This window comes from Calliphora vicina, chromosome 3, assembly GCF_958450345.1.
Source record: "Calliphora vicina chromosome 3, idCalVici1.1, whole genome shotgun sequence".
NCBI classification, from domain to species: Eukaryota; Metazoa; Arthropoda; class Insecta; order Diptera; family Calliphoridae; genus Calliphora; species Calliphora vicina.
Genome location: NC_088782.1, coordinates 103,961,899 through 104,106,077, shown reverse-complemented (window position 1 = coordinate 104,106,077; position 144,179 = coordinate 103,961,899). Strand labels below are relative to the sequence as shown.

Here is a 144,179-nt window from a genome sequence, read left to right as displayed (position 1 = left end):
GTGGACGATTTTGATAAAATTTCATTTTTTTCTTAACTTAGTCCATATAATTCTCTGTGCCAAATTTCAGCGCTCTACGACCACAGCTTATAATTTTTGCAAAAAAAATGTATGAAGCCATCCCTCTGTGGGGCGAGTTAGTATATTAAAGATTACACGCCCATCCGCAAATTTCCGCAACTAACTTCAGCACTTTTATTATCTTAAGAATCTGATAAATACAATGAAAAAAACCCTATGGGGGAATATTGGGGGAACACATCTAAAACTTTAAGTAAACATAATGAAGTTATACAAAAAAGTAACAAATATATAGGTTAACTAAAACATTAATTTCACAAGAATTACAACACAAGTTAGTTTTATTATTTTCTAAAGATAAAATAAATACCTTTAACTTCAAAATTCATTGAAAATAATTTAATTTTGTAGACTACAGCAATTGCAAGACCGTTTTGAAGTGCACGTTTGCAAATCCAGCGTTCAGCTGCGCTTTGCAAATGAATATTTGCTCATGCTTTTAATTTTATTTTTAAAAAGTCCCGTTAGATTTCCAGCAAAAACCGGTTTTACATTTAAAAGATTGGATATCTAAGAGACAATTTTTATGCATTTTGTCTAAATATTTTGTCATCGTTTTATTTATTTTTGGCCTATGGGCGGATCCACTGTGCATAGGAACCTAATTGAAGGTCTGCTGAAGCAAGCCTTAAAGGCGGGTTAAAAAAATTAGGAACAAAATTTATTGATGAATTCTGCATAAAACCTAAAAAAGGGACTTTAAACTACTACTTAAAAGGCTTACAAAGTAAAGCCTTAGAAATTTTAACCGCTCCATTTTGTCGTTTAACAAAGCTATCAAGGTGATAATGTGGATCATCGCTTAGAATGATTTCGATCGAACTTTTACCGCCATTCTTTCATTATTTCTGGAATATTAGTTCGTATTTGGACCTTGGAATGTACTTGCATACTTGTAAGCAATCCCTCCAACAAAAACCTTTATTACATATCGTCCCTTCAATAAAACAATAGTGTATAAGCATATACACCATTATTATATACCATATTGCATAATAAGAATCTACATAACCGATGCTATATGTGGTCAAAATTTGGTGAAATTCAACATCCACAAAGTGGGTCAAAAGATCAATTGAAACATTACTTTTGTTCCAGATATCTACTAACACAAAAATTTTAAACTCAATTATTTCGAAATATCAAAAAAATTATACACTATTGTTTTATTAAGGGGACGATATATTCATAAAACATTAGTAATTCAGCAAGTTCCTTAAAAAAACCGCCTTCCGCACATTGAATTGTTGTTGTGTATTAAAGACCTGCACAAGCTGCATTGTTTAACACGAAGACAATTGCCACATGATGCTTTTGTCATGTCATGTTATGTTCTTTTACCTACTTAACAGCAACACGCAAAGGCAATGTATATCAAAACAAAAAACAAACGCAGCATCATTTTAACAACATCATAACACACACAACATTAAAAAAATTAACAGATGCATGGATGACATGGAAAATAATTTCAAGTCATTTAAATCATGCATGAGGCCTTTTTTGTATGAGATGATTTCAATTCACTTGTAGTATTTATTGTGTGCAATAAGAAAAAATCTATATTAATATATAAATGTCTTTGTAAGTTTGTTGGTTTGTTTATTTGTTTGAGCATCACGCCTAAACGGCTGAACCGATTTTATTGAAATTTGGAACGTATATAGATCCTTACTGGGAAGCGTCAATAGGCTATATATTTTTTTACTACGACAGGGCTAGCGAAGCGCACCGAGTCAAGCTAGTTGACTATAAAAATACAACTGAAATTTATATTTATATTATATAGTAGGTCAAAATAAAAATACGAAAGTACACCAATGGGTTTTTCAATGTTGTTTTGGAAAATTTTACAATATTTAGTAATATTACCTGTTATATTATTACTTAAAAAGGAATACGTGGAATATAAGCCATAAAATGCCAATAATTTTCATGGAATTAAAAATGTAATGTGTTTCACATACATATTTTAAATACTACCTGACTTAGGTACAACGGCTCGAATATTATTAACGGGACATTTAATAATTACATTGCTAAATAAAATAAAACTTCATGAACAAAGCCAATTGGCCTATTAGACGGTGTTTAATTAAAGAAAATTAAATTAATGTATAAATCCTTAACGGTGAAGTTTATAATATATTTAATGATATTAAAGACAAACGTGTTTATTATACTCGTTGTAAAAACGTGTTTAAATTTAATGAAGTGTCTCTGAATCGTTCGCGGCATAATTGCTACAAAAATATAAATCTACGAAAATGATCCAATGGAACAAAAGCAACTGCCCAACGATTTGAAGAAAAAGTGTAGGGCATTTATTGCGTAACTTCACAGAATTTTTTTTCCTATTTTTTGTTTTCAAATAAAATCTAGAAGGCTTGAACAAAATTATTTAAATTTTCTAGTATATTTTTATGTTATTCAAAAATGTTTGAAATTTTTCTTGGAAAATATTTAATTTTTTTATGATTTTCAGCTATACAATGAGAAAATATGTATACGTTTCAGACTTTTCTATACATTTAGAAATATTGGCCAATATTGGGATATTATACAAAAATATTTGAACTACATAATGCAATTTATTATAAAATAGCAACAAATTTGTGTAAAAAAATTTCCTTCATGTACAAATTAATAATATTTATGAACATGTTCTTATTCTGAATGAAAAAAGTTTGGAAAAAATTCATGTTCGATTAATAATATTTATTAAAAAATTCATTCCAATTATGAATTTCTTTTTCCTGTGTTACACTTTATTATTTATATTTTTTAAAAATCCTTATATTATTTGTTCTAAATTTTAAAAAAAAAAATATATATAATGCTAAATAATAACAGTTCTCAGATTTTCACAGTTCAGCAGTTATGTACAATTTCATTCTGCTATGCAATTTTATTCTGCCTAACAATGCGACACTTGTTAACATCAATTCAATTCAAGCTACCACACATAACAACAGCATCATCAATAGTTATAGACATGACATGGCACAACACGGTTTTCGCGGCGCGATGACATGGTACAACATGGTTTTTGCGGCGCGATGACATTGAACAACATGATGTGCGCGTCGACACAACAAAACAAAGCATCAAATTTTGAAGTAAGACATTTTTCTACAAAATGTTGTCTTGTGCAGGCCTTTATTGTGTATCATTCTAACAGCCTTCATTAGTTTTATTGTTTTATAAGTATTTTCCCTATTCTCTAGCTCGTATAAAAATAAAAATGTTTCATTGTAATTTTAAAATTTATTTTATTATTTGTGAAAATGCAAACATACACAAACACAAACACACACATAAATCACAAGTAATATTTTCCAAAAAAATATACCAGTATTAGAAATACAAACACACACATACTTTTGGCATTTAATTGACGTTAAGCTTTAGTGGTTGGCCCTAATGGCTTCAAATACATTCATTATATTTTACAGTTGGAGAGAAAAATAAAATTAAAGGTTTCAAATACTTTTACACACGTACTGTAACCAATACACAAGCACATACACATACAAATATATTATGGAAAATTAAGCAGTGGTTTTGCCAAAGCACAGTGGTACTACATAGAAAAGGGTTATAAATATAGTTATGAATGGGTAGTATGATCGTAAGGGATGTATAGTGTGTGATCACAAGCTTAATTGTTGAAAATTACGACAATTGGGATAGTAGACTATTCTCATCATACCTAACTCAACTAACAAAAGTATAATTTTAACGAAAACATTGAAAAACCAACAAATGACAATAATAAGTGGACACATTAAGAAGTCTTATGAATGGAAGCATCCAATTTTGTAAACATTCCTTGATTTAAATTTCGGTATTTATAGAGCCCTTTGTAAAAAATGTTTGGATTCATTTGCCGCAACTGAATATTTTTGGGAAAATTTTCTGCTTTTGAGACCTAAACTTTTCTACAACATTCCCTCAGCAACATAAAAACATTAACCCGGAAGATGAGAAAAATTTTCCAAAAAATACGATTCGTCATGCAGCAGGTATATTTTTATATACTTCACCTTCGCACAGAGGTTAAGAAACATTTTTTTTTGGAAATAATTCGGTATCTTGGGAACTATTGGATATATTCTTACGAAATTTCGCATGCTTTGAGCTGAGGTGTTTTCGAGCTGATTTACGTTTGTTCAGCTTCCTAGCGATAATGGGGGCCAGTGCGTAGCCCCCCAAAGTTGGTCACTTCGGGTCTCAAATTTTTTAAAAAAATCCCCAAAAATCCATTTATGATCCGAATGAGCTGAAATTTTAAATATAAATAGTCCCTGACGCTTACAAGTGTAAGTTATCTCTAATAGTTGAAGAAATATTCAGGTTTATTGATTTATTTTTTTTAATTTTGCTCGATCATTTTATGGTTTTTTAGATATGGCGGGCCTACGGAGGGCCGAATTTTATTTTTAAAATATCAGCTATATTGGCGATACAATTCTTAACAAAATAAAAAAACTTGCTAACAGTTATCTGTTCCCTATAAAAAGTTATACGCATCCAAATTTGGAAGTTGTAAAAAGGGCCGTATTTTTTAAGTTTTTTCCCAAAAAAGCCCATATATTTTTTCTTTTGTAGAAACAAATTTTCTTATGGACTATATAGAATTTTTATATGATCCGGAAAGACAACTTAATGCAAAAGCGTGTAAAGAAAAATTTGGCTCACTTAATCGGACATATCACCCCGCAGACCTATCCAAACTTGGCCAATTTTAAAAAAAAAAATTCGGTTTGAGTAAAACATTCTAAAAAGCCAAAGCACCAATCCACCAAAAAGCTCCATATTTGCATAACCCCATATGTTTTTTAAATACTTACGAAGTGTTTTTACTATCACACAGTAAATAACGTCACAGTAGGCACTTTTCTAAAAAAACTCAGTTTTTGGAAAACATTTTCCCCGTTTTAGAAATTTTGGTATTTGAAAATAAAAACTGTCAAAAATTCTAATGCCATTGATTTAAGGACGTTTGAGTCTATATTGGTTTCAAATTTTGTTATGATATCTTTAACCCTTAAAATTTTACATTAATTCAAATTTTGTATTTTTATTCGTGGAAAATCACCATATTGTAAATTTTTTAGTTTTTAAATGACGTCCCAGAATTTTATAAAATTATTTAATTTTACTAAAATATCAATCCTCAAGTCCTAAGGTTTTCAACAATATCAAATACCTATATAAAAAGCCTTTATTTACTCCTCAGCAGTTCCACAAACCTTGTCTCCTTTGACAAATTTGTACTTTTTTTCTTCATATTTAATATTTATTTAAATAAATACATATAAATATTTATAGTTGGGATTTTGTGTAAACGAACATGTTATTGGATTTGTAAGAAGATTTCCTTATTTATTATACCCTTCACCTTCGTGAGAAGGGTGTATATAAGTTTGTCATTCCATTTGTAATTTCCACAATATAATTTTCCGACCCTATGAAGTATATATATTCTGGATCCTTATAGATAGCGGAGTCGATTAAGCCATGTCCGTCTGTCTGTCCGTCTGTTTGTTGAAATCCATTTTCTGAAGACCCCAGATATCTTCGAGATCCAAATTCTGTCAGACATACTTTCGAGAAGTTTCCTATTTAAAATCAGCAAAATCGGTCCACAAATGGCTGAGATATGAGGAAAAAACCAGGACAACATCTATTTATGACCTATTTTTAACCTATATCTGGATTACTAAGACATTTATATAGACAATATGGATATCTAATGATAGACCTTTGCAACGACGTATATAAGACCATAGTAAGTTGGACCTACAATGGGTCAAAATCGGAAAAAATATTTTTTAACCCGAATTTTTTTTCTCCAAAAAAAATTTTCAAATTTAAAAAAAAAAATTAAAATTTAAAAAATTAAAATAACAATTCGAAAAAAAATTGTTTCCAAAAAATGAAAAAAACAACTTTGGAAAAAAAAAATTTGTTTACCTAAAAATATTTAAAATTTTTATTTTGAACTATAATTTTTCGATAGGCATTTCCATATTAAGATCCCGAATAGGGATTCAAGGCAGCGCGGACTCTTACCCCCTGATGATGTCATAAGGGTATTTACTGATGGCTCAAAGTGGTGGTGGTTTCTTTATTGAGAACTATGGGATTAAATCCTATTTCAGGCTACCTAACTTTTGTACGGCTCTTTAGGCGGAAGTTGCGGCCATTAAACGTGCATCCAACTGGCTGAGGTTTTATCAAATATCTGGTGATATATGTATATTTACCGATAGCAAGGCTGCCGTTAACTGAATAGCGGGTGTCTTTACGACATCTAGGTTAACCGAGGAATGCCGGGTATCTCTTAATGAGATAGCGAGACATTCTAGGATAACGCTTATATGGGTCCCTGGACACGATGGTAATCAGGGTAATTGTATAGCTGACGAACTGGCAAAAATGGGTGTGATGATGGATGATGATGAGATCGACCCCTTTTCTGGTATCTCCCTTGCTATATGCAAGATGGCTGTTCAGCGGACACTATATGAATCTGCACAAAGCAGGTGGACCAATGAGTCTTCCTGTGTTACAACAAGGTCAACTTGGCCCGTATATGATGCCAGCAGGACGAATCTACTTATGGAATTTCGTCGTGAGCAAATAAGGCTAATTGTCTCCTTCATTACAGGACACTGTATAATTGGGACACATGCTAGGAGATTGGGCCTACGGTATAATGACTACTGTAGGAGCTGCCATAATGAAGAAGAGGATGAGACGGTGTCAGACCGGCTCTGATAAACCTGAGGGAACGCATCGGAATACCATTCCTATCATGCTTAGATGAGCTATCAAGGATAAGTCTTAGACGAATCTACTCTTTCATCAGAGAATCTGGTTGGTTTAGCCTGGAAACAAGTGAGCTGCTTGAAGAGTGGCTACCCATGGAACCTAACCTAACCTTGATGAAGGGTCAGCCGAATATAGCTCTCTTACTTGTTTTTTTATAAAATTTAACTTCAATTTCTGTACACTGTATATGGCCTTTAAATTTTAAGCAGAGTTCCTGTCAGAAACTTTTAACTTTTCGTACCAAATAGTCCTAGTACTGAGCTAACCGGGCTGCTTTCCTACTGTATGTGTTGAGAGCTCTATATTATATTTGGCTTTAGAAACATCATATGGACCATTCTTTCTACCTGAACCAGGCCTTCTATCAAGGGACAAATTCTCCCGATACTATTTAATATCATTGGAATCAGTTTAACGACAAACTTTGATTGTTTGGCCAACTTTTAATAGGACCGTTGGGTTTTGTTGAAAATATTAAATGATTTTAGTACGCACTTTTTTCTCGTCACTCTTTTTAATCAGATTAGCAACAAATGAACATAATTGACATTAAACATAATAACTGGCATGCTTTACAAAGGTAACTTGATCAAAAAAATCAAATAATACTTGGGTTAAAAGTTTTAATGAAAAGCGTGTGTTAAGGTTTTTTCGATCTCACTCGTTAATCAGTGTTTTTATTACAAATTATAGCAATGTATCTAAATGAAATTTAAATATGCTTAGGAGCATGGCCATTAACTCTAATATGGGTATTGGTAGGACAAGGAAAGTTTTGACAAAAGGCACACCTCAAAGTGGTGTCATCTCTCCACTTCTGTGGAATCTTGTCGTAAATAAAATCCTTTTCAGGCTCAATAGGATAGGTATCAAAGTAGTCGCTTATGCTGACGACGTTGTGCTTCTTATTCAAGGGAAGTTTCTTCCCACAATAAGTGAACTCATGGAATCAGCTGTAGAAACGGACTACACCGAATTTTGATAGAACATTTAAGATCAGAATACCGACAATGGAATGACGTGATCTCAATCTACACCGATGGTTCAAAGACAGAAAGAGGCACGGGCTCGGGAATATTCTCAGATGAGCTGGAACTTTTGATGTCTCTTCGATTACCCGATACCTGCACGGTTTTCCAGGCAGAGATTTATGTCATTGATACATCCGCGAGAATAATCCGGGAACTGAATCTCTAAAATTCGACTATACATATATACTTGGACAGCCTTGCATCAATCAAGGCTCTTAACTCCAACGTGATTAGGTCGAAATGTCTTCTCAATTGTATCAAATCACTGGCACTGTTACAACATCACGTCGAGTTGATATGGGTTCCAGAACATGAGGGAATCCGGGGAAATGAAGTATCTGATGAGTGCGCAACCAACGGGTCGTCCCTGTACGTATCTCTTGCGCAAAGGGATATTCACACTCCCTTGGCGACAGTATCGAAATTGATAGATGAATGGTCAAATATCATCACTTGTATCCAATCTGACAGAGGATAGAACTAAGACTCTTTTGTGTCATAGTAGGAATTCGATTAGGCTTCTTATGGGTATAATTACTGGGCACTGTATGATTGGACATATGTCGGAACGTATGGGTTATCCACGTTATAGCTATTGTAGAAGTTGTTTAGATGAAGAGGAGGAGGAATCGGTACAGCACCTTCTATGTAAATGCACAACCTTACAAGAGCATAGACTACTACATCTTGGTAGAGCTCTTTTCCATTATCTGGACTGTCTCAGAGATGCGTTACTAGTAAATATGATCAGATTTATTAGAAGTACCGGCTGGTTCCCACGGGGAACACAGGAATCACATAGTCAACGAAATTAGGGAGGGAAACTATTCTCACTTTATGTATGAATTTTCACCATAAGGGAATAGTGTTTCTAAGGGTACTCGCTAATTGGCGAGCAACCCACGTAACCTAACCTAACCATCTAAATGAATTTAGTCATATAGACATTACTACTATCTTCACGCCACGCTGTAGTCTTAAATGTGCCATTGTAGTCAACTCCAAGTTAGTGAAGGCCTGTAAAAGAGCCTTCATGGCCTTCAGGTTTTAATTAATCATCCAATATGACTGAGCTACATATTGGATTGCAAAGGTATTTGAAACTCTTTGTGCGTATACCAACGAGCCACTCATCAATAAGGGCTATGGTTTTTAAATGCGACAATGATAATCCTGAATTTTTGAAGATATTTCGGTATGTCGATGACAGTGAGATTTTGGAACATATCATCTGTCATTGGCCAGAAGCATTGGGATCCGATTGGCAGGACAGTCGATTCAACGATAGGCTAGAAAACATTACTGGCTGTATACTAGGCTATATCTTCTGTTCCAATAGGGGCAACCCCTTTAAATATCTAAAACCATTTATTTTTGTCCTACTGTAAAACATAACATTCATATTCATGTATACTTATTAGGGTATTCAATTAATCGGGTTTCTGGTTTAATCGGTTAATCGAGCAAATAATTAATCGAGGTTTAGATTTATTCGGTTAATAATCGGTTAATTTAAAATTATTCGATTAACCGAATAATTTCTATTTTAATTTTAAAATTGAAAATACAACAACGAATTTTGCGTACAAAAACAAAAAACGGCAAATAAGGTATTTGAGATCATTTTTGTAAACATATCGCCTGCAACAACGTCATAACTCAAAATACGTGTTTTTTGAACTGAGTAATACAAAATTATCAGTTTTCAAAAAAGTCAATTATTTTTTCTATGAGTGTATTTTTTGTTGTAAACATCAAAATTAAAATTCATGTTTTCTCGTATATTTGATAAGTAAAAATTTGTTAAAAATTTATTTAAGAAATAGTAAAATGCCATAAAACATCGTTTTTATCGAAACAACTTTTATGAATTATGACGTTGTTGCAGCAAATGAGCGATGTGTGAGTTTTTAGGGTTTCAGTGAGATCTTCTAAAATAATCTGCTATAAGAATATAAAGAATATAATTTAAACGATTTTTTTCTTTAGATTTAATAAAACTTTTCTTGGAAAAACACTCCCTCGATGATAGTATATGTTGGAGAAATCAAAAGCATGATAAAGAATACATATTCATTTTTGGATTGTTATGATAAAAGACTCATTTCAAAAAAAAATTTCGTCTATACATGTAAATACAAACAAAGTTTTAAAGGCATGTAAATTAAATATGTCAGTTGTTATACATACTCACTAATCATGTTTATTGGATGTTCCAAAAATATCTAATTTTAATTTGAAATTTGTATTTGAATTGAAAGGGAAAAATAAATACAAAAAAATTGTTTAAAGTGCAAAAAAAGGAATTTCGGTTAATCGGTTAATCGACACAAATTAATCGGTTTATTTGTTATTTGAAAATCGGCAATTTTAAATTATTCGAACAGTTAACCGTGCAAAATTAATCGGTTAACCGATTAACGGTTAATCGATTGAATACCCTAATACTTATATATGCAATAAGTAAGTACCCAACAGTTAAGCAAGTAGTCAATATTTCCCTTATATATTTTGGGTCATTTGGCACGTATGTGCTCTTTGTAGTGCAGCAAGAAGTCAATTGGTTACTCTATACAGCCCAGGTAACCTAGCGTGAAGTCAATATTCACTTTAGTGTCTCTAAGTAACATAGACTGTAGTCACTTTAAACGTTTATTTTGTAAAGTAGTTAATTTATCTATCAGAAGTAATCTAGTGGAGAGTTCTGGGAGGAAGGTTTACATGTAATCGGTTATTGGTTATGAGGTCAATAAGTCAAATAACTACTTATGTAACTAATTGTCACCCTATGTTAAAGATAAAATCACTAATTCAATACAGTCACCAATAACTGCTGGGTACCTACAGTATGTATGTATGAAGATAGCTGTAGTTGTGCAAAATACTTTAGTTAAAATGTTTGATTTTAAGCCCACATCTAAATATACACATTCGCACACGTTTACCTTTAAACACATGTGTAAATTCCCTGAGGAAAAGCTAAAAACTATTATATTTACCTAAACTTATATACACACACACACAAATAAATAAATACTATAATAACGCATTGAAAAGGTGAAAACGTGACCTACTAGTTCATATAATACGTAGAAATAGTGAATGAAAAAATAATATTAAACCTTTGAAATTAATATCATAAATGCATGATTTTCAAATAGTTTTTGAAGTTTTAAGCGCACATTTGATAGAGTCACAGATTGATATATTATTCGTTTTCAAGTTTTTGTGATATTGTGTGAGAAAGTCAGTTTACAAGATCATGAAAAGATGTAGAACAGCAATTCGATTAGAATCAATTAGAGCCAGTCAATATCTGTCAGATCCTCTCTAAGCTGAATTTTGACCGATCGACTAATATTGGAGTAGATAATTTGCTCTCAAATAGGATATATGTCGATTATGAAATAAGGATATTTCCAAATTGGATATTGCCACTCCTAATGTTGCTGTGGAATATGGACATTAATGGGAATTTGTAGCAGTATCTAGTGTCGATCTTGAGTTTCTCTCTCATACAAATATTGTAATCTGCATAAAGTCCTTCAATATCCTTTACCACGCCTAAATGAAGATCAGTTTACAATTCCGGGTAGTGCTAAATACATAGATATATAAGGGTGTTTTTTACTTTATTGAACTAACTGCGGTTGACTTACTGGCCGAACAAATGACAATATGCTCTGAAGTCGGAATCAGTAGATTCATTGACAAATGAATACTTATATACTGAAGGATTTACCTAACACCTCCGATAATGTTCAAATCCCTTAGAGATATATGAAGAACTCCCTCCTCGTCTGGAGAAATTAAATGTTTTTCTAAACGAGAAATTCGATAGGGGTGACACTAGTGTATTGTGAGCAACTATTTTTAGGGAGGAGAGCTATACTATTGGAAAATGAAAGTTTTCACTCCTGTGGCATCTCACATAACTTGCGATTACATCGCACAATGCTCAGTGACCAAGTATTAACTATAACTGGACATTGCTCGGAGTACATGTAAAACGCCATGAACAACAATAACAAGGACCAGGAATCCCAGCTGCAATAGGCATGGTTGACTACGGGAATCTGAAATTGATCATTTCAAACTATCACAAGGAAATTGTTAGAGATACATATTAGACGCCTTGACATCAATAAGGAGGAGAATTCATAATTTGTGTTCGTGTCCTGCACTGGAGACTAATTAATGTTGGACTTTGGGTCGCTCTATAATGATATTGCGGATTTAGCTGATATTGGCCTTGATCGAAACTTACCCCGGATAGGTGAAGTGAAGGATTCTTAAATATCAAATTTAACATGTTTTTTGATGTTATATCTTTCAGAAATACTTCTTACATCCAGATATTAAGAGAAAGGAGAGACCCTAACTACTTTAGTGAAATTATTTTTGACTATACCAAGTTTTTTCAATAATAATTCGGACACTATATGTATGTTGGTGCCCGATTTATTATTTACCTGTGGGAAGCTGAATGCTACCGGACGCGTCACAGGTTGCTGATAGTGGTACGTCCCTCAGATACAAATGTGGGGTAGCTGCTTTATGCAGTCACGAACAATCAGCGATTTCGAGAGTAGAATCTCAGAGGGATATTGGGTTGCAGCGATCTCCACCTAAATTCTGAGTGTCAATGATACTCGAAATGACATGGCAAGTCATTGGCGCCATTCAAAACCAATAGATACTATCGGGTGTCTGTTCTTGCATCAAACGGCTCATGGTCAGTGATGGCATAATCATGCTATACTCTGGAAGAAGAGCTGGCGAAGTTAGCGCAAGTGGTGGTCGAGCACTTGTAAGTTGGAAACTATGCTCGGATCGGATAATAACCGCCACATTTAGCACCAGAGCTAGAAGACTAATATGCGCCCAGTGCTACTCTCCTACTAAAACATCGGAAATATCAATAAAGGATGCATTTTATAGACAACATGAAATGGTTTTAGCTACTGTTAATCGCGGGGATATACTAATGCTTATAGGCGATTTCAATGCGCGAGTTCGTGCAAAATACTCCAGTATGGAGAGTACAATGGGCAGACATGGCTTAAGGAGAATGAAGGAAAATGGCGAACTATTTACTAAAATATGAACCACAAATTCTCTCGTCATTGGTGGCACATTATTTACTCACAAGAGAATTCAGAACGTTACTTGGATTTCATCTGACCATGTGACTAAAAACCAAATTAATCACATCACCATCAGCCGGAAATGGCGAGGGTCTCTTTTAGATGTACGTAATAAGAGAGGGGCCGACATTGCCAGTAATCACCACTTAGCAATTGCCACACTCCGAATGAAAGTCGCTGCCATATAAGGAAGAACAAAACATCATCAAGGGTCAAATTCGATATAAATAAACTGAAGAATCTCGGCGTTGCTAAGAAGTATATCGAAACATTGGAAGCTATAACACTTTCCCTGAATATAGCTGGGCGAAACTTCAACACCCGTTGATCGACACTGCCGTTCAAAATATAGGCTTCAAAGAGAAGGAATGGAAGGAATGGATGTCTGTGGAAACATAGCTAACAAAGACTCCTGTACTCGGTGGAAAGCCCATAAAGGATGATAATGGGGAGCAAACAATATCAAAGGATAAACAAAAGTAGCTTTGGACCTATTTGATTAGATGATGAAGCACTATGCGACTGCGAGTTACATGAGGTAAACCAAAATATCACCACGGAATGTCCCTCTATTCCACAAATATGTGAAGCTATTAAAGTATTGAAAAATAACAAATCTCCAAAGCTGGACAATATTCCTCCTGAATTGCTGCTGGTCGATCCAATGACAAGCTCAAACCAGCTGCTACCGCTCATGGATGGATTTTGGTCTTCCAATTATTTACCAGATTCACTCTTGGAAGGTGTAATCATAAAAATACCTTTGTGATGCAATCTCACCCGGTATGAGGAGAGACCATGTCAACAGTCTCAGGATAATAGTCGAGCAGTGAATGCAGATCCTCATTTTATAGATCATTTTTATAGATTTTGAAACGGCGTTTGACACGCTCAACCATTCAGCAATTTTGAACGCGTTAGCCTGTAAGGGAGTTCCACAACAGCTACAACCTACAGCGCAGATAATTCGGCAAGAGTAAAGAAAGAAAGCATTTGGAAAGCTGACCAACGTGTGCAGATCGTCCAATATTTTACATAGAACGAAGCTAAAAATCTTTAACTATATCGTAAAGTCAGGGTGAAATTTGGAATTCCGACAGCTCTGCTGTTCAATCTATGCAAGTTTTTACCAACAACTGTCTTCGCAGACTTCTTAAAATATATTGGCTATCAGATATCTGGGGCCTTCTTGATTTCAGCTGACACACGGGCAGACGGACATTGTCATATCAATACTTTATAGATTCGCAAATGGATACCATAACAATTTCAAACAAAATTACAAAGTTAAGCACTCATATCAACCATTTACGAATATTATTACTTGCATTATAGTGCAACTACAACTTAACATTTCCATTTAACAAATATTTTCATTAAAAAAAGATGTTCTTGAGTTTATAGGACTCATTTATGGCTTGCCATACTAATAGGCCATATCATTTAAACTCCTTCAGAAGTTTATTTAATTTCAGAGTTTTTTTGGTTTTCACTTGTAAGTGCTTCTTGAAAAAATTGTACTACTTATAATAACAAACTAAATTTATACACAAACACATACATATTTACCTACATTGGCAAAAAGAAAACTTCAAAAAACCTACAACATTCATATATACATCCATATATATGCACATCCTCATCGGCATACAAGTAGGTGTAATGCAAGTACTTCCGCTTTTGTTTTAAATTAAACCACCTTTCAACATACAATTGCACTTAATTTAGCAACAGCTATTATTGTAATGCAAACAAAAACATCTAACAACAACTTTACACAAAACAATATTTGTAAAATATTCACTATTACCAACAACTACAACAACAATAACATCTAGAGCAAAAACAACACTGTCAGCAAAGATGCCAATTAAATGTAAAACGAGTACGAGTACTGACTACTTAGTACCAACTAACAATGCCGTTACTTTAAAGACAACAAAACAACTCTACTATATCTCGAGAGAGAGAGAGAGAGAGAAAAAACTTAAAAATAAAACAACAACGACAACAAAAATAACAGTAAAAAGTGGTAAGAACAAAGCTAAATGTTAAAGTGTTAAAGAGAGTTAGTTTTGAGTGGTGTTTTCGGGTGGTTGCAACGGATTTTATATAACCTACATCAAGGAAATCGTTTGAATTTAAATTCGTATTACAATTCACATATAAAAATAGACAAGTAAGCCGATTATTTTTCTATAAAGACATGAACATATTAAAATTAAAATATTTCAAAATCCAAAGCTACATTTTAAGAAGTTTTAAGTAATATCAACCTTTTATTTCAAATTATTTCTCAAAACTGCGATTCCTCTGTCACCGAACAAAGCAGTATATTCCTAAAAGTAATATCAACTCCTAAAAATAAATTAAAAGAATTGTAAAGAGATATGGAAAATGGAAAGCGTTAGATAAGTCTACATGAGGTCGGAAATTTGGCAAAACCTAATGCATTTGTTTTGCAGAGAATCTTTCAATTTATGTTAAAAAATATATTGACATGGTCGAAGTTTGCGAAGAAGACAACTTATTGCCTTAAATTTTCCTTGGTATTTAAAATCTCTATTTATCTAGTCATGATGTTTCAGTCAAAAGATCTATAATTTGTTTAAAGAAAACCAAGTATGCAGGGACCAATTTAGGTAAGAGTGATTGTCAGTATCAAATCCAACATTGTTATATCCGGAGACACTGTTAAATTAGACTCCCACCCCACATAAAGAGATTTATAAAACTCATAGTAGGCTACAAGATAGTGCCAGATAGGTCACTCAGCTCATCGAAGGCAACCGATCTCATGATTATAATTCACTGCTTGCCTACGCGGGACAGAGTCATAAGAAGTATTCATCGAGTGCTTGAACCGTACACTTATGTATAGTTACTAGGATAAGAATCTAGTCTCCTTATGAAGATTATGTTAGTGACACGACCCTTTGTCATGTTCCCTTAAATCTGGACCTTTATATGACCGCGTCTGATTCGGTGTCGCACCAACCTGAACCAATGAACGAATCCATCTTCCTATTATCCAATCTTAATACAACCGTATTAGTCCCCTTTAAACAAAGGAGGGTTCCACAGTTTCCTCCTTGCCTTCATCATATCAAATTCTACAGAAGTCATTGGAAGTAATATTAATTCTTCATAGTGTCCAACACAACTATCAATATTCGTACACAGAGAAAACAGATTCGTAATAGCAACCGAATTTGGTGCCAATCGAATGATTATATCTTAGTGATCGAATTTTACAGTTGTGATTACAATACTTTGTAAGGGGTAACTAAGGTTTGGTTACCTCAACTGAAATTCTTCTTTATCAACCGACTTTCTGTTGTTAGAAGTGAAAAATTCTATGTGTGCAACCGAATCATTCGTTGCTATCACGAATCTCTTTTCTCTGTGTAGAGAGCTTTATCAAAAACGACAACTTGTGATAGGCCAAGTAAGCTTCCTTTACGAGCATGTAATCAAGATCTTCTGACCTGAGCAGATCTATAAAGTTGACGCTTAATTACAGCAGAAAGCGGTACAAACACTAAATAATCGATTAGTCATCTTGCAAACTAGACACAGCTTTGGCCAGTTCGCCCACGATGACATTACCAGATACATTAAGATGACACTCAAATTAGAATGTTTCGCCATCTCTCATCGAACAAGTGTATGGCCCTCTTTTTGACCAAAATTTCAGCCTTATGAAATGTCGGAATTTGCAATTCTAACTGTTAAGGACACTTATACGATCAAACGCAAGACATCGAGTGTCTCGACCTCCTCGCATTACCTAAATAGTTCAGTATTGTCAGGATCCATAAAAGCTAAATGTAATCTTAAGAGCTGGTGCATTCAATTTCAGGATTTCTTTGAGATCTTTCTAGAACTCCTTCAATAGTTTAGAGTTTTGAAGATTGCCATTGTACAAACAGGAACCCATCCTGGAGAGGTCGCCGCCTTCTTACATTCCCGGACATTTCGAAATTGATGATGGTGAAAATATGATCTGGTATACTAATGTCATTATTCTTCAACCATTGAAGCACCATATTGTAATATTTACTTCAGAGATACTTGGTATATATTTACTTCATCATATAGAAATATTTTAATGGATTCTTTTCGCTGTGATGTTGGCTCTTGGAAATTATTCAATATACGAGGTCAATAAGCCTCTTAACTGTAAGTTGATTTGAAGAAGCTGCGCATTTAGTTTGTGTTTGACAGTCATTGCTAACAGACTTCCTCGTGAGTTGAGGAGAAATTGGAAAAAATTTAATTTGATCTGCTCATTAAGCATTATTTTTTGCCGAAAAAAACCATCACTCAAATAAACGCTAAGCTTGATAAATACTATGGGAACTCTGCACCATCAATTTCAATTGTAAAAAGGTGTTTTACTGAATTTCCTTGTGGCCGCACAAGCACGAAAGATGCCGAACATTCTGCAAGTCTCTACACCCGAAACAATTGAAAAAAATCACGATATGGTATTGGTCTATCGGAGATTGAAAGTGCGTGAGATTGTAGAAGCCATAGACATCTGGCATGGTTTAGTGGTTTCAATTTTGAATGATCACTTGAGTATGAGAAAGCTTTCTGCAAGATGGCTGCCGCGTTTCCATGGCAAAAATCCATGAATTTGGCTACGAAATGTTCTCTCTTCTGCTTTATTCTCCGGAGCTAGTCCCGAGTGACTATTTCTTGTTTCCAAACCTGAAGATAGATTTAACTCCAATGATGAAATCATCTTCTGGAAGCCCAGTTGATGTCTCTACACCCGAAATCACGATATAGTGTTGTCTGATCGGAGATTGAAAGTGCGTGAGATTGTAGAAGCCATAGGCATCTCGCATGGCTGAGTGGTTTCAATTTTGAATGATGGCAAAAATGGGCTACGAAATGTTCTCTCTTCCGCCCTACTTTCCTACTTCTCCTGAGTCCTGAGTGAATATTTCTTGTTTCCAAACCTAAAGAAATGTCTCGACGGAAAGAGGTTTAACTCCAACGATAAAATCATCTATTTTGATGACCTCGACAAATCATATTTTTTGGAAGGAATAAACAAATTGGAGAAACATTTGACAAAGTGTATAGAACTGAACACAGACTATGTTGAAAAATTAAATGATTTTTTATCCAAAAACCTAGCAGTTCCATTCAAAAACTCACGGAGTTTTTGACCTGCCCTCGTGTTATTCTCTCAAAATATTAAATTATCTTAATTTTATGGTATGTCTCAGTTAATTTTTAGCACCCCCGTTTCATTGTGAACTCCATTCGCCTTGTATATCTATATTGAACAGAAAGTAGTTTTTTGAGGCAACCGTTTTTCGGGATGATTTCTATAACTAAAGAGTGAGTCACTATTCCAGCCAAAACTTGTTCTTGGTCCAACAAATTATTGTTTTATTATATTTTCTAAATCAAAAAAAAAGTACGTGAAAAAATTATTAGAAGTTTTCCAAAAAATCCAATATGGACTTTCAAAAGTCCATCGTCACAATGTTTCAAAAGCCATTAAATACTATAAGGAACACTTAAACATTGAAAGAAAATCTAGATCAGGAAGAAAAAAGGTCTAACAGATATTGGTAAGGCGACTTCTTTTGCCTTACAAAAATTATTGAATAGATAATTTTCGCAATTAAAAAAACAAAAAATAACAAAAATGTGTTTTCAATTACGAAAATTATCTATTCAATAATTTTTGTATTTAAAGTTAAATCAATAACGAAAATTGTATATTCAAATATCAAAATTATCAAATTCAAAACTCAAAATTCAATATAAAATATCAGAAAATTTTGTTTTTGAACACAGTTTGAAACCAGTTCAATATGTGACAAATATTCTCAGGCGTTTGATAAAGTATGGCATGATGGTTTAATATACAAACTGAGTCAAAATTTACCCGCAAAGACACATAAGCTATTGGAAAGCTATTTAACTGGTCGAACATTTAAGGTAGTCCCCAACCCATTGAAGCTGGAGTCACCCAACGCAGTATCCTGGGACCCTTTTCATATTTGATATATTCGTCTGATATGCCAACTAACAATCATGAGTGCGATTGTTAGTTGGCATTTGCTGATGATACTGTACTATTCTAAGCATTCATGAAAACCCTCAAGAAGCGTCTTATTACTTATAAAATCATACATTTGAATTAGAAAAATGGTTAAAACAATGGAAAATTAAAGTCAACAAGCTAAAATGTACACATATTCATATTCATATTAATAACCAAATAATAATTCAATAAGTGTTAAAACATTTATTTTGATAGATATCCCACTCGACCATATATGTAGGTCTTAAAGGAAACGACCTAAGCTTTCTTTTGGGCAAACAAAAATTTTAAAAAAAGGATCCATATTGTGAAAAATTTCGATTTTGCAAAAACAAAATCAAAAATTGTATGTCTTGAGTTACAAAATATTTATTTTGATAGATATCCCACAAAAAAGGGTCCATTTTGAAAAAAAAAAAAATCAACAAAGTTTTTGATTTTGCAAAAAAAGTAAAAATGTTTATGTTTTGAGTTACAAAACATTTATTTTGATAGATACCGAACTCGCATCCCACTAAGCGACCAAATAGGTCTTCAAGGAAAATATCTAAGTAAAAAAAGGACCCATTTTTAAAAAAAAATCGAAAAAGTTTTTTTCGAAAGATTGAAGAAAGAGCTATCTAAACTATTTGGGACATATTTTGCTAAGAACAATAGGTAATAAGTTACATGGATAAGAAAAAACGCCTGCTTGGCCAAAATGTAAAATTTTGACCCCCTCTAACTTCCCGATCGGAAGACATCGATTTCAAAAGTTGGTTCACTTGACATGAAACGCCCCATATATAATAAACGGCTGAAGCTAGAATCATGAAATTTTAACTGTCGGTTCCTCCCACACCAAAACGATCCGATAAGAATTTTTGGAAATTCGAACGTTTAGAGCATAAAAACGGGTAAATTCGGTAACCTTATATCTTCAAAACTAATAAAGATACAAAACAAACTTAAAATTGCATGTTACTCCATTTAAAAAATAAGCTAACAGGTGTTTCGTACTTTTTCGAAATTCGAACCTTTTAGGGAAGAAAACGAGTAAAAACTGTATTTTGGTACTTTTTTGGCACCCTATGTATCTTTTAAACCAATAAACATAGAAACAAATTTTAAATCGTATTCTTTACTTATCAAAAAATAAAAAATATTAGTTTGGTACTTTTTGAAAATTCGAACAGTTAAGGGATAAAAATTGTGTTTATTTTTGGTACTTTTTCCTAAAATATGTTTTTCTATAATTTGACATAGACATACGAATATTTTATTATGAACTCCCACCTCGATGCAGATTTTTATTTGAATAAAATTTTACCACTGCAATGGGGATAAAAAAGGTACCAACAAGGGGATAAAATCGGGAAAATACATTTTATTTGAAATTATAAAGCCAATTTTGATAATTTTTTTTAACATTAAACCGTGGCAACACTCGATTAAGAAGGAGGGACACAGCAGACCTAATCCAAATACTAGAAGGAAGAATGCCAATTTAATAAAAGCTAAATGAATAAACAATTTTTCGTCCGGCACTGGCTGGACTAATTAAATTATAGTTATTGGATATAAGATTTGAAATACTTGTTGTTAAGTATTAAGTAATGCAGATTCAATAAATAAAAAGTGAAATGAAAAAAAAAATTGATGTACATTATTAAAATTTATGCGAATGGAGAAAGACTAGCAAAATGGTTCAAGCTGATGACCTTCCTTGAGAATCGTCCAAAAACTTCTAAATATCTAATAATTATTTCAAAATACAATTATTAATATAAAAAATGTAACTACATGTCGTTGAAGCTCCATTATTTTATTTTATAGTTCCGTGCTTGAAGTCTTTTACAAAAAATATAACAAACCACAAAAAAGGAATAAAATTTGTTGGCTTGTTTTCCACTTGTACATAACAATTTAAGTCAATGGTAACCCATTGACCCAATGAACACCAGAACCTATACAAAAACAGAGAAAGACTATAAAAAAAAAATGAAAAACACAAACAATGAAAACAACAATTTTAAGTTGTTGAAGTGGAGTTGTTTTTGTGTTTGTGCATTTTTTTTCTAACTACCACTCTAATGCATGCACAAACACGTTTACCAGCTTGTATACGCTATGTATACTAAACTAATGCTATTTCTAATTCGAGTGAAAAATGCGTTTTATTCTTATTTTATATGGTTTCCACACATGATGAGACTGGTGTCGAGATGCCAGATGGTATTTGGGTTAAAATATAAAAAGTTAAACTTGTTCAAATATGCTTTAAATTATATTTAAGTCGAATTTTTGTAGTGAAATAAAAGAGCTGATTTTGTGGCCTAGGAAAAATTAATGTTAGGTGCTTCAATTGGCTGTTAAAATGAAACCATGCTACCAATATGATGTGATCTATGGATAAATATTACATTTCCAAAACTCTCTTACATATTGAAAACAATTTTGAGAATATTTTGATTTTAAAACAATCTAAATATTATTGAAAAGTGAATAAATTACCAACATGAATATAAAACTGGCAACCTTTTACCCAACAACACTTACATTCCTACATACATATGTAGCAGTAAAGTCATGCATGTTTTAGTTCATGTTTTTTGTTTGTATGCTTTTGTTTTTTCCAGCTTTCTATACATGGCACAGTGGGCTGGTCCGATCGGGATAAAATTTGCGTGAGTGTAGCCAAGTAGTATTCGAGTTTAATTTATTAAAATGAGACCTACAAATGCTCCAGGGCGGCACTATGGGGGCTCGATTAAGGAAAAAGCATTCTTTCGTATGTACAGTGGGGCAGAAACAAAATGTGTTCGAAATAAATTTTGCATTTCTAAACGGCTCATCCGATCAGGATAAAATTTGACACCAGCGTACCCAAGGAGTATTCGAGTTAAAGTTATTAAAATGGACCCTAAAATTTCTTCAGGGGCGGCGCTATAGGGGCTCAAAGTAGGGTACCTTCGACATCTACAATTTTTAAACACGTGCCATTTTTTGTTTCACATTAGCTTGATGAGCTAATTGTCTCTTATAATTTTCGAGTTAAAAGCATTTCCAAATTTAAATTTTAAAATTTGGCCATACCTCTTGGTCCACTTTTTTAAAAATATGGGGCATACTTTTGGACCGAATGAACTCGAATTTTTTTGTTAGTTGGACAACTAAATTAGCAATAATATACAAAAGATTTCAGAGCAATATCAATTATGAATTCAAAAATAAACGATTTTCAATTTCAAAATTTAAAAAATAGTAGATTTTGGACATAAGGTTACTTAATTTTTTTTATTAAAACAAAAAGAAACTTTCTTTAATAACATATAACAGTTTTATGATTTTCTGTAAGGTATCTTTACGGAGAACATTTTAGTATAAAGAACATGTCCTATTTTTCAAATATGTCGCCCTTCGGAATTTGACCTATTTTTTGTATCAAAATTTCAACTTTGGACCACATGTTCTAAAATCCCAAAGCTGGGATATGAAAACAGAAAACAGCTTTGGAAACCTTGATATGTTCCCAACACAGTATTTTTCAAGCCCCGAAGGAAATGTGGACCCTATGGGCAAACTTATAAAAAAATATTTTTTGGGGATTTTCGCTCCAATTGTTAGGAATTCCGCTATTACCTTTGATCTTTTGACAAGTTTTTTTACAATTTGTTATTTAGAATGATAAATTTTAAAATTTTAAAGATTTTATTATATATTATATGTTCATTGAGTTTCTAAAACTAAAATTTGTATCAATATTTTAATTGGACTGCAAATATTAAAAACAATTTGATCCACATTTATTCCAAACTATTTTTTCTTGTTTAGATAAGGTTATAGGCATTTCAAAATTGAAATTTTAAAATTTTGCCATACCGCTTGGTCCGCTCGAATTTTTTTTTGTTAGTTAGGCAACTAAATTATCAATAATATACACAAGATCGGACCCATATCAATTATGGATCCAAAAATAAACGATTTTCAATTTAAAAATTCAAAAAATAGTAGATTTTTGCTGTTTTTTGGACGAAAAGGTGACTTAACTCTTTTTTTATTAAAAAAAAACTTTTTTAAAGAACATATAACAATTTTATGTTTTTCTGTAAGTTATCTTTATGGAGAACATTTAGTAGAAAAAACATGTCCTATTTTTCAAATATGTTGCCCCTACGCCTTTCGGAATTTGACCTATTTTTTATAAAAATTTCAACTTTGGGCCACATGTTCTAAAATCCCAAAACTGGGATCAGAAAATGGAAAACAGCTTTGGAAACCTTGATGTGCTCCCCATTTATCCCCAAAGTATTTCCCAAGCCCCGAAGGAAATGTGGATCCTGGGGTATTTATTTGAGCTTTTGACAAGTTTCTTTACACTTTGTTATTTAGAATGACAAATTTAATAAACGTTGAAAATTTCATTGAGTTTTGTTAATAAATAAAGATTTTATTACATACTAGATGACCGCCCCGGCTTCGCCCGGTAGATATTTACTAATGTTAGTTCTTCAAATTTCTCCAATATCTCTTGTTAAGAAAAGTGAGAAGTGAAACGAAGGCAATATATTAAAAATTAAAATTTCCTAATTTTTTAATTTTTTTTTACAAACCATCTTCTAAAAATTTGGAATCGAATAAAAAAATCAGCCAAATCGCTCCTGTCGTTCTCACGTGATACCATTACATACATGTACCATTTCATTTTTATACCCTACACCACCATAGTGGGGAGGGTATTATGCGTTTGTGCAGATGTTTGTAACGCCCAAAAATATTAGTCTAACACCCACCTTAAAGTATACCGATCGACTTAGAATCACTTTCTGAGTCGATTAAACGATGTCCGTCCGTCCATCCGTCCGTCCGTCTGGTTGGCTGGCTGGCTGTCCATGTAAACCTTGTGCGCAGAGTACAGGTCGCAATTTTGAAGATATTTCGATCAAATTTGGTACATATTACCAAGGACCAAGCCTATTGAAACTGGCTGAAATCGGTCCATTATTTCACCTAGCCACCATACAAATGTCCCCTCGAAATTGGACTTTATCGGTCATAAATGTTTAATTTATCTATGTATCTACACAAATTTCGCTCCAAATAAGTTTTATATATACAAAATTTATTTCACCAAATTTTGTTACGATCGGTCCATAATTAGTCATAGCTCCCATATAGACCCGCTTCCGAAAATAACTTTAACGCGCATAAATCGCTTAAAAATGTTGGTATACACACAAAATTCAACATAGTTAACTTTAATATAGACATAAATCACACGACCTAATTTTATGGTGATCGGTCCATAATTGGTCATAGCTCCCATATAAGTCCCACTTCCGAAAATCACTCAAAAATATAAATTATTGATATTTTAAAAGAAAAATATTTTTACTCATTTACTTGGTGTAGGGTATTATATGGTCGGGCTTGACCGACCATACTTTCTTACTTGTTATATATACAGTAGGGTATTCATTCGACTAATGATCGTTCGATTAATCTAATAATTTCTTACGAATAATTATTCGAACAATTTAAAAATGGCCATTTTCGAATAACGAATAATCCGAACAATTTTATGTAGAATAATCGAATAAAACGAATAAATGTTCTTATATATTTAAATTTATTAAATTGCTTAAAATTTTTCATAATTCCAAATTTAAACAAGTAAGAGTACTATATTCGGCGGTGCCGAATCTTAAATACCCTCCACCTAAATATGATGGTATAAAAGCTGAAATAATATAACAATTGTTAGAAAGACTAGTTTACGCAGAAGATATTTAATTTCAAATGTACAAAAAATTTTATCTAATTCAGCAATTTATAACTGAAATTCCTATTAGAACGTTTGACACAGTTAATTATTGTCTTTTAATTGAGAAATTGTCGTCTAAATTTAATTTTTCTAAATCTTCGTGTAAATTATTATTTTCTGACATGGGTAACCGTAAACACTTTGTTGGAACTGGGTTAAACGATCTACAATATCTCAGTGTCAAAGTGGCGCACAGTGGTATGAGAAAAAAAAGAGGGAAACAAATCTGTAACTTCTAAACCCTTAGTCCGATTTTAATGAAATTTCACATGCGCAAAGGGGAAGTGGTGTCGAGTTTAAGTCTGGACCTCAACATTTTGCCCTTTTAACCTCAAGTGAAGAAACAGAGTATAAAAAAGGGTATACAAATATATTTAGACAAATTTCAAAATATTTGGTTGTGGAACTTATGTGTTAGCTATGACCTATTATCGTTCGATTGTTATAAAATATTTTAACGTGATTTTTATGTATTTATATGAGAGCTGGTGCCAATTATGGGCCAATATTCACAAAATTCAGTATTATGATTTTTGAATACAAATTACTGATCTGTATACTATTTTTATTTAATATATGGATGCTATGACCTATTATGGTCCTAAGTATTTGAGGGCTATTTTTGTAGAATTTCATATAAACAACGCTATTAACAAGAATGGATCTTATGTGGGAGCTATGCCGAATTATGCACCAATATTTAAAAAATCTTGTAGTTCGATTCTTGGATACAAATTACTCATCGGTGTAAAATTTTGGTTGAGTGTAGATTTTTATGGATATTTGTGCAGGGTAATGTGTTTTCCTGAAGTAGTTCTTATATGGAGGTTATGACCAATTATGGGCCTATCATCATAAAATTTGGTACATCGATTTTTGTATATATTGAATAAATTTGTTTTGAATTTCAACCTGATAACTATATTTGTAAGAAATTTATGAGGATATTAGTGATTTTCGGGAGTGGACCTTATATGGGAGCTATGGTTAAATATGGACCGATATTCACAAAATCCAGAAGTATGATTACTGGATTCAAATTACTGGATCTGTGAGTAATTTCATTTTGATATCGATATGTTTTTAATACTTTTTAAGGTTAATATCTTTTTTCGGAAATGGGCCTTATAGGGGAGCTATGACCAATTATCGGCCAATCTGCATAAAATTTGGTACAGTGATATCTATATATATGAGTATAATTTTTGTCGAATTTTAGCATGATAAATGTATTTATAAGAGATTTATGAGTACTTAACTGATTTTTGGAAGTGGACCTTATATGGGAGCTATGGTCAAATATGGACCAATATTCACAAAATCCAGTAGTATGATTTCTAAATATAAACTATGGATGTGTGTGAAATTTTGTTTTGATATTGATATTTTTTAGATATTTATGTAGGTTATTGTGTTTTTCGGAAGTGGTCCTTATATGGGAGCTATAACCAATTATCGGCCGATTTTCATAGAATTAGGTACAGCAATTTTGGTATATATGGGGATTATTCATGTCGAATTTCAACTTGATAGCGATATTTATAAGACATTTATGCTTATTTAAGAGATTTGTGTACTTTATATGGGGGCTATGGTCAAATATGGGCCGATCCACGAAAAATTTTGTAATATAATTTCTTTTACCACGAAACTTATTTTCGCTGAATTTCATATGGATATTCATATTCTGTAGGCATTTATAGACCATATAACAATATTTCGGGAAGAAATTTGTATGGGGGCTAGGAGAAATCTTGGACCGATTCTTATAATTTTAACCAGAGTTACTCCTTTTATCATAAAAGTAACGAGTGCAAAATTTTATGATATTAGCTGCAATATATTTACAAAAAATGTCCAAAAATATATGAAAATTATCAATTTTTTTTGAGGTTGTCCCACATTTTCATTCATAACTTTGGTTCCACTGTACCGATTTCGCTGATTTTCAATACCAAACTGCTTAGGAGAACAATAAACATTTTTCTTGCAAGTTTAACCATTTTGTTTGTCTATTTTGGACGTGAGCGTGTTTTACACAGACAGACAGACAGACAGACAGACGGACAGACAGACGGACATGACTCAATCGACTTAAAATTTCATAAGGATCAATAATATATATACTTTGTTGGGTCGCAGATGAATATTTCTCAATGTTACACACGGAATGACAAACTTATATATACCCTCATTCACCACTTATGGTGGTGGAGGGTATAATAAGTAATAATGACTCACAAAAATTGTATTGTTTCTGAAATTCGATAAATCACTAAAGACAAAGGGACTTTTGATCACTGTAGATGAATGTTCCGATAGCTCCTTCTATAAATATATTTATATATATATAAATATATTTATATATAAGTATATAAATATTACTGCAAGAAGTTATAATTCTAAAAACAAATCTTTCAAATTTTTTAACTTAGGACTTGAACCAATGAAAAAAAATGGTACGGAATAAAATATTTGTTATTTAGCTGGCGAAATATTAGAAGAATCGCAATTAATAATCAAAATATTAACTTAGATTAAAGTGGAGTTGAATGTGATGGAGAATGTGATTTTGAAACGGTCGTCGAAAGTGATATTAAGAATGACATTTATAATGATTACATTGAAATAGATGAAGGCCATGATCTTAAAATATATGTATATAAGTGATGTTATTAACCGCATACGTGAGTGTTGCAAAATATTAAATAAATCGAATGATAAACACAAATATTGCAAACTAACGTTTTGTTGCAAGAGTTCGTTATATATATGATTTTGAACATCTTTGACTGACTTCAAATTAGCCACTTTCACTGACAATGATATCAAACTTTGGATTCCCTTTATTGTGTAATTCCCCAAGACCACTTTATTAAGCAAAGATTCGGCAACATTGATAGAGCTTGATGTATAATACAATTTGTTATAAATAATTTAGAAATAGTGAATAATTAATTTACTCAATTTAAAACCCGAATAAATGAACGACATATAAAAGTTCTTAATACGTTTATATTGTATTTGAATTCAGGATCATGTCCAACTAGCTCAATTTTTTTAAAGCATAGCTCCAAAACGGAAACTAAAGGGTTTGCTAGTCAATTGTTTTGTAGACTGTTCGGGAGGGAATCTGATCAGAATATTTCTATTGAAAATTTAATGATGGACTTTGTTTTCGAATGTTTTTTAACATTATCAATACTTGAATTTTTAACTTTAAAATATTTAAAAAAAAAAACATCAAAACTTCATTCTTTACTTTTGTAAAAAAATTTAAATTATTCGAATAATTCGATTAATTTTAAACGTGTGATCGAATTATTCGAACAAGTTAAAATCTCTTATTCGAATTATTCGTTTTATTCGAACACGAGAAAAATCGAATAATTCGAATACCCTAATATATAGATTACTAATTTATTCAGTTCCTAAAACTAAAATTTGTATCAATATTTTGATTGGATTGCAAATATTAAAAACAATTTGATCCACATTTATTCCAAACTAATTTTGTTTGTTTAGATAAGTTAATTTTTGGTCTTAAAAAATAAATTTCAAGTCAATAGGTCTGTTGATTTACTTTCCCAGTAAATACTTGCAACGAGAGAATAAAATCAAAATTTACAAAATTACTCTCTTAAATTCTCAATAATAGTGAAAAGGAAATGAACGTTTTTCCAGTAACAATTGTTTTATACACACAATTTTCTTATTTTATTCCTTTTAAAATGTATAAATACTCACATTTTCTTCAATTTTATTGATAATTCTTTTTTTTGACACCACAAAAATAAAATTGTAAATAAATAAACAATAATACAAAACATTTGAAATATAAGCTGCTAACTATTACTAGTTCCAAATAGAACTTGTAATAGTTTGCAACGAGAGAACACTCTCTAAAATTTATACGCTCTTGATTTTTTCTCTACTTGCAAGTTTTTTGAGTTAATGAACGCTTTTCCAGTAACAATTGGATTCAAAGATATGCCACTTTTTTACTTGTCGAAGGTACCCCTGGAGCATTTGTAGGACCCATTTTAAACTCGAATACTCCTTGGTTATGCCCACGTCAAATTTTATCCCGATCGGACCAGCCGTTTAGAAATGCCAGATTTATTTCCAAAAAATTTTTATTCTGCCCCCACTGTGCATGGATTCAAATAACATGTGTACATGAGTATATTTGGTTGGATGTTGTAGGAAGTCCTCGTACGTGTTCGCAACTTAAACCATTAATTATTGCACTCAACTGCAATACAATAAGTTGTACATCTAAGCAGCATATTAAGTTTATATCTTAAATTCTTCTTAGTCGTTGTTCCTAGCCATTATTGTTATTATTATATTGTTTCTTTTAAATCTAAAAAAAAATAAATAAAATTCTACAACAATTTCTTTTTTTTACAATTGTTTTAGTACTACAGTTTTATGTAATGAAATAAAAAAAATAAAAATACAACGCGAAAAAATGTTAGCAGCTAAAGCATGTTTTAACCTGCTTGTTGTGTTGCGCTAGAAAGGAAACTCTGTACGTTTATATTTCCTTTTCCCGTTATTCGTATTTTGTTGTGTTCGTTACAGTTACAGTTTGAGTGTGTCACCTTGTTGCTTTAGAACATCCGTTTTCTTTCACCTACTGCTATATATTTATTTTTTATAGTTGTATAAATATTTGTGTAGGTGGGCGACTCTGCTTGACTTGCATGCAAGTAAAAATAATATATATTTATACATACATATGTGTATTTTATTTAGTTACTTTTTTGCTGATGATTCTCGCTTTATGCTTTCCTGGAAATGCCCTTTGGGCTACAAACAGTTTAAGTTCTTATACGCGCATTTTGCTGTTATTTATTTTCTAAAATTTTTATTTGTTTAAAACAGTTGGGAATTTAAGTTTAGTTTTGAAACAGGAACCGGAATTCATTGCTCATAATAATTACCCAGCACACATGTGGCAAATGTTCATATTTATGTTGAGGAACGGAAGTTGTAGTGATTTAAATGTATTTCTAAATACGGCTAATGGGTTGTGGGAGGTCACTGGGTAAATTAATTAATATATGTATCTATTGTAGAGGTATTAGGTAATTTGTTGATTTTGATTATAGTTATTTAGCGCTCAATAAAGAAAGTTTAACTAATTTAGTATCATCTTAGTTCTAAATCATAGAGGAAAAGACTTTAAAATATAAACTAACAAATATAGAAATAAGAAATTCTAAAATATCCTCTTTTATGTTTCAGTTAATTTTCATATACAAAATTGATTTTTGGTTGAAATTAAAAGTGATCACAGATTAACGATGTTTTTTCCATTTAGAAAAATATTTGCCTGCTTATACCCACGTTCATATTTCAGTAAACTTTAATACAATATACTCACCACCAATTTAGTTATTACGTTTGTAACGTATCGAAATATTATGGATCCTAATAAAATTCTAAGAGTTTTAAGAATTTTTTATTCAAACCTAATTCTTTTTTTCAAAATTGGCAAAATTTGTATATGCCAGTCCACATAAGAGACCATATCATATAAAAATTGTATACAGTCCCGAAAATTTTTTCTACAAAATAAAAAATATATGGACTTTATTCTGAAACAACTTAAAAAATACGGCCCTTTCTACATGTTCCAACTTTCGATGCGTGCAACTTTTTATACGGTTTTTTTATTTTATTCACAATTTTGTCGCAAATATTAAAAAAAAACAAGTAAGAGAGCTATATTCGGCTGTGCCGAATCTTATATACCCTTCACCAAATTATACGTCAAAATACAAATTTTAAATATTTTTAGGTAAACAAAATTTATTTTTTTTTTCCAAAGTTGTTTTTTTTTAAATTTTTTTGAAAATTTTTTTTCGAATTGTTATTTTAAATAAAATTTTTTTTTTTAAATTTTCACAAATATATTTTGTTTTTTTTTTTTTTTTTGTTAAAAAAATTCGGGTTAAAAAATATTTTTTCCGATTTTGACCCATTGTAGGTCCAATATACGTCATTGCAAAGGCCTTTGAAATATCTATCATTATATATCCATATTGTCTATATTAATGACTTAATAATCCATATATAGGTCAAAAATCAAGGTTCTCCTTGTTTTTTCCTCATATCTCAGCCATTTATGGACCGATTTAGCTGATTTTTAAATAAAAAACTTTTCGAAAGCATGTCTGACAGAATTATTGAAGATTTGGATCCCGAAGATATCTGGGGTCTTCAGAAAATTGATTTCAACAGACATACACACAGACAGACATGGCTTAATCGACTCCGCTATCTATAAGGATCCTATATATTCTGGGTCGGAAATGAAAAATGTAGAAATTACAAACGGAATGACAAACTTATATATACCCTTCTCAGGAAGGTGAAGGTGTGACAACCGAGGTTACCAACTTTGAAAGGCCACCCACTGGCCTCCATTAGGAATCTGAAAACACCTCATCTCTAGCCATGTAAAATTTCGTAACAATAAATCCAGTAGTACCCGAGGTGCCGAATTATTTGCAAACAAATTTGCAGTTATTTAAGCACTCATATGCCTTACAGTGCGTATGAGTTCTTAAATATTTAAATATCAGTCATACGTACGGGGAAAATACAAACGCAACCAAATGGTGTCGTCGGTGCACTAATGAGAATTTTATCCAAAAAGACATTAAATTAAAGAAATTTAAACAAGTAAGAGTACTATATTCGGCCGTGGCGAATCTTAATATGATGGTATAACAACTGAAATAATATAACAATTGTTAGAAAGACTAGTTTACGCAGAAGATATTTTATTTCAAATGTACAAAAAATTGTATCTAATTCAGCAATTTATAACTGAAATTCCTATTAAAACGTATGAAATTTAACAATTTATATACTTAATAATTAGTTAATACGTTTGGATCAACATTTTTCCCTTTTAACCTCAAGTGAAGAAACATAGTATAAACAAGTAAGAGTACTATATTCGGCCGTGCCGAATCTTAAATACCCTCCACCTAAATATGATGGTATAACAACTGAAATAATATAACAATTGTCAGAAAGACTAGTTTACGCAGAATATATTTTATTTCAAATGTACAAAAAATTGTTTCTAATTCAGCAGTTTATAACTAAAATTCCTGTTTGAACGTATGAATTTTAACAATTTATATACTTAATAATTAGTTAATACGTTTGGATCAACATTTTTCCCTTTTAACATCAAGAGAAGAAACAGAGTATAAAAAAGGGTATACAAATATATTTAGACAAATTTCAAAATATTTGGTTGTGGGACTTATGTGGGAGCTATGACCTATTATCGTTCGATTGTCATAAAATATTTTAACGTGATTTTTATGTATTTATATGAGAGCTGTGGCCAATTATGGACCAATATTCACAAAATTCAGTATTATGATTTATGAATACAAATTAATGATATGTGTACTATTTTGGTTTAATATATGGATGCTATGACCTATTATGGTCCTAAGTATTTAATAGCTATTTTTGTAGAATTTCATATAAACAACGCTGTTAACAAGTGTGGACTTTATATGGGAGCTATGCCGAATTATGGACCAATATTTAAAAAATCTTGTAGTAGGATTCTTGGGTACAAATTACTGATCGGTGTAAAATTTTGGTTCAGTATAGATTTTTATGGATATTTGTGCAGGTTAATGTGTTTTCCTGAAGTGGATCTTATATGGAGGTTATGACCAATTATGGGCCTATCATCATAAAATTTGGTACATTGATTTTTGTATATATTGAATAAATTTGTTTTGAATTTCAACCTGATAACTATATTTGTAAGAAATTTATGAGGATATTAGTGATTTTCGGGAGTGGACCTTATATGGGAGCTATGGTTAAATATGGACCGATATTCACAAAATCCAGAAGTATGAATACTGGATACAAATTACTGATCTGTGTGTAATTTCATTTTGATATCGATAGTTTTTAATATTTTTTAAGGTTAATATCTTTTTCGGAAATGGGCCTTATAGGGGAGCAATGACCAATTATCGGCCAATCTGCATAAAATTTGGTACAGTGATATCTATATATATGAGTATTATTTTTGTCGAATTTTAGCATGGTAAAGGTATTTATAAGAGATTTGAGTACTTAATTGATTTTTTGAAGTGGACCTTATATGGGGGCTATGGTCAAATATGGACCGATATTCACAAAATCTTGTAGTATGATTTCTAAATATAAATTATGGATCTGTGTGAAATTTTGTTTTGATATTGATATTTTTTAGATATTTGTGTAGGTTATTGCGTTTTTCGGAAGTGGTCCTTATATGGGAGCTATAATCAATTATCGGCCGATCTTCATAGAATTAGGTACAGCGATTTTGGTATATATGAAGATTATTTGTGTCGAATTTCAACTTTATAGCGATATTTATAAGACATTTATGCTTATTTAAGTGATTTTCGGAAGTGTACTTTATATGGGGGCTATGGTCAAATATGGGCCGATCCACGACAAATTTTGTAATATAATTTTTTTTACCACGAAACTTATTTTTGCAGAATTTTATATGGATATTCTTATTCTGTAGGCATTTATAGACCATAGAACCATATTTCGGGAAGAAATTTGTATGGGAGCTTGGAGAAATCTTGGACCGATTCTTATAATTTTCACCAGAGTTACTCCTTTTATCATAAAAGTAACGAGTGCAAAATTTTATGATATTAGCTGCAATATATTTACAAAAAATTTCCAAAAATATGTGAAAATTATCAATTTTTTTTTTTGAGGTTGTCCCACATTTTAATTCATAACTTTGGTTCCACTGTACCGATTTCGCTGATTTTAAATACCAAACTGCTTAGGACAACAATAAATATTTTTCCTGCAACTCTACTAAGTTTGTTGGCGTATTTTGGACGTGAGTGTGTTTTGCATAGACGGAGAGACTGACGGACATTGCTCAATCGACTTAGAATTTCATAAGGATCAATAATATATATACTTTGTTGGGTCTCAGATGATTATTTCTCAATGTTACACACGGAATGACAAGCCTATATATACCCTCATTCACCACTTGTGGTGGTGGAGGGTATAAAAATGCAGTTATTTAAGCACTCATACGCCTTACAGTGCTTATAAGTTCTTAAATATTTAAATATCACTCATACGTACAGGGAAACTACAAACGCAACCAAATGGTGTCTACGGTACACTAAATGAGAATTTGACCCAAAAAGACATTAATTTAAAGAAATTTAAAAAAACTGAGTACACAGCTCGATAGTCAGCATAATTCTGCACCATATTGTGAAGCCTAAATGTTGTGATTTGTAGTTTTGAGACACTGTCAAAGTCAGGAAAGTCAAGAAAATTAAATTAGTTTTTATTGATTTTTAGAGTTTTATATGTTATTTTTGTGTGGATCAGCGAATAGAAGATTTATTAAGGTGTTTAAAGTTTAATTGAGTAGATCTACAAATAATGTTATTATACAAAAGTTTAAAATGTTTAATTTTAAAAACAAGATAAACAAATATTTTTGGTGATTTTTTATTTTTCGCAACAGGCACTTTTATACATTTGAATTAATCACATTACTCTTAACACTTACTGCCTCTTTCCGACCCTATAAATATATATATATTCTGGATCCTTATAGATAGCGGAGTCGATTGAGCCATGTCCGTCTGTCCGTCTGTCTGTCTGTCCGTCTGTCTGTTGAAATCAATTTTCAGAAGACCCCAGATATCTTCGGGATCCAAATCTTCAATAATTCTGTCAGACATGCTTTCGAGAAGTTTGCTATTTAAAATCATCAAAATCGGTCCACAAATAGCTGAGATATGAGGAAAAAACCAGGACAACCACGATTTTTGACCTATATCTGGATTACTAAGACATTAATATAGACAATATGGCTATCTAATAATAAATATTTCAAAGACATTTGCAACGACGTATATAAGACCATAGTAAGTTGGACCTACAATGGGTCAAAATCGGAAAAAATATTTTTTTAACCCGAATTTTTCTTTTCACAAAAAAAAATTAAAAAAAAAAAATTTTAAAATTTAAAAAAAAAATTAAAATAAAAAAAAAACAACTGGAAAAAAAAAAAATTTTGTTTACCTAAAAATATTTAAACTTTTGAAGTATAATTTGGTGAAGGGTATATAAGATTCGGCACAGCCGAATATAGCACTCTTACTTGTTAATTATAAGGTTATCTGATGCCAATTAAATCAGCTCAGGATTGAAAAGGCTATTATAGCTCATTACTTTTACAATTAACACTGATTTATAATGCAGACAATAATGTGAACGCTTTATTTGGCAATTCTTTAAAATAAAATTTTGAGCATTTTAAATTTTGTTCGACTTAAAAAAATCATAATATTACAGTAGGCTGAATACCAATGAGGTCAACAGTTGATTTCATTCATATGCTATAATTAATGTTGATCATAATTTTCATCACTGTTATCATTTAAACATATTTCTTTCACATGCCAGTTGCAACCTATTTAAATAGTTTCCTTTTCAATTTAAACATGAACTCCTTTTTTTGCTCGCCAAATTAAAAAAAAAATGCAAACCACAGATATTCAACATTTCATTCTCAGCTGAACGACTACAATTTCCGTTCGTTATGTAGGACATCACACACCAAAAGAAGGAAACGAACAAATGTTAAAATGAAAAAAAACACTCAACATTTATTACAAGCCAAAGATTATGGTCATTAAAAGTGTATTTCATTCAGAATGTATTGTAATACTGTGTTCATAGTAAATCCTTTACATGAGCAAGCACATTTTTAATTAAAATGGCTGGCATATAAAAATAAGGAAAATTCAGCCAAAAAAAAAAAACAAAATAGAACAACTGCCCGACAAGCAGATACTCGTACTTGATAACATTTAATGATAATGCGTATTTATTTACACAAATACGTGTAAGTATACGAGTATTTTGTGTTGGCAGCAAATAAAAGTTGAATTAAAATTCATTTTCATTCAAAAGAATAAACTGTCATCTACATTCAACTCAATTTTCCGTTACTCAAGTGTGTTGGTGTATGCATTTTTTTTTGTTGTTGTAAGTATTTAAATGTGGCAACACTTAAGCTTTTTTCATTATTTGAACGGAACCGGAAATTTACCTGGCTTGATTCGGTGGCAGTTGTGTACATGTGTATGCATATGAACTGTTATTTGGCATGTGCAAAAAAGCGAGATATTCATGTGTGTACGAGTAAGTAAATATGTGTTTGTGCGACAGAGTGGATTGTTTTTTGATAATGAACATCGTTATTCATTCTGTAGTATTCTGTGACGTACTTTCTCTAACTTATTTTTGCACATTTAATTTCACACATTTAAAAGGGTGCCCGATAGAACTTTCAAAAGGGTTAACTGTCATACTGAGCGCACTTTTTGACATTTATGATCAATATTCTCTGGCAAATCATCATGAATAGATTGAGGCTTGAACAATGCTACCAAATTATCAAAATTTACTTTGAAAAATAGTCATAGAAGAAGACTGTTTTACAGCAAAATTGTGTTCAGCGATGAGGTTCATTTTTGTCGTGTAAACCGCACAAAACGGTGCATTTTTCTGGATGTAATGGAGTTGTAGGATCTGTTGTGGATTGATCTCATTTTTAACAAATCCGTTATGCCAAAAATGAGCCTCTTCACTGAACTCAATTTTGGGATAAAACAGTCGTCTATAAGTTGCAGAATTGAGGCATTATTCAAGCCTCAATCTATTCATTAAAATTGGATAATTTGCTAATGTGGTTCAAGCGTCAATCTAATCATGTAGATTTGCCAGAATATTTGCAAAAAATATGAAAATCTTTGAAATCGGATGGGAAACAAAAAAATGTCACGAGTTTAAAAATTTTACATATCGAAAGTACCCTACTTTGAGCCCCCATAGCGCCGCCCTGGAGCATTTTGTAGGTCCCATTTTAATAACTTAAACTCGAATACTCCTTGTCTACGCCCACGTCAAATTTTATTCTGATCGGTCCAGTCATTTAGAAATGCCAGATTTATTTCCAAAAATGGTTGATTCTGCCCCACTGTGCAGTATAAGGAAGACTTGTACACTGAAAGAAAACCTGGATTAGGAAGAAAAAATGCTCTAATAGATATTTGTAAGCCAAAAGAAGTCAAAGAGCACCGAACACTTCTATCAGAAAATCAGCTCGTAAAAAAAAAGATAATTTTCGTCAGGCTCTTGATAAGTCGTTGACAAATGCAATGAACTCACAGTAGTAGTTTAGTTTGGAAGGGGTATGCACTATGTACACTTCCACTCGGAGACCGTAAGGTCTATTGCGAATTCATTCAAGAGTCATATATAGTAAGGAATGAATGTGAAGAGGAATCCAAATCTGCATAGGAAAAGAGAAAGAAAACTTTTGTTACGGATTTGAAATCGCTGTAGTACATCCTTTAAATAGCCAACCTATTCTCCTGATAAAACCTAGTATATTACTCAGTTTATAGGCAGTTTCCTAGCAATTTAAATCTATGACCCGGTAGTCTAGGGCAGTTGAACATAATATGCTCTACTGTCTCTTGCTCCTCTACATCCCCACACACCCTACAGAAATCCTGTGTTCCATTATCCCATTTACTTATGAAGGGCCCAATTGACCTTACGAAGACCGTAAGGTCCATTGTGATTCCCTTCAAGAGTCATATATAGTAAGGAAAGAATGTGAAGAAGAATCCAAATCTTAATAAGAAAACAAATTTTTGTTACGGATTTGAAATTGCTATAGAACGTCCTTTAAATAGCCAAACTATTCCCCTGACAAAACCTAGTATGTTACTCAGTTTACAGACAGCAACACTACCGAGTTTGTTCAGATATCTCTTTTCTAGCCCTTTAAATCTATGACCCTGTAGTCTAGAGCAGTTGAACATAATATGCTCAACTGTCTCTTGTCCCTCTACATACCCATACACCCTACAGAAATCCTACGTAACATTATCCCACTTACCTATGAAGGCCCCAATTGAGCAATGACCGGTTATCACTCCTCCTAGAATCCTAAGGCTACACCTATCCAACTCAATCAGTGTTTTGGTTGCATTTGCATTCTGTTTTGACCAAAAGGGTCAGGACGATTTGCAATCCGTCATACAGCTCCAGGATTGGTTGGTTGAGTCATGGAATCTTTCACGGTTTTACACTCCGTTCCCTAGTACCATGATCTAAATCAGAACCATGTCTGGTCAGTTCATCTGCTACTTCATTTCCCTGTATATCACAGTGCCCCGATACCCAATCTTATTGAGTGGAATGTATTAATTTCAAAGCCTTAAGTGCCGCCCGACTGTCCACGTACATATATAGTCACTACAGACCTCTCATTGACGTGTGCCTTTATCAACTCTGTGGCTTTCCAGATCGCGAATATCTCTGCCTGGTATACGCTGCACTCGTTAGGGAGTTTATATGAACGTTTAATATCCTTGTCGACCAGATAAACCCCGGCCCCTGTTCCAGAGTCCATCTCGGATCCGTCAGTGAAAACTGGACCCCCATCAAACAGTTGATCGGATCCAAGCCAATTATCCCTACTGGGAGTGAGGCACCGAAATTGAAGGTCGCGACCCTATGATCAGTAATTCCACATGGAATGATGTCCTACCCGATAAGATCTGCCTCATACACTATCCTAATGTGTCCTTACCTCAAAGGTTTCACTAACGAAGACTGAAATATCCTGAGTAAGTTACTCGCTGCTACACTATCAACATAATTCTCAATGGGTAATAGGTTTAGTATTATATCCAAGGCCGCCTGCGGGGTGCTGCCAATGGCACCTGTTATACCCAGATATTCACACCTTTTAGCTTTGTTGAGTATAATTCCTCCCAACACACCGTACAACAATAAGTAATAATAGGCAACAGATGTGTAGATCCAGTTAACCATTCGGAAAATTGAAGCTCTCCACCTTGTACTTCCTGGTAAATAGCACAAATTCTGATTTCGATGGTTTTACACCCAACCCGTTAGTTTTTTCCCAGATCGCTAAGCGCTTCCTGCTTGATGTTACTGATAGTGGAGAGAAACTTTCCCTTCATCAGAATCACCACGTAATCTTCCTACCATTAGACTTAAAGATTTTGAGAATAGAGTTTACCGCCAGTAACCACAAAAGAGGAGAAAGAACTCAACCTTGTGGTGTGGCCCTGGTAACCCGTCTTCTGATCCTATCGTCCTCTACAGTCCTTTGAAAACATTCAACGCTTTACAAAATCATCCTTACTATTGGTTAAAGTGATATCTATAACTGCCTTCATATCCCTAGTCCTAAACGTTGGCGTATCTCCCCTTACGTGTTGTAACTTTGTAAGGGGGCAACTTTCCGGGTAGTGTCCACCTTCACCAGCTGTACCTCGGGATAGGATATTCCGAGAATGGTACTGAGAACTGTCTGTCTTAAATTTTGCGATACTCTGGCATTGCCACCAGACAATATTCCTCTCTTTTGTTGTGACTGATGAAGGATTCCTGTGAGACGTCTTATTCAGAAAGTCCAGAGTCAACCTCGTGTCGTTCTTCGCCTTATCCTCCTTGATTCGGTATTCATGAACTGAATGCTTTGGAATGATACCTTTTAATAAAAGATAGACCGGCTTGAGTGGTCGTCATATCAACCTCTTGTTCTACTTTGGCCTCAGCTGTTGGATGAGATTATTATTCCAACCTGTCCTTCCTTAGATCCCCTTCTATCCAGGTCCTCCTGATCTCGTCCCATGTCCCGTAGATTACTCAGATTGTCTCGAATCTTGCGTTACTCTGCCATTACCTCCCAACAAGATTCCTGTCACTTGCTATGAACGATGTATGATCCCTCTGGAATGTCGTATTCAGATAGGCCAGAGTCAACCTCGTGTCGTTCTTCGCCTTATCTTCCTTGATTCTGCTTCCACGAACTGAATTCTGTGGAATGATACATTTTAATACCAGATAGACGGGCTGGAGTGGTTGACATATCAACCTCTTGGTCCACTTTGGCCTCAGCTGTTGGATGAGATTATTATACAAACTTGTCCTCCCTTAGATTCCCTTCTATCCAGGTCATCCTGATCTCGTCCCATGTCCCGTAGGTTACTCAGATTTTCTCGAATCTTGTCTCTCAACAAGATTCCTGTCACTTGCTATGAACGATGTATGATCCCTCTGGAATGTCGTATTCAGATAGGCCAAAGTCAACATCGTGTCGTTCTTCGCCTTATCTTCATTGATTCGGCTTCCATGAACTGAATTCTGTGGAATGATACCTTTTAATACCAGATAGACTGGCTGGAGTCATTGACATGTCAACCTCTTGGTCCACTTTGGCCTCAGCTGTTGGATGAGATTATTATACCAACTTGTCCTCCCTTAGATCCCCTTCTATCCAGGTCCTCCTGATCATGTCCCGTTGATTACTCAGATTTTCTCGAATCTTGCTATACTCTGCCATTGTCTCCCAACAAGATTCCTCTCTCTTGCTGTGAACGGTATAGGATACCTCTGGAACGTCGTATTCAGATAGGCCAGAGGCAACCTCGTATCATTCTTCGCCTTATCCTCTTTGTTTCGATATTCATGAATTGAATTCTGTGGAATGATACATTTTAATACCAGATAGACGGGCTGGAGTGGTTGACATGTCAACCTCTTGGTCCTCTTTGCCTCAGCTGCGGATTGAGATTGTTATACCAACTTGTCCTGCCTTAGATCGCCTTCCATGTATGTCATAATTTCCTGATCTCGTTCCGATTTTTTTTTTGTGCAGTAACCGATTTCGTTTGATTTTTTTTTTCATTGACATTTCTGTCTCCTTCCGCTCTATGTATTTATTCAATGGTTTAAGTCTTAGGTACGGCAAAAGAGAAGAATTAACCTAAAAATCCACAGTAAGTGTAGTGCACATTCAGATACGACGTGAAAGTCATGTTATCTGTTCAGCGTAATCATGGTGTGAATATTCTACAAAATCTAAGGAGAAATGGTTACTTTGTTTAGTCATATGGATGTGGTGACTGTTTTCGGTGAAGATGCTTGTTGTGCGGTAGTTGCTGATGATGGTGCTGCTTGTTAGTAGTAAAACATGATTTTGCATAAATTGTATTTATTTGCTAAACAGTGGAATCCATAATAATAGGACGAAAACATAAAATAATTTGTAATTTCTATGACAGCCAAAGAATTATTCGAACCAAGTCAAAATGCTTAACTAACGATGTCAAAATCTAAATAAAATTTTCTTTATACCATTTCATATTGTTGGTATGAACTCTTTTATTTCACACTTTTTTGGGGTTTTTATTTGCTTTAATTTTTTGTTTTATTTACAGGGATACGAAAATAAATAAAGTCAATTTGTGTATAAAACTAATGGTAGCAGGGAGACAAAAATGACAGGTGTTTTTCGAGTATATGTGTGTGTTAAAATGGTTCGTTAGTTTGCTAATTAAGGTCAAAGGTTTATTATGACTTTTTATTTATTTTCTCTCTGATAAAAAAAATATGTAAGGTTGCATAATTTGTTTGGATTAGATTTGTTTAAATAAAATTTAATAGTTGTTTATAAATACTCAAGTATATAAAAACTGCTGAAATAGACAATTTTTAAATTTAACGAGGGAAAATCTGTTTTTTTTAATAGAATAATTGTTAATATTTAGAAATATTTGCTTAGAAAATCAAGTATTAGATGTTGTCATGTGTTATGTCATTTATATTAATAAAATATTAACTGGTTAACAAGTAGTCGGCTTTTGAATCTTATATACCATTCACCAAAGTAAAATTAAAAATTTTTTTGTAAAAAACAAGTAAGAGAGCTATATTCGGCTGTGCCGAATCTTAGATACTCTTCACCAAATTATACTTAAAAATAAATTTTTTTAAATTTTTTTAAATTTTTTTTTTCGAAATTGTTTTTAATTTTTTTTAAAAAAAGTTTTATCCAATTATTTTTTTTAAATTTGTAAAATTTTTTTTTTTTTTTTGGAAAAATAATTTATGACAAAAAAAATTGTTAATGTAAAAAAATTCGGGTTAAAAAATATTTTTCCCAATTTTGACTAATTGTAGGTCCAACTATACTATAGCTTTATATACAAACATCGCTGCAATGGACATTAAAATATCTATCATTAGATATCCATATTGTCTATATTAATGACTTAGTAATCTAGATATAGATCAAAAATATGCCAAAAATCGAGGTTTTCCCGCTTTTTTCCTTATATCTCAGCCATTTGTGGGCCGATTTTGTCGATTTTGCCACTCATGGCAAGGGTATACATTAGGCTGGGTCGTATAGCAGAAACGCATTCTACGGAAAATTCTAAGAAATTTTCGCCAAAGAAACCATAGGTCTAAAATCAAATCCAATCATTGTCGGAATCGGTTTGAAAAACTACAAAAAAGATACATTTGACTTTTGAAATCTAATCTAATTTTTTGTTTAATCGATAAAGAATTTAATTATAGATCGAATATAAAATCGATAACTTTCGATTTCACGAGACCAATGTACTTTTTCTGTCGTTTTCAAAACCGATTCCGACAACGATTGGATTCTATGACAACCCCGATATACTGAAATATCATTGGATAAAAGTCGAAATTCTCAAGATATGATTCCATTTTAGACCTATGGTTTCTTGAGGAAACTTTCTTAGAATTTTCCGTAGATTGCGTTTCTCCTATACGATTTTTTACTTTTTTTTATCGTCCATACAATTCGACCGGCCTAGTATACATAATATATAAAGCAGTTGTTGGTGAAAAAAAAGATAATGAAAAATAAGTTTGGTGGAAAATAGGTGAATAAATCGAGGTAGTCGCTATTTTCTTGATTTCAAATAGCAACCTAACTTGGGCTATAGCGGATATATTGATGTCTAATTACACTATGCAACAAATGAAGACTTTTGGAAAAACACAAGATCATGACAGTATAGGTTCGACTCTACTACCAAAGGGTAGTAAAACCCTATACTCAGTTTGTCCATTTTGGTGACCGATTTTTTTTATGAGCCCCCAACGTTTCTGAAAATCAGTGGGGCCTCTAAAAATGGTGTCATCAGTTTTTGGTTAACAGCTAATTCAGACTTTGTGATACGGATTAACTTTATATGGCAAAAATATAGCTAAGAGTACGCCAAATAAATTTTGTTAAAATTTGTTTCCAAAAAATAGCTTGATAAAAATATAGGAAGAAACATTTTTTTTTTACTTTTTTTAGAATAACTTCCAGGGACTCCTAATTTTTCAATAACAATATTTTGCAAAGTTGTAGCTACGGTAAATCTGAATAACTCTTGTGAACATATCAATGCAATCCGAACATATCTAGGCATTTTAAATAGCTGTCAAAAATCACTGTGTAGCTTAAAAATTTTAGTTTTTTACTATTTTTTGACTCTAAAACTAAAATTTTTTTGTTAAAAATGTATGTTCGAGTGTATACTTCTCTATTGTGCTGGAATAACGAAGAATGGGCAAATCATAATCGGTATGATCCGGGCGCATCACTTTATCCAATCTTGATCACGCAAGACCGGCTTGATGTAAGATATGAAAAAACATTAAAATTTTTGAAAGTGGGCAAGGTTTGTGGAGCTTCTGAAGAGTAAATATAAGCTTTTTATATAAGTTTTTGATATCGGTGGAAACCTTATGACTTCGAGATTGACATTTTAGTGAAATCAATTAATTTTGTGTTTTTTCGGACGTATTTTACCTTAAAAACTAACAATATTATAAAATGGTGATTTTCCATCAAGAAAAATAAAAACTTTGAATTAATGAAAAATTTTAACAGTTACAGATATCACAATAAAATTTGGAAGTAATATAGATTTAAATGTTCTTAAGTCAATGGCATCACTAATGTTGCCATTCTTTGTTTTCAAACATCGAAATTCCTAAAACGGGGAAAATGTGTTTTTAGGAATGTTTGAAAAGTTTTTTAAGAAAATAGCCCACTTTGACGTTATTTACAGTATTATAGTAAAAACGTTTTGTATGTATATAAACAATATATAAGGCTATACAAATATGACAAGCTTTTGAGGATCGGTGCTTTGCGTTTTTAGAATTTTTTACTCAAACCTAATATTTTGTTTCAAAATTGGCCAAGTTTGGATAGGGCTGCTTAAGTTAGTCAAATTTTACTTTATACGTTTTTACATTTAGTTCTCTTTCCAGTTCATAAAAAATTTATATAGCCACGAAGAAAATTAGTTTTTTATAAAAGAAAAAATATGGGGACTTTTTTGGGAAAAAACTTAAAAAACACATGCATACAAAGTTGAAATATATAAAAAGAAGCTTCAACTTTGGATGCGTGTAACTTGTTATAGGGACGAAATGTTATCAGGTTTATTTTATTTTCTTTAGCATTTTATCGCAAATATATGCCGTATATAAAAAACAAATTTCTACCTTTCGTAGGCCCATCATATATAAAATACAAAAAAAGATCGAGCAAAATTTAAAAAAAAATTAAACTTAAATATCTCTTGAACTAAAAGAGATACGTACAGATAAAAGCATATTTTTGTAGACCTTCTCAAGGACTATCTACATTTTAAATTTCAGCTCATTCGGATCATAAATGGCTTTTTGGAGATTTTTTTTTAAATGTGTGACAATGTGGACCCTCAACTCACTGATCCCCATTCCGAACACCTCAGCCTAGTAAATAATACAGCACAACATAGAAGTGTGGACTTGATCATACTATTTTAACAAAAAATCTTTGTTTTAGCGTCAAAAAATAGTAAAAACGAAAATTGTTAAGGTACAAAGTGATCTCTATGTGCTATTTTGAGTGACTAGACACGTTCAGAATGCATTGATATGTTCTCAAGAGTTGTTCAACTTTACCGTAGCTACAACTCTGCTAAATATTGTTAGTGCAAAATTAGGAGACCCTGCAAGTTATTCTAAAAAAAGTAAAAAAAATGTTTCTTCCTATATTTTTTCAACAAAAGTGCACGAAAAAGCTATTGTTTGGAAAAAAAAATGTTAACAAAACTTATTTGACGCACTCTTAGCTATATTATTTCCATATAAAGTTAAGCCGTATCACAAAGTCTGAATTAGCTGTTAACCAAAAACTGATGACACCTTTTTTAGAGGCCCCAATGATTTTCAGAAACTTTGGGGGCCCATAAAAAAAAGGTCACCAAAATGGACAAACTGAGTATAGGGTTTTACTACACTTTGGTAGTGGAGTCGAACCTATCATGTTCGCGTTTTTTTCACTGTTGCACTGTGTTATGTATGAAAATTATTTGGGGCTTCTGAAAGTTGATTTTAACAGACGGACATGGCTATATTTATTCCGATATATGTATATAATGGTAGCAGGGAGACCAAAATCACAGGTGTTGTTGAAGTATAAAGAGTGAGTCAAAAAAACTTATACACACTAATCCATCCAAAACCTATTTTTGGTCCAAAGAATTATTTTTTTTTTAATCACGTTAGCTTTAAAAAATGTGAGTGTTATTTCGACCAGATTAACCACCGAAAAAAAGTACTTGAAAAAAAGGGGTCCCACGTAGCGGTTGGAAAATATCTGAGTAGTCAGGATGCTCCCTAAATAAAGCAGAATACTGTCAGCTATGTTTTTTTTTTAAATAACACACAAGCTTTTGGAAGTGGGTTATATCGTAGCTATGCTTTGATTTCAGTCAGTTTTTTACATTTATCTTTTAAAATAAAACCATTTTCGTACAGACTTTAATTGTGTATTTTATTTTGAACAAAATTTGAACGTTTATTTTACATGCATTTAAAAAATATTGCATTTCTTCATAGTATAGTTTTAGGCGCCGAAATTATTAAGATATTGATAGATAAACTGAGTTGGTATAGAGTTCTATGTTCTACAATTTTAAAGAAATAAATCTTGTTCTGTTCAGAACTATTATTTAAATATTAAGGAATTTCTTAAAAAATCTATATACAGGCATGTCACAGAATTCCATTCCGATCGAAAGTGTAATTAACTGATATTGATATTTCATTGTAGCTATTTGTTTTTCTAAAATTCTTAATCAATTTCTGTACCAAAAACTTCAATTTTGTTTTGATGTAAAAAACGCTGTCAGAAATACACTATTATTATTTTTTTTAGAATTAATTACACGGAATCTGAAGAATCTAAAATGAATTCGATCGGAATAAAAACTACGGAATTGTAACCAATCCGAACAATATATTTGATAGATCTATATATTAGGATATCAATTCGTATAATGATTATTGGTCATAAAATCTTATTAAAAAATATATTTGGTTTAAAAATATATATGTATCAATCATGTATGAAAGTTATTAGGGGGATTTTTCCAAACTTTGCAACAGAATTTCATTATGATTAAAATTGAATAAATTGACTAATAAATTCACGGATCAATAAGCAAATATTTGTTCTGTAAAGTCTTTCAAACATTACTGCTTATAACCAAATCAAATAAAGTACCTAAACTGAAATTTAGTTCATATTTGATTCTATCAGGCCTGTCACACATATTATTCGGAATGGTTTCAATTCCGTAGTTTCAATTCCGATCGATATCGTTTAAGGATCTTCAGATTCCGTGTAATTTTTTAATTCCAAAAATATTTAATAATTCTGTATTTCTGAATTTAATTTGACTGCGTTTCTTATATTAAAGCAAAAGTGAAGTTTTTGCTACATAAACTGATTAAAAATTTTAGAAAAACAAAAAATTACAAACAAATATCAATTCAACTTTGAAAACTGAAAGCGGTTTCATACCGAAAGAAATTTTCGTTTTACTTTTTCTGAAGAAACAAAAAACGGAATTAATTCTACTTTCGATCGGAATGGAATTCTGTGACAGGCCTGTATATATCGTTAGCTTTGTATGAAAACGTGATAAGTCCTTTTTTACACATTCTGCTTGAGACATTGAAAACGTATATCCTTTGTTTTAAATATTTTTGGAAATTTGTTAATTCAAATTTATTATTTAAATAATCTTTTTAGAAGAAGTTCGCTGCCGACTTATAAATCATACTTTCTATTAATTATTTGTGTACTTTAGAGACTTAACTAATTTTCTTACAAATTTGTTGATATCAGTATTGATATAATAAATTAAAAAATTGTTATATATTTCCTTACAAAAATTTATGAACTTAGCACGTTTGCTCACTAAGCTAACAATAAGTATTGATTTTTTGAGTAATATAATCATTTATTAGCTTAATATTAATATAAAATAGAGTAGTATTATATAAAAACAAAATTATGCCCCACGATTTAAAACCTTGAGACCAGGTGGTGCATGCAATCTTCTTAAAACAATCGGGAAATTTTCACTAATTATGTAGTCGTCCTTGAAAACAATTACCAAATTTAATTCAAATTCTGAAAAATAAAATAAATAGCATAAAATACAACTTTACAAAATGCAAAACAAGTTACCAATTTTAAAGTTCTTTGTTATCAAAGTTGGGCACGTAAATAGTCGCGGTAAAATCATATAAATGGGTATTTCCAATTTAGGACATATATTACCATCAGCTATTTGTATAGTCTGGATTTCTGTGGCATCCTTGGAATAACCTTCATTACAGCCACATGTCTCTACACGCACTAATTGCAGTTCTATCGACTTAATGGCCGCCTCAGTGTGTTGTATAGTCAGCTGGCCCCTCAATGGTTGTGTTATACAAAATTCTGTGCGCTCCAATTTGCCGGTTATTAAAAATCTGGGCATAGTTATGCGGTCCTTAGAGTTTTTCTGCAAACTCTCGGGACTAATGCTGAAATTTATTTCCTTGTTGGGCAATTTAATGCTGTCCTCTGCCGGAGGTTTATATTGTATGCAAAACTGTTGTGTCTTTTGCAAAGATTTGGCCAGAAAACTACGTTTCACATCACATTTTAGCTGATAATTAATGCTAATGAAAACTCCATGGTAAGTTTCATAGAGTATGCGGGGTTCCTTCTTACATAGCAAAGGAAATTCAAAATGAAATTCTGAAACGCCAGCGGAGATTTTGCCAGGTGCAGACAATTCATAGACAGAGTTGAAAAGTGTAATGGGTTTAACGGAGTTGTAGAAAGCATCCAGTAAGCCAACGGATTTGCTGTTGCTTAACTGCAGATTCACTACACCTTCAAGGGTCAATGTAATGCCATCATGTTTGGTCTCCGATGGACAAGTAAATTGAACGCAACCATTTAGAAGTTCCTGAAATATGGGATATTGTATTTAGTTTTCCTTGTTATAGCTAAATAAATACTTACACCTTCATAATATATTTTATTTTCTCGTTTTAATTTAATTTCAAAATTTATTGAACCCATTATACATTTATTCCGTGGATAAATGATTTATTGCAAAAATACAAAATTATCTGATAGAACAACAATCAGCAATTGTGTTGTTGTTATAATAAGAAAAATCAAAATAAACAACAGCTGTTAGTAATGCCAAGTTTTATATAAATTATTACAAAGTGTGATACCAAGTATAATGAACTATTCGGTCTAGTAAACTAAACCGAATTCATCATATAAAATATAATAATGCGTTTATTAGTATATTAAATTTTTTAATACAAAAACTAGTTTTTAGTGTATCCATTCGAATAGCCAAACAAGTTGAAAAGTTGACTTAACTCTTTTTTTATTATAAAAAAAACTTTCTTTAAGAACATATAACAATTTTATGTTTATCTGAAAGATATCTTTACGGAGAACATTTTTGTATAAAAAACATGTCCTATTTTTTTGAATATTTTTTTTATCAAAAGTTTAACTTTGGGCCACATGTTCTAAAATATTAAAGCTGGGATCAGAAAACCGAAAGCAGATTTGGAAACCTTTATATCCCCAAAGTATTTTCCCATCGCCGAAATGTGAGCAAAATTGTAAAAGTGAGCAAAATGTGTGCAAATTTGTTTAAGATTTTTGTTCCAATTTTTAGGAATTTCGAGATTCCTTTTGACCTATGATAATTTTAGAATTTAGAATGACAAATTTAAAAATCGTTGAAAATTTCATTGAGTTTTGTTAATAAATAAAGATTTTATTACATATTTATTGAGTTTCTAAAACTGAAATTTGTATCAAAATTTTAAAAGAATTGGAAATATTAGGAACAATTAGATCCACATTTATTCCGAACTAATTTTTTTTGTTTAGATAAGTTAATTTTCGGTCTCACAAAATAAATTTCAAGTTAATATCTCAATTAGATTCAAAAATATCCCACTTTAAAACTCCGTCCTTCAAAAATATTGCACTTTTTCATATTTTAATGTGACTAGTCAGAACCATTGACTTGTTGTTGAATAAAATATTAAGATTATGAATGATCGAGTCAGAATCACTTTCTGAGTCAATTAAACTATGTCCGTCTGGCTCTTCATGTAAAACTTGTGCTCAATTTTGAAGATATTTCGATAAAATTTGGTACTTATAATTTTTTCGTCCCAAGGACGAAGCTTATTGAAACTGGATGAAATTGTTCCATTATTTCACCTAGCCCCCATACAAATTTCCTCCCGAAATTGGACTTTAGGTTACAATCCTAGATGGGTGTTTGGTGAATTGTCGTGCTTGAATCTCCAAACAAGGGGCATATATTCCTCAATGCATGGATACATAACATCGTATCCAGGAAATTCTATTTTTAACAGGTTCAGATGTTACGGTTACATCTATATATAATATATTAATTAGCAATGCTCACAGTACTCATCTGATTTTGTCAAGTATTGATTTATTTATTTGAAAGGTATTTATTCACAGATGGGCACTATAATTATTATTTTAAAGTCGGTTTATATTTTAATTATAAGCCACCTAATCAGGACAAATTTCTTTAGACACAGTCAAATTATATCAATCGGACTTGTCATTTTAAGACTTTTTAAATGATGTCAAAATATTTAAGATTGAATAATTATTTTAGGAGATATTTAAGCATTTAGATAGGGATGTTAATATATTCCAACAATTTGTTCATGATTTTCTCTGTTTTAAATTTTTTTCAACATGGCAACTTTATTTACTACTCTTTTAATACAACAGTGTGTAGTTTTTGTTTTTTTTTTTGTTGACACAATAAGCTGATTTTTTTATTTGTGCAGTTGCTTTTTGATATTTCTTTCTTCATTCCAACAAAAATTTTGATCGGGAAAATCATTTGAATTTGATTTTAATTTAAATTAATTCAACTAATAATATATTTTTATTACAAACATGAAACGATTGTAAAGTAAATAATTAAATTGAAAATTAAGTAAAATAATGAAAAAATTGTGAAATATAAAAGAAAAACGAAAATTGTACAAAGAAGTTTCAAGACAAATAATTTGTGTTTTTTTGGGTGTCTTACAAAATTGGTGGAGTCACGTCAGTAGCCGTACATAGTATATGAATGTGTGTGTACGAGTTTGTGTATTTCAACAACAACAAACAAATAAAGGAATAACAAGTAAAACATAACAAAAGAATCATTTACAATAAAAAAGAGTTAAGTGAAATTTTTTTGAAAAAATAATAGTAAAAAAGAAAAAAAAACTTAAAAGAAAAGTGGCTGAATTAACTAACGTTTTTTGGATTTGGATTAAAATTTCTAGTGTTACAGTTTGGAAACAACTCAAGTGTTAAGTAAGTTAATATGATTTATAATAATTACTATCTAAGTGAATACTGCATATTAAACATTATAATTTATAATTATTTTTATAACTATTTAATGATTTTTATCAAAACATTGACGCAATCTTCTTTGCTTTTATAAAGAAGCCCAGTTCATTGTCATAATAGAGTGTTAGTGTGTGTGTGTTTGGGGCATTACGACGTCATTAGACTTCATTGACGTTTTCCATGTTCTTTAATTTTCCTTATTTCTTTATTATTGCCATTATTGTCTGCCTATTTCGTTTTGTTGTTGTTATTATTAAATACAGTTAACAATTTAGTTTGACAAACCAACAAACTGTTTTGACTCTCTGACGCCCCACCCTCCCCCTTTTTCCATTCACTTATCCAAGTGTCACTCATTGAACTTTATGCTTTAGCCGGCCTTTGTTTCGTCGGCATTTACAGTGGGTTTTTCTTTATTATTTGTATTTAATACTGCTTTCTTTTGTTTCTTTTCCACAGTCTGTGTTTATCATTTTTTTTTTACATTATTTTTATCATAAGTTTTCGTTTGTTGCCTTTTGTCACTGTGTTGTAGTTATAGTTGTTGCTGTTGTTATTCTTGTTGATTACAATAATCTAACGAGTTTGAGTGAGTACTTTGTGTCATGTGTAGTGTACACTTGTTTATTTTATCTCTGCTTAATGAGGCACTACTGCTAGTGGGTTGCTGCTACTGATAAAAGCAGAGAAAAAAATCATTGTTTTTCCGTTTTCTTTTAAAAAGAAATATGCCATGGAAAGAAGAATCAAGATATTTGTTTTGAATTGTCTAATGTTTTCTATTAACTGTGTGCATCAATTAAATAAAATTATTAGAAATTTAAATGGCTAAGTATTTGCATAGAGCAGAAAGTAATAGAGAAGTATGTAGTTAAATAAAGAGAAGGAATGGAACCTGAGCAATGGGATCAATTCGGAAACAATCAGTAAGGAGTCAGCTGCAAGATAAGAGGAAGAACTCTTCCAAAACAGATGAAATAATTCAATTGGATAATTGAGGCAATACCTATAAAGAGGTACTATAATCAAACCCCTCTACCATAGAATGCATAAGCTTTGAACAGAGCAAAAAATAAAACTTTATTTCGTTCGATAATTAATAAGAAAATTATTTTAGGACTTCATTCGATTTCATTAGGTTTGTCCATATTATTGATTGGATTTAACAAATCTATATGTAAAAATGTGTTATAAACAACTATCAACTATTAATTATAGAAAGAATTAGTTTAGTAAAATAATAGATTTAAGAATATTTGTTTTCAGCATGTCAAAAATAATGTAATTAAAAGGTTATTATTCAAAAGGTTAGAGGGTTCTGCATTCAGACAAAATATCAATAAATCAACTGCAATAAATTAGTTTATTTCTATGAAAATTACACCACAAAAGAAGGCTTGTTTGCTGAATAATTTTCATTCAAAAACTCATTTGATGGACATCTAAGAAAGAAGAAATTGAATATAAGTCATTCGTTAAGCAGTTTGATAAATTTGGAGATAATAATATGACTAAACTTTTTGATGGACAGCATTTTGAAGATTTTATGTATAGTAATCAACTTTTGTGCATAGAATATATTACCATTCGAGATTAATATCATTATTTAGTTATGTAATTCTAAATTAATTTAGAGAGTCAGCATAAACAACTCCTTATCATCTGCACTAAGTATTGCTGCCAGTGTACCCAAACGTGATGTTCTTTCTCCAACTATATACTACATTTGTGTTCGATAATGTGCCCAGAGGTATAGAAGTGGAGCTATATGCCGAGCATATGACTATATTTATTAAAGTCTAACTTTCAAATTTGTAAGGTCTGATGTTCCGCAGATTTCAGTGTTTGACCCTATTTTTGCTTTTGCTTGTGATATACAAATTATATGTACATGAGAAAGCCAATTGGCGGACGCTTTACAGAATACTATATAACTAGAATGTCTGGATGGCAAACTGTTTTCAAATCGGATAAAATCAAAGCACTTGTTTTAAAATTGAATGATTTATTTGACTTCGTTTTAAAGATATGTGGCTCTTCCTTTTAGTTTGTTAGTATGTATTTTGCAAGTGTCTATAGGATCTTTTGGACCACATCTTGATAACGTTTCTAAATCGGATAAAATCAAAGCACTTGTTTTAAAATTGAATGATTTATTTGACTTCGTTTTAAAGATATGTGGCTCTTCTATTTAGTTTGTTAGTATGTATTTTGCAAGTGTCTATAGGATCTTTTGGACCACATCTTGATAATATTTCTTCTAGGGTCTGTATGATATTACGTAGGTTATATCACCTATACAAATTAAGGGATTTGTTGCATATCCCTTGTTTAAGTCAAGTTAAATATTGTGTTTGGATTATAATATGAAGAATAATAAAAAAAAGATTAAATTTTTTCACAAAACTGTGAATTTTGATGATTACCTTAAATTTGGTTTATTAATTTAACTTTATAAAAATCCAGAAACCGCTCCAGAATTGTACAAAAGATATCATTTGTAAGATTAGTAATCCCTAATTTATGAACAATCATTTGTTGTAGAAGCTGTTCTTTTTTGGAACATATTGCGAAGAAATGTTGGTAAATTTCAAGCGTAATTTTCTTATTTTTTTTTAATTTGTTTGAAATTAATTGCAAATCGTATTCCATCTATTTCACTACATAGATGTTGTTGTGGCAGATCTGTTTACTGATTTGACAGAACTTGATCGAGGGAACTCGATTCATTCCGCGTACATTTTCATTTCATTCAGCGATACTGCCAAATATCGTAGACAAAAAATGACAAGTATGAATTGATAATAAATCTTATAGAATTCACTTGGTAGTTTGCCTCTTATAACTAACAAAGTGTTAATAATAAAAACTACACGTCTTCTGCTAATACAACAACTCTATTACAGATATTATACAAAAGTTTCTGCAATATTTCTTTAATAACGATTTTTATGAAAAAATATCTTATGTTAACAAGTAGTAACTCATTAAATTGATTTTAAAACTAACAAATTCTTTAAAATCATAAATTTTTCGGTTTTGTTCAAGTTATTTAGGTTACATAGTATATGAAATCTTAAAGCAACTAGTTTTAACAACAGCCTGCTTCATCAATTTTGTGTCATTGTACTCTTTATGGTACAACTCTGATGGAAGTTTAAGCAAAAACAAAAAATAAAATGAAAGGTAACCATAAAACATTGCATGTGGGTGCGTTTTTGAGCTCTAAATAACATCTCGTGTTTGTTACCATATTTGTCAAAACATTAACATTTATACACACAAACGTTAACATTAAGAATTAACCATAAGCTGTGGCTTTTCTTAAGAGTTTCATAAAGAATAAAGAGGCTACCAAACTGGATATGAGTAAAAAAAAAATTCTTTAAGTGATTTTTGTTTTTTGAAAATTTAAAAATAGGCACTTTTTTTTTGCAAATTTAAATCCACGCAAGTATTCTTTAAAATTTTTTAATATTTTTGTGCTCAATAGTTGGGATAACAACAGAAAAAAAAATGAAATAATTCTAAACGTTTTTTAAGAAAACAGTGTGTTTTAACTTAAATTAGAATAATGATTGAATTTTCATAAAAAATGGACTTATCACGTTTACAGGTAAAGCTACGTTTCCGCAGACGGTGATGAACACCAACGTTTTTCAGTTTTCGTTATCGGCGCCGATTACGGTGTATGCGGAAACCCAGTTAAGCTAACGACATATTAATGAAACACTATAAAAACCCAAATTTCTTATGAACTGTTTTTGGATTTTGACACATTAATTGAACATTTGAAAAGTTTCCATTGTATTGTCAACCACTATTGTACTAAATTATGATTTCATTAAAATATTTATAGAATATTAGAACTTAGAAAAGAGGTATTTCTTTGTATATAAAAATTTAATATAAACTTGTGTTTTATAAAATATTGAAGATTAGAATCAAACAATTGCTCTAAGTTCATAAAAATAAATATAATATGTGAGAAAGTTTTTATTCTTTGTGCAAAATAAAAAAAAATAAGTTATTTCAATTAATCATTAGTTGTGGTTGACCACGTAAATTACATTTCACTTTCCATATGTACATCTTTGAATTAAAGTATTTAAATTTATTTATATGTAAATACATTATTTAATTATTTTTAAGACCCGCTAAAAGATATAGGATTTTAGGCAAACAATTAGATTTTTATGCTAGGAATAGCATAATTTATTGAAGATAGCATGAACTATGTGGAACGTAGCGCCGTGCTGTTAAAACTACTACATATCCAATTCAGCCCAAAATAAGTTTGTAATCATGGACTTAACGCTCGCCATTGACGGTGTTGGCCTAGCCAACGTCCTTCTTAAAGAAATATGGACCGCTGACGCTGCCAGCCCAAAATCCACAACAAAGAGTGAATTTTTCGGGATGTATTGGATGCTCTTGGATCTGAAATGGATTGGCATCACCCAAATTCGACAATTAATCGCTTAATCGCTGATGATGATTTTTTGATGAACATTAGCGCCAGAACAGAACACATATTTTGATAAAACTATTTTATCATTTCCACAATTTGTTGAAATCTATAATGCAAAACAAACTGAATAAATGACAGCCAATTCAAAAGATGTATATGGCTGCAATTAACTGGCAAAGTTGGGAAGTCCCTACTTTTTTAAATTTGTAAAATAAGTTAACTTATTTTAAAATTGAGTTTAACTCTGATCAGCTCAACACAAATTGAATTTAATTAAAACACTGCTCTAATTAGTTAATTAACAAAGTAAAAATAATAAAACTTTATTTATGCTTTACTTATACGCAGAACAAATTTAGTTGTTTATTCACTCTAAGAACACAAACAACAAAGTTTTTATCAATATAAACAATTGCTATTTTTACCAATTTTAGTATTTTTTTGTTTATATTTTCTCATATTGTTTTAGTTTATGTTTATTTTAACAACCTTGTTCAAAAAATTTACCCTTAATCTGTTTTTTTTGTTGTTTGTTGTTGTATGTTTTCAATTAGTTTTCTAAATATATTTGCATTTTGTGTTTAGTCATGTTTATTTTTCTTAAATTTCTTTTATTTATGTACCACACATTTCCTCTGTACAAAATAATTCGATATTGATTCCTAAAAATAAAAAATCGAAATGATTTTATGACCTTTTGTATTTAATGTAAACGCAATTATTTTCTGTTATATTGTAACGGAATGTAGCGGAAATAATTTGTAATTATTTCATGATTTATGATGAGAAATTCTTAAAAAAATGTATACAAAATTAAGAAATTTGCTCTAATTATTAAATCGATCATATCAATTTTATATAGAGCTTAAAAATAACTGCTAAGGAAATCTATCCTAATTTTTCGCCAATCTAGAAAAAGTTTACTCATGTTGTAGTTTTGTAAATACAATTTAAAAAAAAAGTAATAGTATTTTTTGGACCACTATAACATATTGTACAAACCAACTGTGCAGAATATTGAACAAAATGCTGACATAATTTCCGCTGATGTACACGTTTAAATTCATTTTTATATATATCTTATTTCAAATATATATACATATATAAACATGAAATGGTCCATGTATGTAATGGCATCACGTGAGAACGGCTGGAGCGATTTGGCTGATTAGGGCCCAACATATTTTTAAAAATATCCGTTATATTTCTGATAAAATATTTAATAATATAGAGAAATTTCTCATAAAATTATCTGATTCCTATAAAAATCTACACGCATCCGATTTTAAAAATATGTAAAATATTGGATGTAGGACTCAAAAATGCGGGATTTACAAAAGATGGAGTATCTTTTGAACGCGGTTTTTGTTTTTAATTAGCTATATCTCTTAGTTTCCAAAATGTCGAATTTTGTACCAACGATTCGCCATATGCGGGAAGTTTTTCAGTGAGCACACCGATTGCTCACCGAAGATTATGGTGAATGTGTTTCATCTTTTTCAACGTGCGAGAGAGGTTTGTACGGTTCAGAAGCGGTGATTTTGACAAGAAAAACAAAGATTGGTCTCCATTCCCATGCAAAATTTTAAGTTCTACAGAATTTCTAAATTCGCTTTTGTTTGGTTTTAGCAGATGTTCAAAGATCAGATTTTTTTGGTGGTGCAAAATACAAAAAGTAAAATTGCTAATAACTTTTGAACAGTTAGTCTCCTTTAAAAGTTTGTCTTATTCTTAATCACATATTAAAGGTAAAGAATCATAGATTTAAGTGTTTTTTTTATTTTTTTTTTGCAAATCATCCTTAAATAAATTATATATATGTATGTATTTCAAAAACTATATCTTTAATTTTTTAAAGATTTCCCTCAAATATATATGTATAAACCATTGCATGATCAAATAAAAGTTTTTCATTTTTTTTATTCGACTACATTTTTCGACTCCATACAAATGGAGCCACTCTAATGTTCATGCATCATTTATGTTATTCATTTTAACACAAAAGATAATAAAATGTTATTTACAGTATACTTTGTATGTAGCATAACATTATTGTTCAACACACAAAACCAGTTTGCGAATGTTAAGCATAAAGTTAAAATGTTATTTGTAACCTGTGTTGCCATAAATTTTTTCCAAAAAACTTTTTAAAGTACACTTATCCATTTGTTCTGAACTATAAAACAATAAGATTATACATTAAAAATAAATGGAAAATTACACTCTGATTTTTTTACATTTTTACACAACAAAAACTTGAACAAAATTCTACAAAAAAATACAACTTTTTTTTGATTTTTTTTTCTTGTTTTTTAAAAGTGTAAAAAAATCAGAGTGTAATTTTCCAATTTTTTTAAAATGAATACCCTCAATGACAAAGTTATTAGAAAACTGGAAATTTTACAACTTTTGTATGGAAATTGTTAAATTAAACATTTTTGTTTAATGAATGCCATCAAAATTAGTGTCAACTGAAATGAAAGCTTTCTTCATGTTGCTTGAACAAATTACTTTAATTTTTAATAATTTAAGGACCTACAATTTTATAAACCAAAAATAAAGAGTGAGTGAGAAAAGCTTATACTCACTATTCCAGCCAAAACTTATCCTTGGTCCAACAAATTATTTTTTTTTTAATCACGTTAGCTTTTAAAAATAAAGGTGAAGGGTATAAAAATACACTTCTTGTGTGATGATACTTACAGTTATGAACAAGAAAATAACAGTACCACTAGGATTTTTTTTGAAACTGCGTACAACGTCTAAAATTTTTGAACTTAAAATTCGTTCAAGCCTGTAAATTTTTTGTGAGGTAATCTTTTTGTAAAAATAATGATAACATCGGAAATAAAGGTTTTAATATATGACATTTTTTTTATCAACATTGAAATAGCAGTGCTGAATTATTGAATTCATTTGTATTTATTTTTTGTTAAAGAAATCAAATATTGAATACATCGTATATTTAATGTTAAATAGAGCTATTTTTTCTATAATTCCTGTTTTAGTGGATCGCGCAATACATTGCACCATTGCTTAGTGGAAATTAATTTTAAAGTTAAAAAAATTAAGGAAAATCTTTTCCATATATTCAACTATATATCAAACGCTATTGAATAGAAAGAAAAAAATATGAGGTGCAGTTCCGTTTGCAATCCCTAGGAACTGCACCTCAGGACGATCGAAATATCGTCAGAATTATCAAATGCAATCCATTTAATCTGATAAGCAAATAAAAACCGAATTAAATATAGAAGTTATTGATATGACTGTAAGGAGATGATTTCTAGATGCAATATTTTGTGAACTGACAATGTATTCGATGTCCACTTTCTTCTTCATGTCAAACACAGTACACTGTGAAAAAATATAAAATATTTCAAATGCTATTATCTTGTTTGCAACTGTATGTACTGGCAGACTTTTCATAACTTCCTGGTCTTCCTGTGACTAATGGACGATGTAATTTTCGAGAACAATACCGGACAAAAAAAAACAAAATTCCCCCAGAAGTTTCTTGTGTGGCAATCCATTTACAGAATTATACATAAGGGAGTCTACAAAAACGGCTTTTTCCTTTCTTAATCAGCACAGAGAGCCTTCATATTTCTGGCCCGATTTTTCATCATGTCACTATGAAAAAAGCCGCTTAAGTAGTATTCAAACAATAATGTAAATTTAATTTGAAAGTAAATTTTTAATTAGGCTTAAGTTCATTTTTATTACAATTTATTTGTAATAATTCAAAGAATATCACTGAATACTAAAATTTTAGACAATTGGCAAATTGGAATGCATTTTCTACCCTGCCAAGGGCGTCATCAACAATCTTCATTGTCAAGGTCTATTTGTAAATATCATCTATTTAACTTACTATTATCAGGAATTAGAATATGGGAAGCCTAATTCATATTTATATTATTTGTAAATTAGACGAAATTTCAAATATTTTTATTATATATGTGTATTCTTATTATTACAAATTTATCATTTTATTAGTGTTGCTGTAGTCAACCTTTGGTTAACAATTCAGCTATGAATGTTTTTGTGTTTTTTCTTTCTTTCTCCTTGGTGTTGATTCGTTGAATCAAACTGGAGATTGAAAACTGATTTTAGTCTTTTACTGTGCCATGTGTATATTTTATTTATAGATTTTTTGGTAATTATTCGAACTTTTTATATATATAATTTGAAAGTAAATTTTTAATTAGGCTTAAGTTCATTTTTATTACAATTTATTTGTAATAATTCAAAGAATATCACTGAATACCAATTGTCTAAAATTTTAGTATTCAGTGATATTCTTTGAATTATTACAAATAAATTGTAATAAAAATGAACTTAAGCCTAATTAAAAATTTACTTTCAAATTATATATATAAAAAGTTCGAATAATTACCAAAAAATCTATAAATAAAATAATGTAAATTTTTTACCACGGGAGGCAAATCTACACAACTGTCCAGAACTTCGGCCTGTGGAAAGGTCTTGTAACAGTAGGTATTCACCACCTCCAAAAAAGTAACGAAAGCAACTATAAAGTCTTTAATGGGAGGCTTTCCGGAATAAGTGGATAAATTTATAAATACCGAGCAACAGGCCAATATTTCAATGTTTAATGAATTTGTACATTATTTGAATAAATTTACGTATTTTTGAGAATTTTTATATTGAACGGTTTAAGTGTTATTTAACTTAATGCAAGCAACTTTTTTGCATTTCAAAATGCTTGCAAAAAATAAGGAAAAACTTGCCATATGGTAACACCGATTATAACATAACACAATAACACTGCGCATCTCAGTTCGTTAAACCTGTTAAGTGTTATTTTTCAAAAGATATCAGTCTACAGTGATTTACATACATTAACAAAAATAACAAGTGGAAAAACAAATGGAACATTTCTAAAGCATTTTGTACAAAAATAATAATTAAACAGATTTTCAAATGCAAAATAAAATGAATATAAACCATAACAATCAGGTATAATTCTTTTGAGTTGAATGAATGTTAACTTTTAATGCAATTTTTTTACGTTTTAGTTAAAACAAACTCGCGTTAGACTCAAACCTATTAAAAAATGGACAGTGGCAGAAGAAAAGGCACTCATAGAGTTTTTATTAAACAATCGTGATGTGGAGGTTTGTGTTTTCTATTATGTACACATAAAAATGTATATTCTATTCAATAGTTTTCAGAAGCCAACTTCTCAGTTATTTTATCGGCGTTTTTGCAAGGAAAGCAATTTGAACATTCAATGGAAGACGGTGCGTTCTAAAGTAAAAAACATGAGGTATAGCTTCTATAGAGCTAGGGATTTTGAAAGTGAGACAAATGGGGTACTGGATAATGAAGATACTAAAAGTAGATATTTTGTAATATTAAACATTAAAGACTACCTAACTTTGTTGCAATTTTAGGTATGGTGTTAAAAAAGTGCGGCTATTACCATGAACTAGAGCAAATTTTTGGCCACCATGTAATACAACTTCCCGTCAAAGACGAATGCTTTCAGTCTGAGCCCAACAATACGTTTGACTCAATAACAATTGAGAGCGATAATACAACAGATAAATCTGATGATGATAATTTTCCCACTACTAGCAAAATACCTGAGCCTGAAATGCTTGTAATTAAGCCGAATTTGATTAATTTAAATCACTGTCCTATGAATGACTCTGAATTCAGCATAAAATGTGAAGAAATGGGTGTTGATGTGAAAGAGTTACGCATAAAAGACAAACTAAAAGTGATGGAATTGTTAATAAAAGAAAAGAGAATCCAATTGAAAGAAAAAGAATTGAGCAGCAAAGAAAATATAAAAATACATCAATTAAATAGCAGAGAAAAATTAAAAATACTAGAAATGGAAATGAAGGAGAGGCTGACTATGGAGGAACTTAAGCTTAAATATAAATGAATTCATAATGTTTATATAACTACTAACTTTAGAATATTATGATATTATTTCCAATCACTCATTTTTTAGAATATAAAGGACTGAAGCTATTAAATTAAAAGCTATTACATAAACAGAAAAAATAAATTTAATGAAAATAAAATAAATTTATAAATAAGTATCAAAATTAGGTTTTTATTAGAAAATATATCAAACTATTCTGTAGAGTCAAACCGAATCCGAATGTAATATTCGACCGAAAAGTCATTATTCAAACTAGTGAATGGTAAATCGATTACGATTATGGTCGAAAATCGATTTAAATCGGGTCTAAAAACGATTATTTCGTGATCGTTTATATACTCCGATTTTTATGCTGAAATCGATTTTTGATAATGATTAATCGAAATAGAATTAAAATTCCTGAATTTTTAGTATTGTCTACGTTTTTAGCTTTCATTAAAATTTTCAATATATTAATCTTCAGCTGACATTGGAAAATATTTTTTAATGCGAAATTTTTTCAACCTTAAGAAGTTTTTATAAAAAGTACTACGAAATTTTTTCAATAAAATTTTCAAATGTTTGCCGTTAAGGTTTATAAAATGAGCACTTCAACATAAAGGAGTTATAATCATAGAGAATAAACATAGAGCGGAAACTCTCCTGTCAAATACCTAACTCAGTTGTCAGGAACCTTTGACAGCAGAGTTTCCGCTCTATGTGTTTTCTCTATGGTTATAATACTCTTCCAAAAATGATTTTAATCCGTAGTTATAGCGTATATGGGTCATTTGCTATAGTTCCAAAATTGTTCATTAAAAAATCGATTATTGGGTTCGTTAATCGACTGTAAAAATCGAAATGAAAATGGTTGATCGAAAAGTCGAAAATCGATTATTAGCTTTTCATACCATTCACTAATTCAAATTAATCCGAAAAAAACTGAAACTTTTAAAAGGTACTATTAATTTCTGAAAAATGCAATTTGATTATTCTAATTTTAAATCATATTTCAGATCATTTTTAGGTGCTCTGCAGCACCCATCTTGTAATTGTTCAAATACAACAAAAATTAGGTACAATATGTACCTTGTTGTGTATAAAAGGAATGTTTATTTTGTTAATTTTTATAATTCGATACTATATTTTAGCTGCCTTTTTGTCAGGAGCATGTGTGGTGTTGAACGTTAATGACTTTGTTTATTCTCGTTTACTTCAAAATTGTTAAAAATAAACCGAATAAAGAATTTTTTATTTCTGTCTACGATTTCATTTGTTTAATCAAAAAAAAAATAAATGCATTTATAAACAAACAAAAAAAAAACAATAATAACAATTTCATTATCACCATCAACAAAGCAAAGATAAAAATTTTACTTTATTATCGATATCACATCATACAACAAAAACAGCCACACACAATAACCAACACAAAAGTTGATTATGTAGTCCCTACAAACCAGGTCGTAGATAATGTTAAAAAATACCAAAAAAAGAAAAGAAAAATTTAATTGAAAATACATTACAATGGCCATTTGCAAAAAGACTAACAAAGCACAAGTTGCGTCCAGAAATAAAACATTATCTACCTACCTCTTTCATAACAATTAAAAATTAATTAAAATTTTTTGTTTTGTTTGCTTTTTTCTTACCATTAGAATCCTACCTTTACCACCACCATTGAGCCAATATTGTGTAAAACCCACAAACCATGTCTAATCAAGCCGAAATTGATTATGAAAAACAATTTCAAGAAGATTTGGCCAAGGCAACCGCCTTAAGTTTAGAACAACAAGCCTTGGAGGAATTTAAACGTTGCCAAAAATATGGCATAGCCTATACCCAGTCTGTGCAGCAGGAGGCCAAAAATCGCAACTATGCTCAAATTCGGCGTCAGCACTTTGCTCGCAGAGATTCAGCGGAAACATCAACGTCCTCACAATATGGCGTGTCATTGCCACCGCCCCAGCCAAGCCAGCCACAACGACGTCATTCGGAAATAACGCATAATGTGCCGCCGTCGACTTTGCTAACGGATGTAGAGCGTTCAAAGACACCACCCGCCTCTACGACAATTGCGGAAAATGATTTGATCAATTTTGCTAGTCCAACCTCAAAGAAGCCAGAGAGTTCGTCCTTCGAACAGCTGATAGAGGATTTACAAAAGCTACAAGCCACTAATCCACAAACAGCCTTAGTGCCTTTGGGTCCTACAGCAGCAGCACCCATGTATCCGGGTTATCATGCGCCAGCAACAGCTACACCAGCAGCTGCCATGTATGCGGGCAGCGCTGCTGCAGTACAGCCACCAGCTCAGTATGGTGTGACCACAGCAGCAGGTGCTGCTGGCATGCAATTGGTACCCTTCACACCGCCACCCCAGCAACAAAAAGTACCACTTACTCATGATGAATTGCAAAAATTGTACAGTATGTCACAACCCCCATATACGGCGCCCGTATATGGACCACGGCCTATGGGCTTTATGGCACCCATACAGGGAGGAGCCTCCTACTATCCTCAAACACCGCCCGTAATGGTTCAAGCAGCTGGTGTGCCTTATACTGCCCCAGTACAATATCCAAATCCCTATGGTTTCCAATACAATATGGTAGCCCAGTCCACTCAACACCACTATTATCCCACTAACCTGGCTTCTGCCAGCTCATCCGCATCGTCTGTTTCTGCCTCCTCCTTGGCATCTGGTGTTCACAACATGAATAATCAACTTTCCAATCATGCAGTTAATTCCTCTGATTTACCTTCAAGCAGCATTAGTTTTAATCATTTACATTCCAAACCCTTAAATACTTCCGCTACATCTACACAAAGTAATGGCCAAAACAATTTTAGACGTCAGACGCCTCCCGCACGCAAACCCAAAGCTGCAGGCTTGGATTTAATTGATTTATCGCATGAAGATGAGTAAGTGGTTTTTTATTTAACCAAAAAATAATTTATAAATCTATATTTTCCCTTACACTCTGTAAATTTCTTTTTAGTTCCCGTGTAAGCGTTTTAGAAGCCTTCGATCCTTTACTAAACGAAGATGATGATGGTAAGCTTGATTTTTTTTTAATATTATTTTTTGCAGTTTCTTTTTTGTTTCTATTTTCTTTTGATTTTTTTTTATTATTTTTTTTTTGTTTGTTCTAGTTTGAATACCCTTTAGAATTGTACTTTTATTATCATTTTGTGTATGCATTTATCATGTTTGTTTCATTTTTTTTAAAGTTTTATTATTTATTTAAACAAATGCTTTTTAAAATTCCATTGCTTTTCATTTTGCGTGTCATTTTTCACATTTAATAGTTAATATTCTAATTTTTTTTGATACTCGTATGGTTATATTTTCCAGTGTAATAGATTTAAAACAATGTAATTTTGTAATTCATTGATTTTAGATATATTAAATATAGCCAAAATTTAATTTTCATCTGCATAATTTGATTTTAGTAAAAAATATAATTTTTTTCAAGATAAACTCAAAAAGATAAGTAAAAATATTTCCTTTTACTTATGGCCCAATTTAGAAATAGGGACGAACATTTTATATTTAAAACTAGCGCTTCCGGTGCGCTTCGCTACCCCTGTCGAAGTAAAATAAAAAAATGTGAAAAGATTTTATAAGCAAATAAATGAATATAATTAATACCGGAATTCTATAAATATTCGAATATCAAGTGAATCTAATTGTAAGAGTCTTTAAACTTTGTGTAAATTACGTTGATGCCAGTGTCCTGCTATGACAGAAATTGTTCCCATCCGTCCCATTTTTGGATAAACTTCATGTACTGATAAGAAATTGATTCGTATAAAGTTTGAAGGCTGTCGCAATAATAGTTCTGCAGATATTCGAAAATACTTATCCCACTTATCCACTTCCGCCCATTTTCAGCTATTCTATGTAAAATGATAAGAGAGCTATTCGGACAAAGTTGGAAGAATCTAGTAATTATAGATCTCAAGATATTTAGAAATAACTAATTACTTTGTAGTAAGAGGTGACTCACCCCGATTTCCGATCCTTCCCATTTTTTTATTAACTTCTTGCACTGATAAGAAATTAACTCATATAAAGTTTGAAGCCTTTCACATTTACAGTTCTCCAGATATTCAAAAATAACTATTTACTTTGTATGGTAGGTGCCACGCCCACTAATTTAATACCGCCCATTTTCAGCCAACCATGTAAAATGATAAGGGTGCTATTCGGACTAAATTTCAAGACTTCCACAATTATAGTTCACCATATATTTACATTGTATGTGAGGTGTCACACCCCCTGTTCCGATCCGTCCCATTTTTAGTTAAACTTCAAACAGTGATACGAAATTGATTCGTATAAAGTTTGAAGATAGTCACAATTTTAGTTTTGCAGATATTCGAAAATTACTATTTACTTTGTATGGGTGGTACAAATTTTGCCCTCTTTTGACCCTTTGTGGTCCAAGTTAAGTAAAACAATATAGTCTATTATTGCTTCCAAGTAACGAAATATCTATATTCCAAATTTCAATCAAATCGGTGCAGCCGTTTATTCTTGATTGTTTAAGAACTAAAGGTACCAATTTTACCGGTTTTCCACCTTTAAATCTCTTTCTGGTCCAAGTATTAAAAAAAGAAAAGATAGATATACAAAGATATTTATATATTTATATGGATTTGTATGAAAATCACTCAGTTTTTAAGGTATGGTTTCTATATCTCAAGCGAGTCCTTTGAATGGAAATTTTACATGTACATATTTCGTTTCTGTAAAATTAAATTTTTGTTGGTGAAATGTACAAGATTGGCAGGCTAGGCAATGAAACCTGTTAATAAAGAATGACACAAACTCATTTAAAAATTTGATCATACGAGTATTTCCTCACTAATAAACTTCAAATGACTGTTTATTTATTTAATTAAAACAAAATAATGCAAAATTTTTGTAACAAAGACTTAGTTGTTTTCAAATATCTGATAAAAGTATGGAGTACTAGCTGAATCGGTGCGCTTCGCCACCCCCATAAATAGTACTATTAAGTCTTCCTTAGTGAATTAATACTAATTCAGTATAACATGTCTCTAGTTGCATGTTTATTGATTCATTGTAATGTGGATTCTAGCTCATTCGGAACGTATTATTAGAATAAAAAAAGTACCATAAAGACCCACATTTTTTGTATTTCTAATCAGCATCATGATTCGATGTGCATTATTATAGAAAATGCTAAAGAGAGGTACCAATAAAGTCTGCTTTTGTGAATTCTAACTCATTCAGATTCATGTGTACCATTTTGAAGAACGAAAAAGTAATCCTTAGTTCGGTTTAGTTCTCTTTTTTGGTATCATAATATGTACCATTGAGTCCCCTATTCTTGATTATTTCTTTACTGGGCAGCCACTCATTAAGCAGATCACTTGGGTCCATTCAAATCTGATCCCATTGCGATACCCAAGAAGTAAACATCAGGATACTTATCTGGATACTCATCCGTTGTTTACAATTTGAAACAACCAGATTTTCTTATGAGGTAATGGGTGTCTCAGATTCATTCATGGAAACTCATCATTCGACAGATCTATTTATTTAAAAGTGGCTCTTTAGACAAACATTTTTTTTATAGAGACACTCAGAATACAGAAATAATTGATATGATTTTGTGTAAATAAATACAAGAGAGAAAGAGTCGAACCTTATCGACTAAAATCGATGTTTTCTGATTTAAACAATCGATTTTTGTTTAAAGCGTATTTTTTTAAAAAAGATACAAGTATGAGTATTATATTCGGCTGTGCCGATTCTTGTATACCCAACATCTCTATGTGGGTATTCATTTATATTTTTCTGAAATAGGGGTTATATGGGCGGTAAAGTATAAACTTTAGGTTCTGTCTGTTAAAAACACGATAGGGCCCCAACGAATGGAGCTAGCTAGGTATAATTGGTGTTTTATGATCGCTAAAGTCCATCCCTTCGATGTCGTTTTATTTGTACATAACCTAGATTTTAATTTGAAAAAATTGGCGCTGAAGTGGACCGATTGCTCACCAAAGCTTAAGGTGAATGTGTTGCTCCATAAACGTGCGAGAGACGGCTTGTGCGGTTCAGTGATTATAACACGGAAGACAAAGCTCTTCCAGGCCAGCGAAACAAATTTGAAGACCAAGAATTGGTGGCATGAATATTGTTATCAAACTCTACAAAAGCTTGCATAATCATTGGGATCTAATCATGCAGCAATTTCAAAAGATTTGCGAGCATCAGGATTCATCCAAAAACAAGAGAATTGTTTACCATACGAATTGAAGCCGAGATACTTTGATAGACGACTTTGCATGTCCGAAATGCTGCTTGAACGCTATAAAACTCATTTTTGCGCCGAATCATTAATTGAGAAGAAAAAGTGATCAGTTACGATAACTCGAAGCTTAAGAGATCGTATATAAAACCCGGCCAACCAGTCGAATCAACACCAAAGTAAAATATCCATGAAGCTATATTTGGTTGGACCAAAAGAAATCTGGACATACCATCACAGGGAACATATACCGAATGTAATTGGTTCGTTTGAAGCGAGCATTGTTAGAAAAACGCCATTATGACAACGCTCGGCCACATGTTGCAATACCTGTTAAAATCTATTTAGAAAGAAGTGGTTAGGAAGTTTTGCCCCACCCGCCTTATTGCCCCGTCCGACTACTATTTGTTTTGATTGATGCAGATCTCGGGGACACGCTTCACTGCAGAACAGAGTATCCGAAATTGGCCTCAAAAGATGAGCAGTTATTTTGGCGTGGAATTCATATCTTGCCAGAAAGATGGGAATAGGTTATATATAGCTAAAAATGGCCAATGCTTTGAATAAGTTTATATTGTACAAATGTCTCAAAATAAAAGCGAACAAATTCGAAAAAGTCCAGCATTTTTAAGTTATACAACCAATACTTCGTGTTATTTTATGATCTTTCGGCATTTGCTATAAAATGTTCGATTTGAAATGATGTATGTTTATTAATCGAAGAACAACTTTCGAGAGTAACTAACCTATAGCAACATTATTTCTACTCACTAACTTTGTTATTTACTGTGCTTTTGACCTTTTCACATTATTAGAGAAGCCATTTAATTGAATCGGGGTTGTCATAGAATCCAATCATTGTCGGAATCGGTTTTGAAAACGACAGAAAAAGTACATTGGTTTCGTGAAATCGAAAATTATCGGTTTTATATTCGATCTAGAATTAAATTCCTTACCGATTAAACAAAAAATTACATTGGATTTCATAAGTCAAATTTATCTTTTTTGTCGTTTTCAAAACCGATTCCGACAATGATTGGATTCTACGACATCGTTAAAATTTGTATAATTTATATATTCAAATTCAAAAGTGTTTTGTTTGGAATCGATTTAAATTTATGGAATTTTATCCCAGTAAAGTGCATGTCAGTTTCGTTTATTTTGAACTTTCAGAAATAGTTAAACTTTTAGTTCTAGTTGATTGAAATCATTTCCATTTTGTATTACTTTAATTCTATGTGTAACCAATATCTTTCCTTTCAATTAGTGTTCAGTATTTAGTAGCATGCTACATGTTTAATGTTTGCTATTAACTATACTATATTATAATTGTTTTGTTGTGGTTTTGTTTCTAACATATTTTGTATTTCGAATACTATATAATTATGTTTTTTAAATACTCTTATGTTTTTTTTTTACTTTCTCTTATATTTCAGTTACCAAAAGACTTAACAAATAAAATTATACGAACAAAAAACGAAACCAAAAGAGATTTATAGAGAAAATAAAAACATTACTAACTCGATAAAATTCGAACTTGAAACGAACAAAAACATCAAAAAAAATTAAAACAATATCACATTACCTCTAATTAATTAAACTAAGTATTTGAGCTCTCTTTTATTTTCTTTTTATTTCTTACACTTTGTGTTTCGAGTCGGAAATGAAAATTGTTATAATTTTAAATTTTAAATAGAAACGAAAACAAAGTTTTGAGTTCTGATGCAGCTGTTGAGCTAAGGTCTGATAAAAATACAATATTAAAACTAAAGTATTTCTTTTTTTTTGTGTAGTTAAAAACCAAACTAATTATACATACAATACAATACAAAACATAAAATCTAAATTCATTTTATTTGAAACAAAAAAAAAATTGATATACATAATTTATTAATTGTGTGTCTTGTTGTTTGTTTGATTTTTTATAAATTCGATTCAAAAACAAAACAAATTAAATTTGCATTGTTATTGAGACAAATTCATACTTATTTAAATTAATTTATTTTTTAAAATATTCATTTGTAATTTAATAAAAATTTCGTAAAGAAGGCAGCCAAACTGATATGTATTAAATACACTACTTTTATTACTACTTATTATTCTAATTCAAGCATACAGTATACAAAATTGTAATAAAACATTTTCTCTTTTGATTTTGTATTTAATATCATGATAATAATGTTAACGAGACAAAAAAAAAATAAAAAAATAAATTATAAAAAAGAAAGAAATTTAATAAAATTATTTTATATTCGTACATTTTTATCTCATTAAACTTTCTGCTTAGCTTTTTATTAAGTCTAAAATGGACTGTTTGATTTCAGATAAAAATGTTCTCGAATAAAACAAAAGTTAATAAAAACTCAAATCTGTTGTTTTATTCCTTATAAATTCTTAAAAAAGAATTGCATTGTTAATCGGGGAGGTTTTGTTTTCAAAAAAAAGCTATTGCTGTTTGTTGTTATTTTTATCAGTCATTAGACCCATTAAGTTTATGATTGTCACACATTTTTACACACATATTCCTTAGCCTTCTGCTGCATTTATGCTCATATTGTTTCGTTTTTTCCTAATCAGATGTGTTTAACCCAATAATTGCATTTTTATTAACACTTTGGTATTGTTTATGCAAAAGTTCTTTATCGATTTTTAACCATATATATATTTTTTCATTAACCTTTTAACAAGCATTTAAAGTAAAACCTATTTGATTATTTTTCATTTTAATTACATCATTATATTCTCCTTAACATATACAAATTTGCGATATCCTTTATTACAGCGGCATTATTGTATAATTTAAATATCTTGGTTATTTGTTATCTCATTAGCTGGTTCATTTTTTGTATTGCGATCGAACAGATCAGCTTACCAAAGAGGGATTTGCCATGATTTTTGTTTTGGGAGAAATAAAAATAAGTTCGTCGAGAGCTGATTCTAATATTCTATTTGCATATTGTGCGATTGGCTTATTATTTTTTTTTGTTTGGACTTCGGAAAATGATCTTCAAGTTTAAATATACTCAGTAGCTGATAAGGAATTAAGTGATACATATGTGATCTATTCACAACGTTAGCTATATCTGTAATCTGGGACGCCCACTAAAATGTAAATGTAAGAAAGCTTGAATCTCTACAGAACAATTCGTCATATTTTACTTAAAAAATATACTATGCAATCCAGAAACAAACATTCCAATATTAACAAGTAAGGGAGCTATATTCGGCTGTGTCAAATCATATATACCCTTCAACAAATTAAACTTCAAAATACAAATTTTAAATATTTTTTGGTAAACAAAATTTTTTTTCCAAAGTTGTTTTTTTTTTTAATTTTTTTAAAAAATTTGTTTTCGAATTATTTTAAAATTTTTTAAATTTAAAATTTTTTTTTTTTAAATTTAAAATTTTTGTTTTAAATTTTAAAAAAAAATTTTTGTTTTTTTTTGGTAAAAAAAATTCGGGTTAAATTTTTTTTTGATTTTGACCCATTATAGGTCCAACGTGCTATGGTCTTAAATACGTCGTTGCAAAGGTCTTTGAAATATCTATCATTAGATATCCATATTGTCTATATTAATGACTTAGTAATCCAGATATAGGTCAAAAATCTAGGTTGTCCTGGTTTTTTCCTCATATCTCAGCCATTTGTGGACCGATTTTACTGATTTTAAATAGAAAACTTCACGAAAGCATGTCTGATAGCATTATTGAAGATTGGGATCCCGAAGATATCTGGGGTCTTCAGAAAATTGATTTCAACAGACAGACGGACATGGCTTAATCGACTCCGCTATCTATAATGATTCAGAATATGTATACTTTATAGGGTCGGAAAATTATATTGTAGAAATTACTAACGGAATGACAAACTTATATACACTGGTGCATATTCCTATAAACGCACACTACTTTTTTTAAAAAAGATTGTATAAATTAAACATGAACATATTTAGGGGGCTACAAATTTGTTTATTTCGAGATTAACAGCCATTTTAAGGGTATTTCCCTATAAACGCACTTTAATTTATGGGCCACTGTAGCATTATTAATAATGTGTGGATGATCCTTTGTTATGGATTGTTTCAAAAATACGGTCTGGCATTGATTCCACTAATTTTTTAAGCAGTTTGGAATCAATTTCCTCCCAGACTTGTTTAATTCTTAGTTTCTGCTCTGTCACAGTCATTATGCTTTCATTCTGGGCATTATTTGCATAAACTTTAGGGGCCATGTATCCCTACAAGTTCTCCATCGGGTTTAAGTCCGAACTACAAGCCGGCCAGTCTAACAGAGAAATGCTGTTCATTAAACCAAGATTTCGATTGCTTAGAAACATGGATTGCAGCATTATCTTGTTGGAATATGCAATCTTCATCCATTTTTTCATCCATAAATAAGAGAAGAGCATCTTCCAACAGTTCGTTATAAATCGCACTATTCATTTTTGTCGGAACAAAACATATTTTCGAGTTGCCAACTGCAGAAAACGCTGCCCAAACCATAACACTGCCACCACCGAAATTACGTTTTGACATCCGAACATCGTTTGATCTCAAATCGTGCCAATGGCATGAGTATGAGTCGGGACCGTCTAAATAAAATTTTTTTTCGTCAGAGAAAATTACATTTTTCCACTCATCTGTCCATCTGTATATATAAAAGAGTAACGTTACTGACTGACTGACTGACTGACTGATTCATCATCGCACAGCCCAAACGGCTGAAGCTAGAATCACGAAATTTTAACTGTGGGTTCCTCCCTCCCCAAAACGATCCGATAAGAAGGGATTTTTGGAAATTCGGACGTTTAGGGGGTAAAAAAGGGTAAAAACGGGTAAATTCGGTAACCTTATATCTTCAAAACTAATAAAGATACAAAAAAACTTAAAATAGCATGTTACTCCATTTAAAAAATAAGCTGACAGGTGTTTCGTACTTTTTGGAAATTCGAAACTTTTAGGGGAGAAAACGGGTAAAAACTGTATTTTGGTACTTTTTTTGCACCCTATGTATCTTTTAAACCAATAAACATAGAAACAAATTTTAAATCGTATTCTTTAACTAACAAAAAATAAAAAATATAAGTTTGGTACTTTTTGGAAATTCGAAGCTTTAAGGGATAAAAATTGTGTTAATTTTTGGTACTTTTTCATAAAATATGTTTTTCTATAATTTGACATAGACATACGAATATTTTATTATGAGCTCCCACCACGTTACAGAAATTTATTTGAATGAAATTGTACCACCTCAATGGGGATAAAAAAGGTACCAAAAAGGGGATAAAATCGGGAAAATACATTATATTTGAAATTATTAAGCCAATTTTGATAATTTTTTTTAACGTTGGTTCCTGGATTCATACAAAAATTAACTAACAGCATGTTATTTGGAACTCGAGTACCAAGGTGTATATTGGGCCAAATCCGGGTAAACAGTTTGGTACTTTTTTTAAAACATATTTATTCTTGGGCACATTAACACAGATTTTAATATTTTGATACATGCCTATAGCATAAACAATTTTGGCAAAATGGAATATTTTTAAATTTCAAACTTGAGGGGTGTTCAAGTAAGAAAAGGGAAATTGGTACTTTTCTCCTAATGATACTTTTTTAAAATTTTAAATTATTTCAGTTATCGACATTAAAGTTAGCTGATATGTATTTGAGTGAAGTTAGTGTTAGGAATAGGGGTAATATTTAGGTACCAAAATGTGTGAACTGTACTATAGGTACTTTTTTGTTCATCTAATGGTACTTTTTTGAAATTTCTATAATAATGGACTTAGAAACATGAAATTTAACATATATGGTCATAAGTGAGTGAGAATTCTAGGGGGAGACTTTTTGGTACTTTTTCTTTATTCTAATGGTACTTTTTGAATTTTCTATAACTATGGACTTAGAAACATGAAATTAAGCATATATGGTCCTAAGTAAGTGATAATTCTAGGGGGAGAGTTTTTGGTACTTTTTCTTTATTCGATTGGTACTTTTTGTAATTTCTTCACCAATGAACCTAGAAACATGAAATAAAGCTTATATGGAACCGAGTGAGTGGGAAACCACAAGTGTGGGCTTTTTGGTCCTTTTTCTATATTCTAATGGTACTTTTTTGAATTTTCTTTAACAATGGACTTAGAGACATGAAATTAAGCATATATGGTCCTAAGTGAGTGAGAATTCTAGGGGGAGACTTTTTGGTACTTTTTCTTTATTCGATTAGTACTTTTTGTAATTTCTTCACCAATGAACCTAGAAACATGAAATAAAGCTTATATGGAACCGAGTGAGTGGGAAACTACAAGTGGGTGCTTTTTGGTACTTTTTTATATTCTAATGGTACTTTTTGAATTTTCTATAATATAATGGACCTAGAAATATGAAATTAAGCATATATGATCCTAAGTGATTGAAAATTCAAGCGGATACCTCATGGTACCTTTTGTTTATTCTAATGGTACTTTTTTTAATTTTCTATAGCAATGGACTTAAAAACATGAAATTAAGCATATATGGTCCTAAGTGAGTTAGAATTCTAGGGGAGACTTTTTGGTACTTTTTCTTTATTCGAATGGTACTTTTTGTAATTTCTACACCAATGAACCTAAAGCCATGAAATTAAGCTTATATGGACCCGAGTGAGTGGGAAACCACAAGTGGGGGATTTTTGGTACTTTTTATATATTCTAATGGTACTTTTTTGAATTTCCTATAATAATGGACCTAGACTTTCCAAAAAATCGAAGAATTTCAAAACCGCGGTTTCGGTTTTAAAAAATTAAAAATCGGTTTCGGTTTTGTGATAATTTATTAAATCTTAAGTATTATAGAAACAAAATTAGTTGATAATATAGGAAATGATATACAAATCTAAAATTCAAGCTTGACGGGTTATGGTTTAGTGAATGCGAATTTAAAAGTGATAATCAATGGTACTATTTCCTTATTGCAATGGTACTTTTTGAATATTTTATAATAATAAACATACAAATTTAAAATTAGGAACACATTTTGCATTATTTATAATAATGGACCCAGAAATATGAAATTAGACATTTACAATTAGATTCACAAAGTGAGACTTGATAGTACTATTTCTTTCTTCTAATTGGGGTGGCGAAGCGCACCGGGTCAGCTAGTTTCATATATTTTCTTGCGAATTTTAGACGATTTTCTTTATGGTGCTTTTTTAGCATTGGTTTACATTTCGGCTTTTTCCATTTTATGTTTTTATCGTTTCGTAAAATGTGTGCAACGTGTTTGGAAGTCACTGGAAGATTCAGTTTATTCTTTATTTGTGTGGAATTAAATTTGTTGCGGGTTGCTTTTTGTTTTATTAGATTAAGTTGTCTTGTTAGTTTTGTATTTCCATTTGTAGGTTTGCGAATTCCATAATTTTGACCTTTCTTCAAGAAATTTCGCACCACACTTTCCGAACGATCGATTTTACGTCCAATTTCTCTATTGGAACATCCTTGGTCGTGAAAAAATTTAATTTGAATCTTTTCTTGATCGGACATAAAAGTTCCCTTGGGCATCTTTAAAGTGATGAAATTTATTGATTCAAATAGAAAAAGTTGCAGTAAATTGAGATGTAACTATTAGAAACGTACCTTTGGTTGAAAAAAAACTAAAATTGATAATATTTTATTTTTGGTAACTTTTTTAAAAACAAATTTCACGTCTGCGTTTATACGAATCTTCCACTTAAAATAGCACCAAGAACATTTGATCGCATAATTAAGGCAAACAACAAGAATAAGAAAAAAACCTGTTTGCTATCAAAAAGTACCGTTAAGTTATCTCTCATTAAAAAAGTTATATTTTGCTTTTGGATGAGAACAAAAACGTTTATAGGAATATGCACCAGTGTATACCCTTCTCACGAAGGTGAAGGGTATAAAATGTAGAAGAATAATCTCAAATAATCTATTCTATAAATATTTTTTTAAATTATAGAGAATAAAATTAATAAATTTATATTGAAATTTCTACAATATAAATTTATTCAAAGTATTGGCCATTGTTAGCTATGACCAGTTCCCATCTATCTGGCAACATATGGATCCCGAGCCAAAATAAATAGGACTCTTTTGGTCCCACCAAATAAAGATCGTTATCATGATGGAATATTAAGGTTTCATATCTGGCTGCATGTTCTGGACGTTTTTCGACTATTGATCGCTTAAAACGAATCAGTTGCGTTCGGTACAGGTTCACTGTGATGGTATGCCCAGATTTCAGCTGCTCATAATAGATAGGAATCTTTTGGTCCCACCAAATAAAGAGCATCACCTTTGCGCCATGGATATTTGTAGTTGGTGTTGATTCGGCTGGTAAGATATCGTATGTGAGGCCAGAACATACGATATCTTACGTTTCGGGTTATTGTAATGGATCAATTTTTCATCGCAAGTAATGATTCGGTGCAATCATGATTTTTTTTTATAGCATCAAGCTTCATTTCGGATCGTCTTTCAAAGTCTCTCGGCTTCAATTCGTATGGTACCCAATTTTCCTGCTTTTGGGTAAATCCTGTTGCTCGCAAACGTTTTGAAATTGCTGCTTGAGTAGCTCCCAATGATTTTGTAAGTTCTTGTTGAGATTTACAATAATCTTCATGGAGTAATTAATGCCTCGAATTCTTGGTCTTCAAAATTTTTTGGCTGGCCAAAAAATAAGCTTCGGTGAGCAATCGGTGTGCTTCAGCGGCACTTCTTTTCAAATTAAAAAAGCACAAAAGGGAAAAAGCATTGTAGTTTATACTATAATGTTCAATAACTATGTGAGAATAAATGACAGATATGTACCCTACAAAATGACATATAAGTAGAGATGCTAATCGGGACTGATTTTTGAAAATCCCGGGGATCGGGATTTGGTAAAGAATCCCGAAAACCCGACCCGGGAAATCTAAAATCCCGAAAATTATAAGAAAGAAACGTAAATAATTATGTCTTTACAATTGAAAGTAAATTTTTTATTTAGCAATTAATTTTTATTAGACACTAAAAAGCATACTATTGCATCTATGGTTTCGTCTGCCTTTCTGGAACGAATTTTATTTCCGACATATGCTGCTGCCGAAAAACATCTTTCATATTGGCAAAACCGTTTGCAAATACTTATAACAAATCTGCAAGTATTTTCCTCTTGTTCTTTCAGAAATAAAGAGATCTATTTCTTTTGCAAGCTACAAATCTACATTATAACTTGGTTTCGTTATTGTTATTTGGGGTTTTTACATTTATTAATAATATCTTTTAGCCTTTGAGCAATCGAAATATTTTTTTTGTTCGAGCTCCTCATCTGAGATAAAATCAATTTCGTTTGAAGAGGATTTGAATTGAGTTTTGTTAGATAACTTACAAAAAAATGTGAAGAATTGATTTTCCAGAGCCCCACTCTAGGAAAACCAAAAATACCGCTTTCCTTTATTAACTATGTTGTAGCAGAAGTTGAGCTTAACAACTTTGCAGAACATCACTTTGCGATATTTGGGCATGTAGAATGTCAAAATGCATAAAAAAGGCACACAAAAATGACAATTTCCCCTATTTATTTATGAAAAACGGGATTTGGAAAATCCCGAAAATCCCGGGATTTAAAATTTAAAAATCCCGGGCTTCGGGGTTTAAGAAATCCCGAAAACCCCGGGATTTTCGGGAACGGGATTCCCCGTTTGGCATCTCTACATATAAGTTATTAAAAATAGGTGAAATAATGAAGCAATTTCAATAGGCTTCGTCCTTGGGTAAAAAAGCTGTATACGAAGGTGGGTGGGTATATTTTAAGGTGGGTGTTAGAGTGATATTTTTGGGCGTTACAAACATGAGCACAGTCGCACAACACCCTCCCACTATGGTGTTGTAAACAGAGATCGAAAATAACTGAAAATAACAGTTATAAAATGATTTTTATTATATTCTTGTTCTTAATAACTGTTACTTAGTAATTTTTAACAAATTATGTAAATAATATGATAAGTATGAAGTAATGAAGTCTGAGTAACAGGAATGAGATTTTTTTTTTTAATTTGTTATTAATCTTTTGAAAAATTTTATATATTGTTACGTTTTAACCTTTTCAAATCGTTTGTTTATTTTCTTTAAATAAACCGGATACTTTTGATTGCAAATAAAAGCCGTTTAGTAGTTTGAAAATTGTAACAACTCTTTATTTATTTAAAATGTACAACAACAGAATTAAATAGTCACTCAGTGTTTTTTATACACGTTTATAAATTCTCAGAAATACAGACACACTTTATAATGTGCACGAATTCACTTGAAAAATACAGCACACTTTAAGGCACTCAGTTGATGTTTATTCGAATAGCGTCTCTGATAAACTCACTAACGACTGCAACCTCTGCCAATATTTATAACACTGCCATCTGCACTCTAGATTGCTCTTTAACTTTCTAGAGCTTTCTAATACATACGCCATCTGTGGTGTACTTTCTACAATGTTCTTTATCTAAATATTCGAATATACGGTCGCAGTAAACAGCGTTGCCATACTTACGATCAATGGTCAACTGAAAGCTTTTATTCAATGTTAATAATGCCCACAGATATGTTACAGTTTGAGAGGCACTGCTATTTGAAAGCATTATGCAACTTTTAAATCAGCCGTTAAAATCGTTATATTTGAATTCAAGTACAATTTCGTAACAATATTTAAGCGTTGATTTGCATCAAATGCATTTTTGCGATTTATTGTTCATGTTCGCAAATAAAAGTCACAAGCTGACCTTTACGAAAAAAATAAATTGTTTGTTTGTTTCTTTTCTGTTTCTCTCAACCCCAAACCTAAAATTTTCTCGAATAAATCACTCTCTCAGTGATATATCACAAAAAATTATTTTTAAATGGCTGCGAATGAGAATTTACCATTGAAATGAAGGTGAACCCATTATTTTCGGTCTCTGGTTGTAAAGTATAAACATAAAGTGGTTCTATTTAGTTTTAAACGGAATAAACTTTACATTTGGATTATTTTTCTAATTTTCATTTTGTATGCTTAGGTTTTTTTCGTGTAGTGTATTTAATTATGATGATGCTCTAGAAATCTTGTGGTTATTATAATGACGTTATTAAATTAAATTGTCCGACATTGACTTTTATAAGTAAATTCTGAATAATGGATTTAGTATATACTTGTTTATGCATATTGCTAAACATGGCAGTGTTATTTAATAAAGAAACAACTAAAGTTAAAATAATTGTCAATTGCTATTTTGGTAAGAAATTATTTAAACATACATATTTAAAATTTCGAATAAAATGTATTGAAATTAGCAAGCCCCTAAAATATACTTTAAAAACTGCCATAATAGAAACAAATTTAAATATGTGTATAAATAAAAATAAAAAAAAAATAATAAAAATAACAAATGAATTGAGATTATTGTGAACAAACATGTAGTAAATCTCTTAACACGAGAATTTTCATATATTTTCCACACAAATAAAACAACAAACACGAAACATTGTGGCATTTAGATGAAGATTTGACAACAATTGGCAAGTCAATGCGAAAAAAAATTATTAACCAAATACATTTTATAAAAAAACAACACACACGTTGTCTATTAAATAATAAGCTATGGGAATAGTGGAAACGACTAGCGAACACTCTACATAATAGTAATGTGTTGTGAAAGCGTCAAATTCTAAAGCTCTTTTGCAGGCTTTTTATGTTTCTACGACTATTATTACGAAATAATGTTCTTAAAACATAGATTAAAGTCTTTACTACATATGCATTTTATACATTATTTTTAATTTTAGATACTTGAAGATAACTTCAGATTGTGAAAACCTCTGACTAAATTTGCATGATCACTAAGTATTTTTAGTAAATGTTTATATTATTACAATCATCAGAAAACAATATAAATATTCTAAATAAGAACTTGTTTGAGTAAATAAAAATTCTTTGAAATGGATAAAAAAAATATTTATATTTTAATGGTTTCTAACTCAAATATTTACGTTACATATTTTCAATACTTAATTGTTAGCGTAGGGTATTACTAATTTAAATGATGTGAATAGTCGTACATATTTTAAAACAGTACTGAATATACGAATAGCACAGTTTTTATGAACACAGTAGAATAGGTTGTGTGAAATCCCCAAATTTAGGCGTAGTGAAATTAAATCGACTAAAAATCGGTTTCTTTTTCGAAAAAGTTTAAGTGTAAAGTGCTGGACGTTGAATTTGGTCATTGGTGGTGTCAAATAAAATATATTTTCAAGTTTATTGTTCAAAATTTATAAACAGAACTTTCAAAATTCAGATATAAATATCTTTTAAACTATAATCTACATAGAAATCATCCATATTTCTAGATCTTACGACATCAAGAAGTCATCTTTGTCACCATGTATCTTATCCACTATTCGAACAGAAAACTTGCTACTCCTCTTTAACCTTGTATAATTTTTTTTCAATCGAAATAGCTGTTGATACATATTTATACCCTTCACCACCATACTGGGAAGATATTATTTTTACTGTCGATCGTGAGACGTCAATTCTCGGCAACAGCGACGTCCATCAACGCTGGGTTTTTAAATTGATTGAATCATTCAAGATTTATTGAATAAACACATGCACCCCTATCATGAAAAACATGTGAAATTTATGTTCCCATGAAATATCCATTTCCCTCGAAGGGAAAATTGCTATCGTGATATTCCCCTGAACTTTTCATTCACAATAGTTGATTTTGTTCGTAACAGATGTTTATTGTTTACAAAATTCCATCTAAAAATTTCTGAAGTAAGGAATATGTGAATAGGGTCAAATAGATTAAATACCCCATCTATTGACATCTATAAGATTTGTTGCAAGAAGAAGGAGAATTCAATGATGAGCCTCTTATGTCGATACGCTGGGCAGGTTCTCCACTGGCCTTAGCTCCAGTCAGTTTGGAGGATTTGCCTCTCTTGGTACAAATACCACATTATTGTTCTTGTATCACTCAAGACATTGCTTACCCTAGTGACATCATGCCAAAAATAAGTGGACACATTAAGACGTCTTATGAATGGAAACATTCCTTGATGTAAATTTCGGTATTTATAGAGACCTTTGTAAAAAATGTTTGGCTTCTTTTGCCACAACTGCATATTGCTTGCCATACCAATAACTTTTTTGGAACGTTTTCTGATTATGGGTCCTAATCTTTTCTACAACATTCAATAGAGCATCAGCAAAATAAAAATATTTACCCGGAAGCTGCGAAATTTTCCAGAACATACCTTTCATCATCCATTAAGCAGAAGGTATATTTTTTTTTTATAAAATTTGACTTCAATTTCAGTGCTCTGTCTTTGGCCTCTAAATTTTTAGCAGAGTTCCCTAAAAACATTTTATGTTTTTAAACCTGCATTGGTTTTAACTTTTCGTACCAAATAGTCCGAGCACTGAGCTAACCGGACTGCTTTCCTTCCGGATGTGTTTTGAGCTCTTTTGAAAATGCTTTCTATTTATTGGCATTAGAAACATCATGTGGACTATTCCTTCTACCTGAAGCAGGTTTTCTATCAACGGATAAGTTTTCCCGATACTGTTTAATAACATTGGAATCAGTTTTACGGCAAACCTTTGATTTTTTGTCCAACTTTTTGTATGCACTTTTTTTCCTCACTCATTTTAATCAGATTAACAACAAATTAACATAATTGACATTAAAATAACTGTCATACTTTTCAAAGGTAACTTGATCAAAAAACAAGTAAGAGAGATATATTCGGCTGTGCCGAATCTTATATACCCTTCACCAAATTATACTTTATAATACAAATTTTAAATATTTTTAGGTAAACAATTTTTTTCCAAAGTTGTTTTTTTCATTTTTTGTAAAAAAAATTTTTGAAATTGTTATTTCAAAAATTTTTTTTTGGTGAAAAAAAAAATGCGGGTTAAAAAATATTTTTTCAGATTTTGACCCATTGTAGGTCCAACTTACTATGGTCTTTATACGTCGTTGCAAAGGTCTTTGAAATATCTATCATTATATATCCATATTGTCTATATTAATGACTTAGTAATCCAGATATAGGCCAAAAATAGATAAAAAATCGAGGTTGTCCTGGTTTTTTCCTCATATCTCAGCCATTTGTGAACCGATTTTGTTGATTTTAAATAGGAAACTTCTCGAAAGCATGTCTGACAGAATTATTGAAGATTTGGATCCCGAAGATATCTGGGGTCTTCAGAAAATTGATTTCAAATTATATTGTAGAAATTACAAACGGAATGACAAACTTATGTAATACTTGGGTTAAAAGTTTTAAAGAAAAAAGTTTTCCAACTCACTCCTTATGTAGTTCTTAGTAAAGTTAAATCAATATTAAATTATTTATAAAAAATTCATAATCAATTTTTATATAAGGTTTATAAAACAAAATTTCCATAAAAAATTCGTTTTATAAACCTGTAATAAATTTAAAAAGGTATAAGGCCATTAATATACATATATTGTATAATATTACTAGAAACCGTATTTTTTTTAAATTCAAGAATATTCTAAATTTTATTGTTTAATCGTTTAAAAATAACTAAATATTTTTAAGGATTATAAATAATTTGTTCATAACTTAGCTTGAAGTGTCATCATCTTTTAATATATTTGAAATGTAGATAAAATTATCTTTTCAGTGATAACAAACACTTAATCCAAAATCGTGGAATTCATTTAAGTCAGATTTTAACAAATTTCACCTCAACGTGCAATGTATTTATGTTTTTGTCCTATATACGAAATCTCTTCACATACAACAATATGCAAAAGTAAGTAATGGAAGATGACACTGTTTTTATTTACTTAAAATAGAATCCAAGTCATTCAATTAATATATAAATTCCGTATTTAAATATAAATATATGGAATATAAATTACAGTAAGGTTATATTTATGTATTTTTTTAGCCATATATGCCTTATATTATCAATACATATCGTACACCCAGTTCAAAAGTGACACAACTCAAAATTAATTTGTCGGGTTATATAACCCGAAAAATTAATTTTACGCTTAAACTATGCACAATACACTTGTTTATCTGTACAAAAGATATCAGTATATTCTGATGTTAACTGTGGCTAAAAACACTAATGTCTTTCATTATGTTTCAATTGGTACATATTTATTTTCGATTTCAGAAAAATTAAAATTTCGAGTTGTGTCACTTTTGAACTGGATGTGCGATACACACCGTCTACAACAGGCATGAAATGCTAAACATTAACACTAACATGATGTTAGTGTTAGGTATAGAGACATCATGTTAGCGCTTTTCTCATGTTTTAACATGGTTGTTAAACCATGTGTTTTAACAACTCTATTATAACATGAAATGACGTTTAAGCTTGACAGCAGCCATTTTGTTGCTTTTTTTTCATTTACAATTTTCATTCGACAAACAAACAAATAAATGCTGTAAAATAATGTGGAAAATTGTGTAAAAATTGATTGGCTTTGTAATTCTATAAAATAAAAAATAAATAAAAATGGATGCTAACGTTGAAGAAACTTTTAAAATCATTGGATTATACGAACAGTTCCCATGTTTTATAGAATTTGCTTCGCTGACAATCAAAAAATAATGAAATATCTTAATATTGACATGAGTACGATACTCCACCATTAACATATTAATAATTTAACATGAAGTCTTAACATCATGTTTTAACAGCATTTCATGCCTATTGTAGACGGGGTGATATATCTGATATTTCATCATAAAAATCAGTAATAATGCTGTGATGCAGTTTTAATCTAATATAATATTGATAAATCGACTTGGTTTGAACCTATGTTTATTAGTCAAACCCCTAAGCAGTTTTGCATTGTTATAATAGATTTTATTTGATTTCGTAGCTGAAATGGTAAATTTCAATTATAAACTATAAAATAGCTATTTCCTCCAGACTTAGTAGTGCAAAAATATCAACTGACTACATCTTGCTTTACCTGGGGTTAAAGAAGTAAGTAACTATGTATATAGTGATTGACAATAAAATGAAAACTTTGCTAAATATTCAATTAATAGGTCATAATTTAAATAGGTATCACCACAAATTAGTTCTTTATAAAAAATAAATCACATTTAATGATTTTGTACTGATAGATTCATAATTGAGCATAGCTCTTATATAAGGTCTAACAACATTCTTAAAAAAGTTGGTATCCAATAAAATTTAACATAAATAAGTTGCATATAGAAATAGATCACGCAACTTTATTTTGGGGCGATCGGTCTATAATTGGTCATAGTGGGAGCTATGACCCACTTCAAAAAATAACTCACGAAAATAAGACTGATCCAAAAATAAACGATTTTCAATTTAAAAGTTCAGTTTTTTGGTCGAAAAGGTGACTTAAATATTTTTTTATTAAGTTTTATAAAGTTTATTAACTTTAAGAATATCTAACAATTTTATGTTTTTTTGTAATGTATCTTTGTATAAAAAACATGTTCTGTTTTTCAAATATGTCGCCCCTATGCCCTTCGGAATTTGACCTATTTTTTATTAAAATTTTCACTTTGGGTCCTAAAATCCCAAAGCTGGGATCAGAAAATGGAAAACAGATTTGGAAACCTTGATGTGTTCCCTATTTATCCCCATAGTATTTTCGCAGCCCCGAAAGAAATGTGGACCCTATTGGCAAAATTTTAAAAAATACCATATTTGGGAATTTAGCTCCAATTTTTAGGAATTGCGGGATTCCCTTTGACCTTTTTACACTTTGTTATTTAGAATGACAAATTTAAAAAAAACTTTGAAAATTTCTTTAAGTTCCGTTAATAAATAAAGATTTTATTGCATATTTATTAAGTTTTTAAAACTAAAATTTGTATCAAAATTTTAATAGGTTTGAAAATATTAGAAACAATTTGATTCACATTTATTCCGAACAAAAAAAATTTCAAGTTAATATCTCAATTAGATTCAAAAAATGCCAATTTAAAACTCCGTCTTTCAAAAATATTGCATTTTTATACCCTTCACCATCGTGAGAAGTTAGTCATTCCGTTTGTAATTTCCACAATATAATTTTCCGACCCTATAAAGTATATATATTCTGGATCCTTATAGATAGCGGAGTCGATTAAGCCATGTCCGTCTGTCTGTCTGTCTGTCGGTCTGTTGAAATCAATTTTCTGAAGACCCCTGATATCTTCGGGATCCAAATCTTCAATAATTCTGTCAGACATGCTTTCGAAAAGTTTCCTATTTAAAATCAGCAAAATCGGTCCACTAATGGCTGAGATATGAGGAAAAAACCAGGACAACCTCGATTTTTGACCTATATCTGGATTACTAAGTCATTAATATAGACAATATGGATATCTAATGATAGATATTTCAAAGACCTTTGAAACGACGTATATAAGACCTTAGTAAGTTCGACCTACAATGGGTTAAAATCGGAAAAAATATTTTTAACGCAAAACTTTTTTTTTAAATTTAAAAAAAAAAATTTATAACTTAAAAAATTATTTTTTTTAAATTTAAAAAATTTTTAAATAACAATCGAAAATTTTTTTTTTCAAAAAATGAAAAAAAAAAACAAAAAAAAAATAAATTTTCTTTACCTAAAAATATTTAAAATTTTTATTTTGAAGTATAATTTGGTGAAGGGTATATAAGATTCTCTACAGCCGAATATTGCTCTCTTACTTGTTTTATATTGTAGTTAAATAAAATAGAATGAAAAAGTGCAATATTTTTGAAGGAAGGAGTTTTAAAGTGGCATATTTTTGAATCTAATTGAGATATTGACTTGAAATTTTTTTTATAAGACCAAAAATCGGGCTTCGGGTAATCATAATGGATCCATTTCTCATCACCAGTAATGGTTTCCTTTTATAGAGTTCAAACATCATTTCGGTTATTCAAAATCGTATTTCAATGGCTCTCGGCATCAATGCGCATGGTACCCAATTCCTGCTGCTCGCAAACGTTTTGAAATTGCTGCTTGAGTAGCTTGAGCCGACTGATTTTGCAAGCTCTTGTTGAGTAATGCCTGCAATTTTTGGTGTCCAAACTTTTTTGGCTGTCCCGGGTAATCTTTGTGTTCCCTGTCAAAATCACCACTTCTGAACAGGACAAACCATCTCTCGCACATTGAAACCGATGTAATACATTCACCATAAGCTTTGGTGAGCAATCGGTAAACTTCAGTGGCACTTGTTTTTTTTTTTGGTACAAAATTCGACATTTTTATAATATAACACTATAATGTTCAATAACTAAGTCTTTATTCTGACTGAGATATTTATCCTTCAAAATGACATATATCGAGCCCTTAGCGCCAAATTATCGTAAGCGACAAAACACAAATTTTACAGGAGAAGGTTTTTTCGATTATTTTGAAATTTATACATAGAATTAAAAATTTTATGATGCAATATATTATAATTTCGTTCAAGCTATTTGTCTATTTTTCAAAAATATTTATAACTTTTGACAATTAAAAATTCATGGAATACTTTATTGAAAAATATGACAAAAAATATTTTTTATTGAATTTTTGCATAGATATACATAAATTTTTCGAATTGAAATAAAATATTTATTTATGAATAGTTTTTAATGAAATTTCACAGTTATGTAAAATTTTCTATTTAAAATGGAAAAATAAAAACGAATTTTGAAATTTATTATCAGCAATCCCGCAATTCCCAAAAAAGTGTTGAAAAATCCCAAAAATGGAAATTTTTAGTTTTTTGGCTATAATATCCATACCAGGGTAGAAGTTATCGGAATCCTTTACAAAATAATTAAAAACATATTGGGCCATCTAAAATCGGTAATTATATTTAGATATCGAATATGCGATTGGAGAATTTTTGCCCTAAAGTTTAATTTTACATAAAAAAATTGGTGTTTTTTGAATGGACCTGGTCCCCTCGGTAACAAAAATTTTTATTTTTAAAATATTTTATGAAAACTTAGCTTTCAGAAAGTATAAATTCCTTATACATCCTCTTAGAAATTTTTTGCGATAACTTAAAAAGAAAAAGTTATTTTTTCCCAAAATATTAGCGAAAAATCGGCTTTTCAAAATTTTTTAAATTGAAATGCACATAACTTTGGACTTAGTCATTATTTTTAAACAGTTCTTTTCTTATTTGACACATACGTATGTTGTTTGTCCAATGAAGGAAAACTGGAGAAAATCGAAAAATATTTGGATACGCTGTTATCAAAAAACTGGAGTAGATTGGGTAAAAATGTTGAAAATTTAACTTTCAAATGCGAATATCTCCTAAGCTATAAGAGACAATTGATAGCTACGACTAGGTCTTTTGTAGCACACAATGAAAAGACTTTATGTGTGTAATTTTTTTGAAATCGGAACACAAACGAAGAAATAGGATAATTTTAATAATGTTATATAGCCGAGGTGTCCTACTTTGAGGACCATTGGTCGCGGCCCTGGTGGGCAAATGAGGTCCACGTTCAGAACTTAAAGTGGAGAACACTTCTTCTTTGCGCATGTGAAATTTCATTCAAATCAATCAAACCATTTAGAAGTTACAGATTTATTTCTCTCTTTTTTTTCTATACCATTATGTGTCGCTTACGATAAAATTCGTTTACTGTAAAATGTAAACACTGACTTACGATAAAATCTTACCCCCTATAATTTTGACGTAATTAACAATTTTGATATTCTGAGAACGCTAAAACATCAGTCGGACCATAAAATTTTAATTTTTGCAATAAAAAAAAATTTAGAAAATGTCGCTTACGATAATTTGGCGCTAAGGGCTCGATATGTTATTAAAAGCAACAACTGTGTTCAAAAGATTGTAAATCACGCATTTTTAAGTCAAACACGCAATAAAGTATTAACATTTTTCTGGTTTAAAATATATTTTGTTAAATTATTCGAGTAATATTTACTCGTTATTCGTTCGATTAAAAAATTATAAACTTTTATTCGATTAAAATAAAACTCGAAAAATTGACAACCCTACTTGTCAGATACGGTATATTTTTTAATATTTTTGTAATTTTGCTATTTCGAAACAAAACATTTATTCCTTATGTTTTACAAACTCTTTTCCACAAAACATTTCGTATGCTCAATATTTCATATAGTGCTATTTTGGCAAACATTGCTGTATTTAACCGGGAGCTTATACATCTATCTAATGTTTTAGATTTGTTTTTCCAGTTTTCTACTAATAGTTTCAAACATTTAGTTTTTGTTACGCTCAGACTCAGTGGCTCGTTTCCCATTAGCACAAAATCACTATATAATTTAATTAATAATAAATAAAAATAAAACAATTTTATCTCTCAAAATTATTGTTTGTTTTTGATAAAAACTAAAACTAAAATTATTAATTATTAAATTCCTATAGAAATCATGTTTTGCTGTGTTGTTGTATTCATGGGTAACCAAAAAAAAACAATAACAACAACAAGTGTGGGATGTAGCTCATCCAAATAAACACCACCAAACATTTGTGCATTCTGCTCAGTTTGTGGTCAGCGGCGTTTAGTGTTTTCGTTGACGTCGACGTGTTCTAGCTTGGTGATCTTTAGGCTAAAACTGATTAACAAAAAAAAAAAAAACGTCTAAAAAGAAATTTGTTTAAAATAATCTTTATGAAATGACGAAATCATGTTGTAGCCAACCAACCAGCCAGCATCATCATGGCCGCTTTAAAACAAATTTTTATATATATTTTTTTATTTTATTATATTTATTATTAATTTTGTGTGTTGTTTGGTGCCTCTTTATAGTGTCGCGTTTTATTTTTATAAACAATATACATAAACGATTTAAAAACAACAACTTGAAGAATTCTTTTCGATTTATTTATTTTTTTATTCCTATTTTTTTTTGTTTGATTCATAACTTTTTATTTTTGCATATTAAAATACTATTAGAAAATTGAACTGAATGTGTGTGTCTGTGTATTCTTTCTAATTTTAATCACAACAATTATAAATAAATAGAAACAAAAAAGAACAATAACAAAAATAAAAATAAAAAAGCAATAATTATATTTTGCATCGTATTTGAATTATTCTACATACATATATTCTAAATGCTACATTCAATATTTTCAGACAACGATAATGCCTCGGATTGTACTTCATTTTATGCGGAGTATGATCCCTTCGATTATTTGTATAGTGGTGGCAGTACACAGTATTCAGATCCTGTCTATGAAGCTGTCAATAAATTGGATAAATCAGCCGTTAGTCCGAATGGTAAGTTTTTTTCAGAAAACAAAAAAAATAAAAAAAAAAAAATTTGAAAAAAATATGTGAATATGTGTTTATTACTTGTATATTAATTTTATGTCGAAATGTGTTTTTTTTTTGTGTGTAGTACGAACGAAATTTTCAAAATTTCGCGCACGCATAAATTTTCGTTGATCCGTTTAAATTACTTTGAAATTTGTAATGAGTTCTGGTTTATCTAAGAAATTAAGTTGTAAGTGATTTATTTTTAAATAAAATTTAGAATTTGTTTAGTTTCAAAAAAGTTATTCAAAACATATTACACGAGGTCGTGTTAATAAATTCGTGACTTTTTGAATTTCCCACCTCTTAACTGAAAGAGAAACACTGCTGCTATCAACAGGCATCTGTTAGTTGACTCCTGTCAAAATTTGAACAAACTGCATCATTTAGTTTGTGTTTACAAGCCATTGAGAGCAGACTAACGCATAACTTGAAGAAAAAATTGAATTTCATGTGCTCATTAAACATTATTTTTGGCGGAAAAGAAACATCACTCAAACCAAGGCTTAGCTTGATAAATACTATGGGAAGTCTGCACCATCAATTTCAATGGTAAAAAAGTGGCTTAGTGAATTTCGTTGTTGCCGTAGAATCACGTTCTGGATGGCCAGTTGAGATGAAACATTTGAAAAAATGGTGTTGGCCGATCGAAGATTAAAATTGCGAGAGATTTTAAAAGCCATAGGCATCTCACATGTCTCAGTGGTTTCAATTTTGAATGATCACTTGGTTACGAGAAAGCTTTCCGGAAGATGTGTGCCGCGTTTGCTCACATGTGCAGTTTCCATGGCAAAAATCCATGAATTATGCAACGAATTGCTCCCTCATCCCTCATGAAATCATCTCATAAACAAATACCTATTTCGAGGACCTCAACAAATCTTATTTTTTGGAAGAATTGGAGAAACGTTGGAATGGAATAGAGCTCTAACCTAGAAGAAGACCAGAGAGGTGCATTATTAGCGGAAAAAATTTTCGAATATGCATAAATGACATGCCCACTGTACTCTTACTACTTAAACATAATCTTTTGTCTGAATCGTTCTAACGATCCCACCATCTCTAAACGCCGTAATTACATCAACCAAAAGAAATCATACTGGCATGGCTTCATAGAATATACCGATAATATCTTCAATGATCCTCCGATACTCGCCGCTGGCTTCATTCTTGCTGGTCGACAATCTCTTGTGCTGCCGCACTTTCCAGTAGATCATCCAGCTAAATCGCGGCATCAGCAGGTTGGTAAATGAGGACAACCTCCATAACCGAACGGTGATCGCGTTAATTGCGTTGAGCATCCTGAGAGACAAGTTGAAACAATGTGTTGTTCGCAAATTTCAAAACCTTCCAGTCTTGGACAAACCACAGCTTTACATGCTAACTGAAATTGCAGAAAGTTGCAGCCAAAAAATCGAAGCCTATTGGATCCAACAGTAATCCATGCTGATGTTAAAACATCTTGGCGAGCCATTTTAAGGGATAATCTTACAGGCTGATTTCCTTCTTGTCACCTGTAGCATAGGCTCTTCTCTTCCGGCAGCTAACTAACAGTAGATTCCGCAAAATACAATATAACTTCCTTTGGCACTCACAGGTATTAACCCAGCATAGAGCATGTAAAAGAACGGTCATTGTGGATCTATGCTTGTCTAATGCTTTCCTAACTGTCAACCACATCACACTCTTCCCAAACATCATGCAGTCCACAATTTCCAACACGATGAAGAGTTGGATCGTTAATTATCTGAGTAGCCGTTACCTTCATGGAGTTTTACAGAGAATCGCTCAAAATACCGTATAGTAAAACAAGGAGTTCCTTAGAGCGGGGTCCTGTGGTGTAAACTTTCCGCAACTCTACAAGAAGTGGAAGTGACCTCTTATGCGAGTTACTGCACCACTATGGTGATGGGCCACAACGTTGATGAACAATGCGGTGTGGTGAAAATACGAGGAAAGAAAACAGAGTTTGTTCAGGATCCATTCGATTGCAGATTGTGTACGACAGCTTCAAAGCCTGCAATGGATTTTCTCCATCTTATCACTTACAAGTCATGTCACAGATGCTCGATAGCAGCCTAAAATTGTTCTCTGAATTTAGAGATAATCACCTTGTTAATCAGGGATTGGATTCTGACTTTTTTTTAATTTCTATCTCTGTTAATTTTCTGAACCTCTACATGATGTAGAAGTGAAAGCTGAAGACTGAACCGAAAGATTTTATTTCAGTAAAAATCATTGTGGGCAACCTGAGATAAAAAGTATCAATATCTGCACGTTCTCACTAGAATTAGATCTTCGCTATGGGACGACCCGAGTCTTACTCTGCCTAAGATTGTCAACTCAGCGACAGCTGTATCAACCGAAAGTTGTTTTCCACAGGGAAGAACTTTTGAAAACAGCAGAACAGTTACAAAATCAAACAATATCTACTCTCACCCTAGAAGCTGATCTGTAGTCCACAGTTTCTGAAAAAAACATTGGTTTCAACATCTAAGCTTAGTACATCCTACCTAATCTAATAATTATTACAGATAATGATGTAACAATGAAGAATGTGAAACTTAAAGCATTATTTCTCTAACTTACAGTCTCTTTGACAGTCTCTTCACTTCCTCAGCACAAATCAATTTCTGTTAATCTTTGGATTACGGTACTAATATCACAAGAAGTCAATTGCATGTTAAATATTTAAGTCCACGAGCATTAATACAACGATATTCGCAGGGTTTCGGCCGCAGAATACCATCTCCTCGTAGTTCTAGCACTACAGATAAATAACGTCAATAACTACAGAATTACTAGTTTTGGATTGAATTAGAACTCCGATTTCAAGTTTTTTTCTTTTAAATTTAGCTATTTAGCCGTTTCTAACTTATCTTTTTCAGAGTTCTTAAATTTTTATAAACAATTTGTTGCTATGTTTCTAAATCTCTTCTTTGTTATCAGTTTCTTCAATTAGCTGGCGTCCTGAGTACAGCCCTGACCCCAGCCAAAAAGAGGAATTACCCGCACCTTCAACTGGTTCTCGGTCACCACCGCCCCCGTTGCCACCCCGTAATAGTGGTGGAGCCAGCACATCATCATTTAATACATTTGCCAGTAATTATGAGCAATATATACCAGGTTTAAATGCAAGTCATACATTGGATCGACGAAAAACCTCTGCACGTCTTTACGAAATTGTTACCGATCAACGTACCGTAGACTTAGAACTACTCGATTTCTATTATATGGTAAAAGAACTGAGACAACGTTATCCCTATGATGATGAGATAAACAATGTGGGACATATTATAGCATCTGAATTCAATTATCATTATCCTATGGAGACTAGTATTAAAATTTTAGTACATCCGGCATTGAATGCTTTGTTTCCAGATGGTGAATCGGCAGCGCCTAATAAGGGTCAGTTTAAGAGTTATGGAGCACCCATACAATTTACTTGTGACAGTAAGTTTATGAAATTATTTCCTTAAGGGTCGAGATTTTATTATTAAATTTTATTTTTTAGTTAATACTCCCGTTGAAATGGTTATTAGCCAAGCATTTTATTCATTGGAGGGTCAAATCAGAGGTCATGTTAATGATTATGCTGTGCGGCCCATTGGTGTGGCGGAATGGCTGTCGAATTCTTCTAAACTAAGCCAATTGGAATGTGTACACAATAGTTTGAAACTAGAAAAAGATGTACAATTGGGTTTGTGTTTAAAAACTGAGGAAAACATGAAAGTTATAGCACGGACTGAGAGAGATGATAAAAACGAATGTGACATGCGTCCGGAGGATGTGTTACCCAATGAAGTGGCCACCACCATAACTTATGAAAGTATGATGATATTACTAGGTGAGTAAAGAAAGAAAGTTCTTTACATTATGGAATTTCAATATAAATGTTATTTTTCAGAAACTCTGGAAACGGAAATTGATAAACTAGAATCAGCGGCTAGTGATAACAGTTCTCGAAACGTACTTTCTTGTTCCGGTGTTGTACAGGGTGTCAAAGCCATTTGTGCCTTATTGGGTTCCATTGATACATTGGAACTAGCCGACTGTGTAGCCAAGCTAAAAAAAGTCTGTGAAGATAATCAACCTAAATATGCAAGTTCCTCAACAAATCCCGAAATTGTCACCGATTGCGGCGACTATGCTGAAGTGTGTTTACGGCCGCGTTCTATTTTAGAACAAATTAAATTGAAATGCAGTAAATTAAGGGATGCTGTGCAAGAATTAATCGAATTGTATTCAAATGTATTTAGAGTAGGATTTTCGGTTAAATCGCTGGATTACTCAACAAGTGAGTATTAATAGTTTGAACACAAAAATTTATAAAAAATCTAACTTTAATTTTTTAATTTCAGCACCTATACATGTTTCTTTTGTATCCAAGCCCATTGTGGTCAGCATAAATTGTTTACATCGTCCGCCACCCTTGTGGCGTTACGACAGTTATTCCTTAGGTGTACAAATCAACTATGGTTCACGCTTCATTTCAGATCCTGTGGTAACAAAATGTTCGAATGATACTTCTGGTGGTTTATTTGCTCGTTTGAAATTCTCTTCTTGGATAACATTTGAGAAAAATCCCATTTGTACTTTGCCCAGAGAGGCACGTTTGATTTTTGTCTTGTATGGTACTCAAGTGGCAGAAAATGATCAAAATAATGGTGAAAATGGTGAGAGAAGACAAACTACCACCGAATTGGGCTGGTGTGCCATACAATTGTTTGACTATAAACGTGAAATGATCTGTGGTTCGTATTTACTCTCCATGTGGCCGGCAACGGCCGATAAGTTTTTGGGTCCCGCACCAGCTAGAGGCTGTCATCCTCAGCCGGATTTTTGTCCAGTTTTGAGTATAGAAGTGCCGCCTTATGGTGGTAAAATACAATTTCCCGAATCCTTGGAAAATCCACCACCAGCGCCAAGGTAAGAAATTTGCTTTAGATAAAATAGGAATATATTTTTTAATCATATTTTTCGTTTCAAGATACGACTTCAATTCCTTGGACACAAATTTGCAGCAAGAATTATTGGATACCGCCGAACAGGGCTATCCGGGAGCCATCGATAAACGAGAAGTTTTCTGGGAGAAACGTTTGTATTTGCAAAATATTCCTCATGCCTTACCCAAAGTATTACATGCAGCCCATAGCTGGGATTATGCTAGTCTCATGGATTTACACTCATTGCTGTATTCATGGTCAGCCCTATCACCCTTGCAGGCTTTAGAATTGCTATTGCCACGCTATCCCGATGCCAAAGTTAGAGAAAAGGCGGTAGAATGGATATCGCAATTACCCAATGATCAGTTGGTAGATTATTTGCCACAGTTGATACAAGCCTTAAAACATGATACTTATGAAGCCTCCTCAATGGCTAGATTTTTACTGTGTAAATCTTTGGAATCTCCACGCATAGCTCATCATATGTATTGGCTTTTAGTGCATAGTTTGCCCGGTGATGGTCCTCAAAACTCTATAGATTCCTCATCGGGTAATTCTGTTGATATGGATGATGCATTGATAACACAGGCTCGTTATTATCGCCGGAATAAAATGATGCTGAGGGCTTTATTGGCTATATGTGGTGAAAAGTTATCAAAGAGATTCCTGCTGCAGAATCTAATGTGCAGGGTAAGTAATTGCTAATAGTTATAGCTAAAATATCCACTTAATTTTTCAATTTATTAAAGAATTTAGCCAACATTGCTGAAACGGTGAAAGAGGCCAAAGAGTCGTTGCGCCAAAAGTTTTTGTGTGCCGGCATGGACAGCGTCAATCAAGAGCTTTTAGACAAACCCACCTCATTGCCTTTGGGTCCAGAACAGGAAGTGACCGGGGTTAATGTACGCAGCTGTAGTTATTTCAATTCCAATACTTTGCCCTTGAAAATTTCCTTTGTTGGACCTGATGCTGAAATTTTACCAGCCATATTTAAGGTATTTTACATATTTTAACTATTTTTATATCGTTCATCACAAACAATTTTTGTTTTCATCAAAAAAATTCTTAGTCTGGTGATGATTTGCAACAAGACATGCTGACCATACAGCTGATTCGTGTAATGAATAAAATGTGGCTGGCCGAGGGTTTGGACTTGAAAATGGTCACTTTTAATTGTGTTCCTACAGGCTTTAAGAAGGGCATGATTGAATTAGTTTCGGATGCTGAAACTTTGAGAAAAATCCAGGTTGAATATGGTTTGACAGGTTCGTTTAAAGATCGTCCCATAGCGGAATGGTTGGCTAAACAAAATCCTAGTCAATTGGAGTATCAAAGGGCTGTTAAGAATTTTACGGGTAAGTTATTTTAAACTGAATTAATTTGGATTGGCTATAAACCTCATGGTCCAGTACTAGTTAGATTTACAGATTTTGTTGAGAATTAATAAAATATATTGAAATGTTAAGTACCAGAACAATTTCCTGTAAAACCTGCAAATCGGTCAAGTTCTGATACAAAAGCTTTTATAATTACAATAATAAAATATCCTTTTTCAATTACCATTCCAGTTTCCTGCGCTGGCTATAGTGTGGCAACTTATATTTTGGGCATTTGTGATAGACATAACGACAATATTATGTTAAAATCCTCAGGACATTTATTCCACATAGATTTTGGTAAATTTCTAGGTGATGCTCAAATGTTTGGTAACTTTAAAAGGTAAGTAAATATGCATAATAAATTTTAAAATGTTAATCTAAATTAATAATTTATTTTCATTACAGAGATCGCACTCCGTTTGTGCTTACCTCTGACATGGCTTATGTGATTAATGGCGGTGATAAACCCTCAACAGATTTTCATTATTTTGTTGACTTATGCTGTCGTGCCTTTAATATTATACGCAAACATGGTGATCTATTGTTACACATGTTGGCTCTAATGGCTACGGCTGGCATACCAGGCGTTACAGCTGATGCTGTTACTTATGTACGCAAAGCTTTGCTACCATCACAATCGAATCCTGAAGCAGCTGCCTCCTTTGCTAAAATGATACAGTTCTCGTTGAAAAGTTGGTTTACCCAATTCAATTTCTTTTTGCACAATTTGGCACAAATGCGTTTTAGCAATGATGAGGGCAGCGGTGAATTGTTGTCGTTTGTTCCTAGAAAATATACGTAAGTTGGTAGATTTTGAATATAAGCTGACAATGCCTTCTATAGTCATATGGCATTTACTAATTCTTGGTTTAAAATGGTTGTATTTTAATATTCTATTATTTGTATTTGTTTATAGAATGCTCCAAGATGGCCGCTTAAAAAGTGTTACTGTTGTTCGCTGTCAAAAACACTATGAAATGGAGAAATTTTATACCTACATTTTACTTGTCACTCGCCATGGTCAAAAAGATCCCACCCATTTATTCCGTTCCTATAAAGAGTTCACCGAATTTCATCAAAAGTTATGTTTACATTTTCCATTAGCCAAATTGCACAGGTAAGGAATAATAGAATTGTTTACTCTTTTTAATATTAAGGTCATTACAATGCTGTTCTATCAGCAACTCTAATTCCAAGTTTAAAATGTATGATTATATCATAATTATATTTAAACTAACTTTGCTTAATTAAATTATTCTTCAAATATCCCAAAAAAAGTATTGATATTTCAGCTACATGTTGCAAGCATTCGTAAGAACTTGTAACAAGTAAGTCACACGAAAATTTGGGAATTCGAACAATAGGGTAACGATTTTAGACTTTGGTGTTTCACCCCCAATTGTGTTTCTAAGTATTGACGAGTGGGTTTTATCTGAACAGCAGTTTGATGGGTCTATGATACAATCTGGCACTGGAGCCGGATTTTATGTATTAGATGAGGACATCAAAGTGTAATACAGACTCCTCGAAAGAATCATCGACATCCACGTACGAGTGTCTTTGAAACAAGGATCATTATCTCTTTCTTTCTCAACACGCCTACATGAAGGGCAAATCTGTTGAGACAGCACTTCACACCTTCAATAATGTAGAACCTGCAACTATAGTTTCAGCTCTACAGGATCTTGGTCTGGACCAATCAACTGTAAGGTTCATTACGAACCTTCTAGGATACAAGATCAATCGTTCCGAAAAGGGAACGGCTGTGATCACGAGAATGGCCACTAGGGGACGCCTCAGGGAGGCGTCTTATCACCACTTCTGTGGAATCTGTCCATAAATTGTCTGCTCAGGAAATTGGATCTCATGGGTTATAAAACTGTCGCCTAAGCGGATGACGCCGAAGTGGCAGTCTCTGGGATCCACTTGAGCACGATATCACAACGCCTGGAATATGCACTCAGTGTACTAAGGCGGTGGAGTACAGACAATGGATTGAGTGTTAACCCAAGCAAAACCAAACTTGTATTGTTCACAAGGAACTAACACTAAATGGTGTTAAACTAACACTATCGGGCAATGCAAAATATTTAGGAGTTATTCTGGATAGTAAACTATTCTGGAAACCCAATACCTTTTCAAGGACATCAAAAGCCTTGACGGCTATGTCAAGGCTTTGCCTGTAAGAAGGCCTTAGGTACGCCAGTTCGTTTACTGGCTATGTGATAGGTCATTAAGCCGACACTATTCTCTAGACAAAGGCTCAATTTGTATGCTTTTCGAGAGAGTTTTAAGAAGAATGGCAATTCTGATAACAGGAGCTGTAAGAACGACCGCAACAAAGTCAATCTTTACTATATTGAACTGGATACCTGTGGATCTAATGGCAAGAAAAATGGCAATTACCTCGGCCTTTAGTTTAAACGCGATTGGGGCGATTCAGACTCTTCTGGATAATATCGATTACTGCATTTCTAGGCCCTTCATGGCGCGGAATTTCTGTTTCTCAATTCCGTACAACACGGAAGTAATGGACGGACCTTTACATGATACAACAGGTCTATCAGTCTATACAGACGGTTCTAGGAAGGGAGATCGAGTTGGCGCAGGTGTCTACATTCAGGAATTCGAGACTAGACTATATTTAGGCTGAAATATCAGCCATTAAAAGGGCGGCTATTCGTAAATATACTGACAGTCAGCCATAAAGTATCTAACAGGTGTATACACAACATCTAATTTGGTCCAGGAATGCCGGGTATCCTTAAATAGGATGACGAGACATTCAACAGCGAAAAAAGGCGCCATGCTACCCGACGGAGACATAGATTTCCTATGTGGGATTCCGTTATTCAAATGCAAGCTTCACATTAGTAACTTCTACTATGAGCTAGCTCAGACAAGAAGGGGTTGTGAACCCACATGCACTATAACCGGAATGATATGGCCCCGACTGAATCGTGGACGAACAACATATCTTCATGGCTTGACTCTCTAACAATTAAGTGGTGTAGTGGCGGTCATTACCGGACACTGCACTTTTGGCAACCACGCGAGGAGACTTATCTTGCCCTACAACGACTTCTGCAGAAGTTGTAAAAACGAGGAGGAGGTTAAGACCATTTTTCATCTTCGTTGTCACTGTCCCGTATTAAGAGATATACGCTTAAGGTTTCTGGGACATCGGAGGCTAGAGGGTATTAATGCCTTTATAAGGATCAGTAATTTGTTAAAAAGACCAGACATGGGGATCTCTTTAGAGTGACCTAATAACCGCCATCACATTGGTACGCAATTTAAAAATCTCCTTCGGACATCTTTCTCTTAACTTTTCAATCTTCCCCTTCTCTCTTTTTAATGTCTATTTGTCCCTCTTTTTCTGACTTTCTACATTCAGGTAACTCACGTGAGCTGCTCTTCTTTTCTTCACTTCTCGGCTGCCTGGAACCCTTACTTTCAATTTGTTCCTTAATTGAGCATCATTAACAAATTCAGTAGGTCTCCGTTCCATAACTGATCGAAAATCAGTAACAAATTCCTCAACATCGTTTTTAGTGTATTTTACAAACTCAGTAGGTCTTCGTTCCTTTACTGATTAAAACTCAGTTATCAATGGAATTCCTGCAATCGTAAATTTATTAATCAATTCCTGGGTGTTCCTTCTTCATAACAGTTAACTATCTAGGAGAATACTCTTCGCTTCCCCCGATAATTTTGTGCTTACAATTCAGCATATTCTTAAAATTAAAACAATCTTTTGACATATTTTATCATAAAAAGTTTATTTAAATTAGAGTATATCAATTGAAATACTCCTTCTATCTAAAACAATAATTTAACATATATAAATTACAATAAGCTAAGCATCAGTACCATCGTAATCATCATTATTTAAATTTAATACTTTCTGATTTTGCCTTCTCGCAGACTCTGGTTTTCTGTCGTTTATAGAACGAGACTTAAAACCATCCATATCGGCACGCACCTCCTTGGCACGTTGTATAGCCAGTTGAGCCATAGGATTGCGATAGGAAGGCTTAGGTGGTGGCGTATTAAAGGTAGGCGGTGGTGACGACAATTTAGAGTCTGTGTTAATATTTTGGAATTCTACAGTTAAGTTGCGATGTTTACGTATGGCTGACCAACTGTCCTCGTTATAATCTTCATGAGATACTTGAGAACCAAATAATGAAATTTTTGTGGGTATGGCCACAATTGGTGTCATTGTTGTTTCGTTATTATAATTTATATTCGACAAGCGTTGCATGGGTTGTGGTGGTATAGGCGGTGGCGGTTTATCATACACGTCATCATCATTGTCCATGTCATATTCTAAATCATTGTGGTGTTTTCTGGCCGGTATAAGACGTTCATCGGTCTTAAAATCAAATGTTACTTTACTTTTGCGTGGCTTAGCTTGAATATCTTCATCTAATTTGTGTTCTTTGAGTATTGAGGTGGTAGCTGCCAATTCAGCCTCACTAAAAGTTATTTTAATTTCTTGTGGTGATTGCAAGATTTCCTTAGTACGTTGTGGTTTTAATTTTTCAAAGTTAAGCCAATCATCTTCAATACTTTTGCCAAAGCCTAAAGGTTGTTGGGGACTATTTAAGGGGGATTTTTGTTCTAGGAAATCTCCTTCATTCTGTTCGTAGGAATGACGTATTTTGGCAAATTCCTCTTCAATATTGTTGGAGAAATCATGTTGCACATCTTTTTCCATCTCTTGCCATAAATTATCATCAAAGTCGTTGTGATTGTTGTCAGTTGGTGGTTGATATATGGGAGCAGGATTTTCTAAACACTTAAGTTCCTTTTTTCTAATAAAACCCGTAGGCCTTCGTTGCCTTAGTTGTTCATTTCCAAATTCAATTTTCTCATCTTCATCTGAGTTTTGATTGAATTGGAAATTGACTTGTTTGGTAACTTCTTCCTTTCTTATAAAACCAGTAGGTCTTCTTTGCTTCAAGGCTTCATTTTCTTTAGAAATTGTTTCGTGTTCTTCGTCGTTTAACTGGAAATTTACTTGTTTTTCCAAATTATCCAACTCTTCTTTTCTTACGAAGCCTGTAGGCCTTCTTTGTTTTATCAACGACTCACTATTATTTTCAGAATCACTAAATCTGTTCTCCATTTCCTTGAATCTAACTGTGGGATTATGGGGAATTTCTTTATTTTCAAAATGGTTGTTGGTATATTCTTCATCTTCTAAAGAAATTTCTCTATTAAAGCCGGTTGGTCGTCTTTGTTTAATTTGAGAATTATGAAAATCATCTTCTTCATCTGTTAAATTGAGTTTTTCCAGTTTTTGTACATAACCTGTGGGTCTTCTTTGTTTGATATCAGAATCCCAAATTTCTTGCTCATCTTTAAAATCTGTAGATGTGTCGAATTTCACTTGGCTTTTGGAGAAATTTTCAGAATCTTTCTGTAAGCTAATATCATTCCAGACTGCTTCATTATTTTCATTTCTTACAAACTCAGTAGGTCTTCTTTGATTAAGTGTAAATTTTTCCGTTTCACTCTCCGCCCAAGTGGAAAATTCACTGTCTTCAAATTTCACTTTTGGTGGTTGGATTTCCTCTATCTCTACATTATTTCGTTTATAACCAGTAGGGGTTTTTTGGTTAGAAGACCAATTTTCGTCATCATTATCCCCATCAGATTCATCATTAAATGTAACGGAATATTCGTCTTTTCTTACAAATCCAGTTGGTCGTCTTTGTTTTATTACCGAATTAGTGTAATCCTCACTATCAGAATTTAGTACCGCCGAGGAATCAAACGATACCTCCCGCTGTTCTATATGTGTTGAGGTTTCTGTGGTCATTAAGGAACGCACTTGACTATAAATTTTCTTTTGACTATGGAAAGTTTCTTGCCATTCTTCAGATTCACTTAGTTCTGGCGATTCAGGGCAATTTCTTACATAGCCTGTAGGTCTTCTTTGATTAAGGGTGAATTTTTCGTTAGTTTCGCTTGAAATTTCGGTAACATTAAATGAAATAGAAGATTTTTCCTTGATGTTTGTGACAGTAAAATCTTCCACATCCTCGAAACTGATTTGTTGCTCAAAATCAGAGTTATTAAACCTTCTTACATTTACTTTTGGAGTTTCGATTTTCTCTTCAAATTGAGGCCAGCTAGAGAATTGATTGTCGAAATCTTCTTGCAAACTAGAAGATTCAAAAAATTCGGAATTTCCATTGGTTGTAGTATCAAACATAGGTTCATTGACAAACTCGGTAGGTCTTCGTTCTTTAACAGAGCGATATTCTGTTACATATTCTTCGTTGACTTGTGCATCATTAACAAACTCCGTAGGTCTTCGTTCCTTAATTGAACGGAATTCTGTAATAAACTCCTCTTCGAGTTCTGGAGAGTCTTTACCAAACTCAGTAGGTCTTCGTTCTTTAACGGAACGATATTCAGTTATAAATTCCTCTTCAACTCCGGGAGAGTCTTTAACAAACTCTGTAGGTCTTCGTTGCTTAACTGAACGGAACTCAGTAACAAATTCTTCTGCAGTCTGTGGATCATTGCAAAACTGGGTAGGTCTTCTTTCATCAACTGAATGGAATTTAGTTACAAATTCCTCATCATCGCTTTGAGAGTCTTTAACAAACTCAGTTGGTCTGCGTCCTTGAACTGTTTTAAACTCAGTTAGGAATTCCTCTTCATCTGTCTGAGCGTCTTTAACAAACTCAGTAGGTCTTCTTCCCTTAACTGTTTTAAACTCACTTTCGAATTCCACTTCATCCTTCTGAGCGTCTTTAACAAACTCAGTGGGTCTTCGATCCTTAACTGTGCGATAATCTGTATTTAATACTTCTTCAGTATTTTCATAATTTTCCGTATCTAATTCCTCAAATGTTACCGAGGAGAGTTCTTTAATTTCTGCAGCTTTATTCGTTGTGTGATCAATGAAGTCCTCTTCTTTATATTCTACATCCTCTAATTCTTTCAATTTGTAGGACTTTATATTGAAATTATACTTTTCTGTAAATTGTACATCGGGACTTTCGTTTAAATTATTGTTATAAACAATACGTTCATTTCTCAAAGCCTCTAGAGCTGGAAAATCTTTGGGACTTTCCCATCTACAATCATCTTTAGCTGCCTCTTCATTTAGCTCCTTTTCATATTGTTCCTGCAAATCAACATCAACTTCTTCATACTTGATATAACCGGTAGGCCTACGCTCTCCAAAGGTTTCAAATAGTTTTGGTTCATCGTAATTATCGATTTTGGTTAAATCTTCTGTGGGCCTAGAGAAACCGGTGGGTCTGCGCTCTATATTTTTATGAAATTCTGGTATGGTTATAGATTGAGATGATTTCAAGTAACGCTGGGTCTTTTCCGGCTTTACCATGGCCGAACTGCTGCGATTTAAACGTAACGGTGGCTCGGGTACCTCGATTGCTTCATTTGAGCTGCGTGCTTCCGGAACTTCGGATTTTATTTCTTTTAGTTTAAATTGTTTTTCAAATTCCTCAAATGTTAGAGATATTTTTGTATTGCTCTCATGTATTGCTGTTAGATCTGAAGATGAGGCGGTTGTTAGGGGATGTGCTGCAATTTCTAGATCTTCAAATGCTGTTGAATGTACTTGATCTCTTCTTTTGTTGCGAGGTGGTGGTAATATTAGGGAGGATGTACTATCAGACATTTGACGTATGCGTACCGCTAAAAGTAGTGTATTGAAATTTTGAATTTAATTTTGGTTCTAAGTGAAAATTTTTAGGTACATACGTGGCAGTTGTTGGGGTCGTTGAATTTCCAATTCATCTTCTCGTTTTTGTCGGAAAACACCATGAACTTCAACACTGTCATAGATCTGTGGGGATTAAAAAGGTAACTGTTTAATATATTTAAACAGAGGAGCATGTGAAATATATGTTGGACTTCAAGAAGGAAACAGATCGTTCCTAGATTAAGTTTTCAGATTTTCAGAAAAAAACCCTAATTTGATTACAAATTACTTCAGTACTATAGTCTATTTATTTTCGTTAATGACTCTAGATTTCTTTTGTATTTTCTCTAACTGTTTAAAACTCATTTTCTGTATCCAACTCTATTTATTAATAGTTTGTTTTTTATTTGATATTTATTAAACAAATAGAGCAATTAGATTTTATTTGAAATAGTAAGAGAATTCAAACAGCGAGTATGTTATGAATGTGTCATCCACGTAACCAGAAAATCTTATCTAGAAATGTTGTTACTCTTTTGTTTTTACTACCCATATTTCATTTTATTGCTGTTCTATATTTTTTTTCTATCAGCAGCAATTTGATTTCTTCAATTAATGTTAGTAATCTACATACATACATACATATATTTTCTTTTAACTATAAATATTATTTTATTTAAAAATAACAAGGGAAACACCTGATTGAAATAATATTTTTCATTATTTATTGCATTCAATGGAAGAAATATGATTTTTATTTTGCGTAAACGAAATACAATATTGTAATTTAATAAATTTAAATGAATCGTTTAAAAATGTAAAGGGGGTTGCAAAAAATGTGTCTAAATTTTAATTCTGAATTAAATTTTCAAAACCAAATCGAACTACATAGTTATTTTAACGATTACATTAAAGCACTCGTTACGAATTAATGCATAGGATATAGTAAAACTTTTAGCATCCTCAGAATTGTTAAACCTTCTTAGATTAACTTTTTGTATTTTAAATTTTTCTTCAAATTGACGCCAACTATTGAATTGTCTATAGAAATCTTCTTGCAAACTAGAAGATTCGTAAAATTGGTTGCTAGTATCAAACATGGGATCATTGACAAATTCGGTAGATCTTCGTTTTTTAACAGAGCGACATTCTGTTACATATTCTTCGGTGACTTGCGGATCATTAACAAACTCTGTAGGTCTTCGTTCCTGAACTGAATGAAATTCTGTAATAAATTCCTTTTCAAAATGTGCAGAATCTTTAGCGAACTCAGTAGTTCCTTAACGGTCCAATATTCTGTAGGAAATTTCTCTTCAACATCTTTAAAAATTTCAGTTGATCTTCGTTCCGTATATGAACGGTAATCAGTAACGAATTCTTCTTCAGGATCTGGAGAGTTTTTTAAAAAGTCATTAACAATAATTAACAAATTCTGTAGGTCTTATTTCCTTAACTGAACGGAAATCAGTTACAAATTCCTCATCATCGCTTTGAGTTTCTTTAAAAAACTGTAGAAACGTCCCTCTATAGTTTTAAACTCTGTTAGAAATTGTTCCTCATCCGCTTAAGGATCTTTAATTAGATTAGATTTCTAATAATGAATTTATTACGAATTAATTCTCGAGCTTTATTTGTTAGTATTTCAAACTGAATTGAAGTACTAACGAATGAATTGAATTCATTGCTTTAAAAATACATTCTTTATTGAATTAATTCATTATTTAATTATTAAAATCGTCTTAAATTCAAAATATTCATTACGAATTAATGCATAGGCATAATTCTCTAGTACTTCAAACGTATTGAGTTTATTCTGTTATAGAACTAATTCGTTATTGAATCATTCAAATTTTCTCAGGTTTAGAAAATATTGATACGTTTTTACCTTTTAAAATAATATTTTCTTTAAATAAACCGTATTCCTTTGATTGCAAATAAAAGCAGTTTAGTAGTTTAAAATTGTAAAAACTCGATTGGCCAATTAACAAGGTCTCTTATCATGTCATATTGTCATAATGTCCTAATATTTTGTTTTGGTTTTTATTGTTTTTCAAGCAAAAAATGTCCAAAATAATACTACTCTGTATGCAATGTTTATTGTGTTATCGTAACCAACCTGCAGAGACTTGCGCCGAATGCCTAAGAGTCGGTTAAGCCGAGCTGCTGAGTCGTGATATATTAGGACATTATGACAATATCACTGATAAGAGACCTTGTGAATTGACCATAATAACTGCGTGCTATCAACATTGTTGATAAGTAGAAGTTTCTACTGATGGAAATGTGTATAATAAGTCGTTACAGACCGTTAAATTCAAATCGTTAATGAAAATTCGTAACAATATTTTCGAAATAATTTTGTAAATGATTAAAAACAAAATATTTTCATTCAGTTTGGATTAACAAAAATTTAATAATTCAAAGGCCAAATGAATACTATCAGTAATTAATTCCATTATGAATTAGTGAATGAATTCTACTAAAATTAAAGCCTTTGAATGCAGCTAAGGAACTAGTTTATAGGGAGTGGTTTTATAAAATTAATTTTTGACATTTTTACTTAAATTTGAATTAATTAATTCGTAACTCTATCCAAAAGCACGTGTAAAATAATGAGAGAATAAGAGCACCGTAAAATTGTAATCATCTAATGTAGAGACAATTTCAAAAGTCCAATATCAATGGGTTAATTCTGGCATTCGTTTACGAGCGAATACTTATTAGAAAGTCCGAGTTTTTTATTTTTGGTATTCCTATAGTCGATATCGTATGATACCATTCGATAGCAAGCGAGTTTATACTCGAAAGCTAAGAAGCATTAGAAATTTATTTCGATTACGTTCGGAATGGTTTCAATTCTGTAGTTATTATTCCTATCGATTTTGTTTTAGCATCTTTTATTGGGTGTATGACTTAAAATGACGGATTTTTTTTAAAATTTTTTTAGTTTCTATTTTGAAACACTTGCACAAAATTATTTAAGGTATTGGCCATTGTTAGCTATGATCTTTTCCCATCTTTCTGGCAACATAAGGATTCGGAGCCAAAATAACTGCTCATCTTTTGAGGCCAAAAACGAATCAAGCCAATATCGGATACTCTGTTCCGAATTAAAGCGTATCCCAGAGAGAGAGAGAGCATTTTGCATCGATCGTCACTTTTTTCAAATTAAAGAAGTAAAGCAAAACTTTCCGCATATGACGCTTTGTTGGAACAAAATTCGACATTTTCGAAGCAAAAAAACTTGTTTACACTACAATGTTCAATAGCTAAGTGAGAATAAATGACAGATATGTAACCTTCAAAATGACATATTAGTTGTCTATATATATAACAAGTAAGAGAGCTATATTCGGCTGTGCCGAATCTTATATACCTTTCACCAAATTTTCCGATTTTTACCCATTGTAGGTCCAACTTACTATGGTCTTATATACGTCATTGCAAAGGTCTTTGAAATATCTATCATATTGTCTATATTAATGACTTAGTAATTCAGATATAGGTAAAAAATAGGTAAAAAATCGAGGTTGTCCTGGTTATTTCCTCATTTGTGGACCGATTTTGCTGATTTTAAATAACAAACTTCTCGAAAGCATGTCTGACAGAATTATTGAAGATTTGGATCCCAAAAATATCTGGGGTCTTCAAAAAATTGATTTCAACAGACGGACATACGGACATGGCTTAATCGACTCCGCTATCTATAAGGATCCAGAATATATGTATATACTTTAAAGGGTCGGAAATTAAAAATGTAGAAATTACAAACGGAATGACAAACTTATATATACCCTTCTCACGAAGGATATAAAAATGAATTGGTCCATGTATGTAATGACATCACGTCAGAACGCCTGGAATGATTGGCTGATTTTTTTTTATTCGGTTCGAAATTTTCAGGAGATTGTTTGTAAAGAAAAAAAATTTAAAAATTCGGAGATTTTAAGTTTTTAAAATATTGCCTCCTTTTCACTTCTCATTTTTCTTAATAAGAGACATTTTTTGGAGAAACTTGAAGAACTAACATTAGTAAATAGTTACCGGGCGAAGCCGGGGCGTACAACTATTTAAAATAAAACCCGCGTTCAAAAGATACGCCATCTATTGAAAATCCCGCATTATTAACCCTTACAGGGTCAAAAATAATTTAGGTCGAGCTAAAAGTATTAAAAAGAAATATTAAGGGTACTCATTTAAACGCTTAAGTTTCCCATTTGTGCAAATGGGCAAATTTGCGCGACATGTTTCATGAACCCACCTTTTCAATTTTGTGCAAGTTTATACAGAAAATTTATATTTGTCAAATAAAAATACATAAATTCAACAAAAGCTTTAATAATTTTTTTTCAAATTGTATAAATTTTAATTTTAAAATGTTGAATGAAAGTTAAATCTTTGGAACAAACGGTGGTATACATAGTTTGGAGGACTTTGTTTATGTTCTAGCTGTTGGTTAATGTTTTCATACACAATGTCATTTAATACAATCATTCTGTTCCAAAGTTACACAATTTTCACATGCACAAAATTTTTATATTTTATTTGATTTTTATTTCTTATAAATAAAAGTAAACAAAAGCAGCTGATTCATCAAATGCACAATAAATTCAAGTTTGCAAGTCTAAATTGTCGCGCAAACTTATCGGAGTTGTGCAAACGAACTTCCATACATTTTTTGACATTTCATTTGCGAGAGTGCAAAAATGCACAGATTGCACAGTTTGCGAGGCTTTTAAGCGTTTACATGAGGACCCTTATTTATAATTTGAATACGCTGAATCCGGGAGAAATACAATTTTTTGTATTTATTGCTCTGGTTGTCTGTGTCTGTCTTTTATTTAAAACAAAAAATTAAAACTAACTGTATTTTATTATACAGTAAAAGCGCATAGAAACAGAGTATGTTATAATGTCGAATATATTCGACAAAACCACTGAAAGGGTTAAGTCATACAACCGTATGCAAACTAAAGTCAATAAGCATTTTGAAATTTTCTCAATACGGCGATAGAAAAATGGACGAACTAACAATATTTTTGACAGAACAACTGCTATATCTGTCGAACTATTTAACCAATCTTTCAATATAAAATTTTTGAACCCCGAAATATTCCGACTAGATGAATCAGGAATATATGTATTGCTACGGATTATATGACTTTGAGAGATGAAGTTTCATGTTTGGGGAATGTTAAATACTTATTTAAACATTGGTAAAATCTTTATTTCTCTCATTATATAAAACCATTACTTTAGATCTCCTCCGATCTGTCCCTTTAAATTCATTAATGTTCACTTACTTGTTGCGAATATCTTTTATCCTTTTTATACTTTTGCTGTTTACTTCTGCGCGGCACTATAACTGCGGGTGTTGTACCCCCGGCAGCACCATTTTGGGTGCTGGTCTGTTCGAATGATAAACGATGTTTAAACCACCATAATTTTATGCCCACTATGGTGACCACCATGCACATTAAGACACCCAAAGAGGCCAATGCACCCAGATTTTCTGGGGGAATAAAAAGAAATATTTAAAAAAAGAAATTAAAATCAAAATTATCGTAAGAAAACAAAAAAAAAACAATTGTCGTCATCAAAACTGTTTGTTATCATCATTATCACAGTCAACATTATTATTATCATAATTTTTTATTTTATTTTTATCTAACTTCATTATTGTCGTCAAACCTTGATTATGTTGATTTGTTAAATTAATTTTAGCCATTTCTTAAGAATTTTTAACATTTTTTTCTTAGTGTTATGTGAGTTGCTGTTTACACTTTTAAACTTTTTGCAATATTATTTATAATTTTATTATTCCGTATGTAACGCTTGCAATTTAATTTATTTTAATATTTTTTTGTTGTTTTGTGTAAAACTTTTACTACAATTAATATACAAAAATCACAAAAAATAAAACTTGTATTGAGTTGTTACCGCCACAGCGGGAGTATTTGTTATGACTTCTCTATAAAATATTTAATATTTGTTTGTTATCAATTATTGTATTTTTTGCTTTAACCATTATAAAAAGGTGTTTTTCTGTTTGTTATCAATCTTTTTTTTTTCTTTTTGTACTTTGATATTTTTGCTGTTTTTTCAAATTTCTCTTTATTTTACGTTTCCACTCTTAATATGGCCAAGTTAATAAAAGTGAAAAAACACAACACAAATATTCAATGTATTTAAATGTACGTATGGTTATTTTAACGTTTTCTATTTAACTTTTGATAAGTATTTCACAGTAGGTTCTCTTATTTCACTGATTGTGTGTTTAGAGTTCTTGTTAATATTTGCAGTATTTCAGTGGAACAATTACTTTACTGATTAATATTTATGGTTTATTAACTCAATGATGATGATGATAACAATTGTGATGATGCTTTACAACAGACAAACGCAGAAATAAAGTGATTCAATTTAAAGGTCTTTATATATATTTGTAGAACTATTATTAATAGAAGTTTTCTAAATATTGGGGGTAATTGTCTGAGGATTTTAAGCCTTATTCGATGAAATGCAATTCAAAGTAGGCGACCGTTGAGATCATAGGGTAACATAGAGACGATAGGTAGTTGTCAAAACCTAAGTATGTTGTCAAAAACCTATCAGACATAGGGCACTGCTACACGTTCAATATATATTGTGATATTTGGATCACGATCCATTGTAATGTATCACGCTAAATTCGTTATTCTGCGATTTGGATCGCGATCCATCAATACTGCATGCTACACGTTCAATAAATATCGCTATACTGGATCGCGGTCAATATATATTGAACGTGAAGCAGTGCCCATAGAGAAACTTGTTTTTGCTTCCACACCATGTCCGTCTGTCTGTTGAAATCAATTTTCTGAAGACCCCAGATATCTTCGGGATCCAAATCTTCAATAATTCTGTCAGACATGCGTTCGAGAAGTTTCCTATTTAAAATCAGCAAAATCGGTCCATAAATAACGGAGATATGAGCAAAAAACCGGAACAACATCGATTTTTTACCTATTTTTGTCCTATATCTGGATTACTAAGTCATTAATATATGGATATCTAATGTTTCAAAGACGTTTGCAACGACTTATATAAGACCATAGTAAGTTGGACCTACAATGGGTCAAAATCGGGAAAAATATTTTTTAACCCGATTTTTTTTTACACAAAAAAGAAAAATTTTAAAAACAAAAAAATTTAAAATTTTAAAAAAAAAAATTTTAAATTTAAAAAAAAAATTTTATTTAAAAAAGTTAAAAAAAATTTCCAAAAAATGAAAAAAAAACTTTGGAAAAAAAATAAATTTTGTTTTGTTGTTTTACTAATATTTTCTCACCACTTGGGTTTCTGACAACAGAGTTAGGTATTTGACAGGAGAGTATAATCTGACAATATCGATATCGAGGGTTACATGGACTGTTTTTGACCATCATAGGTCAATGTCCCTCACGGGGCTATGCTAGGCTGCGAGCTCTGATATCAGTGCTTACTGGGCACTGCATGATTGGTGCGCATGCTAGGATACTGAACACTCCATACAAAGACTTCTGTAAAAGTTGCCAAGATGAAGACGAGAAGGTGACGGTTGACCATCTCCTCTGTTTTTACCCTGCTCTATCGGGGGCTCGGACTGCGTCAATAGGTAGTCTTTTTTTGCACGGACTAGCGTATCTATCCACTGTGGATGTCAGGATGTCTATCCACTGTGGATGTCATTCGTGCGTCAGGTTGGTTCGGCACTGAACCCATTTCTGACATGTGAAGGACTTCTTGAGGATCAGAGCATGATCCTTAGGGTATCACAAAAGGACCAATTCATGAACCCAAGCGAGCTGGTTAATACTGGCTGCCATTATAACATAACATAACCATGTAAATTCTCTATGCATAGAGTCATATAAATATACGTATATCGGGAGCTCTACTGTCAAAGACCTAACCTAAAACTTTGGTGTCTTTGGTGACCCATACTGAATTTTCCGGAAACAAATTTCGTAGAATATTTATAAATGTCCTTTTTGAAAGGAATTTTTTTAATTTTCTCGAAAAAGGGTCCATTTGACCCATAAAGAGGGTTAAGATCTTCCACAAAAATTATCCTCATAAAATTCCACAATATACATAACTCTGACAATATGAATTTCTCAGACTTTAACTTTAAATATTTTGTTCATTTTCGACCAAAAAAGAAAACTCAGACCAGCTGGACTATAAGTTTATTACACAAAAATGATCTATTCAACATGCCCTTTCCGAAATATAGGATAGCTATTCTGTTCCAATCAAAAAATCTTAATTTGTTAAATAATGTAATTAAATAATTTTCGATCAACATACCTAAAAATACGTTCATCGAATGGAAGAAACATTTTATCAGAAAAGACCTCAACATGTTATGAACTACGGTCAACAGTATTTTGAATAAGCAAACACTGTTGATCGAATATTTCTTATAAAAATATACTCTTTTTGGGATAAAATTAAATTAATAAACTAATAATTAAATGTCAATTGGGATACCAAAACGTGGACTAAAAACTTATGCATACCACAATATAACAAAGAAAAACAAGTAAGAGTACTATATTCGGCCGTGCCGAATCTTAAATACCCTCCACCTAAATATGATGGTATAAAACTGAAATAATATAACAATTGTTAGAAAGACTAGTTTACGCGGAAGATATTTTATTTCAAATGTACAAAAAATTGTATCTAATTCAGCAATTTATAACTGAAATTCCTATTAGAACGTATGAAATTTAACAATTTATATACTTCATAATTAGTTAATACGTTTGGATCAACATTTTTCCCTTTTAACCTCAAGTGAAGAAACAGAGTATAAAAAAGGGTATACAAATATATTTAGACAAATTTCAAAATAATTGGTTGTGGGACTTATGTGGGAGCTATGACCTATTATGATTCGATTGTCATAAAATATTTTTACGTGATTTTTATGTATTTATATGAGAGCTGTGGCCAATTATGGACCAATATGCACAAAATTCAGTATTATAATTTTTGAATACAAATTACTGATCTGTGTACTATTTTGGTTTAATATATTGATGCTATGACCTATTATGGTCCTAAGTATTTAAGGGCTATTTTTGTAGAATTTCATATAAACAACGCTATTAACAAGAATGCACCTTATATGGGAGCTATGCCGACTTATGGACCAATATTTAAAAAATCTTGTAGTACGATTCTTGGATACAAATTACTGATCGGTGTAAAATTTTGGTTCAGTATAGATTTTTTTGGATATTTGTGCAGGTTAATGTGTTTTCCTGAAATGGTTCTTATATGGAGGTTATGACCAATTGTGGGCCTATCATCATAAAATTTGGTACATCGACTTTTGTATATATTGAATAAATTTGTTTTAAATTTCAACCTGATAACTATATTTGTAAGAAATTTATGAAGATTTTAGAGATTTCCGGGAGTGGACCTTATATGGGAGCTATGGTTAAATATGGACCGATATTCACAAAATCCAGAAGTATGATTACTGGGTACAAATTACTGATCTGTGCGTAATTTCATTTTGATATCGATATGTTTTTAATATTTTTTAAGGTTAATATCTTTTTCGGAAATGAGCCTTGTAGGGGAGCTATGACCAATTATCGGCCAATCTGCATAAAATTTGGTACAGTGATATCTATATATATGAGTATAATTTTTGCCGAATTTTAGCATGATAAATGTATTTATAAGAGATTTATGAGTACTTAACTGATTTTTGGAAGTGGACCATATATGGGAGCTATGGTCAAATATGGACCGATATTCGCAAAATCCAGTAGTATGATTTCTAATTATAAATTACGGATCTGTGTGAAATTTTGTTTTGATATTGATATTTTTTAGATATTTATGTAGGTTATTGTGTTTTTCGGAAGTGGTCCTTATATGGGACCTATAACCAATTATCGGCCGATCTTCATAGAATTAGGTACAGCGATTTTGGTATATATGGGGATTATTTATGTCGAATTTCAACTTGATAGCGACATTTATAAGACATTTATGCTTATTTAAGAGATTTTCGGAAGTGTACTTTATATGGGGGCTATGGTCAAATATGGGCCGATCCACGAAAAATTTTGTAATATAATTTTTTTTACACGAAACATATTTTTGCTGAATTTTATATGGATATTCCTATTCTGTAGGCATTTATAGACCATAGAACCATATTTCGGGAAGATATTTGTATGGGGGCTAGGAGAAATCTTGGACCGATTCTTATAATTTTCACCAGAGTTACTCCTTTTATCATAAAAGTAACGAGTGTAAACTTTTATGATATTAGCTGCAATCTATTTACAAAAAATGTCCAAAAATATGTGAAAATTATCAAATTTTTTTGAGGTTGTCCTACATTTTAATTCATAACTTTGGTTCTACTGTACCGATTTTGCTGATTTTCAATACCAAACTGCTTAGGACAATAATAAATATTTTTCTTGCAACTCTACTAAGTTTGTTTGCGTATTTTGGACGTGAGCGTGTTTTACACAGACGGACAGACAGACGGACATGGCTCAATCGTCTTAGAATTTCATAAGGATCAATAATATATATACTTTGTTGGGTCTCAGATGAATATTTCTCAATGTTACACACGGAATGACAAACTTATATATACCCTCATTCACCACTTATGGTGGTGGAGGGTATAAAAAGGAAATAATTGTAAACGTTTTTTAAGCAGTGTATTTTTACTTTTATAAAAGCTATTTTCGCCCTAACCAACCAATTTGCATTATGAATATCGGCCAATAGATGAATTAGGATAGATTATAAAGGATGCCTGGTAGTGTTAGCTGACTCAGTTGGGTCCATATTATGGTCCCTTTGTGATACCCCATGTTTCGAACTTCCAATCAGGACCGTGGCATGTTCGTGTACCCAATGCCCACAGTCGCGGTGCTAATCACTGAGAGAGCAGGTGTTTCACCGAATCCTCCTCGTTCTCATCATGACATCTTCTACAGGAATCATTAAAATGTAGTTTTAATCTCCTCTCATAAGCACCTATCAAGCACTGCTCGGCAACCTAACAGAACCCGTAGCCGATCCAGTGGTCTATCTTCGGCAGTTATAAAGGGGTCATAAATGTCTCAATATCGAGCATGTAGCTATATTAGATCACTTAGGCTGAGCAGACCCATGCAGTTTCCGGTGTATATTCAGACATTGTATCGCCCTTGTAATGATAGAGCTCACAGTTTGCATGAGGTTGCATTGATCCAGCACCTGCCTTCCAGACTTTCAAAAATGAGGTGTCAGTGATCGATACAGAAAAGAGTGGTTACAAGTATTGATAATGTTAAAAAACATTCGAAAACAAAGTCCATCATTAAATTTTCAACAGAAATATTCTGATCAGATTAACTCCCGAACAATCTACAAAACAATTGATCCTGAATTCAAATACAATATAAACATATTAATAACTTGTTTATGTCGTTCATTAATTCGGGTTTTAAATTGAGTAACTAATTCTTCAGTAAATTAATTATTCACTATTTCTAAATTATTTATAACAAATTGTATTATACATCAAGCTCTATCAACGTTGCCGAATCTTTGCTTAATAAAGTGGTCTTGGGGAATTACACAATAAAGGGAATCTGTCCAAAGTTTGATATCATTGTCAGTGAACGTGGCTAATTTGAAGTCAGGCAGTGCATGATTGACGCATTTACAAATTCGCAAAAAGTGTATTACCATGTTAGATAAAGATGTTCAACTATGATCAAAATCATGTATAAGACGAACTCCATGCTTTTCTGGCAAAAAAACGTTAGTTTCCAATATTTGTGTTTATCATTCGATTTATTAAATATTTGGCAACACTTACTTACGCGGTTCATCTATTTCAATGTAATCATTATAAATGTCATCCTCAATATCACTTTCGACGACTGTTTCAAAATCACATTCTCCATCACATTCAACTCCACTTTAATCTAAGTTAATATTTTGATTATTAATTGCGATTCTTCTCTAATATTTCGGCAGCTAAATAACAAATATTTTATTCCGTACCTTTTATTTTCATTGGTTCAAGTCCTAAGTTAAACATTTTGAAAGATTTGTTTTTAGAATTATAACTTCTTGCAGTAATATTTATATATTTATAGAAGTAGCTATCGGAAGACTCACTCATCTACAGTGATCGAAAGTCCCTTTGTCTTTAGTTATTTGTCAAATTTCAGAAACAATACAATTTGTGTGAGTCATTATTACTACTTATTTAAATTTGAAATTACATATGAAAAATTTTAAGCAATTTAATAAATTTAAATATATATGAACATTTATTCGATTATTCTACATAAAATTGTTCGAATTATTGAAAATGGCCATTTTTAAATTGTTCGAATAATTATTCGTAAGAAATTATTCGATTAATCGAACGATCATTAGTCGAATGAATACCCTAGTACTTACAGATCGTCTCAAATGACTTCTTCTATTCCAGCACATTAAAAACAATGTTGAGCCTGAAAAAGTCTGGATTATTTGAATTGTAAATTTCTAACAAAAGAGAAGAGTTATTGGATATTATAAGTAATCTAGTATAACTGTGACTGTTGGAGAAATAAGGAATCTTATAAATAAGCAAAGCAATTGCTAGACCTAGTTATGTCTTCACAATATTCGATAGTTTTCAGTTTTTAGAAACTTTTTATTTTGGAAATAATTCGGTAGATAATGAACGATTGGAGATATCTTAATGAAATTTCACATAGTCAGTGCTTAGGGTTTTTTTGAATTGATTTGTAATTGTATTGGCTCGAAGTTGGAATGGGGATTAGTGGGAGGTCCCCTAAAGTTGCTCATATCTGGCCTACAAAACTTTTTAAAAAAAAATCAACAAAATAACGTGATTTCGTCTTAGAATCTTATGAGAATATAATTTTTTACAAACGCAATGACAAAATCAATATACCGCCCATCTTTTTTGTTGGAGGGTATAAAAATGTCTAATAAAGATTTCAATTTATTTCTAAATTTTAAACATTTTCGAGTTCAAAATCGTTTCATTCCATATTAATTCAAATACTTAAAATTGCTTACTATTCTTTCTTATTTTAGTTTACCCAGTGGTATACACGTTGGACGTTCCAATGTTAAATCTGTGGCCGAGAGACGTTTACCCGAGATACGTGAATTTCTTATATCGCTATTTAATTCGGCCGATGAAATTGCTCATTCCGATTTGGTTTATACATTCTTTCATCCATTACTAAGAGATCAAAAAGAGGCTAAATTAGGTTTGTCGAAAATAAAAGGTGAGTTGCAGCTAAAATAAAAATTTAAGAAAATTATGAAAATAATTCATTATTATTTTTTTCTTAATTACAGAAGTAAAATCTCAAACATCTAGAGAACATACAAATGAAGTAGGACAATTGAAATTGTCCATGCAATATCGCAGAGATGTTCTAACTGTAATGGTGAGTAAATAAAAATAAAATTTAAATGTTGTATCATTCGATAATTGTTTAATATTCTTTAGATTCATCATGCCAAAGGTTTACCGCAGCTGCAGGGTGGTCAGGAGCCCAATACTTATGTTAAATGTTACTTGAAGCCAGATGACAAAAAGGCGACCAAACGTAAAACCAAAGTTGTGCGCAAAACCTGTGTGCCAAGTTATATGGAAACGGTAGGCTAGAAAAACCAACAATTTTCAATAAATCTTACTAATCTAACTCTATTCTTTAACAGCTGGAATATCGTATGCCTTTACAAATTATACAAAATCGTGTATTACATGTTACTGTGTGGTCACATGACACCCTACAAGAAAACGAATTGCTAGGAGGCTTTCAAATTGATTTAAGTAAATATGATTTACGCAAAGAATTAATAGATTGGTTCCGTTTGGGCAATATGCCCCGTCACTGACACTATGCTAAAATTGAACTTATGGGTGTAATCAATGTTTAGAATACCCACACACACACACACATTTTACAATGAACAGGGATTTGCAACAGCAAGAAAAACCGAACTGGATAATAAGAAATCATTATTATTATTATTAATAAACAACACACAAATCATTTATTAATGCTAAAAGGAATTGTTAATATATATAAAAGAAATTTAATACTAATATAATATTTATAATTATAATATAAATTTTATGAAAATTTGTATTATATTACTGCTACTATGTTAGATATTTAAATATGTAAGTGTGATGTTACATTCCAAATTATTATTATTATTATTACTATTATTTAAAACTACAACAAAATTTATTTAATTTAAAATATTATTAACAAATTATTTTCATTTCTTTATAACTAAAAACAAACAAAAAAAAAACTACAAATATTTTTTAAGATTTACATATTTTTTTCGTTGTTTTCAATGCACAATTATTTTATTAATTTATATTTACAAATGTAACTAAATCAAAACAAAACAAAACTCAATGATTTCATAAATATTATGTTAAACTTTAAATTTATGTACTTTTATTTTGTGATTCACCATCACTTATTCATCGTTCATTGCAAAATTGTATTAATATAGATTTAATACCAAATAAATGTATTCAATTAGCTACCAGGATTTATATAAAGCAATTTTATTGTATAAATATAATTGAATAAGATCAAAACTACGACGCAATATAATATATCCATTTTTTAAATCATTTTCAATAAATCGAGATTATAATTTTCATACGCACATGTTTTTGTGAATCTTTATTTATTTACTCTCATATTCATAAATTTTTAAATTTATAAAAAGTTTATAAAACTAAATTTGTTTTATAAATCATATCGAGGGACTATATTCAAAACCCTCTATCTTGAAAAACACAACTTTTCAGGAGAACAGTTTTTTTCGAGTATTACTTGAGTTAATAAAATTCAGTATTCTACAATATTTTTTAAAAGCAACTACTGAATCTCACATGTAATTGGTTTTTAAAATTTTGCATTATTGTGGACTTTATGATAGATAGAGGGTTTTACTTTTCAAAAATATTCAATGTAGATAGAGGGTTTTGATTTCATTTATGCCATCTGTTATTTCTTAACTTAATTTATTTAAGATAATGGCTAATTTAATATTAATGGTTAGTTTGTCGAAAAAAACATAAGTTTGTCATCATTGTAATGAAATCATAATTTAAATATTCTGCATCAGACACTTTTTTTACGATATCATTGTGAATTTGAACAGTCTTCCTGGCTTCTCTAGTAATTCTAACTTAGTTGAACTTCGGTTCAACAACTTTATTATTATCCGCAGCAAAATTGGATAGAGCTTTAGATAAATAATGGTTGCGCTTGTTGTGGTAGCCACAACCATGATAATGACACTTTAATAGTAGACACTTTTTTTAAGCAAATTCCAAAGGAAATTTATTCCAGGGAATTTATATTTTCCAAAAACAAAAAGGTAAAATATTTTCATGGTAATTCAATTCAGAATCGGCATTCGCTATTGAAAAATGTAAAATTCATGTTCAGCATGCAAAAAATAGTAAGAAAACATGAATTGCAAGAAGAATTTATTCAAAAAAATATTTGAAAATTAATTGTATAAGATAGAGAAATACCAAAAATCGTGCCCTCCAATACTAATAAACAGGGCAAGGATTTCTATGCAAATGCATGTTTGTAGTCAGTAACTCAAAATCACTTTTGACAATTTATCTTTCCGAATCGAAGAATTTGCATCAAAATGGCATCGTTTTGTTGTTGCATATTTTGTTATAAATGCATATTTTGCATTTAAATACATATATTTAACATATTTTTCCATTTTACTGCATATTTAATTTTCTTTTGGATATATTTATATAGCAGCAAATAGTCTAAAGGTTTTTTATTCAAAACTTATTCATGTAACATGATTAGCACATGGTTTACATCGAGTAACCGAAGAAATTAGATCCCATCTCGTGTGGAGAAAAGTATTCAGAGATTCCTCTTCCACCTCAACCAGTAATTACTAGATGGGGAACCTGGTTAGATGCGGCTGAGTACTATGGAAAATATTTCGATGAAATTAAGAATATAATGGAAGAATTTGATAATAGCGACGCTCACTAAATTAAAAAAATAAAGATATTTAAAAAAAAATAAATAATATTAAAAGCCAATTAGCATTTCTGTGATTAAATTACATCTTTATTTCTGAAACTATTACTAAACTACAGGGATTCAATTCGCTGATTGCATAAGTAAAATTAATTTACTATAAATTAATAATGTAAACGGAGAAATTTCTAACCAAATTAAGGATTCAAAAAACATCAATTGTATTAATTGTTGATGCAGAATCCATTGGTGAAATCAGATTTGCAATATATTCAACCGTTTTTGCTCTACAGAAAAATGTTCTCAAAATCCGCATCTTTAGGTGCGTTGAACCACCACAAGGAGTTAAAATCTATGCAAAAGTCTTCAGAAAAATTAATATAATTAATTAACTCTAATATACATATTTCAAATGAAAAACTAGTTTTTATTGCATATTTTTGTCATTTTTAGTGCATATTTTCTCTCTTTATAGTGCATATTATAAGCGCATATTTTTAATTTTTTAGTGCATGAAAAGCCTTGCCCTGCTAATAAATAATCATATAATACCTCAACAAACTGAAGTTAAATATCTAGGTCTGCATCTAGACCGCCGTTTTACCTGGAAAAAGCATATAGATACGAAATTGACTCAAATGAAGTTAAAATTACTACAAATTTACTGGCTAATTGGTAAAAACTCGAGATTGAGTTTAGATTGCAAACTTTTGCTGTACAGCTCAATAATAAAACCCATATGGTGCTATGGAATTCAATTATGGGACACGGCCTCAGCTTCTAATATTGAAAAAATTCAAAGATTCCAAAATAAAATATTAAGAATGAACAGCAGCGCCTTGGTATGTGAGAAATATTAACATTCATAAGGACCTAGGTGTCTCGCTGGTGAAAAATGAAATAAAAAAACAATCGGAGTCATATTTGAAAAAGTTAGAAGTTCACCCTAACCCACTTGCACGAACATTAATGAGAAGTAATGGCTACATCCGACTAAGAAGAAGGAATCCAACACACCTGCGCTGATGATAGGATCTATAAATTAAACATAATTTTTCGTCAAACTGTGGTGGGACGTAAATAAAAATTAATATTTAGATTTAAGATTTGAACAAATTATTGATAGTTCACATTATTTTGTGAAGATACAAATAAAATATGAAAAAAAAAGTTTAAACTAAATCTTAACAAGTAAGAGAGCTATATTTGGCTGTGCCGAATCTTATATATCCTTCACCAAATTATACTTCAAAATACAATTTTTTTAATATTTAGCGAAAAAATCGGGATAAAATTTTTTTTTACCCATTGTAGGTCCAACTTACTATGAAATATCTATCATTAGATATCCATATTGTCTATATTAATGACTTAGTAATCCAGATATTCGTAGGTCAAAAATCGAGGTTGTCCTGGTTTATTCCTCATATCTCAGCCATTTGTGGACCAATTTTGCTGATTTTAAATAGCAAACTTCTCGAAAGCATGTCTGACAGAATTATTGAAGATTTGGATCCCGAAGATATCAGGGGTCTTCAGAAAATTGATTTCAACAGACAGACAGACGGACATGGCTTAATCGACTCCGCTATCTATAAGGATCCAGAATATATATACTTTATAGGGTCGGAAATGAAAAATGTAGAAATTACAAACGGAATGACAAACTTATATATAATACCCTTCTCACGAAGGTGAAGGGTATAAAAATAAAGCTATGCTGATTCTCATAGACGCATGATTAATATTATTTAATACCTACATCACATTTATATTTATCATACGCTCTATAAACAAAATTTATACACAATCCATACATACATCATGTAAAGAGCGAAAATTTTCAAATTATGAAAGTCAAATCAACGCTTTAATTTTGGTGCGTTTGTTCTGTTCAGAATTTGTATATAAAACAAAAACAAATTTTTAAAATTTTTGAAATTTTGTTTTTGCTTTCCACATAAATATCATTTTGGTGACGTGATTTACAAAATTAGGGCCTTAATTAACAGAAATTCTTTATTCAACAAAAAATATTAAATAAAACAAAATGTCAAAAATTCTTTGATAAAATATATGCGAATAATATTATCTATTGGTCAATTCACAATTAACATTGTTAATTTTATTTGAAAGAAGTTATCCGGTATCTCTCCTACTAAGCATCGCAAATTTTCTTTTTTTAACAGTTTTATAAATCAATTCATCCTTACCATGCATCATCAGTCTGTAGCCGATTTGATAAATGGTTGTATTATTATATTCAATATATTTTATTTTACTGAAAGGAATGCATTTAAAAATCCGTGTGTCTGCTTTTAACGTAAAATTTTTAAATTATTTCTATCCATTTCTAAAATTCTAAGCTTGGTTTTTTCGTATTCAGCATTCCTTATCATATGTATGTGCCAATGCCGTTTAATTTGGGATTTCTAAATCTTTTAAATATTTCTTTTAAGAATTTTATCAAACTAAACAGTTAGTTTCTTTATTATTTTCTTTATAAGTTAATTTCTTCACTTTTCATTAAAAAAATAATAAAATTGTATGACGTACAACAATTGTATTTTCAATATAACAAATCATCATTTTGCATAAAAAAAATGTCGTACATACATATGTAAGTCTATTTTTGGTGCACATACGACAAAATACATGCTCAGGATGATAAAATTTTGTACCACAATATTTTGCCATGAAAATCTAAGATAGAGGATTTGATTTGCGGTAGCTCTTAATTTTGCTCGAAAAATTTAAATTTTACACACATATAAATTATTGGGGAAACGGTCTGCTATTAGGTCGTACTGTCATAATGTCGTAAAATATTTTTTTTAGTTTAAACAAATTCTTGTTGTGCTGCAAACGAAAAAAAGTGTTATTTTATGACAAACCAATAAACATAGTTCAAAAAGTCTTATTAGTTTATAACTTTTTTGTTTAAAACCCAACAAAAATTTGTTTAAACTAAAAAAATATTTTAGGACATTATGACAATACGACCTAATCCTATTACCGTTTGAATCCCCCAAATATAATTAGTTCATTCATACTGAGTCAACTTAAATTTTTACTTAAATTATTATATAGCATCGTTGAAAATGTAATTTTTTTTAATTTTGCACAATTACATTTTTTTGCACACTACGAGTATATACTTCTCAAAAAAATAAATAAATTTGATATCCATATTGACCATGTTTAATTTAAAACATGATTTTTATCAGATTGACAGTCCGATAACATGCTTAAATGAAGTAAATAAAAAAAATATTATAAATTAAGGAATATACATACACATATACATATGTATTTGTTGTTTTGGAAGAAAATACTAATATTTAAAAAAAACTAGTAAGAGAGATATGTTCGGCTGTGCCGAATCTTATATACCCTTCACCAAATTATACTTCAAAATAAAAATTTAAAATATTTTTAGGTAAACAATAAAACATTTTTTTTCCATTTGTTTTTTCATTTTTTGGAAAAAAAATTTTTTTCGAATAGTTATTTTAATTTTTTTTTTAATTTAAATTTTTTTTAAATTTGAAAAAAAAAATTTTTGTTTTTTTTTTGATGATTTTGTTGATTTTGACCCATTGTAGGTCCAACTTACAAAGGTCTTATACACGTCGTTGCTAAGGTCTTTGAAATATCTATCATTAGATATCCATATTGTCTATATTAAAGACTTAGTAATCCAGATATTGGTCAAAAATAGGTCAAACATCGAGGCTGTCCTGGTTTTTTCCTCATATCTCAGCCATTTGTGAACCGATTTTACTGATTTTAAATAAGAAACTTCTCGAAAACATGTCTGACAGAATTATTGATGATTTGGATCCCGAAGGTATCTGTGATCTTCAGAAAATTTATTTCAACAAACAGACGGACAGACATGGCTTAATCGACTCCGCTATCTATAAGGATCCAGAATATATATGCTTTATAGGGTCGAAAAATTATATTGTGGAAATTAAAAACGGAATGACAAACTTATATACTATACCCTTCTCACGAAGGTGAAGGGTGTAAAAATACTAAATATTTTTTGGGAGACATCCTAAAACAAACCAATGTTTAATTTGAGGAGGGTAACAAAATCATTCTGGCTCAATTTTAACACAAGATTTAGATCAAACAAATAATGGGTGTGTTCGTAAATTCAGTATGATTGCATCACTGCAGCAAATTAAAAGTTTAGCGTTCGAAAAAGCATATTTGCGATTATTGCTTTACGTCAAACGTTTTTTAATGCAAATTGTTGGCAGTGATGCCGCAAATTTGTGCAACCAATGCATCATTAAGTTATATGTTGCAAAAGTTTGCAGGTCGTGGCATCAGTGATGCACAAATTAACTGCATTTACGAACACACCCAATATATTAATTCATAAATAGTAAATGTTATTTATTTTTGGAGGATTTTTATGAAACTTAAAAAAAATATTCCCTGGGGACTAAAAATTAAGGCCCTGATTACCATTTACAACAGTTGTATCTTAGTGTAGAGGATTTTTATGAAACTTAAAAAAACCTGGGGACTAAAAATTAAATGTTTGTGGAATTTATTTAACCCGTTGAGTAATTGGTGTCAAAATTTGAAAAATAATTAAAAATTAACAATTTTCCTGGTCATTTTGGTTCATTTATCGCTTTCTTTAACAATTCTAAATACATCAGAATACTTTTCTGAAGTTTCAATAAACTTCGTCGATAAATAATAATATTTAAATAATAATTTCACAACTCAAATCTTCAGAGTGTGTTAATATTTTTCGACTTGTATGCGAACATACTTTTAAATCTCTGTTTAATTTGATAATAATTTACAAATAAGGAAGCGCTCCTTTTAAGTCGAACTTTCAGCTCAAACAAGTGCGAGTATTGAATACAAATTAATACATTGAAAGTTCTATTATAAGTAATAATTTCTGAAATGAAAAAAGTGTGCTACAGGTCTTGTTGTTTGCAATCATTGATTTAGTTTGATTTCAATATTGCTATTAAAAAGTGTAAGTTACAAAGAAGTACAGCAAAATATTCATAAATTTTGAATAATAAATGATTAATATTTGTCAATAAATATGTAATTAACTAAGGTATGACATAATTTTGTACAACTATTTATTTGTTTATTATTATTTTCGAACCCACAACCAAAAATATGGGGGTATATAGACTTTGTCATTCCGTTTGTAACTTATCGAAATATTGGTGGTAGAACTAAAAAGTACGAGTATATACATTTTGGGTCCTTATAGAATTCTATGACGATCTAAAAAATTATTCAACTAAAAAACAGAGTTATGGACCAAAATGTGAGACAACCTCTAAAAAAGTTGTTATTTTTCAAAAATGTTTTGCTTTTTTCTTTAAATATATTGAAGATAATACTGTTACGAAATTGTACTTAAATTTAAATATAACTTTTTTTAACTGCTGGTTTAAAGTTGGAGCGTGTTATGCCTCTCAGACAGCAGTGCCTCTCAAACTGTAACATATCTGTGGTTATTATTAACATTGCTGTGAAACATATAACATTGAAAAAAAGCTTTGAGTTGAGCATTGATTGTAAGTATGGCAACACTAAATGATTAATGATTAACATCGAAAGCTCTAGAATTCGAATATTCTAGTTTGAAGATCATTGTAGAAATAGAGCTTTCTAGATGGTAATGCAGCGAATATAAATTGGCCGCGAGAACACCAAACGAATGAGTCTAATTTAAGGCAACGTTAAGAAAAGACATCAACTGCATTGCCAGTGTATACTTGTACATTATAAAGTGTATATATTTCCGCGTATTTAAAAACTTGTATAAAAACACTGAGTGACTACTTAAATTGTTATTGTACATTTTAAATAAGTAAAGAGTTGTTACAGTTTTAAACTACTAAACTGCTTTTTATTTGCAAACAAAAGTATCCGGTTTATTTAAAGGCAATAAACCACGTTTTTAAAAGGTAAAAACGTAACTATTGGAGTGAGAAATGGGATTGCAAAATAATAAGCATGAAGTTTGAAGAACTAAAAGTTGAACAACTTAAGAAAGAATTGAGTAAGTTGGAGTTACCAACAGCTGGCAATAAATAAAATTGCAAAAGAGGCTGATAGATGAATTCAAGCGGAGTGATATTTAGTACATCGGAGCTTACGAATTCGAGTATAAGGAAGAAATGGTAGTAGCATAAGTAGATTTAACCCTTTAATGCATATTGTTACCAATTGCCTACATTCCAGTTCCACTTAATTTTAGACGAACATAAGCTTGATACTAATTCAGATTCTCCTTCAGCAAAATCAAATGGATTACGAAAAGTTTCATATTTGATACTTTATAGAAAAATAAAAGTAAAAATCATGCATTTCGCTTTCTTTATCAATTCTAAATATATCAAAATACTTCCCTGAAGTTTCAATAAACTTCGTCGATAAATAATAATATTTAAATAATAATTTTACAACTCAAATCTTCAGAGTGTGTTAATATTTTTCGACTTGTATGCGAACATACTTTTAAATCTCTGTTTAATTTGATAATAATTTACAAATAAGGAAGCGCTCCTTTTAAGTCGAACTTTCAGCTCAAACAAGTGCGAGTATTGAATACAAATTAATACATTGAAAGTTCTATTATAAGTAATAATTTCTGAAATGAAAAAAGTGTGCTACAGGTCTTGTTGTTTGCAATCATTGATTTAGTTTGATTTCAATATTGCTATTAAAAAGTGTAAGTTACAAAGAAGTACAGCAAAATATTCATAAATTTTGAATAATAAATGATTAATATTTGTCAATAAATATGTAATTAACTAAGGTATGACATAATTTTGTACAACTATTTATTTGTTTATTATCATTTTCGAACCCACAACCAAAAATATGGGGGTATATAGACTTTGTCATTCCGTTTGTAAGTTATCGAAATATTGGTGGTAGAACTAAAAAGTACGAGTATATACATTTTGGGTCCTTATAAAATTCTATGACGATCTAAAAAATTATTCAACTAAAAAACAGAGTTATGGACCAAAATGTGAGACAACCTCTAAAAAAGTTGTTATTTTTCAAAAATGTTTTGCTTTTTTCTTTAAATATTTTGAAGATAATACTGTTACGAAATTGTACTTAAATTTAAATATAACTTTTTTTAACGGCTGGTTTAAAGTTGGAGCGTGTTATGCTTCTCAGACAGCAGTGCCTCTCAAACTGTAACATATCTGTGGTTATTATTAACATTGCTGTGAAACATATAACATTGAAAAAAAGCTTTGAGTTTAGCATTGATTGTAAGTATGACAACACTAAATGATTAATGATTAACATCGAAAGCTCTAGAATTCGAATATTCTAGTTTGAAGATCATTGTAGAAATAGAGCTTTCTAGATGGTAATGCAGCGAATATAAATTGGCCGCGAGAACACCAAACGAAAGAGTCTAATTTAAAGCATCGTTAAGAAAAGACATCAACTGCATTGCCAGTGTATACTTGTACATTATAAAGTGTATATATTTCTGCGTATTTAAAAACCTGTATAAAAACACTGAGTGACTATTTAAATTGTTATTGTACATTTTAAATAAGTAAAGAGTTGTTACAGTTTTAAACTACTAAACTGCTTTTTATTTGCAAACAAAAGTATCCGGTTTATTTAAAGGCAATAAACCACGTTTTTAAAAGGCAAAAACGTAACTATTGGTGTGAGAAATGGGATTGCAAAATAATAAGCACTAAAAGTTGAACAACTCAAGAAAGAATTGAGTAAGTTGGAGTTACCAACAGCTGGCAATAAATAAAATTGCAAAAGATGCTGATAGATGAATTCAAGTGGAGTGATATTGAAATGGTAGTAGCATATGTAGATTTAACCCTTTAATGCATATTGTTACCAATTGTCTACATTCCAGTTCCACTTAATTTTAGACGAACATAAGCTTGATACTAATTCAGATTCTCCTTCAGCAAAATCAAATGGATTACGAAAAGTTTCATATTTGATACTTTATAGAAAAATAAAAGTAAAAATCATGCATTTAAGGGTTAAGCACAATGTTTGCTGCTATGATGGCACAATTTAAAGAAGTCAAAGAAGAATTTCAAGAAAATTCTAGAGCTAACAACGGGAGCTGTTAGCTGAAGTTCAATAAAATTCTAGAGATGTTCAAGAAACCTCTAGAGTCAACAATGAGAAGCTGTTAGCTGAAGTTCAAGAAACTTCTAAAGTAAACAACGAGCAATTATTAGCTGAAGTTCAAGAAACTTCTAGAGTCAACAATGAGAAATTGTTAGCTGAAGTTCAAGTCAACAACAAGAAAATCCTAGCTGAAATGGAAGCGAAATTTAAAGAATCATCTAGAGTCACCGACGAGAAAATTCAGGAAATGTCTGAAGATTTTAACAGCAAAGTGGATGGATGGTATTGACAAGAAGGTGTTGATCAAAAACTGCATGATCTAGAAACAAAGATTAATAATCTTCAATGCCAAGATGGACCTGTGCGAACTATTCCAGAGGCATCTAGTAGAATAAAGGCTCCTAGTTTTGATGGCAGCACACCATTTAACGTTTTCAAGTTCCAATATTATACAGTTGCCAAGAGAAACTTATGGAGCAATGAAGAAAAAGCTATAGAATTGATTTTGGCCTTGAAAGGAAATGCAGCAATAGTTCTTGAAAGCGTACCAATAAGTATCAGAAATAGTTGGTTACAGTAAACATGTATAACTATATTGTTCTTCTGCTTGTATAATCAGAAAGAAATTTTATATACATAGATAAGTGTACAAAATTATACATTATCTGTCAAATACTTAAATTTCTTTTACAAATATTAATTTTCAATAAATAATAATTTGCATACCTCAAAAAAATTTGCATTGGATTAGAGGGGTCTCGAAACTAAGTTTCTGTTTATGCCATTCAAATTAGCAATTAATTTTATTATATTTCAGTATTAATTCAAATGGCATAAACTCCAACTCATTAGCTAGCGAAACCATTCCAAACACGATAACAATCGGTCTTAATGACGATTATCAATAGAAAACAACAACTAAACCTCCTTTACACCGCCCTCCTTCAAATGCAAAATGCACTTTTTATGACAAATTTGTCTACGTTTGAGTTAATTGTGAGATAACAGATATGACTTATTCTATATTTAGTACAACTAATGCGTTAAGAGGCAACAACAATTTTATAACAAATTATAATGCCCCTCCCCAGAGACATTGTCATTACGTTGGTAAAATTGAAGTGACAAATTTGTGATAAATACAATTATTTTTTTTGTTAAATCATTGTAGCTAGGGTTCCTAATTTTCGGGACTTTTTCCATTCCCGGTAATTTTTCAAAATTCAATAAAGTCTTTTATTTTATAAAAATATTTAAGAGATTCGTTAAAGTTGAATCTGGTTCGAAAAATAACTTTTTCAAATCAGATTACATAGTTTTTTTTAGAAGTTGTAATGTTAGTAACCTTAATAATTCCTTTAAGAACAAACTATTTTAAATAAACAATCTAAGATTGATAAATACTATGAGAACTCTGCACCATACATTTCAACGGTAAAAAAGTGGCTTACTGAAGTTCGTTGTGCCTTACAAGTTCGGAAGATGCCCAACATTCAGGACGTTCAGTTGAGGTCTCTACACCCGAAACAATTGAAAAAAATCACGATTTATTGTTGGCCAACCGGAGATTGAAATTGTGAGAGATTGTGGAAGCCATAGACATCTCACATGGCTCAGTGGTTTAAATTTTGAATGAGCACCTGGGTATGAGAAAGTTTTCCGCAAGATACTTGCCGCATTTGCTCACAATCGGGTGCAAAAATCCTAGAATTAGGCTACTAAATGCTCCCTCTTCCGCCCTATTCTCGGAATTTAGCTCCTAGTGACTATTTCTTGTTTTCGAACCTGATTGTCTCGGTGGAAAGGGTTTCGGTCCAACTATGAAATCATCTCACAAAATAAACAAAAATTGGAGAAACGTTGGACAAAGTGCATAGAACTCATAGGAGATTATGATGAAAAATAAAATAATATTGTATTTAAAAACCTTTGTTTCGTAAAAAAACAGGGATATTTTGACCCACCCTAAATTATTTTGCTTGATAAATACGAATCTGGCAAAATAATTTACAAAATAGAGATTCATAAAAGCTAGTTAACATTGAGAAAATTTAAATGGAATTAAAAATAGTAGATTAACGTCGGGAAAACCCTATTTGAAATTGATAAATCTAAATTAATATTTAGAAAATACAAATTGAAATTAAGAAATCCCATTTTATGTTGAAAATTTGGAATCTCAAAATTAATATTCAGAAAATGAGGAGCCGCAGAACAAAAGGTACTTTTTTGAAAATTTAAAAATTTTGGGAAATTTATTTTTTCTAGAAGATAATATAAAAATACCAAAAAATCAATTTGTAAAAAAAATCGAAAAAGTAACTTTTGTTCTGCGGCTCCTAAAATTCTATTATATATGTATATTTCCGTCGTTCTTATAAGGAGCACAGTGACTCAACAACCTTATTACATTCTTTACGGAGAATAAGTCCGATCCAATTCCACTTACATTTTCGAATTTCATCGGATATTGTTGCTGTTGTTGTAGCAGCGTGAACAATTTTACAATATTTAATCTGGAGGTTATGCAATATCAAGTCCATGAAATTGTGCTACTTCTGCTGGGTGGGTCCATAAATTCACTGGATGTAGTGAAGTAGGGCTGGCTGGACGGATGAAAATGTGGAGGGTGTCATGAGGACCCTGACCACATGCTGGGCATAAGTTGAGGACGGGACGATCTATGCGGGACCAGAAGGCATTAAGACTGTTGCTCCATCCTGATCTTAGTTGTGCCAGAACGAATCTTGTTTTAGGTGGCAGAATCGTTTCGACATCTGCTATCGGTTGTGGGCGACCTCCAAGTACGACATTCATACGGTATCGTGGTACCGCGAATGAATGTCGTTCAAAGCTGTCAGAAACGAGCTGCGATCAAATGAATCCTGCACAATCCTCTGTATGCTCTCCTCGTATTTTCTAAGGTCCAATATGGCATGCATTCGGGGAGACTCCAACTGTGTGACGTTGAAGTTTGGCTGACTCCTCCAGTGACATCCTAGAAGGAACTGTTGCGTCAGCATGACGTTATGTTCCCCGACCGGTAGAACCGTAGTTTCCTCGTGAAGGTGGTGTTCGGAGTTAATTTAGAGGCAGTCTGTAACGGTCCTTAAGGCTGCATTTTGGCAGCTTTGAATATTTCTCCACTGAGTATCATTTAACGAAGGCGACCGACCACACTGGAGCAGCATAGTTAACCACTGACCGGCCAATCGTCTTGTAGGTTGCTAGCATGGTTTCTTTGTCCATACCCCAAGGCTAGTACCTTGAGGACCTTGTTCCTATTTCACTGTTTATGAGTGATTGCAGTGACGTGTGCTGAGAAGGTAAAAAAGCTATCAAAAGTGACAACCAAGATTTTCGGGTGGTTCACTGTCGGAATTTGTACGCCGTCGACCATGATGCCTAAGTTGAGTTTTACCTCCTCCGCCCAGGTGGTGAAGAGCGTTGCCGATGACCTCGTTGGTGATAGCTACAGGTTACGTGGAGTGAAGAAATTGTGGATTTGGTTGAGATAACCATTTACCAAACCGCAAAGCTCAGCAACGTTGTGATGATGATGATGCTCATCAACAACAACTATATCATGCCTCAATTTTCTGTTCGAGAATATTTGAGGCCAAAAAACTCGACATCTATTTAAAAATACTTTTAATGATTGGATATCTTTAGTATTTGTTTTACAGGACTCCCATCCATATAGCAGTGTTCATTTACATTGGAATTAAAAATGTTTATTTTTACACGTCGCGAAATTATTTATTATTTATTTCCACACTTTGTTGGCTGTCCTTCTTTATGTGGTTAGAAATATCTACGGCTGAACCTCCAATTTAAGTAATAATAGAGCCAAGATAGCAGAATGAGTCGACATCTTCCAAAATTTCATCGTTCATATGGAAAGAACTTATATGTTCTGAAGGAATTCATAAAGCCATTGTTTTGTCTATATTAATTTCCAGCCGATATTTCGGTGATACTTGTGGGACCCGTTGCAGCTCATGAAAATATCTAACATTATGTTAAAAAGTAGTGGCGACATTATACTTCCATGTTAAACTCCAGTAACAACCTCAATCTTACGTGAAAGCGAGCCCTTGTGAAGGATTCGGCAACTTGCTCCAGCATATAGGATTATGGTTAATTGGATCTGTTTTTGTGGTACGCCTTTACATTCAAGAGTTTTCTAGATAACACTGTGTTTAAGTGTGTCGAACACCTTCTCGTATTAGATGAATGTAAGACATAAGGATGACCTCAATTCAACTGATTTTTACACAATGAATCTCAATGATTTTATATGGTCAATGCATGGCATAATTGGACAGAAACTAGCTTATTTTTTTCTTAGTGTTGGTAATATATATTAGTCAATCATGTTAAGTAAGGTGATTACACGCCAATTGTTCTGATTCGTCAGATCCACTTCTGCCTTCCTTAAGTTCATCAGGAATTTTTTCCGATAACCATATTTCTTCAATAACAGGAAGGATTAATTCAGTACTCGTTTTGGGATTTACCTTGATGAGCTCTAGTGAGATGTTATCACCTCCAGGACTTTTGTTATTTTTAGAGATTTTATGATATTTGTTTTTCTGGGACCAGCAGGTCAGGAAGAAACTTATTCCACATACGGATAGTACGGCTGAAGAACGAATTTTCCCTATAATGTGTTGTGCGATCCACTGTCCAGTCGACAACGAATTGATGTGCACTTACCGAAGAGCGTGTGATGCGTAAAAAACTACGGGTTTCGGGAACAAGTTGCCTAATTTCAGCAGAGCACATACCATTGTAGCTTCGGTAGAACAGTGAAACACAACCCAGTTCCAGTGAGTCAATAGTGCGCCCTCTCCTGTATTCGGTCGAGTAACTCCAAAATAGACTTCGAAGCACCGGCCCACACATGGGAGTTGTATTCCAATTTAGGTCGGATATAAGTGGTGTAAATAGTAAAGAGATCAGATGGAGTGAAGTATTTCTAACACCGTTTTAGAAAACCAAGGCACTTGAATGCTTCTTTCGACAATCGAAAATGGGTTTTGTCCAGCGGACTTATGCCTAGAACATCAAGAGCTTCTGATTTCTTAATATTTACACCACCAATCAATCTGTTATGATCAACATGATCCGTTGTGCGTTTGTTAACATACAACATTGAGTCTTGCGTGCATTCATGTTTTGCCTCATTGCCCCAATCTCCGACAGGCTTGGTCTATAATTAAATGCATGTGAATGGCAAATGTTGCTGTCATCTGCAAAATAGTAGATAGGGTTGGAAGTTTGACGTAGAAGGTCGTTTATAAAGATAAGAAATAGAGTAGGCGAAAGGACGGAGCCTTGCGGTACCCCTGAAATGATCTTGAACTCGTTTGATGAAATTCCATCTATAACATCTCGTATAGTGCGATCTCTGAGAAAGCTCGATATAAATCGAGAGAAGTTATTACCGACACCAAAAGCAATAAGTTTTGCTAAAAGTGCACCATGCCATACTCTATCAAACGCTTTAGAAATATCTAGAGCCATCACTTTACTTTCGCCAAAACGATGTATAGAACGACACCATTTTTCCGATAGGAAGTCTATAAATTCTCCCGTAGAGCGTCCTCTGCCATACTGCCGGTCGCTGAGTAAATTGTTGTACTCTAAATATTTCACAAGATGGTAGTTAACCATACTCTCCATAACTTTGTAAAGTTCAGGGTTGTTAGCAGCGTTGCCACTCATAAAATATTTTTCCTACCAAATTTCTAATTAAAAACTACCAAAACCTACCAAATTTATAATATTTGAGAAATGCTATATGGATTCGTTTCAAAATTAATAGTTAAATTAAAATTATATGATTGCTGCTATAAAATTACCCACACAGAGAAACCAAATTCGTGATGGCAACTGAATTTGTTGCCAATCGAATGATTCTACCTTAGTAACCGAATTTTACAGTTGTGAGTAAAAAATTTTAGAAGGAGTAACAAAAATTTGGTTATTTCAACCGAATTTCTTCTTTATTAACTGACTTTCTGTTGAAAGAACCGAAAAATTCTATGTGTGCAACCGAATCATTCGATTGGCAACAAATTCTGTGCAGAGGAAGAAAGTTATTGACCATAGCCTCTCCGAAAATTACTTAAACGGGTATAAAACTCCTACAAGTGTTGGTATCCCGAAAAAATTCAACACAAATAAGTTTCATATAGAAATAAATTACGCGTCCTAATTTCCATAATTGGACATTTAAAGTGTCAGATGAAACTGAAATATTGAAGCAGAGTTTAACACATATTATTAGAAAATAAAAGTTTTGAGAGCCCTTTGGCATTTTTTGAACTCAACACTACTAAATATATACACATTTACCTAACTAAACTAAATATTTAAGAAAATGCTATCTTCATATTTTGCAAATACATAGTTTTATTATTTTGGCTTAACATAAGTAGTTTTTTCGTTATTATTTTGTTCTTAAAAATACTTATGTATTCAGAAATATCGTAGCCTACCAAAATACGACAAATATCGGAACAAACCAACCAAACTACCAAAAGTCAATTTGTTAACTTCAAACTACCAATTTTGGTCCAATTGGACCAAAGCGGCAACGCTGGTTGTTAGCCTCTCCCTTTTTAGGAATTGGTGTTACATTCCAACATACAGGAAATTTGCCGGCACGGTATAAAGTTCTGAAAAGGTTAGCTAATGGACGAGCTAGCGTAGAAGGACATTGCTTCAAGACCACTGCTGGTATACCATCAGGCCCAGTAGACTTATTTATGTTGAGATCCGCTAAGTTGTTAGCTGAACATATTTACAAATAATTCTTCGTTCTCAATTATTCGAACCAGTTCATGTACACTCATTGTGTCTTCTGCGCTATCATGTAGGCCGTTGAATTCTGTTGCAATGCATTGTCGTGAGAAGGGTATATATCGAGGGCCTATATTCAAAACCCTCTATCTTTGATTATTAGACGCTATCTTAAATAATTCACGTTATCTTAAATAAATCACGTTAAAAACTGACAGATAGCATAAATGAAATCAAAATAATTAATTTTTATTAAAGTGCAAAACCCTCTATCTGATCATTTCATACATACACATTGCATATTTTTGAAAAGCAAAACCATCTATCTATCATAAAGTCCACAATAATGCAAAATTTTAAAAAAGTAATTATATGTGAGATTCAGTAGGTGCTTTTAAAAATATTGTAGAATACCGAATTTTAATAAATCAAGTAATACGCGAAAAAAAACTGTTTTTAGGCTCTATTGAAAAGTTGTGTTTTTCAAGATAGAGGATTTTGAATATAGGCCCTCATTCCGTTTGTAATTTCTACATTTTTCATTTCCGACCCTATAACGTATATGTATATATTCTGGATCCTTATAGATAGCGGAGTCGATTAAGCCAAGTCCGTCCGTCTGTCTGTCTGTCTGTTGAAATCAATTTTCTGAAGACCCCAGATATCTTCGGGATCCAAATCTTCAATAAATCTGTCAGGCATGCTTTCGAGAAGTTTGCTATTTAAAATCAGCAAAATCGGTCCACAAATGTCTGAGATATGAGGAAAAAACCAGGACAACCTCGATTTTTGACCTATATCTGGATATCTAATGATAGATATTTCAAAGACCTTTACAACGACGTAGTAAGTTGAACCTACAATGTGTCAAAATCAGAAATAATATTTTTTAATCCAAATTTTTTTTTTCACCAAAAACAAAAAAAAAATTAAAAAATTTCAAAAAAAAAACATTTTAAATTTCAAACAAGTAAGAGTGCTATATTCGGCTGTGCCGAATCTTATATACCCTTCACCAAATTATACTTCAAAATTTTAAATATTTTTAGGTAAACAAAATTTAATTTTTTTCCAGTTGTTTTTGAATTTTTTGAAAAAAAAAATTTTTCGATTGTTATTTTAATTTTTTTTTTTTAAATTTAAAATTTTTTTTTTTTAAATTTGAAAAAATTTTTTTTTTTAAATTTAAAAATTTTTTTTTTTAAATTTTAAAATTTTTTTTTGTTTTTAAAATTTTTTTTTAAAAAAAAAAAAAATCGGGTTCAAAATTTTTTCCCGATTTTGACCCATTGTAGGTCCAACTTACTATGGTCTTATATAAGACGTTTGCAAATGTCTTTGAAATATCTATCATTAGATATCCATATTGTCTATATTAATGTCTTAGTAATCCAGATCTAGGTAAAAAAATAGGTCAAAAATCGAGGTAGTCTTGGTTTTCTCCTCATATCTCAGCCATTTGTGGACCGATTTTGCTGATTTTAAATAGCAAAATTCTCGAAAGCATGTCTGACAGAATTATTGAAGATTTGGATCCCGAAGATATCTGGGGTCTTCAGAAAACTGATTTCAACAGACAGACAGACAGACAGACAGACAGACGGACATGGCTTAATCGACTCCGCTATCTATAAGGATCCAGAATATATATACTTTATAGGGTCGGAAATGAAAAATGTAGAAATTACAAACGGAATGACAAACTTATATATACCCTTCTCACGAAGCTGAAGGGTATAAAAATTTTAAATTTAAAAAAAAACTATTTTAAAATAACAATTCAAAAAAACATATCCGTCTGTCTGTCTATTGAAATCAGTTTTCTGATGACCCCAGATATCTTCAGGATCCAAATCTTCAATAATTCTGTCAGGCATGCTTTCAAGAAGTTTGCTATTTAAAATCAGCAAAATCGGTCAACCTCGATTTTTGAGCTATATCTATGGATATCTAATGATAGATATTTCAAAGACCTTTGCAACGACGTAGTAAGTTGAACCTACAATGTGTCAAAATCGATAAAAATATTTTTTAACCCAAATTTTTTTTTCACCAAAAACAAAAAAAATATTTTTTAAATTTAAAAAAAAAACATTTTTTTTAAAAATGAAAAAAAAACACTTTGGAAAAAAATAAATTTTGTTTACCTAAAAATATTTAAAATTTGTATTTTGAAGTATAATTTGGTGAAGGGTATATAAGATTCGGCACAGCCGAATATAGCTCTCTTACTTGTTATACCCTTCACCTTCGTGAGAAGGGTATATATAAGTTTGTCATTCCGTTTGTAATTTCTACATTTTTCATTTCCGACCCTATAAAGTATATACATATATTCTGGATCCTTATAGATAGCGGAGTCGATTAAGCCATGTCCGTCTGTCTGTCTGTCTGACCGTCTGTCTGTCTGTTGAAATCAATTTTCTGAAGACCCCAGATATCTTCGGAATCCAAATCTTCAATAAGTCTGTCAGACATGCTTTCGAGAATTTTGCTATTTAAAATCAGCAAAATCGGTCCACAAATGGCTGAGATATGAGGAAAAAACCAAGACAACCTCGATTTTTGACCTATATCTGGATTACTAAGGCATTTATATAGACAATATGGATATTTAATGATCGATATTTCAAAGACATTTGCAACGTATATAAGACCATAGTAAGTTGGACCTACAATTTTTAAGTTGGACCTACAATTTTTAACCCGAATTTTTTTAAAAAAAAAAAAAAAATTTAAAAGACAAAAAAATTTTTTTTTTAAATTTAAAAAAAAAAAAATTTTTAAAATTTAAAATAACAATCGAAAAAATTTTTTTTCCAAAAAATTAAAAAATTAAATTTTGTTTACCTAAAAATATTTAAAATTTTAAGGTATAATTTGGTGAAGGGTATATAAGATTCGGCACAGCCGAATATAGCACTCTTACTTATTTTTTTTAGGTTTCAGTACTCAGTTAGCATTAAGATTAAGTAACAGATTGGGCTTCCGCATACGATCCTGGGGCTGCCAGCTAACTCCAGGCAGACTTTTGTGGACTTTTTAAAAGCGTATGGTCGTCGTAATTATTTTACTTTTTGAGATGCTGACTTGAAGTCAAATCATGCAGGGTAGCGGCTGTAAACTAAGTTTCATAGACAACTACTTCATACCCTAGTCCCCTTACAAGGTCCCACTCAGAAAATTACTTGGACATTCATAATTGTCTTATAATAATTAATATCGTGGGGGAAAATGGACATAACAAGTTTTATATGAACCTGAATTTTTTAGGCACTTTTCTGAGATTAGTCCACAATTCTTGTCACATATTGATGGTGGGTGTACAAGATTCGACCCAACCGAATAAAACAATCCTATTTGTTTTTTTGTTGCAATTTTGGTTAGTGTAAATATAACTGCAATTGCTTTTCCAAAATCACTGCTGCTCTATATGTAAGTGACTTGCAGACATGTTATAAAACTAAGAAATTTTGTATATCTTATTTATTCAATTTGAGACTATTATTCAATTAGTACCATAAATTTATTTAATTGCATAGTTTTATTCTGCATCATTCTAGCATTCCATTAACCATTTAGCCAACGTTTTCTTATCATCCACTTAACAAATGAATAATTAACCTGGCAAAAACAAGATTACACTAATTTTTGTTGCTACAAATGTTTATTTGGCAATCTACTATTAGCTTTTCGGTGTTTCTACCAATTGATTTAAAAAATAATAAAAAAAAAATTTGAAATACAATAAAAATAAAAAATCCAAAAAATAGATAAAATTAAAATTCGGCGACGAACTTGTTGGCTCGAATACCAACGGAAATAAAATTCTAATGATTTGATTTCCCGAGTCAGGTACATTCGAAGCCATACAAGTTACGATAAGAATAGCAGCTGAATATGGAATAAGAATCATTATGATGGTTTTTGGTATTTTGATTTGATAGCAAAATCTAATAGAAAAAATAAAAAGCTTTTTTTTAAAATTGTAGCTATAAATAGATTTTTTTGTTTAACTGTTATCTTTGATAGAAGTTCAGTTAGACTGAGTTAAAGGTTGCCACATTAGTGGGTGTGAAAACGAGATCACTTTATGGTTGTTAATAGTTTAAGCGATTTGTTTCGTAGTGTAAAAGTTAAAGGTATTTAAATTACAAAACTCTAACTAAGCTAATTAATTATGTGTCTTAAAAATCCTTGGTTTTTGTTATATAAAAAATATTATTATCCTCGGGCTTCGCCTAAGCTGTTATAGTTATTATACCCTTCACCCGTTTGTAATTTTTAATTTTTTTATTTGTAACCCCATAAAGTATAATATTCTGGATTATTATAGATAGCGGAGTGGATATAGGCATGTCCGTCTGTCTGTATGTATGTTGAAATCAATATTCAGTAGCCCCCAAATAACTTACATACATGATTCATACATCAATATAGCCGTAGCTGTAGTCCCGGGTCAGCTGATATTTAAAATCGAGAAAATCTGCCCATAAATGGCAGAGATAGAAACAAAATACTACAACCACCTAGATTTTTGTCCTATTTTTAATCAATATCTGGATTACTGAGTCAAAATATAGACATTATGGATATTTAATGTTACATATTTTAAAGGCCATAGAAATTCGGGTCAAACCTATTTTTAACTTGAGTTTTTTTTCATCAAAATATTTTTTGGCGTAAATATTTTTTCAAAAATTTTTTTTTCTTCAACAAATATTTTCAATCTTTATTTTAAACTATACTTTGGTCGGTACAGCCGAATATGGCTCTCTTACTTGTTTTTTTATCTTGATTCTTTTGTATAAAACTGATAAGCATAGTGTTGTTGTTGGTATTTGTATAAATATATTTTATTAAAGTTTTGAACAATTATTTCAATGCTTGTATTACAATACAATTAGTCTTATCTAATGCTTTATCTATTGTATATTACAGTGGAATATATGTATTTTATATTGAGGGACTATATTCAAAACCCTCTATCATAGAAAACACAACATTTCTGGAGAGCAAAAAACTGTTTATTTCGTTAATTAATTAAATTCTTTCTTCTACAAGGCTGCTACTAAATTTTAAATATTATTTATTTTTAAATTTTTTCGCTTCGGAAATTTGATTTGATTTTGAGGTTCCTTAAGGCGGTTACATTTGTCGTTGATACCATAAGTATGAGTATTTCTTAAATCACCCTAAAGCAATGTGGTATTTTTCCAAGTTAACTATAATCCAAGGTTGGCAAAAGTTACCGCTAAAGGTAGGGTCACAAATATTTGACGAAAATGATGTAACCACTAAATAAAATACATTTGAATTCTTTTATTTATTTCAAAACCTTATTTTACTTAGGATGATTCAAAACAAAAAATTTAGTTTTATTTTATTTGATGCTGTTTGATCTTACAAAACATTTGCAAGAGTAAATACGTCAAACAAATTTGTGCTAAAAAGTGGTTACGCTTTTTTGAGCAAATATTTGCCATGTGTGACCCTACCTTAAGCCTTTCAGCTCAACTACCGTTGCCCCTAAGCAATCGTTACCGAAATAACTGCAATTATCGTTACAGCTAAAACACCATTACCGATATAATATTAATACCGTTAACTATTTTATAAATAATTTCAAATTATGAAAATACAATTTTTTTAATTCAATAATTGAGTTTATTGAAATCTTGAGAATTTAAAATGTAATACCAGCTATGTCAGCTTATTTTTAATGTTTATAAATTTTATTATAGATATAAGTCAGACCAAAATTACCATTATCGTTAAAATTCCGTTACCGAAATAACAGCTATATAACCGTTATCAAAATACCGTCACCGTAATAATCCAAATTAGCGTTATCATTTAACCGTTTCTTCTAATATAAAAAAGTCGGGACCCCTAATTTTAGACTTAATAAATAATACTGGTACAAAGATATTGCCACATGTCCAGGTTCATGAACATAGAAAGTTTTATGTCTTCCTTGAGTATTTTTTTTTGATTATAACTTAATTTTTTTTTTTTTATTAATTTTACGATCGTTACAATTCAGGACCACATGTGTCCATTTTCATGTTTATAAATGCAATTATATCGCTATGTACCAAAAGAAATAGTTCCATAAATTCGCATCCTCATTCAGGATCGATCATATATAACTTAATATTTCGATAAAGAAAATAGTAAAAACGCACAACATTTTCTAAATTCAAGATCAGTTGTGATAGAAATTTCAAAAAGAAAATTCTGTTTTAACAGGACAGTGCAACTGTATACATGACTCACGCAGCAATGGACATTTTGAAGGTCGCGTTTTCGTGTCTAGTGTCTCGCTTCGTCAATTAACAGTGGCTGGAAAAATCGCCCGATTTCACTGCTCAAGACTTCATTACATGTTTGGGTTTTTTAAAGTCATGGCTATAAACTTTGAAAGCTCTCTAACCAATAACCATGGCCAGGCTTGTCCTAGAAGACACAACTGATTATCCCGTTCAGAGACACCCGAAATATTAAAGACAGGTAGCCTGAAAGAGGATTGATCCCATATCCTTCAATCGAGAATCCCTCAATTCTTTTCCGAATCCTATTCCGCCTCTTGGTCAATATAGTTAAGCCACATGTTTGTGTTTGGGATGCCGTAGTCAATATTATTATACCTTTCATTGAAGTTCTTTGTAATAAGATTTTTGATCCTCAAGCTGACCAGCTCAATCAACAGTGTGTTCATACCCAAACTTTACAATAGAGGAAATAATACATCCCTCTGTATAGTGGTAGTTTCTAAACAAACGTCTTCACACACCTGCCTTAGTATAGGCTTTCTGTAAGATAGGGGTGAGCTGGGTAGATAGAGACATTATTAAATAAATTACAATGACTCTTTCCATTGTCTGTAATATAAGGAAGTAATACTCCTTGTAGGGATAAAGACAACTTTACATCTAGTTCATTATGTTAGTATATAGGCCCATCTCATCTCCCCATCAGATCTGTAGGAACCTGGAACCGTATAATTTTAACGGACGAAAGCTATCAAGGCACCAACGTATTCTTCCTCATTGATCGGTTCGAAATTGATGCACAGGTCACAACTAGTTGCATGGTGAAACATTGGGAACTGAGTGTCTAGTAAGACCTCAATGGTCCTTCTACGACAGAGTTTGAGAATATAGCGTGATACAACCGGAGAGTTCACTAATATATTATGTATGAAGTTGGTTCCTTCCAAGTCACTACTGAAGTGCCTCCAAGTCTTACTATTCGCATTCCTCAACAAATTCTTAAAATGATTCTCTGAGGTCTTTTATTGACCATTTTCCTGATATTTTTTACATCATTGAAAAGTTAACCGATCGACACTTTCGTTAAAAAAAGAAATTGAATGAAGAACAAATATGTATTTTAAATCAATTTAAATTAACACAAAAATGTAACCATACAAAGATTGAATGAATTTTATAATGAACTATTTGAAACCGGTCCGCTTTGCTGAAAACATCTGTTTTATATTGCGATTGGCTTCTAATCTTTCGAAATGCTGTTGAGGTGTCTGCAGATCTCGAGAGTCCATACGGGATATATAAGGTGGCGCAAAAGTAATCCTCCTATCAGAAAATTCTATAAATTTTGCGATTGGCCCCTAATGTCAGTTCTGTTTTGACATTTGTGTAGTAAACACATGCGAAATACACGTTAATAAACAATGTTACGCTACACTGCTCCGGAATATTGCTGACTATTTATTTGACCAACAATCGATCGGTTTTTTCATCAAAAATAAGCATGAGTGATGAGGCCCATTTTCATCTTAGCGGGTACGTAAATAAGCTAAATTTACGCTTCTGGGGCACTGAAAATCCGCGTGTAACCCACGAAGAGCCATTACACCCGCTCAAAGTCACTGTATGGTGTGCTGTTTTCGCTGGAGCAGTCATCGGACCTTTTTTCTTCGAAGACGTCGCGGGCCAAACGGTTACTGTGAATGGTGAGCGCTACAGAGCAATGATCAACAAGTTCTTTTTGCCGCAACTTGATGAATTGGGATTGGTAAACATGTGGTTCCAACAGGACGGTGCAACGGCACACACTGCACGTGCCACAACCGATATGCTGAAGGATGCATTTCCCGGGCGCCTAATCTCCCGTTTGGCGATTTGCACTGGCCAGCAAGAACGCCTGATTTGACCGCTCCAGACTTCTTTTTGTGGGGATTTTTGAAGTCGCGGGTTTATGTCAACAATCCTCAGACTCTTGCAGCTCTTAAAGACAATATCCGTCAAGAATGTGAGGACCTAGTGATGGAAAATGCCATAAAAAGGGCTCAAATGACAATCAACTGTGGCGTCGCACAGAGGCTCATTTTCGTTTTTGATCGGCCAAAACTCTGTAACTTTTGAACCAATAGAGATATTTTAGATAACTTCTTGAATTTTTCTTCAGTTTTAATTTCATTAAAATCGGTTCAGCAGTTGTTGCGCAATTTACGGTTAAAGTTGAACTTTTAATTTTTTATAGCATTTAGTATGAAAATGCTAATGCTATACTTATTAAAAAAGTTATCAGCAGATAAAAACAAGTAAGGAAGTATGTTCGGCCAAGCTCGACTAGATAATACCCTACACTATAATTTATTTTCGTGAATGATTTTCGGAAGCGGGTCTTATATGGGAGCTATGACTAATTATGGACCTATCGCCATGAAATTAGGTCGTGTGATTTATGTCTATATGGAAGTTATTTCTATTGAATTTTGTGTTTATACCAACATTTTTAAGAGGTTTATGCTCGTTAAAGTGATTTTCGGAAGCGGGTCTTATATGGGAGCTATTACTAATAATGGACCGATCGCCATGAAATTAGGTCGTGTGATTTACGTCTATATGAATATTATTTCTATTGAATTTTGTGTTTATACCAACATTTTTAAGAGGTTTATGCTCGTTAAAGTGATTTTCGGAAGCGGGTCTTATATGGGAGCTATGACTAATAATAGACCGATCATCATAAAATTAGGTGAAATTAATTCAGTTTATACAAAACATATTTGGAGCAAAATTTGTGTAGATACATATATAAATTAACCATTTACGACCGATAAAGTATAACTTCGGGAGAACATTTGTATGGGTGCTAGGTGAAATAGTGGACCGATTTCAGTAATTTTCAATAGACTTCGTCCTCGAGCCAAACAAAATTTTATCGCAATATCTTCAAAATTGCGACTTGTACTTTGCGCCAGTCATATGAACAAATAAAATAAAAATACAACAAAAATTTGGGAGTAATTTCATTCAAATGAAAAAAGTGTTCAACAAACAGGTCAAAACAGGTCAACAAGTATATATAGGCTTAAAGAGGACACTTTGGACTTTCTCCTGGTTGTAAAATTTGTTTAACCCCTTTTGACCCTAAGCACTTTTACTCCACTGAAATTCAAATTTGGCTAAAATATAGTACATGAGAAAAAAATTAATAACACATCAGGCATAAACGGTACAATGACAAATCATGTCAGCTCTTAAAGACTATTATCCTACCAACATAACAAAAGAAAAATCATCCAATTATCTATAATAGTTTGCGAGTAATGATAATTTACTTCTGATCAAATTTAGGAAAATCACATTTTTATAAAAATACATAAAATATTTGTCTTTAACAGCATGCCACGCACACAATTGACAATATTTTTATTTAATTTGTTGGCTACCTTAGTTTCAATGTGTTTACTATTGAATGGTATTAAAATTTTTGAAATCCGAGTTAACAAAAAGTTGGACTTTTGGCCGATGAAATTGAGATATGAGCCACCGTGCGGCGGCCATTTACATGACATCATATTCTCGACTTGATGTAAAAAAAATTAAAAGACCAAATTAAAATAATCCACAAGAAGAATCAAAGTTTTTCATTTTTTTTTTAATTACAGCCAAAAAACATCGGAAGTTTACTTTTGCGCCACCTTGTACATACACACATCCATTTTTAGATATAGATTATGATATTAGCGGTATAACAGACCGAAAATCAAAAAACTGACTTCTGAAGATTCCCTGAAAATTTCATCAAAATCTCAATTGACTGTAACGTAAGTTCCAGCTTATTTTTTGAATAAATAAAGTCCGATGATGCCAACAGAATTTCAGGGTGCAATGATGTCTGTAGGGTCTGTTGTGGATTGGTCTCACTCCATATGCGGCAACTTCTATTTAATTTTATTAACAAACCCGTTAAGCCAAAAATGAGCATCATCACAGAACATAATTTTGCGATAAAACAGTCGGACTTTCAAAGTAAATTTGATAGCGTTGTTCAAGTGTCAATCTATTCAAGATGATTTGCCAGAGTAAATGTCAAAAAGTAAAAGCAGTGTGACAGCTCGTTTGACAGTTAACTCTTTCGTAAATTATAAATTATTGGTGTGTTTCTTAGCTATTATTATTTAAA

The 144,179-nt window shown here is 31.6% G+C and overlaps 4 protein-coding genes across 5 annotated transcripts; 2 read left to right on the top strand and 2 right to left on the bottom strand.

Annotated features, from left to right (window-relative positions):
• Nucleotides 1-47,221: 47,221 nt before the first annotated feature.
• Nucleotides 47,222-48,439, bottom strand: LOC135953602 (vacuolar protein sorting-associated protein 26C). Its single transcript, XM_065503560.1, has 3 exons — nt 48,305-48,439; nt 47,477-48,248; nt 47,222-47,419 (listed from the first exon to the last, which is right to left on the bottom strand). Exons 1-3 carry the CDS (start codon nt 48,362-48,364, stop codon nt 47,298-47,300), a joined length of 954 nt encoding a protein of 317 aa, XP_065359632.1. The 5' UTR covers nt 48,365-48,439; the 3' UTR covers nt 47,222-47,297.
• Nucleotides 48,440-50,177: 1,738 nt separating this feature from the next.
• On the top strand, nt 50,178-117,426 carry Pi3K68D (phosphatidylinositol-4-phosphate 3-kinase catalytic subunit Pi3K68D). Of its 2 annotated transcripts, none has more exons than XM_065504929.1 (18): nt 50,178-50,677; nt 62,748-64,014; nt 64,092-64,147; nt 88,499-88,642; nt 91,628-92,131; nt 92,193-92,525; nt 92,586-92,975; nt 93,040-93,607; nt 93,669-94,314; nt 94,374-94,619; nt 94,694-94,979; nt 95,193-95,343; nt 95,409-95,801; nt 95,920-96,120; nt 115,816-116,012; nt 116,086-116,177; nt 116,240-116,389; nt 116,452-117,426. In XM_065504929.1, exons 2-18 carry the CDS (start codon nt 62,801-62,803, stop codon nt 116,629-116,631), a joined length of 5,751 nt encoding a protein of 1,916 aa, XP_065361001.1. In that variant the 5' UTR covers nt 50,178-50,677; nt 62,748-62,800; the 3' UTR covers nt 116,632-117,426. The 2 variants fall into 2 exon arrangements, with proteins under 2 accessions (XP_065361001.1, XP_065361002.1); XM_065504930.1 differs by lacking the exon at nt 50,178-50,677 and adding an exon at nt 62,538-62,649.
• LOC135955019 (uncharacterized) lies at nt 60,049-61,273 on the top strand. The gene is made up of 4 exons (XM_065505292.1): nt 60,049-60,170; nt 60,230-60,328; nt 60,386-60,551; nt 60,608-61,273. The coding sequence occupies exons 1-4, from the start codon at nt 60,135-60,137 to the stop codon at nt 61,105-61,107; spliced, it is 801 nt and encodes a 266-aa protein (XP_065361364.1). The 5' UTR covers nt 60,049-60,134; the 3' UTR covers nt 61,108-61,273.
• Nucleotides 98,769-108,943, bottom strand: LOC135953847 (trichohyalin-like). The gene is made up of 4 exons (XM_065503860.1): nt 108,388-108,943; nt 108,000-108,208; nt 102,756-102,840; nt 98,769-102,689 (listed from the first exon to the last, which is right to left on the bottom strand). The coding sequence occupies exons 1-4, from the start codon at nt 108,422-108,424 to the stop codon at nt 98,863-98,865; spliced, it is 4,158 nt and encodes a 1,385-aa protein (XP_065359932.1). The 5' UTR covers nt 108,425-108,943; the 3' UTR covers nt 98,769-98,862.
• Nucleotides 117,427-144,179: the final 26,753 nt, after the last annotated feature.

Bases quoted from the DNA above. Each gene is read 5' to 3' on its own strand.
- Pi3K68D (XM_065504929.1), top strand. From the start codon at position 62,801: ATGTCTAATCAAGCCGAAATTGATTATGAAAAACAATTTCAAGAAGAT. The intron at 88,643-91,627 runs GTAAGTTTTTTT...CTTTGTTATCAG, and splicing joins ATCAGCCGTTAGTCCGAATG to TTTCTTCAATTAGCTGGCGT. The intron at 116,390-116,451 runs GTAGGCTAGAAA...ATTCTTTAACAG, and splicing joins TGCCAAGTTATATGGAAACG to CTGGAATATCGTATGCCTTT.
- LOC135955019 (XM_065505292.1), top strand. From the start codon at position 60,135: ATGCAAAATAAAATGAATATAAACCATAACAATCAG. The intron at 60,171-60,229 runs GTATAATTCTTT...TTTACGTTTTAG, and splicing joins ATATAAACCATAACAATCAG to TTAAAACAAACTCGCGTTAG. The intron at 60,329-60,385 runs GTTTGTGTTTTC...AATAGTTTTCAG, and splicing joins TAAACAATCGTGATGTGGAG to AAGCCAACTTCTCAGTTATT.
- LOC135953847 (XM_065503860.1), bottom strand. From the start codon at position 108,424: ATGGCTAAAATTAATTTAACAAATCAACATAATCAAG. The intron at 108,209-108,387 runs GTTTGACGACAA...TTATTCCCCCAG, and splicing joins AACAAATCAACATAATCAAG to AAAATCTGGGTGCATTGGCC. The intron at 102,841-107,999 runs GTAAGTGAACAT...TAATCCCCACAG, and splicing joins ATAAAAGATATTCGCAACAA to ATCTATGACAGTGTTGAAGT.
- LOC135953602 (XM_065503560.1), bottom strand. From the start codon at position 48,364: ATGGGTTCAATAAATTTTGAAATTAAATTAAAACGAGAAAATAAAATA. The intron at 48,249-48,304 runs GTAAGTATTTAT...CCCATATTTCAG, and splicing joins ATAAAATATATTATGAAGGT to GAACTTCTAAATGGTTGCGT. The intron at 47,420-47,476 runs GTAACTTGTTTT...TTTATTTTTCAG, and splicing joins AACAAAGAACTTTAAAATTG to AATTTGAATTAAATTTGGTA.